The sequence below is a fragment of the Eleutherodactylus coqui genome, chromosome 4 (assembly GCF_035609145.1).
Source record: "Eleutherodactylus coqui strain aEleCoq1 chromosome 4, aEleCoq1.hap1, whole genome shotgun sequence".
Taxonomy (NCBI): Eukaryota; Metazoa; Chordata; class Amphibia; order Anura; family Eleutherodactylidae; genus Eleutherodactylus; species Eleutherodactylus coqui.
The window spans coordinates 192,847,822-192,992,000 of NC_089840.1; the positions used below are offsets into that span (position 1 = coordinate 192,847,822).

General features: G+C 44.4%; 1 protein-coding gene across 1 annotated transcript; it reads left to right on the top strand.

The window, feature by feature from the left end:
* Positions 1-4,561: 4,561 nt before the first annotated feature.
* Positions 4,562-103,657, top strand: SYNPO2L (synaptopodin 2 like). Its single transcript, XM_066600499.1, has 4 exons — positions 4,562-4,880; positions 33,701-33,852; positions 42,011-42,690; positions 100,472-103,657. The coding sequence occupies exons 1-4, from the start codon at positions 4,776-4,778 to the stop codon at positions 102,694-102,696; spliced, it is 3,162 nt and encodes a 1,053-aa protein (XP_066456596.1). The 5' UTR covers positions 4,562-4,775; the 3' UTR covers positions 102,697-103,657.
* Positions 103,658-144,179: the final 40,522 nt, after the last annotated feature.

A 144,179-nucleotide genomic window follows, 5' to 3' on the forward strand; every position in this document is an offset into this window, starting at 1 on the left:
CACAACTGGGTTTGAATTGCGGAATCAACAACATTTCAAGCCAATGGAGCATCCGCGTGTGCACTCACATGAGCTCGTGGAGGAAAAATCACAGCATGCTTCATTCACGTATGGGCTCCGCAAGGATGGCTTCCACTGACATTGTGGAAAGGTCGTGGGACCCGTGCCCTCGCCTAGTGACGGCGCGGGAAAGATAAACATTTTTTTTTAATCTGTACTGTGCATGTCTGACAGCTCGCCCGTCAGACCATCCGCAGTACAGAAGAAGACAAGAAATTACAGTTACGCGCGGACAGGCACAGGGTCAGATCCCGCATTCGGAATCCAACGCGTTCGTGTGCAGGCGGCCATAAGGTGTTTTTACATGGGATGACCTGTCAGGCAACTGTACCCGACAAGTCGTCCCAGCGATGATGGTTCCTGCACACAGGAATGACCATCACTAATGAATGGAGGTGGAGCGCGCCGATTCTCCATTCACTGTAAACATAAATGAATGACCGCCTGTTTACATGGGCCAATCCCTCGTTGAGTTTTTATGCTTACAGAAACTCAATGACAAATTTATCATTTGTCTTTCAGCCAGTCATGCATTTAGACTGAACGATAACATTCAGATCCTCGCTGGTCGCGGCAATCTGAAAGATTTTTTGTCCCGTGTAAAAGAGCCCAAAAGGACAACTTTCAGGAGAAAAGGACAAACTTAGGCTATGATTACATTTTGTTTGCACTGTGCATTCAGCACATACAGCATGAAAGCTCCCGGCACATACCTCCAATGTATCTGTAGGCCAGATTCACCCATTGGAGGTCAGAAAAATGTTCTTTTGGCCTTCCTCATGGTTATGTATATATATATTTCTTTATACTTTTTTCTTTTTAAACTTTATAGAAAAGCACAGTCAACTGCTTTTTTTGCAGACTTTTAGGGCCCCTGTCCAAGCATTCCTTACCTCCTCCTGCCATCAGTCGGGACCAGCACCATGTCCTCGGATCGTCTTGCAGCAGACACCACATCTCTTGTCAGTTATATGGTCCCTATTGGTTGTACATGACTGGCTTGCCTCTTAAAGGGCCGGCATATGCATCCAGCATCTCCATCCATGGACAATTCGGACAAGCCTCTTGCTATTTAAGGTACCCAAGGTAATCAATGATTTTACTTGCTTGAGAAAGGTTTTAGTGGAAAGTTTATTTCAGCACTCTGCATTTCAGCTGACACTTCATTTTCCTGCAATACTACAGTAGAGGAAACACCCTCATTGCTCTCTAAAATTCTTCCCCAGGTACCACCTGACCTTGCTACACCATTGCTTGAACTTGCAATCATTCCATTGCTCACACAATGTAATGCTATACTATAATATTGTATGGTACTGTACTTTGACAAGCATTCTATTAAGACATGCACGTCTTAATAGGCAAACAGTCATGGCAGAACTGAAGACCTTCAGAAGGACCCAGGCTGCCATGACATCCGGACAGCACCTTATGATCTCATCACCGGGTTGAGGGGGAGGCATTCAGAACTTTTTTCTTAACCTGATTGTAACATTTAAATAATGGCGGCATTTAAAGAGTTAACAGCCTTGTTCAACGTTCCCTCCGATCCTGGCTGTTGCAGGTACTGTAGTTGTCAGCAGTTAAAGACAGCCGCCACCTGCCATGTATGGAGCAGACTCGCCTTCCAAGCGTGCAGCACACAGTGTGAGTGTCGTACATGTACAGTGCGAGTCGTGAAGGGGTTAAACTGCAACCTACATATAAATAAGGTAGACTTTACTTGTCTTTACATTTACAGTGGTGTATCTGTGGTTATAAGATGTAGACTGACATGTATTTGCAAACTTTTCACAGTTTTCAAGTATCGATGAAAGTAAGGGCGGTTTCACATCTGCGTCGGAACCTTCAGCTGGAGGTTCCGTCGCAGGTCCAGCTGACAATACAGAAAAAAAGAAGTGCTGGATGCAGCACTTTTTCTTATGTCCAAAAGTTGGGCAGCTGGACAGAAAGTTGATTGGGTCTGTCCGGTTCCGTCCAGAGACAGAACTGTTCGGCTGTGGGGGCTCCCTGAACGGAGCAAGAAAGCAGAATCCCCAGCGCAGATGTGAATGCAGCCTCATATATCTTGCTACTAAAATGTTTGTAAATTCAATGACCTGCCTATGATGAATTGTGCTAAATAGGGTAGAAATTCATTAGCATATTCCATGTAGAGAACTATTTATGCTGATGCCTTCATCACCGGACTACGAAGTACTGCCAATATGTGTTCTAAGAGATACGAGTCCTGAAATAGTTCTGAACAGTGGCAGCGCACTTAAGCATTCTCCACATTATTGCTCATTTCTCTGATTAGTTAGATGATGTGTACTTTCCACTGTGACTTATTTAGCTTGTCCTCTACTGTTAGGCTGGATTCACACATGCAGTATTTGATGGATTGTTTGTTTTTCTAAGGAGTGGATCCAAAAGAGGGTGACTGAGTAAAGAGAGGACATACGTGCACCAATCACCCTTCACATTAACACCACCTGCTTGACATTGTGTAGGTCACTCTTGTGCTGCCAAAACAGATATGGACCCAACAGGGCATGGACTCCACAGGACTTCTGAACGTGTCCTGTAGCACCTGGCATTAGCAACAGAGCCTTTTATTCCTGTACGTCGTGAGGTGCGACCTCCATGGATTAGACTTGTTTTTCCAGGACATCCCAGAAATACTTGTAACTGAGGAATTTGCAAACTAAGTCGACACATTGAACTCTTTGTAGAAATGTCTATATGGGTCCTACTAGACAAGGTCCATTTGAATAAGAGAGCAAGGGAGTGACGTCACCACTCGCTTGTTCGCTCTCAGGCAGTCTGTTTAGACAGGCAGATACATTGTTGGCTCAGGGCTTAGTCACACAGGTGCATCCGGGCTCTGATGTGCCCGTCTTCCTGCAGGATAAGACGGCCGCACTGCAGGTACGGACGATTCTCCGCACCGCCGGCAGATAGAACACCTGACCGGCTCCATTGCCGGTCATGTGTTCTTTCTTCCGGCGCTGCGGAGAGTCATCCACACTGCAGGTGCGGCCGTCTTCTTCGTGCAGGAGGACGGGCGCATCGGCGCCCGGATGCGCCCGTGTGACTAAGCCCTCATTCAAACAAAAATCATTCAGTCTTCCACATTCACTGTAAAAGTAAATGAGAGGGACTAAAGCATTGCTGTTTAAACCAAAAGATAAGTCAATGAGCCAACAATGGTTTTTATTCTGCATAAAATGCATGACAAACAAAAAGTGAACTATTATTATTTTCTCGTTCAGTCGTTGGTGTGCATTTGAGCATTCAAACAATTATTTGAACAATAATCGTTCTGTCTAAAAGCACCTTAGGCCACCTGCAGGCGGTGGGGTCGGATCCCGCTGCGAGAATTCTCGCAGTGGGACCCGACCCGAGTCCCTGCAGGGACCAGCACGACACGCCTCTCCCGCGGCTCTAAAACAAGCACTTCCTTGTTTAAAGGGTTCAAAATCCCTGCCTCCAGGAAACGCTGGCTGTGATTGGTTCTTAAGCGCTGCAGCTCAGCCAATCAGAGCCAGCGCTCGCTAAACGAATCACTGCAATCGCATGGAATGGCTGTGATTGGTTCATCGAGCGCTGCAGTGATTGGCTGAGCTGCAGCGTTCAAGAACCAATCATAGCCAGCACTTCATGGAGGCAGGGATGCGATATTGCTGCGATTTTCGTGCAGCGATATCACTGTTACCCATGTGAAAGAGGCCTAATGCATCATGGTATTGATGTGAAACTGAAAGTAAAAAATCTCACCCTCAAGATGATGCCTGATAAGCATCAGACAGGGGTCTGTCACTGCATAGAAAGTGGCTTGAATACCCAGAGGAGACCTCCAGAGTGTGACAGGCAATCAGGTGTGGGGTGCAGGAATGGAAAAATATGCTTTCACCGGAGTGGCCTTTTAACAAAATTTGTATTGTTAAGAGAGTCTATTGCTATAAAGACAATTTTGTGCATAATCTCTTGTATGCCTGTAAGGGCTCTCTCACACATGCATTTTTTTTATCACGTAATACGCAGTAATAAGCTTTACTCTTAACGGTGCCTCTCACGTAGTATGTGTGCATACATGCCAAGGTAGTGTATGGGGATTTGTCAGTATGCAATGCATTGTCAACTGCTGCGTGCATGCAACCCGTGTGTGAAATACGCCTATGGCATGCAGGAGAAAACGCCTGTATGAGAGAACCCTTACTCATACTATCGAATCTTCCGTTTTTTTGCCTTTACATAACTGAGGATAATTTGGATTAATCCCACATGCTTGCTGCGGTTTCTTTTTTTTACCCCACAAAAGACCTATCAATAGTATTCTAGCAATTTGAACAGGTGGGTGCAGGAGGGGGGGGGGGGGGGGGGGGTCACCATGCTTTACTACTAAAAGGCAGTTTGGAAAGAAACATCTATATTTAGGCAGTATAAAGGTTTGTGTGACAAGGCTCTGTAGATTGGGAAGAGGGATCTGCTTTCAGAGAAGGGAGGGAGAGAAGAAAGAGAGGGCCAGAGGATTGACATGACATGTGCTGGGGACGCCACTGGCTTCATCCCAAAAGTATCACTGACTCATGGTAACAAGTGCTGAAGGTCCCAGAAGAGTTGAGAGCAGCCAGAATCTTCATTCCTGTTGTTTGCTTTCCTACTTTTGATTCAAGGGAAAGGAGCGGTGATGGAGATCAGATAATTAGACCTGAAGAAGAGGACAAAGAAGTATGGGGAGCGACGACCATATCCTCATCACTTTATCCGGAGAGGGTCCCTGGGGCTTTAGACTGCATGGGGGAGCTGAGAAGAGCTTACCTCTCCTTGTATCAAAGGTATGCGCCCACCATGAGGCCTAACACCACAAGGCCAAGTGCTCACCCCGACGCAAACCTCATCAGGTTACCGTCCTATTTAAGAAATATATACTTTGCTCTGGTTAATATCATAGTAATGCTTCTTAGTATTAGGGAGGATAGCTATGGCATGCACAGGGAGTCATCTGCTGGATTATACAGTTCTGCAGAACATGCATGCTCCATTCATATATTGCATCTTATTACCGGCAGCCCTACTGCATTTACTGTTTGTATGGATGCAAGCCTTTGCTTACTTAGCTGCAGGCACTTTTTATAGCATATCAAGACTGCCAAGAGAAGGCATATTACCTTCTGCTGGGTTATCAGACGTTTGCAGAAATTGTATAAGCAAAACTTGCTCTTCTTTTACATTGTTTTTTTAATTTGTTATGTAACACTTAGGCGAAAAGGATACAATTAGACACAGAAACACTGTTGCATAATGCTGTTTTACCGTGCTCTTTGAGTGGGGGGATTGCTAAGAAAACAGTTCTAAGGTTTCTTTATGCGAATGTGAACAGCGCTGCATTTTTGCGGGACGAACTTTATTTTTTGTGCATGTATTTTACTGTACTTTTTCCACCCGCGGGGCATGTGCACTTGCCTTCAGCAAATAAGAAATGGCTAATTAGCTCCAGATGTGTTCATTTTGCAGCAGAATTATGCAGTGTATTACACATCCACTTGCATACTGTGTTCATTGACTTCTATAAGTCCATTGACTTCTATAGGGACCCTTCCTGAACAAATTTAGCTAGTGTGGAGAAAAGAAGAGCATGCTATATGTTTTTTTTTTCTTTTTGTATGACCGAAATGTGTGCACAAAATTCGGAAATGTGAACGAACCCATTGAAATCAATGGGTTCCTTCCTCTGCGTATTGCACATGACTGTGTGAAGGAGCTGTAAGACTCAGTTCACACTTTTGCACTCTTTTTTTTATGGCAGTTGTATGCAAGTGTAAGGCCAGTCCCACACACAGCATTGGCAAAATGTTGTGATTTTGATCGCAACGTTCTGCCGCAATTTTACCGCCGTTTGTGCCACGTTTAATGCACCCCATCATTGTGATGTGTGATGAGGTGTGTGAAAAAGCGTGAAAGCATGGCAAAATAGAGAAGACCTCTCGAAAGTCGGGGCATTAGAAAGCCACACGTTCGAGCACAGATCTACAAGGCCCCATTGAAATCACTGGGAGCTTCTTACTATGATTACCGTGGCATTCAATAAGTTGTGGTAATCACGGCAAAAAGCGCATGTGTGAGAGTGGCCTTAAGCACAAAAACGCTTGTGTAAGTGCAGTGCATTTGCGCATTTACTGCGTCTTTTGTGCTTGCAGGGCCATTCCACAGGAGTGCAGTGATTTTAAAGTTTTTTTTTAGATGAATAAGCTCCAGATGTGGTTTTTTTCCCCCATGCAATTGTTCAGCGTATTGCGCAATTGCGTGGGTATTAAGTGCACATTTCCGCACCTCCCGTAAGTCTCCATAGGGACCTTTGGTGCACAGAAATAGAGCATGATGCGTTTTTTTCCCGTGCACGCGATATGTGATTGCAAAAAAGAATGGTGAGAATGAATCTATTGAAGTCAATGCTTTTTAACAATTGCCTAGTATCACTGACAACGAAATATCCCTCATTTAACAGCTGCACTTCAGTGTATGGATTAATAGGACCAAATCGTACCACCAAAACCACCCCCTATGGCCAGCTGCACACGACCAGGTCGGATTCCGGATCGGGATACCGCAGCAGAATCCGACCCTGTGCCCAGCCGGTGACACCGCGTACCTGTCAGTCGTTTTTCTTATCTGTCTCGCCTATAGTCCGGACAGCTCGCCATCGGACATGTGCAGTACAGATTTTCCCGCGTTGAGGCTAGGCGATGATGCAGAATCCATGACCTGTCTGCAGTATTAATTGTGGACAGACCGCCGATCAGACAGCTTCCATTGACTTCAATGGAAGCAGCCCGTGCGGACACCGCACTAAGATACAGCATGCTGTGATTTTTCCTCCACGAGCAGAAAAACACAATTGATTTCCACTCTTGTGTAGGAAAAAGCGATTTTCAATAGAATGCTATGGAAGCTATTTGCTGCGGAGTCTGAATATGGAATGGATACGGAACCATTAAAGTAAACTGGTGTATTCAGAAGTGCGTTTTCTGTATGGATTGATGTTGCGTGTGAGAAAAAAAAATGCAGCATGTCCTATTTTGGTCCATAAAAAAACACAATGAAAACAAATGTTACATGTATGTTCACCGCATATTGCCAGGAGGCGGTGGGAAAAAAAAGACATCAATTGGGCCTGAGTGCTTCTTCAGACTGGCATATTTGCGCCACACTTTGTATGCACAGAATTAGCGCGCAATATGCTGTGAATAGAACCAATTTACATCAATGGGTCCATTCTCATTACCAATTTGTTTGTGCGCATTTCTTGTGCATACAAAAAAATAGGACCTTCTCTATCTTGCAGATCTGTACATTGAAGGTCCCCATAAAACTCTATGGGATGTGCGCAAATGTGCAATATGCTGCACAATTCTGTGAAAAAAGAACACAATTTGACCTCACTAGGATAAATAGCCTTTTGAATCCGGGCGGGATGTTCCGTGCGCATCTGAACAGGCAGTACATTAAATACACAGTACAGTACACAATACACGAGCAAATCAACCTCTTTCCCAGTGCAAGTATATTGCGCTGAGACAAGCGTATTTGCTCATACGCTCGTCTGCAGGAGACCTTAGGGCTTCTTCAGATGAGCGTATTTGCGCTGCAGAATTAGCGCCCACAATACACAGAGAATAGAACCCATTGATGTTGATGGTTTCGTTCTCATTAGCAATTTTTTTTGTGTATTTCATGTGTGTGCAAAAATAAAAGGAACCTGCTCTTTTTTTCTGAGAATTTGCAGCATATTGAACATTTGTGCACCTCCCATAGATTTCAATGGGGACTCTTGGTGCGCAAATGCAGGTCCTATTTTTTTGCGCATACGCAAAAAAAGGAGAGTAGGACAAACCTATTAAGATCAATAGGTTCTATTCTGTGCATATCGTGCACATAAATTTTATGCATGCAAAAATGTGCACAAATACGCCCGTGTGAAGCCACCCTAAGAAAAGCCAGTGATCAGAAAACGTGCTACATGCACCCTGCACATTTCCGGCAAACCTGTCTGCCTCATTAAGAGTGCTAAAAGTAGCATAGAAAAAGATCCATCCAACCCACGCCAGTTGAAAATAGCCCGGCGTTCAAGCGATTAGACATTGACACCAAGACGCCTGGCTATCGCTACACTAATCACGCACAACCCTAGCACACACCTACACAGCCTGGTCCACAGATGCCATCCGAAGATACACATGTGCACACAAGGACCAATGAGTGCTGCAAGAGAGAGTGCCCATACCAATCACAGGGAGGACAACTGGCACCGACCTGTTCTAGGTCAAGGTGGTGAGAAGTCACGATCATGAGCCCTAAGGAGGTATTCCAGGACTTTTTAATGTTTTCTATTATTGAAGCGGTGTCTCGGTCTATTATCTATTGATGACCGGTCCATCATTAATATAAAAAATGTTAAAAAGTCCCAGAATACTCCTTTAAGCACACAATTGTCAATCCAGTAAATACTGAACAAAACACTATGATACAATATTTATGTCACAGTACAAAAATAGTATTTTAACGCAACAAATATGTCAACTTTCTTTTATTGTCTGTTTATTATAAAACCCAATAAAAATTATTGAAAGAAAAGACAAAGAAAAAAACCCCACTATAGTATCATGTCACATCCGGGAAGAATAGCACACTCCGGTACAGATCCAATCATTAAATATATATTGGGTCAATATCCAAGGATCAAAGCCTCCATCCGCAATGGGAATCACTTTCAGTAGATCATTATCAGTTATGCATACCATCATTAATAGTTATTGAGTATGATGAACATTCAGGGCGCTTTCACACAGTGCAGAATTATTCCGCAAGATGCAGCTATAGATGGAGCTTGCAGGTTTCTGCTCCACAGCCCACATGTATACATGCCAATTTGGTGCAAAATTTTCGTCATCTTTGGGTTTCTCCACATGACCGATTTTGCACAAGTATTTGCAAGCGCAAAATCTGAGCACGCAGAACACAGAGAATAGAACCCATTGTTTTCAATGTGTGTTTACCAATGAACATGTTTTGCACACACTTTTCGTGCGCTCGGTAAAAAGTAGGTCCTGTTTTGCACAGCCAGGATCCCATAGAAATCTTTGGGAGGTGCGCAAATATGCAAAACAAAACACTCTTCTCTCCTCCTCTCCAGCTGTTTGCAATGGGAGGGGGAGCTAAGGTCCACCCCTCCCCACAGCCAGCAATAGAAGAGAGGAAAACTTAGCTCTGCCTGCCCCTCCCCCTCCCATTGCAACCAGCCAGAGGGAAGGAGAGAGGAGATGAGCCGGCGAGAGAGAGGGAAGGGGAGGCAACGGCGTATATGCGCCGGGGCCCGTGCCGTCTGAACAGGTGCACAAACATTAGATTTGTGACCCTGTTCACCCACTTTTATGGTGCCGGTGGGCACACATAAAAAACGACTACGGCCATGTGAAGGGGGCCTTAGGGTGTGAATGAGGTTGATTCCTTTCTTTGTGTAAAAGTGTTCAGCTTGTTGCAAGGGTACACAACCTTTTCTGGTCTGATTGGGATGTAAAGTGCAGGTAGATTGTAATTGGTGCAGCAATAAGCTGAGAAAGGCAAGGTTAAAGGGGTTGTCCCGCGCCGAAACGTTTTTTTTTTTTTTCAACCCCCCCCCCCCCCCCCCCCGTTCGGCGCGAGACAACCCCGATGCAGGGGTTAAAAAAGAACACCGGACAGCGCTTACCTGAATCCCCGCGCTCCGGTGACTTCTTACTTACCCGGTGAAGATGGCCGCCGGCATCTTCTCCCTCCGTGAACCGCAGGGCTTCTGTGCGGTTCATTGCCGATTCCAGCCTCCTGATTGGCTGGAATCGGCACGTGACGGGGCGGAGCTACACGGAGCTACACGGAGCCCCATTCAGAAAAGCAGAAGACCCGGACTGCGCAAGCGCGTCTAATTTGGCCATTAGACGGCGAAAATTAGACGGCAACCATGGAGACGAGGACGCCAGCAACGGAACAGGTAAGTGAATAACTTTTGATAACTTCTGTATGGCTCATAATTAATGCACAATGTACATTACAAAGTGCATTAATATGGCCATACAGAAGTGTATAGACCCACTTGCTGCCGCGGGACAACCCCTTTAAGTTGCAGCACAGAAAAAAATATTTACTATACAGTTATACATTTGTACACTCCATAGGACGGTGCTTCATTTAATACATTACATTGTAAATGTAAGGTGGTGTAGAAGCGCGTCGTTACTTCAATAAAGAGCCAAATGGATTGGCTGCACTGACAAACTCTGGCCGCAAGCCCCACCCTGATAATGCCGCCGGGGAGAAAGGGGCTGACCAGGGAGGCCCCACCTCTTCGGTGACATGGGTGGTGACATGGATTATTTAAGCATAAGATTACACCACCTTAACGGATAATGACACAGCAAAAGATTTGTTAATGTGGCGGAGGCCAACTGTGAGTCAGGACAGCTGTATCAGCTACATGTGCAGCCGTATCCCCATGCTGGGGAGTAGCCACGGACCCCAGAATAGACTAGAAAATGGGACCAGCTGTTGAGGAGCACAGCAGAGAAGCTGAGGGTCTGAGTGGGTGGAGGCATGCAAGCTTAGGGGGTCCAAGAGTATTGAAGGGCCTTTTAAAGGTCTGTGCAGCGCATGCTTCGAAGATGATGTAGAGTTTATTGGGACGTGGAGAGCAAAGAGAGCGAGTGTGACAGAGGCCCAGCAAGATACAGAGAGAGTGATAGAAAGAGAGAGAAACACATTAACTCCGATCTTGGCAGGCACTGATAGAGACAGTGAAGAACTACAGAGAAAGTAGCTGAACGGAGTAGGAGAACAAGAAAGATTTAACTGAAAATTGGTGGGAGTTTGAGGTTTGATACTGTCAGCATGTGTGAACTGCAGAAAGTCCTGAAGCCTCAAGAGTATGCGAGAGCGAGACACCTGGAACCATAGAACCAAAGAACTGCAGGAGCGCTGATTGGTGATCCTGTATTGTTGAGAGAGTGGAACCCTAACCACCATATAAGAGACTGTGAGTGCTAATCTCCATGTACAGTTGAGTGTGACCTTGGAACTAAAGCAGTGCTGTTGCATGTGTAATGGCCATCTCAGAGAAGTCGTTTAACAGAGTCGGGGTGCCATTCAATTCTAGTTCCCATGTAGCACTTCCACGGTGCACTTCCACGGTGTCCGCAGTACTCACAACATTGGCTAAGCCAGGCCTTATCCTGCTTGCAGCACCAAATTTAATTGCTAGTTTGGAGAAGTTGGAGGATAAACTTCTGGTATTCTTCCCTCCAGCACCTCGGTGGCAGCAACAGGACTCACAGGCCTTAGACCTCTAGGAACTCATAGGCTAGACTTTGCAGTAACCCCTCTCACGCTTCTTGTGCCTTGCCTGGGACAAGGAAGAAGAAACTTCTGCTTGTTCCACATATTTCTTTAACAAAACCTAGTTTATTCCAACAAAGTAAAACAGTTCACTGGAAGACAATGTCATTTCCCTTAAATGTAGATTATAGATAGATTATAGCTTTTATATAGACATATAGATTATTATATATATGTAGATTCTATCATCTATATTGATTATATCTACCGCTGCTTCCCGTGTCCTTATTGATGGTGTCCACCCAACGTGTCTTTTGTCTTCACTCTTTCCTTTTACAACTGACCATTCCAAGTATGAAGTATCTTTACCGATATACGAACATTCAAACTCGGAATAGAAGTTTAACAAGCAAATGATTCAACAAATGTCACAAAGAAGCGTGTCGAAAGGGACTATAATTGACCCCACATGGGCAACAAAGCCATTCTAAATAAATAGTGCCATCAAGCTCCAAACATGGTGATGTTGAGTAAAGAAGTGTCCTGTCAGGCGTAAAGCTCAGATGTATGAGACTGTTCTCAAAAGCAGACCATCAGCCTCGTGGCACCACTAAGACCGCCATCCAGTCCCTCACATGTGAAATCACATAAAATTGCTTACAGGTACCTTCACACTAAGCGTATCCGCTGCGGACTTTCAGCAGTAGAAAGCACAAAGCAAATGCTCTTTAAATCCACAGTGGTCAAATCTGCACCTAAATCTACATCTAAATGGTGCGGATTTGGCCGTGTTTTTAATTGTGGAATTGCTGTAGGATTTAACCCTTGCATGTCAAGGTTTGCATTCCACAGCATAAATAGATATGCTGCAGATTTAGAATCTGCAGCGTTTTTCAAAAGCGCTGCCGATTTGTTGCAGATGTTTCCTGCAGCACGTGACGGAGATCTTAGCCATCTTGTCCACATGTCTTGCGCTGCAAAGACTGCTAATTATCTGCAGCATTTCCACCAAGTGTGAAGATGACCTTCAGATTCCTGTGACCTTAGGGCGAAGTCACATGAGTGCTTGCACAAATACGCTCGCTGCATCACAGCAGTGTATTGGCACATGAACAAGGTTTGAAGAGGATCATAGTGTGCCCGCAGATCTGCGCATATTGCTGTCTTTTATAAGCACACCCTTTCTGCGAAATTTTAATGAAGATGTCTTCTTTTTCCTGCATTTTTCGCAGTGTCACTCCTCCCCCCTTTCATATTTTTACACCTTCCATATACTTCTATGGGACTTTTGCTGCGCGAACCACAGAAAAATAGAGCCGGTCCTAATTTTTTGCATGCACAAAACGCGTTTCTGAGAACGAAGCCATTGAAATCAATGGGTTCTATTCTCTGTGTTTAGCATGCACAGATTTAGTGTGCGCAAATACCTGCGCAAACACAGCCCTGTGCCGGAGCCCTAAGGCCTCATGTCCACGGGCAAAAGAAGAATTAAAATCCGCAGCGGATTTTAACTCTTCTCCTGCCCGCGGATCCGCATCCCATAGGGATGCATTGACCACCCGCGGGTAGATAAATACCCGCGGATGGTCAATACAAATGATCTTAAAAAAAAGTGGAGCCTGAAAAAATCTGGACCATGCTCCATTTTCGTGCGGGTCTCCGGCGGGGACGGCTCCCTCGGGCTTCTATTGAAGCCTATGGAAGCCGCCCGGATCCGCGGGAGACAAAAATCGGAATTTACTCACCTGCTCCGGATCTTCATGGAGAATCCGTAGCGGGCCTGATTTTCCCCGTGGACATGCAGCAGACCTAGTAGAGTCTATACTATTTTTGTTGTAGCAATTTTTTCCTAACAGCATGTTCGCAGCGTTAGGGGATTTCGTTTTCTTGCTCCATTTGGGGAGCAAAAAAACGGCACACCCCGGCGAAATGGTTTCAGTCCTATGATGGAACCAAACGGCGATGAGTTATAGTGGTTCTACCATAGTACAAATTACTAGTCTGAATGCGCATGGAATATTTGGAAAGATTTATCAAAACTGTCTAGAAGTAAAAAAAACAACTATCTTTATTATCCATAGCAACCAATCGCAGAGCAGCTTTCATTTTACCACAGTAGTATGAGGATTAAAAGCTGAGCTCCAATTATTGCTACGGTCATCAAAGGCCGTTTTTCTTCTAGACAGTTTTGATAAATAAGGCTGAGTGTGCATTTAGACGATCGTATATCGGCTGGGTTTTCACGCCCAGCCGATATACGGCGTCCCTCTCTGCAGGGGGAGGAAGCTGGAAGAGCTGGGAGCAGTGCTCTGAGCTCCCGCCTCTTCTCCACCCCCTCTCTGCCCCTCACCACTATTTGCAATGGGAGAGGCAGGGCGGAGCTAAGTTCCCGGACGTAGTTCAGCCCCTGTTCCGACCCCTCCCATTGCAAATAGTGGTGAGGGGCGGAGAGGGGGTGGAGAGGAAGCGGGAGCTCAGTACACTGCTCCCGGCTCTTCCAGCTTCCTCCCCCTGCAGAGAGGGACGACGTATATCGGCAGGGGGTGAAAACCCAGCCGATATACGGTCGTCTGCATCCACCCTAACTGTGGACAATTTTGGGCTCCAGTGCACAGGAAAAATATATCAACTTGAGTGGGTTCAAAGATGGTCAACTAAAATAAATGGAATGGGTGGAGTATAATACCCACAGTGGTTAGTTTAAAAAAGGCTAACAGACAGCCTAAAAACGATGAATAAATGTATTGGGGGTCAAGACAGAGATCTCTCACATTATCTGTTTATACCCAGGACTATAACAAGGGGGCGCTCTAATAACTATGTATACATATACGAGGGGACAATACAGAGATCTCTCACATTATCTACTTATACCCAGGACTGTAACAAGGGGTGCTCTACTAACTATGTATAGATATATCAGAGGACAATACAGGATCTCTCCCATCATCTATTTATACTCAGGGCTGTAAAAAGGGGGCGCTCTAATAACTATGTATAGATATATCAGGGGACAATACAGAGATCTCTCCCATCATCTAATTATACCCAGGACTGTAACAAGGGGTGCTCTACTAACTATGTATACATATATCAGAGGATAATACAGGATCTCACCCATCATCTATTTATACCCAGGACTGTAACAATGGGGTGCTCTAATAACTATGTATGGATATATCAAGGGAAAAATACAGAGATCTCTCCCATCATCTATTTATACCCAGGACTGTAACAAGTGGGCGCTCTAATAACTATGTATAGAAATATCAGAGGTCAGTACAGAGATCTCTCCCATCATCTATTATACCCAGGACTGTAACAAGAAGGCACTCTAATGACTATGTATAAATACATCAGGGGACAATACAGAGATCTCTCCCATCATCTATTTATACCCAAGACTGTGACTGTAAGGGTGCATTCAGACAACCATATATCGGTCACGTATTCATGCTGGCCGATATACGGCGTCTCTCTCCGCAGGGGGAGGAGGCTGGAAGAGCGTGGAGCAGTGCTTTGAGCTCCCGCCCCCTCTCTGCCTCCTCTCCACCCCCCCTGCACTATTTTGACGAGGAGAGGCGGGATGGGGCGGAGCTAATTCCCGCAACTTAGCCCCACCCCGTCCCGCCTCCTCTCATTGGAAATAGTGCAGAGGGGCGGAGAGGGGGTCGAGAGGAGGCAGAGAGGGGGCGGGAGCTCAGAGCACTGCCTCGGCTCTTCCAGTCTCCTCCCCCTGCAGAGAGAGACGCCGTATATCAGCCGGCGTGAATACCCGGCCGATATACGGTCGTCTGAATGTGCCCTAAGGGTGCATTCACACAGGCAAATATGCTATCAGTCTGAGAAATTCGAACTGCTATCGCACTCTTAAACTTGTGATTCTGGATGTGAGCATAATGCACTTTTTCTTTAAAAAAAAAACAAACAAAAAAAATGTAAAAATGAATGAAAAAAAAATCGCAAGTATTTCCAATAGTTTCAATGGTAAAATTGCACTTGCATGCAAATCACATTGCACGTGAGTGCAATGCGATTTTTTTTAAATGATCTCTCAGGAAATAATGGAAGATTTCTTATGAGGAATTGCTCAAAAACCGGACACGCAACGATTTGTCAATCTCACAGCATCACTGCAAGCGAAAAATCGCTTGTAGACTGGTAGAGTTGGAAGGGACCTCCAGAGTCATCTGGTCCAACCCCATGTTCAGTGTAGTATTCAAACAAAGGCTGGACAGACATCTGTCTGGGAAGATTTAGCGAACACTTCCATTGAAGGAGTACTCACCACCTCCCGTGGTAACCTGTTCCACTCATTCATCACCCTCACTGTCTAATATCTAATCTGTGTCTACTCCCTTTCAGTTTCATGCCATGTAAACACATTTAAATCAATGTGTTATTAACATGTGCGAGTTCTGTCCATATCGTTATCGGACGGAACTCGTGTGTGAAAGTCGCCTGTGTGAAAGCACCCTAACAAGGGGGCATCCTTTGCCTCTAGAAGAGAGAAGATTTCTACACTAACATATGAGAGTAAGTCAAAAATTATCTGGGACTATTATACTTTGTGTGACAGCTTTTTGAAAAGTGGGTGCGGCTTATCGGGGGCGTGGCTGCTCCAGATCGACAGATTCATGTATAATTTATGCCAGAAACTGGTATAAATAATTTATAACAGAAATGTACACTAGGTCAGACTTGGCACCGAATTCACAAAGTGGTGTGTGTCTCTTCATGTATTCAGCGCACCGGAAAAATTGTATTAAATTTCCCTTTCTGTCTTGTCTGAAATTTGATTTAAATAATTTTTAGAGCGAAATACATTATTTTCCTACATAGTTTTGTCCATTTGCCAACAGGCTTTTGTATTCCCTTATTAAATAAAATGTTTTTGGCTGAGCTGCGACCAAGAAATGCACCGTTGTCTTTACCTCTTCATCAGCCAGGAATCTTCATTCTCTTAGGGCTTCTTTCAGGAGACCAAACAGGTGATAGCCCTATGGAGCAAGTTCAGGACTATAGGGAGGATGTTTCAACACCTCAAATCAAAGTTTTGGGAGATTGTCGACAGCCTGGACAGCGGTGTGCGGACGTTCATTCTCATGCAATACAACACCCTTGGATAGCAGGCCTCTGTGTTTTGTTTGAATTTTAGGCTTCAGCTCTTTAGTGAGCATCTCACTAACAAGCACTGTTGATTGTCGTACCTTTTTCCTGATGATGATGATTATCCGTTCAGTCGTATCCGACTTTCAGTCACTTTATGGATCAATGTTCTCCACGCATTCCTGTTTTTCACGGCTTCTTTCAATTACGCGATTGACATGTTCGTGGTGGCCTTGATTGTATCTTGCCACCTTGCTCTTTGTCATACTGATCTCTTTCCACTGACTTTGCCAAGCATCAATACTGTTTCCAGTGAGTTCGCGTGCATCAAGTGGCCAAAACAAGAGAGCCGCTGTTTGATGATTTTGCCCTCTAGTAATATTTTCAGTTTGACGCGATCTAACACTACCTTGTTCATTATTATGGCAGTCCAAGGTATCTGTAGCATTCTCCTCCAGCACCAGAGTTCAAACGCATCAATTTTACTTCTGTCTGTTTTCCTGAGCGTCAATCTTTCGCAACCATATGTTGCTATGGAAAAGATGATTGCATTGACCAGTCTGGTTTTTGTTGCACTGCTAATATCCTTGCTTTAACATTCTGTCCTCCTGCCGTGAAACTGGATGTTGTAATAAAAGAGTCCTCACACAGGGCAACTTTTCATGGACAAACCAGCAACGGTCAGTAGTGTCTGTTTACTTAAACTTCAGAACAGTTCCAACAAACACTAGAGTACTGACACAAATTACCCTTCTAGAAGGTGATGCAATAGGGAGGATTTTCGGGGTGATCTGGACAATCCACAGGCTAGTTATCTGTGAGATCCCGCTCCCAGCAACTTTCACTCTCACTCTCTAACTCTCTACCGGTCCACACTTGCACTTCCTGTGCCGTACTCTTGCCAGACAACGATCCCTCTCCTCATTCTGTACTTAGTGGTAGCACCAGTACATCCCAGGCGGAGTAATCCCATGCTTCCACACACAGACCGATGAGACAGTGTCTGTGTGCGGGCTGACTCTCCTCCAAACATACAGAGAAAACACACTCCTCTTGCACTCACCGTGCAAACACATATATATATATCACAAAGTCACATGAGATACAACATGATACATTTCTCAGACATAACCCAGACATTAACCCATTCAGTGCTGCAAAAGGTGCAATACACATCAAATGCATACACATAAAAGACACTGATGATACGATTGCACAAGACAAACACATTCAACACTATTGAGGGGCTCGGCTAACTCTGGGCTACTGCAAAGGGCTTGAGTACCGCTTCTGCCCACACAAGCATCGTACAGCATTGCACACTCACTACGCCTCATGGTGGCGTCACACGGCCGTGTTTGCACACGGTTCTGCACATGTGCGCTAAACACAGAGAACAGAAGCCATTGAGTTCAATGGGATCATTCTCATAAGCACATTTGCTGAGTGTACAAAAACATACAACCTGCTCTTTTTTCCTGAGTTTTGTGCAGCAAAAATGCCATAGAAGTGAAACACTGCGCAAAACATAGGAAAAGAAGACAGTTGGATCTTATTAGTCTTAAATAGCCATTAAATGTCACAGAAAGGGTATGTCACGTGTGAACTGGCCTTGTGTGTGCAAAAACTACAGTAATATGCACTGACATGCTAACAACAGGCTGATTATGTTGCTCTTTACAACTCGTTCATACGTTGCGGTGAGGGTATTTGTGCAAACGCTCGTGTGTCTCTGCCCATTTCAGCCAGTTTATAGATGCAAAATACTGTGTAAACCTAACTTTTACCTATAGGTGGCGGTAGTGTGTATAATATCACCTATCACTAAATCATTCTCTGCCCTGAAACATAATACAAGCTAGCAAACCGGGAGAATAAGCACATCCTCATAAAATTTGAGGATCTTTTCAGATTACTAATTTGAGTAACTATTCCCAGTGTAAGGCCTACCTCACATGACCATATGTTTTTTTTTACATTCGCCCTTAAGCGCCGTAAAATTGCATGAATGAAAAATTGCCACGATCGAGGCCCAAACTTTAGCCGTGCATTTTCTGCCGTTCACACCATCCGCTGCTGTGTATCGGCAAAAAAATACACAGAAGCATGGAAACCCATTGATTGCTGTAAACTGCTCGGAATGACTTCACACTGACGATCGCGATATCGCAGCAAGAAAATTGCCTTAAAAATCGCGACTTTTTCCCCCACAATTTTTGAGCGTCAGTGCTGCTTTTTTTCGCAAAACATCACTGCCACTTGCAATTTTCTCGCGTTTTTATTGTGCAATTTTGCCGCAATCTTTTAGTCCGAGAGTTAATAGGACTTTCTAATGTTAATGTTGAGAAAAAGGAAGCTCCATAGGGAGCAAAAAAATGCGAAACGCAGAAAGATAGGGTTTGCAACAATTTTTTTTATTGCAACATCGCAGAAATGAAAACATCACAAATATGAAGAAAACCATTGAAGATCATTTGTTTCATAATTTTGTGTTTTCCCTCACTCTTGCACTGCGCGAAAATCGCACGATTTTATCACCAGTGTGAAGGCCAGCTTCACACGGGCGTATTTGCATGTGTTATTGCATGTGCAATACATAGAGAATTAAACCCATTCATTGCATTGGGTTCGTTCACATTTCTGGATTTTACATGCACACTCCAGTCGCGCACAAGAAAAAAAAAAGAACATGTTCTATTTTTCTGTATATTTGCACACCAAAGTTCCCCATAGAAGTAAATTGGGATGCGCAAATGCACATGCAATACGCAACGTGATGCGCGAAAGACTGCGTAATTCTGCTGAAAAAAAGAGAATATCTGGAACTAATTCCGACTACTTTGCCTTTGGTGTGTCTTTTCTTTGTAGCGCACAAATGAACATGTCTTGCGGGGGCAAAAATTACAATAAAATATACTGATGCGCGCGCAAAAAGGCATTGTTCATTCTGCAAAAATGCTGCACTCGTATGCAAATATGCATATGTTTGTATGAAGCCGGCCTTAATGATGTCATCAGTCCTATATAAGTTGTAAGTACCCCCCCCCCTTACCCCCTACTATATATGAGAGACAGCTGGACGTTAATCCTTTAGCACAGTTGAATTCCCCGTCACTAAAGGTCCCGTCCTCCAAACTGGACAGTCTGTAATTCAGTCTGATCCCAGAATCTTCCGAAAATCTCTTTTGAGGAATGCTCGGACAGCTGGAGGGTCGGCCTTTTATTTTTAGTCCTAACTGAGCTTCTAGAATGAGTTGTCTTTAATGTCCTATACATAGCTGTGCAGAACAGAGACGTATATGACGAGAATTATCCGTACTCTCACCCGGTGGCGGCTGATTTAACTCTATGGGACCTTTCATTCACACGGGCCGAATTTTCTGCATTCTGTACTGTGAGCCTCTGTAAATTCTGCACCAAAACCTATCTGGCTCCATGTGGATCTTGATGCAGAATGGAAATGTGTTACATCAACCTGCAATTCCGCACCAAAATCCACAGTAAGGCCTCCTTCACACAAACGTATGCATAAATACATTCGCCTGTACTAAACGTATTTCCACATTAATTAATTTTTACCACGCTCGACTCCTGATTGTAATTGGCGTTTTAAAGCCGATCAGGGCTTATTTACATAAACGTATGTGTAAATTTATTCTCCTGTAAGGATGGTATATTCACATGAACGAAGTTAGGAGATGGCAAGATGCAGGCTGATCGATTCATGCTAGCCGATCGATGCGTTTTTTTTGTGATTAAAATGCCCGTACATTAGCTTGTAAGGCCTCATTCACATGAGCGTGATTTTAGCGCAGAATGGGCACGTGAAAAGATTGCGTCTATTAGAACCAATAGTTTCCAATAGAAGCGTTCAGAAGAAGGAATTTTAGATGCACAAAAAACTCGCACCCTTAAAAGATAGGCCATGCATGTGCAATGCCGGCATCTAAGGTCCGTGCCGCGTGAAAAGATAGGACCTGACCTATCTGTGGTGCGAGCTGCTCAGGAGTTTCCATAGACTCCTATGGGAGCAGGAGTTTAGCTGTGTTTAATGCTCGGAAAAAGATTACAAGTTATTAGGATTTCTGCCGACTGAGGGAATTCCATACGCCGCTAAACCCAGAAGCAAATTTTAAATGTCCCGCTGTAAACTCCTTTTAGACCCTGCAAGGATAAGAGGAAGCCCCGAAAATTTAGTTCATCCCCCGGGGGTTCCATTAATTCCTGCGGAGTCTAACAGGAGTTTACAGCGGGACATATAAAATGTGCTTCTGCGCTGCAAGTTGTAAATGTCCAGCAGCAAGCAGCAGCGAATTTCTCCTGCCCTGCTGCTGGGCAATTCCCTCTAACTCTCTCCTCAGCAGTGGGATTTCCCCATAGCGGGGATAGAGAGGGTGGGGTTAGATGGCTTCCCCGAGAGCGTGGCTAGTGGGAGTTCCTGCAGGGATGAAGGAAATCCCTGCAGAGATGAAGGAAGTCCCCAAGGGGACTCTCTTCATCTCTGCAGGGATTCCCTTCATCCCTGCAGTGTTACACCCCATCCCAAGGGACTCCCCTTCATTCAAAGAGAGGGGGGGGGGGGGGAGTGGAGGAAGGAATGAAAGAGAGTCCCTTGGGATGAAGGGAGTCTTCGCAGGGATTCCCTTCATCCCCACCCGAGACTCCCTTCATTGTTCTTGCAGCCGAGGGATTTCGGGGCTGCAGTGTCAGTGCACTGCAAGATGCTGCAGCCAGCTGGGTAAAATCACAAAAGATAGCTGCAACGTGCTCATCGGATATCTGGTATATCGGCCATTATGCATATGGTTGTTTGAAGCCACCTTTAGACCTGCACGTACAGAATGCTGCAGAAAATTCCACATGTCCTGAAGCAAATATTCAACCCATGGATAAGGTCTCTAATTAATGGCTGTATATTTTAAGGGAACTTATTGCTGTACATACCTCTAAGGGCAGCCACACATGAAAGAGGGGAGAGGGACTTGTTATTTGTACAGCACCAACTTATTCCACACCTCTTTCAGGTAATTTATTTATTAACCCCCAGCAAGCTGGGTACTCATTTTACTGACCTCAGAAGCATGGAAGCCTGAGTCAACCTTGAGCCAACTACCTGAACCATGGGGGAAATGAACCTGCAACCTTTCCTGAGCGAGAGCTTAGGACTACATACTGCTGCCTTAACACTCTGCACTACACGAGGATATATGCAGCTGCAAAATCTGCGTGTGAATAAAACCCATTGAATTAAATGGGTTCCTTCACATGTGTTTTTTTTCTGCATGCATTTTGAGCATGGGGAAAAAAAACGCACTAAGCTCTATTTTATAGCACGATTGTGCACAGAAGGCTCCTGTCTATCCAAAATGGTGCAGTGAATAGCGCGGTCTCATAGGCTTAAACGAGAACACCTGGGCCTACAAAATTACCTGACCCGTCTACCGAGTCAGCTTACCCACTTACTGAGTAGGCTGCCCCGCCTACTCTAACATGGCGCTGCCTGGACCAGTGGTGCCCGCAGCACAATGAAGTATAGTAAAACGCGCCGATACAGGCGCAATTGCCCACAATCATTCGCCCTTCACAACACATATACGTCTCACGATAACGAGCATATATACATTTACGCCCGTGTGTGGCCGCTCTAAGACTTGTGCCAAAGGAACCTCTTTGCATGCAAAAAAATGCTCTATTTTCCTGCATATTTGTGCACAAAAGTAGCACGTATTGAATTAATTAACATAGTTGCCCATTTCAATGAATAGGAGCATGGTTGCTGTTTTTTTCTGCTCACAAATGCACACGATTCACTCATGCAAAAAGTACAGTAAGAAACACAAATACGCAACTCCCATTGCGCAAAAATGTAGAGAAAATGCACATGTAAATACAGTCATGTGACACTGGCCTTAGGGCTTTTACCCACTAGCGTTTTTTAACGCTGCGATATCGCAGCGTTTTTTTTTTTTGCTGAAAATGTCATTGGGACTTTCTAATACTAAAATCGCATCGCACAAAAATCGCAGAAGTGCAAACGTGATTTTTGTGTGATTTTAACATTAGAAAGTCCCATTGACATTTGCAGTAAAAAAGCGCAGCGATATCGCAGCGGTAAAAAAAAAAAACGCAACTGGGTAAAAGCCCTAAACATGGATTTTGATGCAGATTTCCTTAGGCCAGCTTCACATGGGCATATTAACACGTGCAAAATATGCAAGCAATATACAGAGAATAGAACTGCCTCCTCTCCACCCCTCGGCACTATTTGCAATTAGAGGGGGTAGGGCGGAGCTAAGTGTCAGGACTTAGCTCCGCCCCTCCCGCCCACTGCCATTGCAAATAGTGCCGAGAGGCAGAGAGGGGGCGGGAGCTCAGAGCACTGCTCCCGGCCCTTCCAGCCTCCACCCCCCTGCAGAGAGAGACGCCGTATATCGGCCGGCGTGAATACCCGGCCGATATACGGTTGTCTGAATAAGCCCTAAAGGACATTAATAAAGCGTGCCATCTTTCTTAGTTAGGCTTCTTTCACAGGGGAGATGTATCCTTATGCTGGCAGCATCGCGGTTAAAAATCAGGAAAATGCCACAATCAAGTTGTGACTAAAATTAGCGGTTTCTCGTCCATTCACATGGCCAGGTGCGGCGTATATAGGCGCAGCCCGGAATTCCCCTGGTCGGCATTAATCCACACAATGACTAATGCAGGAATAAAGTCAGCTAACATGTTTTCCCAGCGTTGGCCGCAGCTAAACTCCCTCCGCCTCCCTTTTTTCAGCACTTCCTATAAAGCCAATGGGAGCCGCCAGCGTATATTGGCCAAACAACAGGGCAAGACTTAGCCTTTTTTCGTCTGCATATAAAATCGGTCGCTGTTTTCAGTAAAATCGCTCATCTGAATGAATACATTGGAAGCCCATGCTTCAGATGGTCACAATTTTTTATCGCGGCTAAATTAGCCATGTAAAGACGCTTGTGTAAATAAGGCCTAAGGCCGCTGTCAAACAGGTGTAAGCACATTTACATGCTAATTTGCGCCGCATATTTGTGCAATGGGTGTTGCATGTTTGCACGTATATGTGCGTGTTTTATTGTTTTTTTTCCCACATGCAAACCGTGTATGTTTGTGTGCAAAAAAAATATGCAATCATGTTCCCAATCATTGAAATGGCCAAATAGTGTACCTAATTCAAAACATGCCCTCTTCCTGCGCAAATGCACAGGGAAGCAAAAAAAAAATGCATACATGTGAACGAACTCACTGAAATCAGTGGGTTGTAATCACTGCATATTGCACACGGAAAATGTGTGTGCAAATAATTTTGTGCGAATCCGGCCTTAAAAAATTGGTAAGAGGTTCCACACCTGTCCACAATTTGTGCCTGATATGGCATCTCAATCTATTAAAGTGGGTGGAACAGACCTGCAATACTATGTACAGCCTGTGAAGAGGTGAGGCGCTGTTTCTGGGAAAAAACAGCAATATTTTTCTAACGTTGTACAGACCCTTTAATTTCTTACCATAAAACAATTTCCTCTACTAACTGAAATGTATATAAATGCAGTATGCCTAGTATATATAATGAATAAAAACTAGCAAAAATAGTTATTTGAGGGTTTTACTAGGAGAAATGAGCTGAGGTACAAGATGATGTTCCTAGCTTTACGCCACCTTCACATATGGTAGAAAATGGCAAACACGTAAGGATTACCCTGGAAAACTGCACTGGCCAAATCCGCAGTGGTGCAATTTGCCCGTGTTTTTTTTTTCTTTGTGGATCTGCTGCAGAGTTTAACCCTTGTATTTCAAGGCTTCAATTCTGCAGCAGAGATCCGCAGCATTAATACCGTGTTTCCCCAAAAATAAGACAGTGTCTTATATTAATTTTTGTTCAAAAAGGTTTAACTTTTTTACATGTATACCTGCCTGGACACAATTTAAATTGACTTTTTTTAATTAACTGTTAGCAGGGCTTAATTTTGGAGTAGGGCTTATATTTCAAGCATCCTCAAAAAGCCTGAAAAATCATTTTGCATTCTCAAAAATTCTGGAAAATCATGCTATGTCTTATTTTCAAGGTGTGTCTTATTTTCAGGGAAACAGGGTAGGCATGCTGCAGTTTTAGCATCCACAGCCTTTTGAAAAACTCTCCGGATTCGTTGTGGAAATTCTCTACGCAATGTACAAGAAAAGAGATTTTTTAAATCTCCTCCGCATGGCTTGTACTGTAAATGCTATAGGATGTCTGCAGCGATTCTGCAAGCAGAAATTCCTCTGCATTTCCGCACATGTGAATTTCGCCTTACTTGTCTTCCTGCTTTTTCAGGTCAGGAACATGTAAGGTTCATTACACTTCGTGAATCCCTTTTTCTGCTTTATTACTAGCAGTTCTGTATTTTGCACTCAGTAGTGTAGCTATAGGGGTCACAGTTGCGACCTGGGCCCTAATCCAGGGGGGCAGAGAGGCTTCCCTTGCCACTGCAGCACAGCAACTGTGATACAGTTCCCACCTAAAGCACAGCCACCTGAGATTGTTGTATCTTGTCTCCACCATGAAGAATGGGTGGTGACCTAGCTTGTGTATGATGAGTTATAGAGGACCGTTAGGTGACGCCCACAGCAGCCGATTGGCTGATGCAGGGCTGCTGCTGGCATTTCTGCTGTTAGTGCATCTCTCACTGCTCCCTGAGCCGTGGCACTTTCCCTATGCCAGACAGATGGCAAGATGCACTCTGGACACCCCTTTATCACTCTGATGGGCTGTTTTCCAGCATGTCCCGTTGACCCTCCTGTCAGTCACCCCACTGCTCACCCATCTTCCCTCCTGGCTGCAGTGCTGAGTGACCCTGCAGGCCTCCTGTCTTTAAATTTCCCGCTCAGCCATCTCCCCTCCTGGCTTGCCGCTGCCTTCTTCAGCAGAATCGCTCCATCCATGCTGCAAACTTGAGAACAAGCTCAGTGCAAGACCCGCTGGGGTACAACAGGACCATCCCCTGCTGGCGAGACTTAGAGTGAAGGAGCCAATATGCTAGATCGTAGAGCACCAGGGTAAGTGACAGGAGGCGGCAGCTGGTGATCAGCCTTGCAGATGGAGAACTGGAGCACCACTCTGGGGACACTTACTCACTCGGCCCTGGAACACACTTCCATTATCCAATCCACTGCTGGGGGTGTGAGCTAGCCCTTCCCTGTCAGAGACACAGCCAAACCCTTGTCTCCACCCCTAAGTTCTGGTGGAGACAAGATACAACAATACCCAGCCACCCGTACCACAATTCTGGGCTGTTATCTGCACAGAGCTTATCACATCTTTTGATTCCATGTCTCGCACTGCTGCTAAGAGCCCGGCTCGTTCTCTAGCAGCGTGTTGTCAGTGCCGGTCAAGCTGGTGGAGGAGTCGGGTGCTTAGCAGCAGTGTGACACCCAGAACTGAAAGAGGTACTAACCTCTGTGCAGATAACAGCCGGCGTTGCAGTGCACAAGGGGCGGTATGGACTGTGCTGCTATAACCTGGGTATGTCCTGTATATGATGACTAGCTGAAATACCTGGCCTCGTCTGAGTTAATTTGATACAGGTGTTGACGAATTTGCACAGAAAATTTTATGAGGTCAAGGTTACTTTAGAGTAACCGAGGAATAAAATATGTATACACATAGAGGAGCGTTAGATTCTCCTCAGCCTGCATGTATGGATCTCCCTCTGCAGAATCTCCCACTCTCCTCATTTAGGACCTAAAGAATGCTTGCACAAAATTTCACGCTTGTACGACACTGAGAAGTTACATTACATAGGCGTACCAATACTTTTGCACTTAGCATTGAATAATCGAGTTGTGACCCCTTTACTTTTCCTATTTAGGACCTAAAGAATGCCCGTTCCAAATGTCATGTTTGCACGACATCAGGAAGTTAGAGAATTAGATTTCGTACATTATATAGGGGTGCCAATACTTTTGCACTTAGCATTGAATTTTCGAGTTGTAACTCCTTTCTTTTCCTATTTAGGACCTAAAGAATGATCATCCCAAATTTCATGTTTGTACAACATCGGGAAGTTAGATAATTAGATTTGTTACATTACATAGGGGCACCAATGCTTTTGCACTTAGCATTGAATTTTCGAGTTGTGACCCCTTTACTTTTCTTATTTAGGACCTAAATAGAGATGAGCGAGCGTACTCGGAAAAGCACTACTCGCTCGAGTAATTTGCTTTATCCGAGTATCGCTGTGCTCGTCCCTGAAGATTCGGGTGCCGGCACGGAGCGGGGAGCTGCAGGGGAGAGCGGGGAGGAATGGAAGGGAGATCTTTCTCTCCCTCTCTCCCGCCCGCTCTCCCCTGCTTCCCACTGCGACTCACCTGTCAGCCGCAGCGGCACCCGAATCTTCAGGGACGAGCACAGCGATACTCGGATAAAGCAAATTACTCGAGCGAGTAGTACTTTTCCGAGTACGGTCGCTCATCTCTAGACCTAAAGTATGCTTCTGCCAAATTTCATGTTTGTACGACATCCGGAAGTTAAAGAATTAATGGCGATTCAGTGAATGAGGGCTTTCACCTTTATATATATATATATATATATATATATATATATATATATATATACACATATGTACAGCTGGTGTAGGTTATATATCTCCTGCATACAGTGATATGGACCGTGCTGGTGTGACTTGGGTAATGTCTGTATACAATTATTTACGTATAGCTGGTATAAGTTATCCATCTTGTATAGAGTGATATGGGCCATGCTGGTAAAGCCTGGGTAATGTCTGTATATAATTATTTATGTATAGCTGGTATAAATTAAAGATCTCCGTGTATTTAGTGATATGGACCATGCTGGTATAACCTGGGTATCTCCTGTATATATTTATTTATATACAGTTGGTATAAGTTATACATCTCCTGCATACAGTGATATGGAGCATGCTGGTATAACCTGGGCATCTCCTGTATATAATTGTATGTACAGTTAGTATAAGTTATACATCTCCTGTATACAGTGATATGGACCATGTTATTTGTTCTTCCCCTTTTACTACAAGACTACATATAAGGCTATAGAGAAACCTTTTGAGTCACAATTTTCCATGCCCTATTAATCTCTTATCCTAGAGACTTCCCAAAGTCCTAAAACAGAAGAGACACTGTGTGATCAATCCATCTTCAGAATGGCTTTTAGTCAAGGACTATTACAACACTTATATCCAACCTTAAATGGTTTGACATACAGTCATCAGAGGGATCTGGCCGGGGACCAAGTGGTCTACTCAAAATACAATACTAGGCACATATAAACCTAAGAGTGATTGTGTACAGGAAAAATGATCAAGTAGTAATTGAATTCTTTACCTTTTGTCACAGAGAAGAGTATCATTCTGCCATACTGCACCTTCAGCCTCTTTCACACGGTCTACAAAATCACCACTACAAAATGCATGTATGTGAAGCCCATGGCTTCCAATGGGTTCTTTCACATGAGATGTTTTGTAGCCTGAAAGATCCCATTGGAAACCATGAGCTTCACATACATGCATTTTGTAGCCTGTGCGAAACAAGCCTTCAGCATATGGTAAGGGTTGGCAAATACATCATGGACCATGCAACCACTACTACTCCTACTGCGTTGCTACTACTATTAATCCATAATACTCAAATCCAACACATACAATTCCATGGTATTACATAAGGCAGGGGTGTCAAACTCATTTTCATGGAGGGCCACATCAGCCTGATGATTGTCTTCAAAGAGCCGACTGTAATTGGAAGGGCTTCTGTCCACGGGCGATTGTTCATTGCGTTACCCGTGGTGATTATCTGGCTGTAAGTAATTCTCCGCTTACAGGATCTAAATCACGGCATGCCGCGATTTGCCACACTAAGCCTATCTGTCAGATAGGCTCAGCGCAGAGAACTGACAGCTCAGTAACCTCCACAGTGGCCTCAGCAGTAATAGTGACCCCCAGAGTGGCCAGAGCAGTAATAGGGACCCCCACATTGGCCACAGCAGTAATAGTGACCCCCCACAGTGGCCACAGCAGTAATAGCAACCCCCACAGAGGCATCAGCAGTAATATTGACCCCCACAGCGGCTTCTGCAGTAATAGTGACCCCTACAGTGGTCTTAAGCAGTTAAAGTGACCCCCACAGTGGCCTCAGCAGTTATAGTGACCCCCACAGAGGCCTCAACAGTAATAGTGACCCCCACAGCAACCTCAGCAGAAATAGTGACCCCCACAGAGATCTCCGGATGCCTCCTCTCTTCTGCTCTTGCGGAACCAGGGAAGGAGGATCCCGGGTGCACATTGATGTCACAGTGTGCACCTGGGATCTGCGCCGCTGACTGAATACTGGCAGGGGAGCCGCGGCCCCCCAGCTGGTAATTACTGCTGGGATGAGCGTGGCCGGCATGTTCGCGGGCCACATTGAACAAGGTGGCGGGCCACTTTGCTTTGACACACATAACTGCTTTGACACGTGATATAAGGAATCGCACACATTGCATGAAGAATTAGGACTTCTAATATAAGTAAATAATTGTCTGCAGTTGTGTAGATGGGCTTGTTTGCAGCCCAAGACCACGCAGCATGATTAAGCATTATAAATGGCTGAAATAGTGGTATCTGGTAACAAGTTGGAAAAGTTTGTGTATGTTCACTTCACTCATTTATAGTAAGTAGTATTAACGGAATGGCAGGCCTGTTTTCTTTGTTGCTTTTTGTTTTTAATTCCTTTTTTGTTCCCGTTTTTCATTTAATAAAATCTACTATATATCATCACTTGCTGGGGGAGCGATCTCGGCATAGCACTTTCACAAGAGGAACTTAAGACCATCCTAAAAAATTCGCACTCGGTCTCAACATCAATAAGATACCAAGAACTAAATTATAAAATAATCTCCAGATGGTACAAGACCCCAGATCTCCACAAAATTGATCCAAATTGATCTTAATTTAATGTCTTAAAGCGGAAGGTACACTCTCACACATCCTATACTCATGCTCATCTCTACAGCCTTTCCTGTGTGAAGTGCAAAAAATGCTAAATCTTATTTTGAAAGAGAAAGTAATGCTCTCACCAAAATTTTACCTGTTCAACATAATCCCTCTGACCTTAACGGGAAAGAGATATTCGTTACTCCAATTCCTAATTGACGCAGCCAAAATACTAATCCCCAGATGCTGGGAGGAAACAGATCCTCCCAACAACCAGGCATGGCTAAACGAGATCAGCATACTTAGTAGCCTTGAAAAAACAAGACTTCTGCAAGAAGGCAAGGTTGAGAAATATCTTAAAACATGGGCCAACTGGATTTCCTTTAAGAATAAATAACCTCCACCCCTCAGCTAAACCTATTAGCAAAAGTGTATATATATATATATATATATATATATATATATAAAAGTATATATAATACAACGCATTTTTCATTTATCTCTGTGAACAGATCAACAAGCAGAGCTTCTATTCCCCCTCATTCCTGTCCTACCCCTTACCTTTGTTAATTCTGTCTTACTTTTTGTATTTCTATTCATTGATGTTGCAATGCAATTTAACAATTACGATTGTTGTGAGATTTTGGGTGTGCTGTTACACCCGGCCCCCCATTCCCTTTTCTCCTGTACCCCCCTCAAATTTATAAATAAAGAATTTATATAAAAACAAATATACTGTATATCATTACAGATGGGAGGACACAGTGGTTTTGCAGGTTCTCTTTTAATCAGTATTGCTAGTAAATGTGTGTCAAAGTTTGACAACTATCTAAAGTTTGAGAACTCTTGTGTCCAGGAGATTGGCCCACTTGTTCCCTTAAAATTCATCATAAAGGATCTTGTACAGTATCTATGGTAAAGAAAAGAAGGGCAAGTGAGGACAGTTATGTATGTCAGTCATCCAGTGTGTCAGTAAGTGTATATGTTCTATTCCAGCGGAATCATCATTCCTTGAGAGGTGCTGTGTTCGAAAGGAAGACCCTCATTAGTCTGGGCTCTTGGCTACTGGGTGGCCGACCTCCCCTAAATCCAATGACAATGTGAAAAAATGGGGAACTTTTATTCAATATCTGGGAATTCTTGGAAGCTAGAGGAGCTCATAAGTATGCTGGACTACATTTTCCAGTAGATAAGCACTGAATTTAGGAAAAATGCACCAGCTAAAAACATTAGTGACCCGGCAATGTGATCAGGATCTCTATCACTAGTTTATGTTGCCTTCAGATAGTGTAGCATAAAAATATGGCAACAGATTCCCTTTCAAAGGGTTGTACCAAGATATCAAGTTATCCCCTATCCACTGTAGAGACACCAAGAATGGTAGTCCCATGTCCCACTCTGTCTGTCACTACAGGGCACACTTCTTAACTCACAGTGATATCAGAATACTTGGTCAGTGCTTCATTACCTTCAACGAGACCCCTGTTCTCGAGATTGGTAGGGGTCTCAGCAGGGAGATCCCCACCGATCAGCAAGTTATCCCTTATCCTGTAAATAACTTGAAATCTAGGTACAACCTTTTTAAAAGATCCTATTAGCTCCCTGTATTGTCTATTTTATTAAATATTTGTGGCATATTCCCCATAAAACAACAATCCTGTAGCATTTTGTCTTTGTTATTCCTCTTAGAAATTTCTGAATACATTGACAATTGGGTGTCGCCATTCCCTTTGTTAAAGGCCTGTGTCTGGACACAGTCAGAACTAATTGGACAATGTAAGGGCATACAGGGACACACCCCCAACTGGAAACACCCATGTTTGCAAGTTCTTCATTATTTTTGTAGGCAGAACACAGGAATGACAAAATATTTCATGTGGAGCACAGTTATTTACTAAAACAGACATGTTGTATTGTAAACAATACACAAATGTATGACATATGCTTAAATATGTTCAACACCCCCTCCCTTCCCACCTCCGCACCTCCCAAGTATATGTTTGGGGGAAAAAAATAAATGCCATGCTTACATGTTATGTCAGTGGTGTCCATTGTATATATATATATATATAAAAGGAATATGATGTTCTTTAATTTTTAGTGCAAACAATAGCCTAAGGCAGGGGTGCACAAACCTTTTATAGTCGGAGGGCCACATTGCCATACTAAACCACTTCCGAGGGCCGTAAGAATATCCTCATCTGAGACATTTATGGTATATCCTAAGTATACGCCATAATGAATCGAAGTAAGTTCCACTTCCGGGACTCCCACCTATTGGGAGAATGGGGGTCACCTTCCCCCCCAATCTGCACTCCATTGAGGAGGAGACAGTTCTCGTAGCCATTGTAGATGATGGATGTCAAGATAGCGGCATGGCATTTTATAAGTCCTATAAACTACAATGGAGAGATGCTGCCTTTAACTCATACACTAATTTTGCTGAATCTGTAAGTCTGATCTATCAAAGTAACGCATTTTTTTATTCTGCACGTTGTCAGATGAAAATGCACATCTTCAGAATTGCGCTTTTTTGATCATTCCCTCCCCAATTAAAAAATGTAATAAAATATGATCAAAAAGTTTTTTGTACTCCAAAGTGGTCCCAATAGAAACTACAGGACGTTCCGCAAAAAAATGAGCCCTCGCACAACTACCGTATGTTGACTGAAAAATAAAAACGTTCAGGTTGTCAGAAGATGACGAACCAAAATAATTTTATTTCTTTCCAAAGGTATTTCATTTTTTAAAAGTAGTACAGGAAGAAAAAAAAACTCTTTAACTTTTGTATCGTTGTAATCGTACTGACCCATAAAATAAAGTTATCATGTCATTTTTGCTGTAGCATGTAAAATTTCTAAATGGAGTAAAATATAAAAAAAAAAAAAAACACCGCCATCTTTGGGGAAGGGGAGATGTCATGGTTCTATAGCGTGCACAATGTAGAAACGAGACTCCCCAGAGATAGTGGAATTGCCTTTTGTTTTCCATTTCACTCTAGATTACATAGTACCATTGAAAAATACAACTCGTCCAGCAAAAAACATCTACGTCTATGGACAAATAAAAGAGTTATGATTTTTCGAAAGTGGGAAGGAAAAAAAGGACCGCGTCCTTAAGGGGTTAACAACTGTTCTACTTTTTTAATTCATTTTGTAACTGGTCCATCATTATATAAATTGGCCATTACATTGTGTAGTTGTTCCTTTCTATCTGAAAATTTCTGTTAATCTTCTCTTCATTTGGCTCATGTGATCTCTTTATGACCACCTGCGATTTTCTTGTCTCTCTGTGACTCCTAACAGTCTCAGCAACCAGGGTCTCCTGTGTGATAAAACTGCACGGACTGGACCAAGCAGGCTCTTCACAGGGGGGAGGGGAAGAAACTTCTATTATAGTTACTGCTGATGATTATAGAGTCACAGTTATAATGAAGTTATAATGAAAATGATAACAACTGATCCTCCATGAATTTATGCTTTTGGTCTTTAGTTTATTTTGGAAAATATTAAGAGCAATGATAATCACACTGTCCTCCCAGCAGGCAGAGATGGTACTGACTCTAGCTGCCCATGTGATGCTGTGCTGATGCATCAAGGGACTGCTAGCACAGCATTGAAGAAGAGAAACCAAGGGAGATATAAATTAAGATGGTGTCTAATAAGTGGGCCATGTAATGGCCATGTTTCACACCCATCTGATCTACCCTTAGTAGAAAACAAGGTAGCACTACCCTCTTTTTCTATATTCCTTAGTCCTTTAAGGCCAAAAGCACATGGACAGATATTCCGCAGCAGGATTTCCCGTAGAATTTCCGCATGTGCCCTCTGCCATAGGATTGTATTAGATAATGCAATCCTATGCTGACAGTTGCGATTTGACCGCGTGAAATCTTGCGTGGTAAACGAATTGCGGCATGTACTATTTCTGTGCGGGCCTCGTACATAGCAGAGCGGGGAGATGCCGGCAGCAGGTGAGCCGCAGTGGTCACTGCAGGGGCACAGCTCGCATCACACTGCGAGAATTCTCACAGCGGGATCCGACCCAGTGATCTGCAGGAGGCCTATCTCATATTGCTAAATTTCGGAGATAGGGAATCTTGTTGAGGGCACCATATCAATTGTATGAGCTGCCACAGTCATCTGTATGTCCTTGTTTAAAACTAATACTTTTTCTGAAAATATGTATTGGTAAAGTTTTTTTAATTTTAACTTTGTCAATATATTTGCCTCAATATTTTTTTCTTACAGGTACGCAAGCGCAGCAAGGCATGTCGTGGTGGGCTGCGGGAGAATGATGAACTGGTTGGGATCAATGGGAAACCATGTGTTGGATTATCACATGCAGAAGCAATGCAAATGATAGACTCATCAGGGGGGAGCCTTCACCTTCGTGTCAAGAGGTAGGTAGTTCAATAAACTATACTGTATATTTATTCGTTTGTGACATTGACAAACAAGAGATTTATAGCAGGGTGGGGTCAAGACAATGTGATCTGGAGAAGTCAAAAGGGAGTGTGGACAAAGGTGACCATACCTTCTGGGCTTATTTGGTCGTTAACCTGGATCAATTTAGAACGCATAAGACCAAATGTGTATTTGCACCTTCCTACTTGAAACTTAAAATTAAAGGAGGTTCTTGGGACTGAGATATTGGTGATTTCTGCTCAGGATAAGGGATCATTATCAATCGGTGGGGGCCCACTGCTTGGGACCCCCATCAATCAGCTGTCAGATGAGAAGCCATAGCCACTGCACTGCATACCAGGTACAGCGCCGTACATTACATAGCAGGTTGTGCCTGGTATAGCAGCTCATTCCTGGTATTGATGATCTGGATAGGCCACCAAAATGTTAGTTCCGCAAAACCCCTTGAAAAAGAGAATGGTGACACTTAGTTTTGAACTTATTCATACATTTCCAGAAGACATAACAGAGGAATGGCACAACACACACTTCTCATAAAAACATGAGAGATGCAAGTATTTACTAAAATAAACATCAATCCTCCTTAAAAGGGTTTCTGGAGCCCCCAAACATTGGTGGTAGTGGGGTGGTCACATAAGGGGTTAACATCTCCCCCGAAGAATACTCACCTCCCCTGTTGACTCTGTTTGCTGCTCCAGTCTTCTATTTACATCAGCTGAGGAGGTCACATGGATTGTTTACCCACATGACCGCTGCAGCCAATGGGAGGCTGGCACGGATGAAATCAGTGACATCACGTAAACATAATAGGTTTATGGCCTGGGACGTCACCAGGCCTGTTGGCGGTGTGACATCACCTGTAAAGCTGCAGCAGTTCAGTTTTTTTTCCCTTTTGATTTCAGTAGGGTTTTAGAAAAACTGAAAGCAAACAGTAAGGCTTCCATTTGCTTCCATTCTGTCATGTTTCCATTTCTTTGGCTGGGAGAATAGCACAGTCTGCAGCATTATTGTTCCGTCTAAAAAAACAGAAACCTGATGGAATGGAAGCAAACCTAAGAAAAGTGTTTCTTTTATTCGTCTCAATCATCATCATCTGCACAAGTAAAAGTAATTCAATTCAATCATCTGTCTTAAAGAGGTTTTGTATTTAGAAAAAAATAGATCAATACTACTTACCTATTCCTCCCCCATCAGTCTTCTTACCACATCTTCTCCTCACCTATCTTCTCCTGGTTCCTCCAGTCCCCCGGGTCACGTCACCTCCAGCCGACCAGATCCTCTTCTTCCTGTGACGTAGCGTACATTCACAGGAATTCTCCTTCCTGCAGGTCAGTGTACTACCGTCACTAGTGACGTAGCATTCACTATCTAGCAGGAAATGCCGAATCCTAGGCAGGGTGTCGCTGTGAGTGCTCATATACTATTGCCATGAGACAGCATGCATGCGCAGTCCTGACAATAGCCCGGCCTAAGATTCGGCAGTCCCTGCTAGGCAGAGAATGCTACATTACTAGTGACGTAGTATACACTGACCTGCAGGAAGGAGAAAGACGCACATTTTCACTTCATAACAGGAAGAAGAGGATCTGGAAGAGATGTGACCGGGGGAACTGGCGAAACCAGGAGAAGATAGGTGAGGAGAAGATGTAATAAGAAGACTACCTGGGGAGGAATAGGTAAGTATTGATTTTTGTTTCTAATGACAAAACCCCTTTAAGTAAAAATAATGAAAGCAATGTAACTGCTACAAAGTACAAGTACTCTTTCTCCCTGCCAATAAAAGTGTTAAATTGTTTGCACCATCTAGTCTGCTGCCTGGAGTGACTTCCCACCATCTACTTCATCTGCACTGAGGTACCACACTGCATGTTTCAGAGGCCAGGACTACTACCTCCATTTTTGTTTAGTTCTCCAAATTTTATATTTTATTATTTTGCTCAGAACAGGTCCCTACCCGTGCACGAGCTGGCGTCACGACAGACAACATCTTGCCCTGCCCAACTCTGCAGACAGCCCGCAGTGAAAACTGCCAAGATAATTTCAACTGCAGTAGTTTCAGTCCCAGACCTACTCTACCACCTCTCCAGGAGGAGGAGCAGAGCTACTATGACTACCATCTTAATTTACCCTCACTGCTTAAACTTATATATGTACGCCAAAAAACATGCAAGCATACTCCTTTTGCTTTCAATGGCCAATTAAGTTTATATGCACCAAAATAGTACATGCTGTATTTATTTTTTTTGCATGACTGAAAAAAGCACACATGTGACTGAACCCAATGAAATACAGAAAGCGAGGAATTGAGCTAAGCAGCGGCACATGTGAAAAAGACTTGGGCATACTAATAGATCGCAGACTGAACATGAATCAGCAGTGTGATGCAGCAGCAAAAAAGGCAAACACAATTCTGGGATGTATTAAGAGAAGCATAGAGTTTAGATCACGTGAGGTCATTATCCCCCTCTACTTTTCCTTGGTCAGACCTCATCTGGAATACTGTGTCCAGTTCTAGTCACCCCAATTAAATAAAGACAATCTGGAGAAAGTTCAGAGAAGAGTTATCAAGATGGTGAGCGGTCTGCAAATCATGTCCTATGAAGAACGGTAAAGGATCTGTGAATGTTTAGCTTGCAAAAAACAATCCTGAGAGAAAACGTAACAGGTGTCTACAAATGTCTGAAGGGCTGTCACAGTGCAGAGGGATCAGCCCTATTCTCATTTACATAAGGAAAGACCAGAAACAATGGGATGAAACTGAAAGGGAGGAGACTCAGATTAGATATTAGACAGTGAGGGTGATCAATGTGTGGAACAGGTTACCACGGGAGGTGGTGAGTTGTCCTTCAATGGAGGTGTTCAAACAAAGGCTGGACAGACATCTGTCTGGGAGGATTTAGTAATCCTGCACTGAGCAGGGGGTTGGACCAGATGACCCTGGTGGTCCCTTCCAACTCTATCATTCTTTGACTATGAAATCAGTGGCGTAACTATAGGGGATGCAGGGGATGCGCTTGCACCCGGGCCCAGGAGCCTTAGGGGGCCCATAAGGCCTCTCTACTCCATATAGGGAGCCCAGTACTATGAATGAAGCATTACAGTTGGGGGCCCTGCTACAGATTCTGCATTGGGGCCCAGAAGCTTCAAGTTACAGCTCTGGTGGGTTCTATTTGCTCCGTGTTGGATGTGCAAATATTGCACCCGTTATATGAAGAGTAAATGCATTTCTGTGATTAAGCTCTAACTATTAATATCCTGTAGTAAGATAATACATGAGATGAACTGAGTGTTCACGATACTGATTTTTCAATAACAACTATGAAATTGACTTGTAATGCTCTTAAAATGCAGTTTGCAAAGTGCTATACGTCAGTAGATGGCTAAAATACAACGTGTGAAGCTTTTCTTCTGCAGCATACAGCTGCCTAAAGTGCAGGCAGGAGACATAATAGTTTATTATAGCAGTAAAGTCAACAGCTTTACATGTCTGAAAATAGCAGTCCCCTCACCCCTCTTAATCTCCACATGAAGGACTCTCTCTCCACCTGTTAGGGTGAAATAGCATCACCCCAGCAGCAAACTATTGATTTCACATGGCATTAACTGCTTCTCCTGACAGCTCACATGTACGTTGCTTGTTGGCCGAAAGGTAATGCCTGTTTAACAGCTGACTGGAAAATGTGCTTTGCCACTGCACTGGCAACTGATAGCTGCGGAAACATCTCCATTAATTTCCACAGTCGTGAATTTGCGTTATTCTAATTATTTTCCTGCTATATCAAATAGCTAGAGCTTGGTGTATGCTTACTGCATTAATGTGCAATCATTAAAAATAAAATATTATGCAAAGGTGACCTACGACCGAGCATAGAGAAGAAGTTGTATTTGCTCTCAGTGCTTTGTAATTACCAATAAGGGACTCTGTTAGCTCCTATGAACCCCCTTAAAGGGGTTCTGTCAGCAAAATAAAAAAATATATACTCACTTGCATCCTGTCCAGCATCCCTGTAGAGTCTAACCTGTGGAAAGAGAAGAGTTAAAAAAAAACAAAGCAAACTCACTTAATCCCGTTGTATTTGGTCCCTCCATTTTTTTACCTGGTGCGTGAGGGGGTCGGCTCCAGCGGCTCCTGCGCGCACATGCTAAATGGCTGTAATTGGTTAACCCAGTGCCAGCTTTCATTGGCTGATGTGGCACTGGATTAATCAATCAGAGCATTAGCTTGCTGGAGGCAGGGCATTTAAGCCCCACATACAGAAAGCAATGCTCTGTCGGCGTGGAGAAGGATGTGACAGCCTGCAGCAGCGCCGCAGACCATCACAAGGACCGAAACGCTGGCGATAGGTGAGTATTAGGCCCACCTTGAGATTCAGCTTGCAATCTGCTTGACTTGCAAGCAGACTCGTAACCCGAGTTTTATCTCTTAAATCAGAGGAAAAAATTCAGGAGAGAGCCTGCTTGCAAGTCAAAAAACTCGCAAGCTGAGGTGCACGCATCCCAAGGTACCACTATATATTTTTTTCTATGGGGGGACAAAGGAGATCCAATGTTTGAACAACCAGTGCTATCTTACAATAAAAATTGGAGAAGTGGTGAAAAAACAGGCAGGGGCCAATTACAGTATGAGAATGGAATAAAGTTAAGTTGCTGAAAAATAGTGGAGTACTGCAGGTGCTGCTGGTCTAGTGTGCTGTGGGACCAACTGTTTTAGTAAATTGGAGAAGAAGCAGAAAAAACTAGGGCCCATGCGCAACCTATAGTCAATGTAGACTTATAGAACCCTGAGTCCAGCTGTATGTATTTGAGTCAAATAATCGTTTCATAGAAGAGATGCACGGTATAATCCAAGTGATTATAAAATCAAGCCACTAATGTACACACGTTTTCAAGGTACGCAGACTTTCTCCTTAGACAATTCCCATCCAGATACAACCCCGGTCGAACTAAATGGCTCTGCTGCCTCTTCTATCTGGGGCGAGACGGCACACATTGTGTAAAGCACATAGCTACGTACCTCAAAACACGTTACATTGCTGGCTTGATTTTATAATATGAAATAAAACATCACTTCGATTATACATCCCTTCTATGAAGCCATTAGGTATTTGACTCAACATATGTACAAAAAGACTCATGGTTCTATAAGTCTACATCAACTATAAGTCATGCCTGGGCCCTAGGTTTTTTCTGCCTTTTCTCCAGTTTACAAGAAGAATGTAGACATTACATGGAGATCAGATATTTAACAGATCTTTGAATAAAACAGTTATGTTAACATCTAGAAAGAAGGATATTGACCTGTTAGACAAGCTTGATAGAAAGCCATCTTCAAAGAAAGGTGTCGCATCAACAAATCCAACTCTGAGCCGTTTGATATTGGTTATCTGCTCATAGGATTTAGAATGGAACTGAGAAAGTCAAATTATAATTGTGTTAGACCTTTTTCACATCTGTGTTAGAACCTCCGGTCCGGCAGAAAATATCGGAAGTAACATAGTTCGTTAGGCTGAATGAAGACAATGTCCATCTAGTCCAGCCTGTCTATCCTCCTGTGTTGATCCAGAGGAAGGCAAAAAAGACCCCAAGAGCAAAAGCCAATTAGCCCTTTTGGGGGAAAAATTCCTTCCCGACTCCCTAATGGCAATCAGACTGTTCCCTGGATCAACCCCTAATAGTTCCTACATGCCTGTAAACCCGGATTAACAATTAACCTAAGATTTATAACCTATAATATCCTTCCTCTCCAGTGCATGCAGCGCTTTTTCTCTCGGCTTAAAGCTGGGCAGCTGAACGGAGTCCAAACTGACCCTATTATAGTCAACGAGGTTTGTTCGGCACTGCTTGAATCCGTCCTAAGACAGAGCCATTCAGCCATAGGGATTCCCCTTTCCTGCTCCATTCAGAACCCCTGACACAAGTGTGAAACCACTCTTATTCTATCTGAAGCATCTCTGCATTAAAATGTATTATACTAATTTGATCATTTGTTAATGGCTTTAGATTACTGTCACCATAACATAGTTATATGCAAAGTGTTAGCCTGTGGAAGTGGTTAGTTATGGTAAGATTGTTTATGTTTCATGGTATCTGATCATCACATCAGTCATATTAAAACTTATTTTCCGTTGTATCCACGTGCGAGAGCTGTTTGCAGCTTGGTAAAGTCAACATGACTTGGAGCATAGCACACACTACTGAAATATGGTTGTAGGCTTCTAAAACAATACATTGACCTATCAGCTCTACCATTACTTGCTATAAAAATAAACTCACATACTGTCAGGAAATAGTAGGTTGGTGATCACTACTCATGTACTCATTACCCCTGGAATATTAACTTGGGCGAAAATTCACCCAATCAAATTTTCAAACTGGTGTCACCAGAGCGTTATTAATTTCATTTCTTTTATTACAGCAAAATTGTATTGCGCTCTTATATGTATGATGATATACTTGGCAATTCGTGTACAAGTACTTTTGACAAATAAAGTTATTATTATCTATTGTTTTATGTCAAAAAGCAGACCGGGTGAAAATTGGCCCCGATGCAGTATTAACGCCTGTCCGGGAAGGTGTAGTATTGCAGTTACATAAGTGTTTGCATAACTGTCCGTCTCATTGACTGCTCGCGTTGAGACGTCTCACTGTTTACGGCCACAATACATCCATCATATATAATAAAAGCGATTGATAAAATGACCGAGATATGACCAGTGATATCATAGTGGGTGTGACTCAAGTGTAGACTTTTTGACAATGAAGGAGTTTTATTTTTCTCTCAGATATAACATTTTGTTTGGGTTTAGGGAAAGAGGACTTGACACGTCTGTTTTACTGAATACTTGCATTCCCTCTAAAATAATGATGGAAGAACATCTTTACTTTGAACTCCGCATGCACTGATATTTTTTTCCTGTTAACATGACCAACATCACAATGGAACCCAACGGACTCTGCTAAAAGTCATCGGGTTCCATCAGGTGGTATCCATTGAACCAGTGACCCACAAAAGCATTGTGACTTCCATGGAAGCCATAACACTAGTATGAACGTAGCGAAAAACAGGTAGACATGTCATTCTGTTAGGAGTGTTAACAAGGCCTCTTTAGTTTGTTTAACCTTTCACCAAATATGATCTATAATTACTTTATAAGCACGGTAGATTTCTTATAGCCTTCTCTAAGCTCTGTCCTAGATGTGGTATTAGAAGTGCCCCAGTAGATGGTGATCTTCCTCCAGGATTAAGAGGAAACTCCTTGAGTTTAAGTATCCCTTATAGCTTTTACATGAGGTTACTACAATGCAAGCATGAAGTAAAACTTATTTTTAACCAGCAGAGTTGCCTATCTAGAAAAGAAAATGACACATGCAATGGTGAGCTTTAAGTAAGTAATTTGTGACTCAGTGAAAAAGCCGGCAGATGCATACATCAATAAAATTACAAACGTCCCACTGCAGACGTCAATACTATATCAAATGGCAATTAATTGAAGCACTTAGAGTCGTTAATAGGACAAGTATCTTTCATTATAGCATAAAACTAGCCATTGATGATGTAAGTAAAGCTAGTATTTGCATGCTATAATGATGGAAAGCATTATTTATTGCATCTTCATAATTCATAAGATCACACAAAATGCATAAATGGATAGAAACGTAACATAAATTTTTTTCATCAACTTTTAGAAATAGGAAATGAAACAGTCGGTAATGATACCAGTATCAGTCATTGCTATATACCCAGTGAAATGTAATTTAAAACTATCATCTCATAGACTGAATTAATAGAAATGTGTGTTAAATAATCCAGAATAGCATCTCAATGACAGTGACTAACTATAATAGCTCAGAATGGTCAGGGATTATTTCGACTGTTTGTTCCGCAACAGTCACTACTGCTTTCCCTAAAGTTATAGGTCATCGCCGCTAGAACACTCTCTTGGCAATGTCTCCTTCCCTGGGGAAGAGCGCTATTGAGATGAAGAGTACATAGCCAGGACTGTATGTATTTCTTGTATTTCTGCTCTGGAGCTAGTTCATACCACTAGTATTGGAGCAATCTCCTCTTCCGTGCACTCCTCCCAACTAAGAGCTGACTGGATGTAATGTGACTCTGCTTTTTATCCCATACAGGACAGCAGCTGGAGCTCAGACACCTCGGACCCAGAGAGTGTTTCCTTCACCTAGCAGCCCAAACCCCATTAGAAACCCAGACCCCCCCAGCAACTGGGCTACATCCTCATCCGTTTCTACAACATCTACTCAACCTCGACTGCTGCACTTGGAGAGCTTTACCTCTCCTCCAGATAGTGAGGCATACTACGGAGAAACAGATAGTGACGCTGACATCCAAGCATCTCCTGGGCATCTACAGAGTGCCCAACAACATAGCCAACAGCAGGCTCCCCCAGAAAAACATCGCAGGGCACGTAAGAAGAGTCCAAGGTCTCCACCTGGGAGCAAAACGGAAAACGAGCAACAATCTCTATCTGAGATGAGCGGTTATGAAAGTGGTCCTGGTGGTGTTGCGGAAGGTGTTTTACAGTCAACAAGTGGAGTGGCCAAAAGAGAAATAGTATACGAGCCTGATGGCAGAGCTGAAACCCCCTTCTCAGATGTGGAAGGCTTCCAGCCAGCTGAGGAGCCAGAGCAGATATCTAATATCACTTCAACCTCACCTGAATCTATGCTCCTGCCCCATGCCACAAAAACCATCCGAGCTGAGAGACATCTTATCCCAATGATAGGACCAGTGGCACACCCTGTAGATGAAGATCTGACAACCACCTACTCAGATAAAGCCAAAGAAGCAAGTAAGTACTAATTCAAGAACTGTCTCCTAAAATAAATCTACTTGATGCCATGACTGTCATAGAGTTACCGCTAACTACTAGGGCATCGGGGTGGTATGTGTTCTAATATAATTAACTGCAAGTGGAATCCCCACTATAGGGGTTTATATCCTGTTCTATGGTAATAGAAGACATCATCTAGTTCTTGTGGTTTCTCTATTTTTACTTTATTTGTAAAGCCAGATTAGATATCGGCAACAGTCTAAACATAAATCGGATAATCCCTTGAGTAGTATGATATTGCTGTAAGTATTTCATACTCCCTTAAGTGTCTGCTACTGGGACAAAACATGTGAAAAACACCCGTCATTGCAAGATCAACCATAGACAGGTTGCACTTGTATTCCTTATTGGTTCTCCTCTTAGAGGAAAAGGATATTTTACTAGCTAGTAGAATAGATTAGGATCTAGAAATTTTATATAGATGATATCATGTTGCTCTGAAGGTGATTAAGTTTTGACTGTTCTGTCACTTGCTCATTATCTTGTATACAACCAAGGGTTTGTAAATTTAAAGGTTAGCCCATTTTTGTCTTGCAACTAGTAACTAGTTGCTCCCACAGAAACTTTTCCAGACTGGCCTGCTTATAACAAATGTGGCTCATTGGTCAGTTGGAAGACCTAAGAACACTATAGTGAATCGGACATCGGAATAGTTCACACGCAGGTGACAATATTACAGAGTTTTGTTGGAAGGATCAATAATACAGCACTCTTTAGAAATACTCTACTGTATTGACTAATGAGAATATAGTGCTGTATTGCATATGCCACATGGCAGCTCACAGAGTGCCTACACCTCCATACTAAGGTACGACTTATGCCACCTTGGTTGTTTGCAGGAGGCCTTAACTGGGTTGTGTTCAATGGATTGAGATGTAAGAAGAATTGAAAACTAATGTTAAGTCTATAAGATCCCTTAGCAGTTGGACGCCACATAGATAGAAAGTGGTATTTTAGTTTGTCTATCTTCCTTTTGACGGATCCACTTATAGCTGACACTTGTGTCTATCATCCTGATTACAGTAGGTATCCAAGACTTAAATGGTCACTGAGCTTTCAGCAAATTTTGCGTGAATCAATAGTACCTTCAAATAAGAAACTTTGTAACATACATTAATACAGAAATAGGCTTCTTTCTCCACTTAACAGGCTCCTTCCGTTCCCTTCTCTCTCCTAAACTGTTCACTCACTCCGAAAAACTGCTAGAATCTCTCTTGACAGACTAGATGGACTAAGGCCAATGTCATACGGCTGTAAGTGCATTTCCTCGTACACTTGTGCTGCATATTTGTGCAATGGGTGTAGCATATTTGTTTTACTGTACTTTTTGTGCGTGCAAATCATGTGCACTTGTGCGTGCAAAGAAACATGCAACCATGCTCCCATTCATTGAAATGGGCACTTAAGTTAATTAGTTCAAAATGTGCTATTTTCAGGAAAATAGTGCACAGTTCATGTTTTTTTGCAGAAACAAAATATGCATGCAAAATATGCTTATGTGAACGAACCCAATAAAATCAATGGGTTCTATTCACTGCATATTGTGTGCGCGCAAAACGCTGCGCAAGCACGTTCATGTGACACAGGCCTTAGAGCTCACTGACAGGTCAAATTACATGCTACCCATAAAAGTTTATGGAGAGGGGAGGGGGTGGAGGAAGGGAATGAGAAAAAAATAAAGACACAGATATGCTGAAATAGTTACTGTTTCACAGCTACTGGATTTACATTTGCACTGCTCAGTACTCCTTTATAATATCTTCAATGTTGCTTCTGCTTCTATGTACATGATAGATAGAGATGGTGAAAAAGGATCTCCTCTATTCTCTAAGTGGTCATTACATACCACTTAGCTGTCATTGAAGGTCTCCACCCCTTCTTCCGGTGGTGACAAGATACAATAGTACCCCCTAGTAGTATCAGTGCTCCCCAGCAATAATAGTAACCCCCCACAGCAGCCCCAGCAATAAAAAAATAAATAAATCTTGTTATTTGTATATTGCCAACTTATTCCACAGTGCTTTCAGGTAATTTATTTATCATTCACCATCAAGCTGGGTACTTATTTTTTCAGAAGGATGGAAGGCTGAGTTGACCTTGAGCCGGCTACCTGAACCTTGCGGGATTGAACTTATAACCTTCAAGTCGTGAGCAAGAGCTTAGGACTGCAATCCTGCTACCTTAACACTCTACGCCATAATAGTGGTAATAGTGGCCCCTCACAGTAGCCCTTAGTGGTAATAGTGACCCCCCCTCCCCACAGGAGCCCCAGCAATAATAGTGACCCCCCCACAGTAGCCCCATAAATAGTAGTGACCCTCCACAGTAGCCACAGCAATAATAGTTACACCCCCCCCCCCCCGTAGCCTCATAGTATTGGCTCTCCCCCTAAAACCCACATAATTACCTCTTCCTGGTCTGTACAGCACCACTGCTCCTTTCAGCGCTGCTGCCAGCGTCAGTGTGTGCACCCGCAGCAGTGCCTCCTCCCCTCTGCTCTCTTGTGGAACCAATTGAAGGGGGTAGGGGAAAAAGATCCTGGATGCACACACTGTAGTCAAAACTCCTTAAGGCCTCATGTCCACGGGCAAAATAATAATTAAAATCCGCAGCGGATCACCCGCATGCGGATCCGCATCCCATAGGGATGCATTGACCACCCGCGGGTAGATGAATACCTGCGGATGGTCAATAAAAGTGATTTTTAAAAAAATGGAGCACGAAAAAATCCGGACCATGCTCCATTTTCATGCGGGTCTCTTCTATTGAAGCCTATGGAAGCAGTCCGGATCCGCGGGAGACCAAAATAAGAATATACTCACCTGCTCCGGATCTTCCCTTCTTCGTGGCTTCATCTTCTCTCCGTCGCGGCCGGATCTTTTTTCTTCGGGCCGGTGCATGCGCGCGGCACGCAACCGACGTGCCGTGCACATCCCCTGGGCCGAAGAAAGACGATCCGGCCGCGACGGAGAGAAGATGAAGCCGCGAAGAAAGGAAGATCCGGAGCGTGCAAGAGGTGAGTTTATTCTTATTTTCAGCGCTCATGTCCACGGGGCAGGAGGGACCCGCTACGGATTCTCCATGGAGAATCCGTAGCGGGCCTGATTTTCCCCATGGACCTGAGGCCTTAAGGTTGTTGGCAATAATAAAGACATGCAAGGAATAGCGACCATGTGCTGTCTAAATGTTGTTCTTGTGCTGTAGAAAATTGTTTGCAATTGGTTCTCTTACCCAAGCGTCTTGCTCTTAAGGCCTCCTTGATACGGGCGACAAAGTCGCGCAATTTTGTCGCATTGCTACAATGCTACAAATCGCATGTATGTGAAGCCCATGCTTTCCTATGGGTTCCTTTACACATACAATGTTTTGTAGCATGCAACAACCCGACACAAAAACCTTTGCAGCCCATGTTTCTCTATAGAGCCTTCCTCTCTGTTGCATTGCACAAAAACGCGATTTTCATGCAGTGCCATGCTACTTTGACAGAAGGAAATCCTACTGTCAAAGCCAAATCTAAGGCCTAGCTGCAGAAAAACAAAAAAAACCCACATAAATCACCTTAGAAGCGCTCTCTGACGCCACCGCTGCTTCTTCCTGGGTCCCGGAACAGTTTCTCTTCTTCATCTTATGGCTGAGGATTGAAAAATCCCCGCCTTCTGGAAGCACTGGCAGTGATTGGCTAAGCGTCAGCCAATAACAGCCAGAGCTCAATGAGTGGCTGTGATTGAACCAATCACAGCCATTCATCAAACACTGGCTGTGATTGGCTAAGCGTCAGCCAATCACAGTGAGCGCTTCTAAAGGCCTATTCACACGAATGCATTTGCGTAGCGTAGTGCGCAAAATAAATTTGATTTCAATTAGTTAATTCCCATGAGCATATTTTATGTTCGCATTTTGTTTGCACAAAAAAATACGCATGAGTTCTGTGCAGGAACATAGCATATATTAAGCTAATTTAAGTTAATTGCCCATTAAAATCAATGATATGGCCCCTTAAAACACACGCACAAGTAATAACGTGATTTTGCAGCAAAATCGCAATTGTGTTCATGAAATGTCTGAGCATCAGCGATGCTTTTTCTTGCAGAAACATTGCTGCCGCTTGCTTTTTTCTAGGGATAGACAATAGGAGTTTCTAATGTTAAAAACACATCTCATGTAAATCGCCAACACGTGCTTTGCGATTCGATAAAAAGAAAGCCCAATAGGGAAACATGGGAGATAAAAAAAAAGTTAAACACAAATAGATAGAGCGTGCCGCAATTTTATTTCCACTCCACATCGCATGAGTGAGAACATCACAAATGGGAAAGAAACTATTGAAAATCATTGTTTTCATTATTCTGCATTTGCTCTTACACTCGCATCGCAAGTGTGAAGGCAGCCTCAGGGCGGTTTCACATGGCCATATGTGCAACTACACTTGCTGCTACGGAGCATAGTTGTGCATGAATGGTTTTTTTCCCCCTAGCCGTTCAAACTCCACGTTATGGCACATGAGTTTAAAAAAAACTGCAGGCAGATAGGTCCTGCCCAATCTGTCCGCACATAGTATTAACTACATGCGGGAAAGATAGGGCAAGTCCTATCCTTTCTCACCTGTACTATTAGTGGCTTAGAATACCGCTAATGAAAACGAAACCATCAATGGTTTCATTTTGCACCGTCATTAACACGGCAGTTTAACAGGACAAATACACGGCCAACTGTCTAAGCCCTAAATCCAGAAAAATCTGCAGGCAAATTAGTGGCAAATCTACATAGTGCAAATTTGTTAGGATATAATCACACGGCGGTTTTTCGTGCGGATCCACATATGGAATTTTGAACAGGAAACAACATAAAAAGTAAAAATAAGTGACACAGAAACTAGATTCTCCATTCTGCATGCAGATTTTTCCCATAGACAAATCATGCATACGAATTGGTGCGAAAATCTACGTAAAAAAGACACAGATTTTAATGCGGATTTTAGAAATGGAAAATTTTCTAAATTTTCTAAAAGTGGAAATTTTCTATGGTGAACATCCGATTATAGATTTGCTGCTGTGGATTGTCGGATTTTGAAAACAAGGGAAAAAAGGCAATCGGTTTGAAATCGTCATTCGTGGATTTTGCCATAGTTGTAGGTAATCCACAGCAAAATTCATTGCAGATTTATAGTGGATTTGACTTCCGCACTAAAGTCCATGGGGAAAATTTGAAAGAAATACACAATAATTGACATACTGCATGGAAGGTTTCCAAGTCGCCTAGGTGAGGTTTGTTAATCTGTTATTGCTACTGTATTCTGCAGCAGATTTTTGTTGTGCAAATCCACACAGAAAATCCACAACAAATAGAGACTGAAATTAGGTCCGCATTTTACAAACTTGTATGCTCAGGCCTCATGTCCACGGGCCCGCACGGTTTCCCCTTGCAGAATCCTGCAGCGGATTCCACCCGGCCTGCAGACATGAGGCCGAAAAATACAGTACACTTACCTGTCTGGACGCTGCAGGGCTCTCCTCCCTGGTGGCCGGCGGTGTGCCAGGCGCTTGCGTCGTGCTGTCTTTTTTTCCTTTAAACTCCTGCCTTCCTGCGGTTCTGCGGCACGGACGCAGTGTCAGCGGATGGTTTCCACTGACTTCAATAGAAGCCGTGGAGGCCATCCGTGCGGGAAAACCGCACATAATGGAGCATGCTGCAGATGTTTTCCTGTGCATGCGTTTTGCGCGTTTTTTAAAATTCTATTTTCCCCGTGGACATTGGGGCTTAGCTGGTTAGCACATTGCATTTTACAGCTTTTCTCTTTTAGCTAAGGTGACCAGATTTTCCCATGGTCAAAGCGGGCCAGAGAGGTGCGGTCAGGGGTGGGGCTTATCACAACGTATGATTCTACCTCAGTCATTTTAAAATGTACAGGTCCATTTCAAAATAGACAGAGCAAATTCCATAGCATTTCTGCATCACAGTCGAAATCTGTACTACTGGTGCAGATTTTGACTGGCAATCAGCTGCGAACCTGCAGCTGATTTTGTTCTACGCGGCACTACACCTCACCTCCTCGGAAAGCTTCCTGCTGTAAGTGCTCCCTGGCTTCTGGTACCCTCACCTGACCAGCTGCGCTGGAAACTGGAAGCCGGGGAGTGCTGACAGTATGAAGCCTTCAGAGGAGGTGAGGGGCAGCGCCACGTAGTATGAAATTAGCTGCAGGAACGTGGCTCATTTTCAGTCAAAATCCACACCAATGGTACGGGACGCAATTTTTTGGATGCAGAAATGCTAAGGAATTTGTAGCGGAAATTTATACTGTGGACATTCCACGGCATTTCAACCACGTGTAAACATACCGTAAGCTGGCTTGAGGTATGCTGCGTGTAGAGATGAGCGAGCATACTCGCTAAGGGCAATTGCTCGAGCGAGCATTGCCCTTAGCGAGTACCTGCCCACTCGAGACAAAAGGTTCGGGTGCCGGGCGGGGGAGCGGTGAGTAGCGGCAGTCAGCAGGGGGGGAGCAGGGGAGAGAGAGGGAGAGATCTCACCTCCGTTCCGCTCTCCCCCGCAGCTCCCTGCCCGTCGCTGGCACCCGAACCTTTTGTCTCGAGCGGGCAGATACTCACTAAGGGCAATGCTCGCTCGAGCAATTGCCCGTAGTGGGTATACTCGCTCATCACTACTGCCGTGTGCAGAGCTGGCTTAGCAGTAACAGTGTCCCTTATACTGGCCCCAGTAGTAAAAGTGACCCCCCGCAGTAGCCTCAGTAGTAATAGTGCCCCCCCCCTCCCCGCAGTGGGGTCCCGACAGAAGGCGGGACACAATGTCCCAAATCAGGACAGTCCTTCCTAAATCGGGATGTCTGATCACCTTATCTTAGCACTTTCTTGATTGAGAGTTGGGACAGAGCACCCCCTCTGGTCACAAGCTTTTGGCTACTGCCCAGATGGTCCATGGGCTTTCCACATCTGTTAAAACCCCTCAGTCTCTAATTGTATACTTCTACCACTGCTTGGACTCTGTTTCAAATATCACTTGTGATACCATCATGGTCTTACTGCATATTGCACATTTGCAAAACGGGAATTTTTTTCAGTTTTTGCCTGATTTCAGTGTCTTATGGAATAGATATGTGATGGAGTCTTAAACGCCTGCTCAAACTTTTCTTCTTCTTTTATGGGAAGATATAGCTTCTTTCTCTAAGGCTGCTTTTACATCTGCGCTAGAACCCCCCTTTTGGAGGTTCTGTTACAGATCCAACACAAAATACTAGAAGGAATAGTCCTGCATGTAGCGCTTTTTCTTTCGGTAAAATGCCGGTCAGCTGAGCAGTAACCAAACCAACCCCATTATAGTCAATGGTTGTCCGTTCAGCACTGTTCAGTTCCATCAGAAGACGGACCCATTTGGCCAGGGAATTCCCCTATGCTAGTTCCCGGATAGAGTAGAAAAATTGAACCCTGAACGCAGATGTAGAAGCACCCAAACTATTACTTTATTTACATTCTTCTATTTTGAAGGAAACTTATAAAAAGTTTAGGGCTCCATTTACTCTACAGTTAATATTTTCCATCAGATTTCCATTGCTCTTCGATAGACAAAACAAGGAAACCTGACAGACTCCCTATAAGTTAATAGGGTTCATCAGGGTCCGTTAACAAACAAATCCATCATGTTTGTCATGGTTCTTCTAAAAGTAGAATCCATGACGTCAGTGTGAATAAAGGACCGTTTCATATAGCCATATTCAAACTACATAAGGGTCACAACCCCCGGACCTCCTGTGCTTGTAATAATGTAACCTTAGAGTACTGTAAAACCTTATGGTGCTTTAAGTTTGGTTCAGTCAAACAGTGGGAAAATCCTGGTGGCCATAATGGAGCCACGTTCTGTATTGAAAACTTTACTAAAAATTGACTTTTTGCAGTGCATTTGCTGAGAATATGTGTAGAGCTGTCATGGGGACTTTTTCGATAATATGCAATTTCATGCCCCCCAGTCATCACTCCCGGTATAGATAAATGTTCATGCCTAAAAATGTCCTCGGCATTCCATTCCTTGAAGTGCACAGATGCCGGAAGAATACCTTAGAAAAGGATTATAAAAATATACAGGACTCCTCAGCTATTTTCAGAATGGTACATTCCTTAGCAACAGACTTATTTAGAAAAATAACTTACTCATCTCATGTAAGGATGTGTGTCTTATGAATAATAGTAGTTACTTAAGATATAGGATATTAATTTGCTAGTGTATAATGGCCTAGTTGTGCCATAAATTATTTACCGGTATATAGATAAGTTCAATTTTGTGGGCCTCTTTTTTTTTTTCATAAAGAATTTAGCAAAACATTTTACTGAACATTAAAGGGGTTTTCCAGAAAAAAAAAACTATTGATGACTTATCCCCAGGATAGATCTACAATAGTTGATCATCAGACCCAGCACTTGGGTTTCCTGGCCATCAGCTGATCGCCTGGCCCGCTCTCAGTGCAGCAGGGCCAAATATCGTCATTGGGGTCAGAGGCGGAAGCAACATAGAGAGCTTCACTCCCACTGAAATTAATGGGAGCACTATCTCCTATTACACATCTGCGTCCAAACCCGATGTTGAAGCGAGAAGTGCTGGAAGTATAGTGGGAGGCTTCAGCTACCGTTGATTTCAATTGATTCCAATTATGTCTTTCGGCCCCATGGCACTGATAGAGGCCAAGGTGATCAGCTGATCACCAGGAATCCCAAGCAGTGGGACCCCGGTAATCAACTATTTATGACCTATCCTAAGGATAGGTCGTCATCAATAGAATTTGCCCAGAAAACCTTGTCATTTACTATGCTAATTTTATTCAGTATTCAGTATACAGGGATCTGTATATAGTTTTACTTCATGAATACAGAACTGCCTGGGATTTTTTGTTTTTACCTGTCAACAGAGGTACAAGAATGGAGTGATGTTTGCCTGGTTATCATGTCATTGAGACACCTCACCACGTGTAGTCAGTTTTAGAATTTCAATAGCTTTAGAGTATGAAGTTTGTAAGGTCTCCCTAGATGCTCATAGCAAGGTATTCAGGACTTTGCTGACTGTTGTACTACCCTGTAGGACCCTCCTGGTCACTACACTTGTTCCTGGTTCCGTGTCTTCTCTCTCTAGTCCACTCTATGTTTTGTTCCTTCCCCAATTAGTCCTCTATATAAATCTGGCCCTGTTTCCTCCTTCCTTGCGTGTTATTGTGCCCTGTGCCTCTATCAAGCGATTGTCCCATATACCTGCTCCTCTACAACTGATTATCAATCTTGTGTACCAGACCTTGGCTATACCTCCCGACTATGTTATTGCTTCAACCCTTTGTGCTGCACCGCCATCTTGTGAACCAGACCCCGGCTACTCCCGGACCTTAACACCTTTCTGTAAGGCCTCATGCCCACGGCTGCTTCAGACTCCGCCAGCGGAATATCACAGCGGAGTTCGACATGGCACCCCCCAAAGACCCCATACTCGCCTCTCCGAATCCGCCACGCCAGTCCTGTCCAGCGAGCAGGTGCACATGCGCAGTGCAGCATGTGATGCGCCGGTGGTGGCGCGTAATCACGCGATACTTCCACTGTGCTCACAGTGTAAGTATCGCGTGACGGATGACTTCCATTGACTACAATGGAAGCCGGCCACGCGGTTTTCCGCAGCAATTACAACATGCCACGATTTCTTTTATCCTGTGGAATTTTGCGGTAGAATTCCGCAGCGTGAACATAGAAAGGCAGAAAGCTATTAGGTCCCATAGAACCTAATAGCTGCGGGATAACACTGTGGATTTCCGTCGCATGAAACGCGGCAGAAATCCATCCATGGGCATTAACCCTAAGTTAGCAACCTCACGATCCCAGGTGAGGTGCTGTGTCCAGTGTCATGATCTTAACAAAGGCACTCTAGTCATCCTTCTGCTCTCATGTCCCATGGAAGCTAAAGAACACAGGCTGACCATGGGATATGCATGTGGGGCCTCCTGTTTTAAATCTGAATGTAATTTCTTCCAGAATCGCTCGTTTGTTCACATGGACAATTCTAACCAGACATCACCGGTCTTGATCATAATCACAGCCGCATAACAGAGCAAAACAAAACCATTGTTTTCAATGGTTTTGTTTTCACAAGTGGCATTCTTGGATGCTAATACTACATCCGAGAAAAGATAGGACTTGCCCTATCTTCCTGATATTTTTTTTTTTTAACTTGCACGGAATAGTGCAGAGTTTAAAATATGAAGAAAAAAGGTTTTTACCGTGTTCATGCACAACTATGCTCCGTAGCAGCGAGCATAGTTGGGCATGCGCCCATATGAAGAAGCCCTTAATTAGCCACTGCGCTGTCCACTCCAGGTCGTAAGGCCTTCAATGATGTTGTCCCGGTACACATATGATTCTGTGGATTGAGAAATATTAAATGCTCACACAGCTTGGATAGTGAAATGTCCCATCCATCTGGTGCCTACTACTACGCCTCGTTCGAACTGCAACAATTCATGTTACCTTGCCATGAGTACACTGGCCAATGTTCAGCCTCACAACTTATACAGCTGTGGGTATTCCCAAGTTGTCACCTGAGGTTACACCATATCATAATCAATTTACATACTGCTATCTCTTTGGCATGTCATTGTATTTAAGATTTACACAGTCAGGATTTGCATTGGGCAAAACATTTGTAGATTTTTGAAAAACTCTGCTTTTGAAACTTATACTTCCCCTTTGGATTTTTATGCATGTTTATTAGAGATGAGCGAACGTATTCGTCCGAGCTTGATATTCGTGCGAATATTAGGGTGTTCGGGATGTTCGTTATTCGTAACGAACACCATGCGGTATTCGGGTTACTTTCACTTCCTTCCCTGAGACGTTAGCGCGCTTTTCTGGCCAATTGAAAGACAGGGAAGGCATTACAACTTCCCCCTGCGACGTTCAAGCCCTATACCACCCCCCTGCTGTGAGTGGCTGGGAAGATCAGATGTCACCTGAATATAAAAGTCGGCCCCTCCCGTGGCTCGCCTCAGATGCCTTGTGAGTTAGATGAGGGACAGTGCTGCTGGTACCGGAGCTGCTGTAGGGAGAGAAATAGCAGTTAGTGTAGGCTTCAAGAACCCCAAAGGTCCTTATTAGGGCCAGTAATACCTGTGTGTTGGCTGCTGTTAGCAGTGACTTTTTTTTTTTCTTCTCAAAATCGCCTCTGCAGAGCGTTGCACCCGGCATTAGGGACAGAAGTGTTGGATAGGCAGGGAGAGTGTTAGGAGTGAGTGTAGCCTTCAAGAACCTCAACGGTCCTTTCTAGGGCCATATTTAACCGTGTGCAGTACTGTGCTGGCTGCTGTTAGCTGTGCTGCATTTTTTTTTTCTTCTCAAAATCGCCTCTGCAGAGCATTGCACCCTCCATTGATACTACAGGGAAAGAATTGTGTAGGCAGGGCCACAACACAGTTATTATTCATTGAATATACGCAGTGGGTCCTTTTGGTGTAAAAAAAGGGAAAAGAAATCTATTTGTCCTGCCTCTGTCCGTCCTAAGGGCTGTGGACACGTGTGAGCTGCGTGTACAACGTTAAAAAATCAGACGCACCCAGCTACGGTTTACTGCTGGCTTCGCCATTTGCTTTCCTTAATTGGGAAAAAAATACCTGCTCTGCCAGAGTTAATAACTCTGCTACCCTCACGTTCTGTGACACATTAGCAGGGCCACAGCACAGTTATTAAACTTCTCATGTTCATTGAATATACGCAGTGGGTCCTTTTGGTGTAAAAAAAGGGAAAAGAAATCTATTTGTCCTGCCTCTGTCCGTCCTAAGGGCTGTGGACACGTGTGAGCTGCGTGTACAACGTTAAAAAATCAGACGCACCCAGCTACGGTTTACTGCTGGCTTCGCCATTTGCTTTCCTTAATTGGGAAAAAAATACCTGCTCTGCCAGAGTTAATAACTCTGCTACCCTCAAGTTCTGTGACACATTAGCAGGGCCACAGCACAGTTTTTAAACTTCTCATGTTCATTGAATATACGCAGTGGGTCCTTTTGGTGTAAAAAAAGGGAAAAGAAATCTATTTGTCCTGACTCTGTCCGTCCTAAGGGCTGTGGACACGTGTGAGCTGCGTGTACAACGTTAAAAAATCAGACGCACCCAGCTACGGTTTACTGCTGGCTTCGCCATTTGCTTTCCTTAATTGGGAAAAAAATACCTGCTCTGCCAGAGTTAATAACTCTGCTACCCTCAAGTTCTGTGACACATTAGCAGGGCCACAGCACAGTTATTAAACTTAGATTATTCATTCACTAGAGGCAGTGGGGCGTTTCGTTTTCAAAAAAGGGAAAAAATTATATTTGGCCTGCAGTCTTGCGCCAATTTATTTCCTGCCTGTGAAATCAAATCACTGGTAATACAGCATGCTGAGGGGTAGGGGTAGGCCTAGAGGACGTGGACGCGGCCGAGGACGTGGAGGGCCAAGTCAGGGTGTGGGCACAGGCCGAACTCCTGTTCTAGGTGTATCGCAGCCGTCTGCTGCGCGATTAGTAGACAGGCACGTTTCTGGCGTCCCGACAGTCATCGCACAATTCATGGGTCCACGCGGGAGACGGTTATTAGAAAATGAGCAGTGTGAGCAGGTCCTGTCGTGGATGGCAGAAAGTGCTTCGAGCAACCTATCGTCCACCCACTGTTCTGCGCCGTCCACTGCTGCAAATCCGAATCCTCTGTCTGCTGCTCCTCCTTCCTCCCAGCCTCCTCACTCCACTACAATGATACATGCTCAGGAGCGGGAACACTCCCAGGAACTGTTCTCGGGCCCCTGCTCAGATTGGGCAGCAGTGGTTCCTCTCCCACCAGAGGAGTTTATCGTCACTGATGCCCAACCATTCGAAAGTTCCCGGGGTCCGGGGGAAGAGGCTGGGGACTTCCGCCAACTGTCTCAAGAACTTTCTGTGTGTGAGGAGGACGATGACGATGAGACACAGTTGTCTTGCAGTGAGGTAGTAGTAAGGGCAGTAAGTCCGAGGGAGCAGCGCACAGAGGATTCGGAGGAAGAGCAGCAGGACATGAGGTGACTGACCCCACCTGGTGTGCAACGCCTACACAGGACAGGTCTTCAGAGGGGGAGGCACGGGCAGCAGCAGGGCAGGTTGCAAGAGGCAGTGCGGTGGCCAGGGGTAGAGGCAGGGCCAGACCGAATAATCCACCAACTGTTTCCCAAAGCGCCCCCTCGCGCCATGCCACCCTGCAGAGGCCGAGGTGCTCTAAGGTCTGGCAGTTTTTCACAGAGACGCCTGACGACCGACGAACAGTGGTGTGCAACCTTTGTCGCGCAAAGCTCAGCCGGGGAGCCAACACCAACAGCCTCACCACCACCAGCATGCGCAGACATATGATGGCCAAGCACCCCACAAGGTGGGACGAAGGCCGTTCACCGCCTCCGGTTGGCACCCCTGCCTCTCCCCCTGTGCCCCAACCTGCCACTGAGATCCAACCCCCCTCTCAGGACACGGGCACTACCGCCTCATGGCCTGCACCCACACCCTCACCTCCGCTGTCCTCGGCCCCATCCACCAGTGTAGTTCAGCGCACCGTCCAGCCGTTGCTTGCGCAACTGTTGGAGTGCAAGCGCAAGTACGCCGCCACGCACCCGCACGCTCAAACGTTAACCGTCCGCATAGCAAAATTCATCAGCCTTGAGATGCTGCCGTATAGGGTTGTGGAAACGGACTCCTTCAAAGCTATGATGGCGGCGGCGGCCCCACGCTACTCAGTTCCCAGTCGCCACTACTTTTCCCGATGTGCCGTCCCAGCCCTGCACGACCACGTCTCCCGCAACATTGTACGCGCCCTCACCAACGCGGTTAGTGGCAAGGTCCACTTAACTACGGACACGTGGACAAGCACAGGCGGGCAGGGCCACTACATCTCCCTGACGGCACATTGGGTGAATTTAGTAGAGGCTGGGACAGAGTCAGAGCCTGGGACCGCTCACGTCCTACCCACCCCCAGAATTGCGGGCCACAGCTCGGTGGTGGTATCTGCGGAGGTGTATGCTTCATCCACTAAAGCACCCTCCTCCTCCTCCGCAACCTCTGTCTCGCAATCAAGATGTGTTAGCAGCAGCATGTCGCCAGCAGTCGGTGTCGCGCGGTGTGGCAGCACAGCGGTGGGCAAGCGTCAGCAGGCCGTGCTGAAACTACTCAGCTTAGGAGATAAGAGGCACACGGCCCACGAACTGCTGCAGGGTCTGACACAGCAGACCGACCGCTGGCTTGCGCCGCTGAGCCTCCAACCGGGCATGGTCGTGTGTGACAACGGCCGTAACCTGGTGGCGGCTCTGCAGCTCGGCAGCCTCACGCACGTGCCATGCCTGGCCCACGTCTTTAATTTGGTGGTTCAGCGCTTTCTGAAAAGCTACCCACGCTTGTCAGACCTGCTCGTAAAGGCGCGCCGGCTCTGCGCACATTTCCGCAAGTCCCGCACGGACGCTGCCACCCTGCGCACCCTGCAACATCGCTTTAAGCTGCCAGTGCACCGACTGCTGTGCGACGTGCCCACACGGTGGAACTCTACGCTCCACATGTTGGCCAGGCTCTATGAACAGCGTAGAGCTATAGTCGAATACCAACTCCAACATGGGCGGCGCAGTGGGAGTCAGCCTCCTCAATTCTTTTCAGAAGAGTGGGCCTGGTTGGCAGACATCTGCCATGTCCTTGGTAATTTTGAGGAGTCTACCCAGGTGGTGAGCGGCGATGCTGCAATCATTAGCGTCACCATTCCTCTGCTATGCATCTTGAGAAATTCCCTGCAAAGCATAAAGGCAGCTGCTTTGCACTCGGAAATGGGGGCGGTGGAAGACAGTATGCCGCTGGATAGTCAGGGCACCCTCCTGTCTATTTTTCAGCGCGTACAGGAGGAGGAGGAGGAGCATGAGGAGGATGAGGAGGAGGGGGAAGAGACAGCTTGGCCCGCTGCTGACGGTACACTGGCTGATTGCCTGTCATCCTTTCAGCGTGTATGACCTGAGGAGGAGGAGGAGGAGGAGGAGGAGGAGGAGGATCCTGCAAGTGATCTTCCTAGTGAAGACAGCCATGTGTTGCGTACAGGTACCCTGGCACACAGGGCTGACTTCATGTTAGGATGCCTTTCTCGTGACCCTCGCGTTGCACGCATTCTGGCCACAACGGATTACTGGGTGTACACACTGCTCGACCCACGCTATAAGGAGAACCTGCCCACTCTCATTCCCGAAGAGGAAAGGGGTTCGAGAGTGTTGCTATACCACAGGACCCTTGCGGACAAGCTGATGGTAAAATTCCCAGCCGACAGCGCTAGTGGCAGAAGGCGCAGTACCGAGGGCAAGGTAGCAGGGGAGGTGCGGAGATCGAGCAGCATGTACATCCCAGGCAGTGCAACAGTCTTTAAGGGCCTGGACAGCTTTATGGCTCCCCACCAAGACTGTGTTACCGCTCCCCAGTCAAGGCTGAGTCGGCGGGAGCACTGTAAAAGGATGGTGAGGGAGTACGTAGCCGATCGCACGACCGTCCTCCGTGACGCCTCTGCCACCTACAACTACTGGGTGTCGAAGCTGGACACGTGGCCTGAACTAGCGCTGTATGCCCTGGAGGTGCTTGCTTGTCCTGCGGCTAGCGTCTTGTCGGAGAGGGTGTTTAGTGCGGCTGGGGGAATCATCACAGATAAGCGTACCCGCTTGTCAACCGACAGTGCCGACAGGCTAACACTCATCAAGATGAACAAAGGCTGGATTTCCCCAGACTTCTCTTCTCCACCAGCGGACAGCAAGGATACGTAAGCAATACGTAGGCTGCACCCGCGGATGGAAGCTACGTTCTCTCTCACCATCCAAAACGGGGACATTTCTGCTTCATCAATCTCCTCCTGCTCCTCCTCCTGAAACCTCACGTAATCACGCTGAATGGGCAATTTTTCTTAGGGCCACAAGGCTCACTCAAATAATTTTTCTGAACAATTTTTAAAAGTTTCAATGCGCTTAAAAGCGTTGGAACTTTAACTTGAACCAATTTTTCGTTACACTGGGCTGCCTCCAGGCCTAGTTACCACTTAAGCCACATTAACCAAAGCGATTAATGGGTTTCACCTGCCCTCTTGGCTGGCCATGGCCAATTTTTTGGATGTACATTAGTACTGTTGATACAGCAATTTTTGTGGGCCCTCGCCTACAGTGTAATCAAATTAATTTTTAGCCCACCTGCATTACAGCTGACGTTACCTCAGCTGTGTTGGGCAATGCAATGGGATATATTTATGTACCGCCGGTGGCTTCCTGGCACCCACCCAGGCAGTGGGTCCACAGGGAATTATAAATGCATCTGTTTCCACTTGTAAAGAACCCCAGTCTGACTGGGGCATGCAGTGTGGGCCGAAGCCCACCTGTATTACGCACGACATTACTACCTCAGCTGTGTTGGGCAATGCAATGGGATATTTTTATGTACCGCCGGTGGGTTCCAGGGAGCCACCCATGCTGTAGGTGCACACGGAGTGTAACCTACATGTGTCCACTTGTAAAGAACCCCAGTCTGACTGGGGCATGCAGTGTGGGCCGAAGCCCACCTGCATTAAGCACGACATTACTACCTCAGCTGTGTTGGGCAATGCAATGGGATATTTTTATGTACCGCCGGTGGCTTCCTGGCACCCACCCATGCTGTGGGTCCACAGGGACTTGTAAATGCATCTGTTTCCACTTCTAAAGAACCCCAGTCTGACTGGGGCATGCAGTGTGGGCCGAAGCCCACCTGCATTAAGCACGACATTACTACCTCAGCTGTGTTGGGCAATGCAATGGGATATTTTTATGTACCGCCGGTGGGTTCCAGGGAGCCACCCATGCTGTCGGTCCACAGGGACTTCACAATAGGGGGTTGTACCTGCCTGTGTCTATGAATTAAAAAGCCCGGTCTAACTGGGGCATGCAGACACCTTGACAAAATGAATAGTGTGTGGCACATAGGTTCCCCATTGCTATGCCCACGTGTGCAGCTCCTGATGGCGGTGGCACAGGATTATATTTCTCATTGCTTCTGTACAGCATTGTGGGCTATCGCCCGGCCCCTTTTAAAGAGGGTCGCTGCCTAGCCGTGCCAACCCTCTGCAGTGTGTGCCTGCGGTTCCTCCTCATGGCAGACGCACTTATAAATAGACATGAGTGTGGCGTGGCATGAGGGCAGCTGAAGGCTGCGCAGGGACAACTTGGTGTGCGCTGTGGACACTGGGTCGTGCGGGGGGGTTGGGCAGCATGTAACCCAGGAGAAGTGGCAGCGGAGTGTCATGCAGGCAGTGATTGTGCTTTGTTGGAGGTAGTGTGGTGCTTAGCTAAGGTATCCATTGCTAATGAGGGCTTTTCAGAAGTAAAAGTTGTTTGGGAGGGGGGGGGGGGGCCACTCTTGCCGGTATTGTGGCTTAATAGTGGGACCTGTGAACTTGAGATGCAGCCCAACATGTAGCCCCTTGCCTGCCCTATCCGTTGCTGTGTCGTTCCCATCACTTTCTTGAATTGCCCAGATTTTCACACATGAAAACCTTAGCGAGCATCGGCGAAATACAAAAATGCTCCGCTCGCCCATTGACTTCAATGGGGTTCGTTATTCGAAACGAACCCTCGAACATCGCGGGAAGTTCGTTTCGAATAACGAACACCCGAGCATTTTGGTGTTCGCTCATCTCTAATGTTTATTCCATGTGGATTAATTCTGTTGAAGTTTGATGGAATTTATCAAATGCTTTTCAGAATCAGCGTGAATAATGAATGCACCGATTCTTTTTTTCTATTGCATGTGATGAATTGCTGTGGATTCTGTCTAGATTAAGGTGACAATCTGCATATAAATCTGGACCGGTTCATCTTCAGTGAGAACTGTTAGCAAACGTTATCTATAGGTTTTCATGAAAATTAAAACACCCATTGATACATTTGGAAAGCAGAAATCTCTGAGATAAAAGTCATGGAAGCACAGAAGAGATTCATAAATTCCGTCACTTTAGCAATAGGTAATGTTTTATGGTATATATCAATATCATTTTAGAAAATGTTTAAAAGTGTTCCTTTTAATGCCAGCAGAACCCAATTAGTAATCCACTCTCTAAATCATTTAACTACAGTATGGAAACTTTTTTTTAAGTTTATCTGCTCCTATCTTGTGTAAATTATGATTTTTTTTGCATAGGATTTAAGAGCTCACTGAGCAGGCAGATGACCCTCTGTTTATGGACCTGCTATACCTGGGATAGTGGAATAGTTAGGTTACATTCATGCTGGTATTAGTGTTGGTTCCATCTGGTTTCTGTAAAACACCTAAAAAAAACCAACGGAGACCTGACAGATGTATAATAAGTCAATTGGATCTGTTAGGATCTGATCAATCATATCCTTTTTGGCTTCTATAATAATGAAATCTACAACGCCAGTGATTGTAATTATCAACAGAATATCTATACAAGTTCTATTTGAGTGGCCAGTTTCAGGCTCTCAGTTAAACTAATAAAAACATTTACCTATTGGCAAATAACAAGCATCAGAAAGTTGACTAACATACATTCTTTGTAAACAAAAAAAAATCAAGCACTTAAAAGAAGTTGTTGTTTTGCTGCAAAATTTGGCATGCAGTTACATCTCAGGCGGATATGTAAATGATTAGAGTTGTGGGTGTGATTAGATGAATAGTCTTGCCACCTGAGGCCCTAAAAGTGATTCTACCCTTGGCATATAAAAGGCTCTCAGAAGCTCCTTGTGTGTAGTGACCTCTTCTTCCGCTTGTGTAGAGCTTGTTGACTACTAGACATCTCTACGACTCAAACAAAGAGATTTCACCAAGTTAACAGAGTTTGAGAGGGGTGCATTATTGCAATAGTTGTATCAACCAATTGCCCGCCGCCTGGGCCATTATGATCAAACTGTTAGGAGGTGTTGGGACCAGTGGATGTGTGAGGACACACAAGGTGACCGGGCTCAGGACGCCCCGGCAGACCACCAGTAGAGAGGATCGTCTGATCATCCAACAAGCATGAGCAGCTCCAACTGTTTCATTGTCCGCTAGAGTCAAGTGGCGCCATCGTTACACCCCTGTGTTTGTCAGAACCATTTCCAGGCTCTTAGCTGAAAGACATTTGGTCTCACACTGCCGATTACGTATGGTGCCTTTGACATCCACCCACCATCATCTCCGTTTGCAATGGTGTCGTAAATGTCAAAACTGGATTGCTGTGGAGTGGACCTGGATTGTCTTCAGCGACAAATCCAGGTTAAGCTTTGGCACTGATGACCGCTGTGTTTATGTCTGGAGATCTAAAGGTGAGTGCCTCAATCCTGCCTTTGCTGAAGAGCGGCACATTACATGGCTTTTTGAGGCTATGCTCTTGTATGGCCTCCATAGGATATGCTATAAATGTCCAAAATATGTTGCTCCTACCTTTGACTCATGTGCCTTTCTTGAGTTGGTCTCCCATTATTTTGAGTCTTGCTGTATATGATAGCTGGGGGCAGTTCAAGAGTGAAAACAGGTGAGTGGAACTTATGTTTTCACAACTCCCATAGAAGATAACAGCGAGTTACACTGTTTTGGTAACTTGGGTGACTCGATGTGCTTTTGTTTGCGCAACTCCCATTGACTTCTCTGGGAGTTACGAAGAAGCATAACATAGCGGTTTTCGGTGCTTTTCTTCTTCCCAGCCATGTAGCTTTCTAGCACTCTTCCCATAGTCACAACATTTGACCCAGATGGGATCATCCCTTTAAACAATCTAAAATTATAGTGTTTAATTAACCAGAGTTCAGTAATAACATATTTTGTTAATTTTTAACTTTTAAAGTAATAATAATAAAATTTACTTTTAATATGTATTTTCTATTCATCACTCCATTATATTCTGTGGTTTCTTGGTTATCGCTAATGAGTCTGTTGGAGGAATGTACTGTATATTATTTGCCATAAGTATCAACACTATAACATAAATGAATGTATTAAGTGACACAGCTGTTTAATGCAGTTGAAAGGACTACAAGAATGTTCTGCTTAAGAGTTGGCAATGCCTTTATAATGATGTAGGGTTAGAATGAGTGTAGGGCTTGATTTCCAACTTAGGATGAACCATGATTGTGAAACATAACTATCAAAAGTGTAAGCAAAGAACATGTTTTAGCATAGTTTACCCCTTTCCCAATTTGCACACATACTGTATGTAAGTTATTTTCTGTCCAGCAAGTAAGGGAAGACTTTTGCATGAGATCAGTTCCTAGAAAAGTATGTTCAGCTGCTCTCAGCTGTCTGATATTCCAGGCTTTGGTGAAGCAACCTTTCTGTGTCTAAATCTAATTTGGTCCATAGTGTTGCACATTGGGGCTTAAAGGAGGTTATCTCACACAGACAACCCCTATTTAACCCCTTGGTGCTGTTGCTGTTTTTAATTTTCCCCTCACTCTTGTCCAAGTTATTCAAAAAACCATACCTTTCCTTATGGTTTCATTGAAAAAGCCATACGAGGACTTTTTTCAGGACAAGTTGTAATATTTTTTTATGGTTCCGTTAAATTTATCATATAATATATTGAAAAAAAACAATATTTACACATTTTTAAGTGGGGTCTAAGGGAAACAAAAACACAATTATTCAGTTGTTTTTGCATTTAATTTTTATGGTGTTCCGTAAACTTGACATGTTAACTTTATTCTGTAGGTCAGTCAGTACGACAAGCGTGATACCAAATCAATATAGTTCCCTTTTTTTGTTTTAAGTTTTATACAATAAAAATCCTTTTTTTTTAATTAAAAGAAAAGAAATTTGCTTGGTGTTGCCATAACTTTTTTTTTTTTTTTTTACCAGGGCTTGTATTTTGCAGGGTGTGTTTTGATGCCACTATTTTGCGGTACATAATACCTTTTGATCCCTTTTCATTCAATTTTTAGGTAGAGGCCGGATAACAGCAATTCTGACACTGTATTTTTTTACGTTGTAATGGATACATTTTGCAAAATGTTAATATGTCAGACTTTCATGGATATGGAAATACAATTTTTAAACTTTTAATATTTAGATTTTTTACATAAAAATGTTTTTTAAAAGTTTGCGTTAATTCCACAAGGGGACTTTAACATCTGATGTCCTAATCACTGGTATAATACATTTACTATACTTCCCTATTACAATATATTATACCTATATTACTGTAGCCTATAAAGCCCTTTCTTTCACCTGGAGACCATTTTAAGGCACAAGGGCGCCATTACAAGAGCTTAGCACCCAGCAGTTGTGGTAATGTGAGCATTCTTTCCCTCTCTCTGTTTAAATGCCACAGTTATTATTACATACATAGTATGCAAGGCTGAAAAAAAGACAAATGTCCATCCAGTTCAGCCTGTTTTCACTATCCCCCGTTGATCCAGGGGAAGGCAAAAAAAGAAAAAAAAACAATGAGGAAGAAGCCAATTTATCCCATTTTGGGGGGAAAAAAATTCCTTCCCGACTCAATCGTCACATCTGAGTGGATACATGTATCGATTATCTCCAATTCCGTCATTGCAGGTGGTTATCAGCTATATAACACCTGCCACATATAGAGAAGCTCAGCACCCAGACTCTCTCCCTGTTGCCCCTGTGCACATGTGATGTAAATGTACGCCACATGTTGCTAATGGGTTAAAAAGATGCCTAATTAAAGGGGTTTTCCGGGCCTTTACTATTGATGACCTACCCTCATCGCTCGGCATCCCTGCCAATCAGCTGATCCTCTGGCTTGCTGTCAGTGCAGCCGAGTCAGACGTCAGAGACGAAAATGTAATAACAGGCTTCACTCCCTTTGAAATCAATGTCAGTAGTGCCTTCTATAACACTTCTGGCTTTGACCATAATGCGGATGAGCAGCGAAAACTTGAGCCTCCCCTCAAGGGATCAGTTTTCAGCAATAAATGATCCTTTTGCTCTGATAATGTAACCACTAATATCAACGTTATAATCACACAGAAAAAAAAAATATTCCATCCCATAACTCCTTCTAGGGAAGGGATGGTTATTGACTATGAGTGTATATGAAAATTCAGCAAGTGTTTCCCATTGTTTTCAATGGGAAACCTCACATCGCACACATGTGTTTTCTGACCCCATTGAAAGCAATGGATAGGTGTTCTGAGGGAACGCCCAAAGATCGGACATGCCACGATTTATTTCCGCACCATGATACTGGGCAAAAAAATCGCTAATGTATATGACCCCATTCAAGTGATTTTTCGCGGCCTTAATTTGAAAGTTTTACAACTTATCAAGCTGAAAACATGGCTAAAAGTTATGTAATAAAAAGGAAACATTTTTATCTTTCCCTAAATCATCATCTGGAACTACGCCGATTGTGGCAAATAGTAATTGCAATCATGGTATTTCATTGGCACAAACCTGTAAATCCTTGTATATTTATCCACATGAAATGGGAGAACAGTAGAATGCAGATTATTCAGTGACTAAATACTGTGCGGTTGACTAAATGCTGTTTAAAAACCCTGTCAATGTCTTCTGACATCGGAGTTATAAAGACTAAATCATAATGTCAGAAGACGTCTAAAGCTGGATCGGAAAGAATTAAAACAAGGACACTGGAAGTAAAAATGCATTGGAACTTTTGAGCATTGCCTGTTACTTTGCTCTGCAATGGGCTATGATCATTTTTTTCATATATCTGCCTCCACTCAAGCATTTTACGACATTAGTTTACAATATGGCAGGACTTTGATCGTTCTTTCCCTGAGCCCGTCATGTGATATAGGCTTACAGCATTTCTATAAGAGTATGTTGCGTTTGTGCTCAGTGCTTGCACAGCTGTTATGTGCACAAATGTCACCAATAGTCACAAACAACATTACGTTGCCTGTGATGACTTACATACAGCACATTTGTGCACATAGCAGAGTGATATTAAATGTCCTCTGATGTTTCCACTAGAACACTACTTAGCTAGAAAGTGTAGTCTTTAGAGATGAGCGAACGTACTCGCTAAAGCACTACTCGTCCGAGTAATGTGCTTAATCCGAGTACCTCCCCGCTCGTCCTGAAAGATTCGGGGAACGCCGCGGAGTGGGGAGCTGCAGGGGAGATCTCTCTCTCCTTCTCTCCCGCCCGCTCTCCCCTGCTCCCCGCCGCAACTCACCTGTCAGCAGCGGCGCTCCCCGAATCTTTCAGGACGAGCGGGGAGGTACTCGGATAAAGCACATTACTTGGACAAGTAGTGCTTTACCGAGTACGTTCGCTCATCTCTAGTAGTCTTCATCTACAGCTGAAAAGATATAATCTACAATATTTAGTCTCTATACATGTGGTTAAAAAGTACAGTTATAAAGCCGTATAGCTTTTCATTCACTTAAAAGGCAAGTCCAGCAAAAACATTTTTCAACTCCTGCCTCCTCCCCTCCCCACCTATCACACTCTGGAGGTCTTCTCTGTATATTGCAGTCACTTCCATGCAGTGCAGACTCCATCTTGATGTTGCTTTCACTTTCAAATCAATCCCATGATGCATTGGTGCAGCAATACAGGATCAGCTACAGCCTGTACCATCTCTGTAACACTGTCATTACTATCTATATTCTGTATTCACCTAAATAAGCTGCAGCCCATAAATATACAGCCAGAAGGATGAGCTGTGATCTCCTCTATTATAACTGTGTGACAGGAGCTGTGTGATCATCATCAGTAACTGTGATAGGAGTGTCTGAGTAACCAGTTTCTGTGGTACACTCCATGTAATAGCATCACGCAGACTGCAAAATGAACACATAAACCTGTATGCCTCCATGCCTGTCCGTATCACATCTTGTATCTAAGCTTTAGGCGGTACAACAGGGTACTAGACCCTCCATAACCACCCGTGTCACATCTTGTATCCAAGCTAGAGGTGGTAGAACAGGGTACTAGAGCCTCCATGCCCGCCCCCCATATCACATCTTGTATCCAAGTAAGTGAGGGATGGCACTCCAACGGTTGGAGTCAGGTAGTAGGCTGTTCGTTATCCACATCAAGATGGAGAGCAAACAGCCTGAACACCGGAAGGCGTATATACAGCAATCCAGGGTGGTGAATGCAAAAAGAAAGGGGCTTATGCTCAGCGTGTATATGCGCCTGAGAGAAGTTATTTTTGGACCCAAAGGTGCTTCAGTTTTAGGATTTATTCAGTAGAAACACAGTAACAGATCGAAGGCAACGCGTTTCAGCCTTAGATAGACCTTTTTCAAGCATAAAAAGCATAAAAACATAGTCACATCAGTATTTATATAGGGGATGCACTTACAATCTTTATTGTGGTTGTTCAGTGGCGTTTTGGCATCATTTTATGATGTCAAAGGAGCCGTCGCGTGTCACATGACTTGCGATGGAGTAATTGGAACACAAAGTGTGCGTTCCAAAAGAAACGCACTGACGTCATTACATCTCTGGCAGCTCTTACCAAAGTCCCCATGTGGAAGTAGAGTAATCGGAACAAAAAGCGTGCATTCCAAAGAGAAATATAATGACATCATGGCATCGCTGGCGGCTTACAACAACGTCTCCGCGTTATATCAATACACAAGGAAGCGTTGAGGCAATTGGAAGGCAAAACGTCCACTCCAAGGAGAAAATGCGAAGGCATCATCACATGGTTTCAAACTTTATAAAGTAACAAGTTAAAACTTCTCATAATAGGTTATAAAATACATAATGGGTACATTTCTGATTAAAATGGAGCTTAAAAACATACTCTCAACAGAAACTGAAAAGATCAAGGCTAATGTAGAACAAAATCCAAAACAGGTGATGAGAATAAGATCATGAGTGTCAAATGGATATGTGAGGATAAGGGGAAATGTATTGTTAAAGAGATGAATTGAGTTATGTATATTGAAAAATGAATTGATATCATATATATATATATACACACTACCGTTCAATAGTTTGGGGTCACATTGAAATGTCCTTATTTTTGAAGGAAAAGCACTGTACTTTTCAATGAAGATAACTTTAAACTAGTCCTAACTTTAAACAAATGCACTCTATACATTGCTAATGTGGTAAATGACTATTCTAGCTGCAAATGCCTGTTTTTTTGTGCAAAATCTACAAAGGTGTATAGAGGCCCATTTCCAGCAACTATCACTCCAGTGTTCTAATGGTACAATGTGTTTGCTCATTGGCTCAGAAGGCTAATTGATGATTAGAAAACCCTTGTGCAATCATGTTCACACATCTGAAAACAGTCTAGCTCGTTACAGAAGCTACAAAACTGACCTTCCTGTGAGCAGATTGAGTTTCTGGAGCATCACATTTGTGGGGTCAATTAAACGCTCAAAATGGCCAGAAAAAGAGAACTTTCATCTGAAACTCGACAGTCTATTCTTGTTCTTAGAAATGAAGGCTATTCCATGCGAGAAATTGCTAAGAAATTGAAGATTTCCTACAACGGTGTGTACTACTCCCTTCAGAGGACAGCACAAACAGGCTCTAACCAGAGTAGAAAAAGAAGTGGGAGGCCGCGTTGCACAACTAAGCAAGAAGATAAGCACATTAGAGTCTCTAGTTTGAGAAACAGATGCCTCACAGGTACCCAACTGGCATCTTCATTAAATAGTACCCGCAAAACACCAATGTCAACATCTACAGTGAAGAGGCGGCTGCGGGATTTTGGGCTTCAGGGCAGAGTGGCAAAGAAAAAGCCATATCTGAGACTGGCCAATAAAATAAAAAGATTAAGATGGGCAAAAGAACACAGACATTGGACAGAGGAAGACTGGAAAAAAGTGTTGTGGACGGATGAATCCAAGTTTGAGGTGTTTGGATCACAAAGAAGAACGTTTGTGAGACGCAGAACAAATGAAAAGATGCTGGGAGAATGCCTGACGCCATCTGTTAAGCATGGTGGAGGTAATGTGATGGTCTGGGGTTGCTTTGGTGCTGGTAAGGTGGGAGATTTGTACAGGGTAAAAGGGATTCTGAATAAGGAAGGCTATCACTCCATTTTGCAACGCCATGCCATACCCAGTGGACAGCGCTTGATTGGAACCAATTTCATCCTACAACAGGACAATGACCCTAAACACACCTCCAAATTGTGCAAGAACTATTTACAGCAGAAGCAGGCAGCTGGTATTCTATTGGTAATGGAGTGGCCAGCGCAGTCACCAGATCTGAACCCCATTGAGCTGTTGTGGGAGCAGCTTGACCGTATGGTACGCTAGAAGTGCCCATCCAACCAATCCAACTTGTGGGAGATGCTTCTAGAAGCGTGGGGTGCAATTTCTCAAGCTTACCTCAACAAATTAACAGCTAGAATGTCAAAGGTGTGCAATGCTGTAATTGCTGCAAAAGGAGGATTCTTTGACGAAAGCAAAGTTTGATGTAAAAACAATGTTATTTCAAATACAAATCATTATTTCTAACCTTGTCAATGTCTTGACTCTATTTTCTATTCATTTCACAACGCATGGTGGTGAATAAGTGTGACTTTTCATGGAAAACACAAAATTGTTTGGGTGACCCCAAACTTTTGAACGGTAGTGTATATATATAATGGTGATGTATATATTGGATGATATTCTATTATCCTGCATATATAAATATATAAAGGGTTATAGAGGGGTAATGTATAACCCCTCTATACCCCTTTATATATGTAACAGAGCCAAATGTGTACACAGCAGCTTGTAGCAGAGCCAATTGTGTTGCAGCAGTGCCAAGTGTGTGCAGCAGTGCCAAGTGTGTGCAGCAGTGAGTAGCAGAACCGTGTGTGTTGCAGCCGTGAGTAGCAGACCTGAGTGTGTTTATACAAGATAATCTAGGTCAGTCAGTCAAATAATATCATATGACTTGGCTTCTGACACTCCCCACGACTAATTTCAGATTGTACCCCCTTTCTTTTTGTAAATGTTCTAATAAAAATATCTCTATTAGAGATGAGCGAACACCAAAATGTTCGGGTGTTCGTTATTCGAAACGAACTTCCCACGATGTTCGAGGGTTCGTTTCGAATAACGAACCCCATTGAAGTCAATGGGCGACCAGAGCATTTTTGTATTTCGCCGATGCTCGCTAAGGTTTTCATGTGTGAAAATCTGGGCAATTCAAGAAAGTGATGGGAATGACACAGAAACGGATAGGGCAGGCGAGGGGCTACATGTTGGGCTGCATCTCAAGTTCACAGGTCCCACTATTAAGCCACAATACCGGCAAGAGTGGGCCCCCCCCCTCCCAACAACTTTTACTTCTGAAAAGCCCTCATTAGCATGGCATACCTTTGCTAGGCACCACACTAGCTACAACAAAGCACAATCACTGCCTGGATGACACTCCGCTGCCACTTCTCCTGGGTTACATGCTGACCAACCGCCCCCCCTCCCCCCCACAGCGCACACCAAAGTGTCCCTGCGCAGCCTTCAGCTGCCCTCATGCCACACCACCCTCATGTCTATTTAGAAGTGCGTCTGCCATGAGGAGGAACCGCAGGCACACACTGCAGAGGGTTGGCACGGCTAGGCAGCGACCCTCTTTAAAAGGGGCGGGGCGATAGCCCACAATGCTGTACAGAAGCAATGAGAAATATAATCCTGTGCCACCGCCATCAGGAGCTGCACACGTGGGTATAGCAATGGGGAACCTATGTGCCACACACTATTCATTCTGTCAAGGTGTCTGCATGCCCCAGTCAGACTGGTAATATGTACCTTAACAGTAACCGCGTTGGTGGTAATGTGGTGGTGACTGCGGACCTAGTAGCACGGTTGTATTTTGTTGGTTTTCGGAATGCGGCCAGGATTAAGTGGGCCGTGGCGGGGGGATGGTGTGGGGGCTCTCTTGTTGTGTCGGTAAAGGTGAAATTCTTGGACTGCCACCAGACGAACCAATGCAAAGGCATTTGCCAAGAATGTTTTCCCTGTTGGAGGAGGAGGGGGATGTTTTTGAGGCACTACGTGTCCTCTCCACGTGTCCGTGGTTATATGCACCTTAACAGTAACCGCGTTGGTGGGAAATGGCCTCGCCGCCATCATGTCTTTGGGAAGCCTCTGTTTCCACACCCCAGAGACATACCATTAGCAGCGGTATAGGCAGAGCCCAGAATTCGTAACATTTCAGCCGTAGCATTAGGACAGGCCCCACTAACATATCAGTAGCAGCATTATAGGAGGAGCGCAGTCTTCGTTCCATGTCAGCAATAGTAGCACTCAAGACAGGCCCCAGTAACAATTCCGAAGCAGCAGTATAGTGGGAGCGCAGTCTTCGTTCCATGTCAGCAATAGTAGCACTCAAGACAGGCCCCAGTAACAATTCCAAAGCAGCAGTATAGCGGGAGCGCAGTCTTCGTTCCATGTCAGCAATAGTAGCACTCAAGACAGGCCCCAGTAACAATTCTGAAGCAGCAGTATAGTGGGAGCGCAGTCTTAGTTCCATTTCAGTAGCCTTAGTATAGCCAAGGCCCAAGTTACATTTATGTAGCTAAAGTGTAGGCCAACCCCACACACCTTTCTGTACCATGAGTGCAGGCGAAGAACATACAAATTGCTATGATTACACTGTAGGTGAGGGCCCCAAAAAATTGGTGTACCAACAGTACTAATGTACCTCAGTAAAAATTGGCCATGCCCAACCAAGATGGCAGGTGAATCGCTTTGGTTAATGTGGCTTAAGTGGTAACTAGGCCTGGAGGCAGCCCAGTGTAACGAAAAATTGGTTCAAGTTAAAGTTCCAACGCTTTTAAGCGCATTGAAACTTATAAAAATTGTTCAGAAAAATTATTTGAGTGAGCCTTGTGGCCCTAAGAAAAATTGCCCGTTCAGCGTGATTACGTGAGGTTTCAGGAGGAGGAGCAGGAGGAGGAGGAGGAATATTAGACACAGATTGATGAAGCAGAAATGTCCCCGTTTTGGATGGTGAGAGAGAACGTAGCTTCCATCCGCGGGTGCAGCCTACGTATTGCTTACGTATCGCTGCTGTCCGCTGGTGGAGAACAGAAGTCTGGGGAAATCCAGCCTTTGTTCATCTTGATGAGTGTTAGCCTGTCGGCACTGTCGGTTGACAAGCGGCTACGCTTATCTGTGATGATTCCCCCAGCCGCACTAAACACCCTCTCTGACAAGACGCTAGCCGCAGGACAAGCAAGCACCTCCAGGGCATACAGCGCTAGTTCAGGCCACGTGTCCAGCTTCAACACCCAGTAGTTGTAGGGGGCAGAGGCGTCACCGAGGATGGTCGTGCGATCGGCTACGTACTCCCTCACCATCCTTTTACAGTGCTCCCGCCGACTCAGCCTTGACTGGGGAGCGGTGACACAGTCTTGGTGGGGAGCCATAAAGCTGGCCAGGCCCTTAAAGACTGTTGCACTGCCTGGGATGTACATGCTGCTCGATCTCCGCACCTCCCCTGCTACCTTGCCCTCGGTACTGCGCCTTCTGCCACTAGCGCTGTCGGCTGGGAATTTTACCATCAGCTTGTCCGCAAGGGTCCTGTGGTATAGCAACACTCTCGAACCCCTTTCCTCTTCGGGAATGAGAGTGGGCAGGTTCTCCTTATAGCGTGGGTCGAGCAGTGTGTACACCCAGTAATCCATTGTGGCCAGAATGCGTGCAACGCGAGGGTCACGAGAAAGGCATCCTAACATGAAGTCAGCCATGTGTGCCAGGGTACCAGTACGCAACACATGGCTGTCTTCACTAGGAAGATCACTTTCAGGATCCTCCTCCTCCTCCTCCTCAGGCCATACACGCTGAAAGGATGACACGCAATCAGCCGGTGTACCGTCAGCAGCGGGCCAAGCTGTCTCTTCCCCCTCCTCCTCATCCTCCTCATGCTCCTCCTCCTCCTCCTCCTGTACGCGCTGAGAAATAGACAGGAGGGTGCCCTGACTATCCAGCGGCATACTGTCTTCCCCCGCCCCCGTTTCCGAGCGCAAAGCAGCTGCCTTTATGGTTTGCAGGGAATTTCTCAAGATGCATAGCAGAGGAATGGTGACGCTAATGATTGTAGCATCGCCGCTCACCACCTGGGTAGACTCCTCAAAATTACCAAGGACATGGCAGATGTCTGCCAACCAGGCCCACTCTTCTGAAAGGAATTGAGGAGGCTGACTCCCACTGCGCCGCCCATGTTGGAGTTGGTATTCGACTATAGCTCTACGTTGTTCATAGAGCCTGGCCAACATGTGGAGCGTAGAGTTCCACCGTGTTGGCACGTCGCACAGCAGTCGGTGCACTGGCAGCTTAAAGTGATGTTGCAGGGTGCGCAGGGTGGCAGCGTCCGTGTGGGACTTGCGGAAATGTGCGCAGAGCCGGCGTGCCTTTACGAGCAGGTCTGACAAGCGTGGGTAGCTTTTCAGAAAGCGCTGAACCACCAAATTAAAGACGTGGGCCAGGCATGGCACGTGCGTGAGGCTGCCGAGCTGCAGAGCCGACACCAGGTTACGGCCGTTGTCACACACGACCATGCCCGGTTGGAGGCTCAGTGGCGCAAGCCAGCGGTCGGTCTGCTGTGCCAGACCCTGCAGCAGTTCGTGGGCCGTGTGCCTCTTATCGCCTAAGCTGAGTAGTTTCAGCACGGCCTGCTGACGCTTGCCCACCGCTGTGCTGCCACACCGCGCGACACCGACTGCTGGCGACATGCTGCTGCTAACACATCTTGATTGCGAGACAGAGGAGGAGGAGGAGGAGGAGGGTGCTTTAGTGGAGGAAGCATACACCTCCGCAGATACCACCACCGAGCTGGGGCCCGCAATTCTGGGGGTGGGTAGGACGTGAGCGGTCCCAGGCTCTGACTCTGTCCCAGCCTCCACTAAATTCACCCAATGTGCCGTCAGGGAGATGTAGTGGCCCTGCCCGCCTGTGCTTGTCCACGTGTCCGTTGTTAAGTGGACCGTGGCAGTAACCGCGTTGGTGAGGGCGCGTACAATGTTGCGGGAGACGTGGTCGTGCAGGGCTGGGACGGCACATCGGGAAAAGTAGTGGCGACTGGGAACTGAGTAGCGCGGGGCCGCCGCCTCCATGATACTTTTGAAGGACTCCGTTTCCACAACCCTATACGGCAGCATCTCAAGGCTGATGAATTTTGCTATGCGGACGGTTAACGTTTGAGCGTGCGGGTGCGTGGCGGCGTACTTGCGCTTGCGCTCCAACAGTTGCGCAAGCGACGGCTGGACGGTGCGCTGAACTACACTGCTGGATGGGGCCGAGGACAGCGGAGATGAGGGTGTGGGTGCAGGCCATGAGGCGGTAGTGCCTGTGTCCTGAGAGGGGGGTTGCATCTCAGTGGCAGGTTGGGGCACAGGGGGAGAGGCAGGGGTGCAAACCGGAGGCGCTGAACGGCCTTCGTCCCACCTTGTGGGGTGCTTGGCCATCATATGTCTGCGCATGGTGGTGGTGGTGAGGCTGTTGGTGTTGGCTCCCCGGCTGAGCTTTGCGCGACAAAGGTTGCACACCACTGTTCGTCGGTCGTCAGGCGTCTCTGTGAAAAACTGCCAGACCTTAGAGCACCTCGGCCTCTGCAGGGTGGCATGGCGCGAGGGGGCGCTTTGGGAAACAGTTGGTGGATTATTCGGTCTGGCCCTGCCTCTACCCCTGGCCACCGCACTGCCTCTTCCAACCTGCCCTGCTGATGCCCTTGACTCCCCCTCTGAAGACCTGTCCTCCTGAGTAAGCGTTGCACACCAGGTGGGGTCAGTCACCTCATCGTCCTGCTGCTCTTCCTCCGAATCCTCTGTGCGCTGCTCCCTCGGACTTACTGCCCTTACTACTACCTCACTGCAAGACAACTGTGTCTGATCGTCATCGTCCTCCTCACCCACAGAAAGTTGTTGAGACAGTTGGCGGAAGTCCCCAGCCTCTTCCCCCGGACCCCGGGAACTTTCGAATGGTTGGGCATCAGTGACGATAAACTCCTCTGGTGGGAGAGGAACCACTCCTGCCCAATCTAAGCAGGGGCCCGAGAACAGTTCCTGGGAGTGTTCCCGCTCCTGAGCAGGTGTCATTGTAGTGGAGTGAGGAGGCTGGGAGGAAGGAGGAGCAGCAGACAGAGGATTCGGATTTGCAGCAGTGGACGGCGCAGAACTGCGTGTTGACGATAGGTTGCTCGAAGCACTTTCTGCCATCCAGGACAGGACCTGCTCACACTGCTCATTTTCTAATAACCGTCTCCCGCGTGGACCCATTAATTGGGCGATGAATGTGGGGACGCCAGAAACGTGCCTCTCTCCTAATCGCGCAGCAGTCGGCTGCGACACACCTGGATCAGGAGCTCAGCCTGTGCCCATACCCTGACTTGGCCCTCCGCGTCCTCGGCCGCGTCCACGTCCTCTAGGCCTACCCCTACCCCTCAGCATGCTGTATTACCTGTGATTTGATTTCACAGGCAGGAAATAAATTGGCGCAAGACTGCAGCCAAATATAATTTTTTCCCTTTTTTGAAAACGAAAGGCCCCACTGCCTCTAGTGAATGAATAATCTAAGTTTAATAACTGTGCTGTGTCCCTGCTAATGTGTCACAGAACGTGAGGGTAGCAGAGTTATTAACTCTGGCAGAGCAGGTATTTTTTTTCCCAATTAAGGAAAGCAAATGGCGAAGCCAGGAGTAAAACGTAGCTGGGTGCGTCTGATTTTTAAACGTTGCACACGCAGCCGACACGTGTCCACCGCCCTTAGGACGGACAGAGGCAGGACAAATACAATTATTTTCAGTTTTTTTCCACCAAAAGGCAGCACTGCGAATATTCAATGAACATGAGAAGTTTAATAACTGTGCTGTGTCCCTGCTAATGTGTCACAGAACGTGAGGGTAGCAGAGTTATTAACTCTGGCAGAGCAGGTTTTTTTTTTCCCAATTAAGGAAAGCAAATGGCGAAGCCAGGAGTAAACCGTAGCTGGGTGCGTCTGATTTTTAAACGTTGCACACGCAGCCGACACGTGTCCACCGCCCTTAGGACGGACAGAGGCAGGACAAATAGAATTATTTTCAGTTTTTTTCCACCAAAAGGCAGCACTGCGAATATTCAATGAACATGAGAAGTTTAATAACTGTGCTGTGTCCCTGCTAATGTGTCACAGAACGTGAGGGTAGCAGAGTTATTAACTCTGGCAGAGCAGGTATTTTTTTTCCCAATTAAGGAAAGCAAATGGCGAAGCCAGGAGTAAACCGTAGCTGGGTGCGTCTGATTTTTAAACGTTGCACACGCAGCCGACACGTGTCCACCGCCCTTAGGACGGACAGAGGCAGGACAAATAGAATTATTTTCAGTTTTTTTCCACCAAAAGGCAGCACTGCGTATATTCAATGAGCATGAGAAGTTTAATAACTGTGCTGTGGCCCTGCTAATGTGTCACAGAACGTGAGGGTAGCAGAGTTATTAACTCTGGCAGAGCAGGTATTTTTTTTCCCAATTAAGGAAAGCAAATGGCGAAGCCAGGAGTAAAACGTAGCTGGGTGCGTCTGATTTTTAAACGTTGCACACGCAGCCGACACGTGTCCACCGCCCTTAGGACGGACAGAGGCAGGACAAATAGAATTATTTTCAGTTTTTTTCCACCAAAAGGCAGCACTGCGTATATTCAATGAGCATGAGAAGTTTAATAACTGTGCTGTGGCCCTGCTAATGTGTCACAGAACGTGAGGGTAGCAGAGTTATTAACTCTGGCAGAGCAGGTATTTTTTTTCCCAATTAAGGAAAGCAAATGGCGAAGCCAGGAGTAAAGCGTAGCTGGGTGCGTCTGATTTTTACAGGTTGCACACGCAGCCGACACGTGTCCACCGCCCTTAGGACGGACAGAGGCAGGACAAATAGAATTATTTTCAGTTTTTTTGCACCAAAAGGCAGCACTGCGTATATTCAATGAATAATAACTGTGTTGTGGCCCTGCCTATACAATTCTTTCCCTGCAATATCAATGGAGGGTGCAATGCTCTGCAGAGGCGATTTTGAGAAGCAAAAAAAAATGCAGCACAGCTAACAGCAGCCTGGACAGTACTGCACACGGTTAAATATGGCCCTAGAAAGGACCGTTGAGGTTCTTGAAGGCTACACTCACTCCTAACACTCTCCCTGCCTATGCAGCACTTCTGTCCCTAATGCCGGGTGCAACGCTCTGCAGAGGCGATTTTGAGAAAAAAAATAATTGCCACTGCTAACAGCAGCCAACACACAGCTATCAGTGGCCCTAATAAGGACCTTTGGGGGTCTTGAAGCCTACACTAACTACCAATTCTTTCCCTACAGCAGCTCCGGTACAAACAGCACTGTCCCTCATCTAACTCACACGGCATCTGAGGCGAGCCGCGGGAGGGGCCGATTTTTATATTCGGCGGACACCTGATCACCCCAGCCACTCACAGCAGGGGGGTGGTATAGGGCTTGAACGTCACAGGGGGAAGTTGTAATGCCTTCCCTGTCTTTCAATTGGCCAGAAAAGCGCGCTAACGTCTCAGGGAAGGAAGTGAAAGTAACCCGAACACCGCATGGTGTTCGTTACGAATAACGAACATCCCGAACACCCTAATATTCGCACGAATATCAAGCTCGGACGAACACGTTCGCTCATCTCTAATCTCTATCCTAAATGGAAAGGGGCGTGGCATAAAGTAAGCCAATTAGTAGGTTTTATAAAGTTAGACAGAAGTTTCTAAATATTTGGCAAATTTATCTTCCAGCATAAACCACTGTGATAAATCTGGCATATTTTAAGACTATCAGTCTAATGCTCTGTTCACACTAGCATTAGAGCTTTCCATCTCCCTGTCCCATTTTTAGAGCAGAATAAATGAAAGCCCTAATGCTAGCGTGAACGGAGCCTTAGTTTGCACTGGCTAACTATTAGACAGTATTAGTAAATCTGCCCCAGTATGCGGATATTGAGAGCTCTATACAGCAGGATTGCAGTCTCCCTTTTTCTACTAGTTAGGGTGGTTTTACACAGGCAAAATTATTCCGCCAGGATGCACTGCAAAGACCCGACTTAAGCTGCCACCACAGAATTCCGCACCAGAATCCGCTGCGCTAACTGTAGATTTTGATGTGGAATTGCTGGCAGATTTAATCCTTTTCAATTCTGCATCAAAATCCACAAGTCCTGCATTTAGTGTGTGCTGCAGTGTGGATTGCAGGTTATTTGCACCTATGTAAAAAAAAGCACCCATAGGGCTCCCACCCACTTGCGTTTTTTTAACGCAAGCGTCAATGGGACTTTCTAATGTTAAAAACGCATCGCACAAAAATCACAAAGCACAAAGTTGTGATGCGTTTTTAACATTAAAAAAAGCAAGTGGTTGGGAGCCCTTATACATTTAGCTATGCAGCCAAGCATCCTTCTTGCATTGAAGAATACCCACACATAATCTACGAAAATAAGCATCAATATTTCCATTTCATTAAAAAAATTATCTACGGTAATTTAGAAATTGGTGGCAGCAACACATTTAAAAAAAGTTGGTGCAGGGTCATGTCTACCATTGTGTAGCATTACCTTTTTTCTACAACAGTCTGTAAACATCTGGGAAGTGAGGAGACTAATTGCCATTTTACACAGTGTCCCAACTTTTTTGGAGTTGGGGTTGTAGTTCCACCCTCACAGTCTTTGTTTCAATATCTCTAGCTGAAGGAGTGCTTTTTAGCTCTTTTCTTGATATTGTGATTGATGTGGATATATTTTTTGGATTACAATAAAGATTGGTGTTTATTTTCATAGGTTATTGTGTGGGGATCTTTTATAGGTTTTTTAGTTCTATATATTCACCCATACCTATATGTATAGAAGGTATTCTTCATAGGTTGCATCCTTCGTGCATTCCCTACTTCCTGGCCACACTGCAGACTCATTTTAAAGCTTCCACAAATCCTTCTCTTCTGAAGTCCTGGATAACACAGGACTGCTGATACGATACTCAGACAGAGGATTCCTTTTCCCCAAGTGCATTATTTTACATTTATAGATTAGCATTAATTGTGAACACATGTCTCTAAAAATTACCAAAGAAGTATTTTAGTCAGCTAAATTTTAGCTGCTCAGTGTGCATTCACACAAGCGTGTGCGTACATAGGTGCGCACAAAACCACCTGTCTACTAGAACCATTGGTTTCCTATGGTGTGTTCACATGTCCGTGTTTTACAGGCCTGCAAACGCATGTACCTGCAAAACATTGGACATGCGTGCACCACAGGTTTGTGGTGCATGTCAATATTCCCCGGGGGTAGTCCCCTTATCACTGAACACTGTGACAACACTCTCACAGTGTCCAGTGACAAGGGGACTCCTGTGGGGCTGAAGAATTTCCCTGCCACAGCTGTGGCACAGGAGCGTGATGTTCTCCCATTGCTTTCAAGGGGGCCTGCGCTTCTGCATTCACATGTGTTTGTGCACATACGTAGGTGCGCAGTTTTGTGAGCACCTATGTAAGCACACGTACACGCTCGTGTGAATGTACCCTCAAATGTAGGTGCTAAATGTTTAAAAACAGCTTAATTGTGGATACAATAATAAATAGGATTTATTGCAGAAGATAATTTTTGGGGGGGAATCAAGCAATAATACCATCTTTAATTATCATTTGATAGAAACGTACAATGTATAAAGAACATGCAAGATGCACCTTAATCCTTAATGGTCAGAAGACTAATTAAAATGTAAGAACAATGAAATTCGATTAATAATAATGTTTGCCACAATCAATCTGTGGCATTAATGGATGCCTTGGGCCTGATGAGCAGACGCCAATTTCGCAACATCTTGTTCTATCTTCGTTAACCGCAGTCTCAAGTCGCCTGTTACACATATCTGAAGTTTTTTTTCTCACTTTTGTCAGGAACTGCTGAACTGCGCTGAATCCCCTCTCCACTAGGTACATAGATGGAAAAGCTAACATGAGCAATTTAACTTCCTGCCACAGGATAGAATAGGAATTCTTCACTTTCACTCAAAAACATTCATAGCCACATTGTTGGAAAAGTGCTTGGGCTTCGCTATTGTGTTTCAAGTCAATCAACTACTCTTGTAATCTGGGATGAAATTCTCCTGCGTCTGCTGAAAATGGATTGAGTACCCACGTTGGTATTTCAAGGGTACATAGATCATGCAACCTAGTTTGCATGTCTTCTTTGGCTTGTTTAAGATGTGAGCAAAAAAATGTCTAAGTCTGCATTTTGAAGTTTGTCTCCATCTTCGTGTGCAATTTCTTGAAGACTCAGAAACTGACAGAGCTCGCGTCAACTCAGGTTATTGGTATGAAGGTCCAGTTTGGCAATGAAGGAAGAAATGATACCTTTAGCCTTAATAAAATTCATTTTGTCTTCTTGTAGCTTTGTGCTGGCCTCGTTAACTTTGTCAAATACGTCTGCGAAATAGGCAACATCAAGTAGTTCGATTGCATCACAAAGGCTTTTGTCAATCAGCTGAAGAAACTCGACTACTGTGTCAAAAAGTTTGTAAAAGCATCATAAGCACTTTTCTCTTCACGGCCACCTCACTTTGGTGTGTAGGAGTAGACATTCGAATTCTTCGTTGTGGTTGTGACAGAGCTTGCGGAAAAGACTCTTCGTTCAAAGAGTGCGCTTTTATCTTGTTAACAGCATTAATTACAAAGTGCAGAGCATCATGCAATCTCTCACATAAATGTTTAGCAACAAGGTGCTGCTGATGGATCACACAGTTGACTTCCACAATGGCAGGTATAGCAGATTTTAAATGGGCTGTAAATCCGCGATATCAACCAATCATGGTTGCAGCTGCATCGGTTGCACAGCCAACTACATTTTTTAAAGGGATGTTTCTGTCTTGTAAAAATTCTTCCACTCTTTTTAATATAGAGGAGCCTTTCGTGTCGTTGGTTAATTTTCTGGTAAACAACAGTTCCTCCACTAACTCTTCATTCCGATTAATGAAACAAACGTAAGCTAGCAGCAATGCTTTATTGTCTCTAACCACTGACTTGTCAATTTGCATTACAAATTCTGTGTTCTTTAGTATGTCCAAAAGCGTTTCTTCTACATCAGCAGCCATCTCATCAATTCTACTTGAAACTGTGTCATTACACAAAGGAATCGATTTCACCATGGCACACGTGTCAGCCCCAGCATAGTACTGATAATCTCTTTAACTGCACGTAACACAAGTCTTTTCCCAATAGTATGTGACTTGCCACATTGCGCTATCAATAAAGAGACTTTATAGAAAGCAAGAAGGTCTTTGTCATCATTGAGAGCAGAGTTTCCAAATAGCTTGCCTACAGTGCTGCGGTTCTCAAACTTTGACTTGAAATCTTGGAAAAATGAAATAGGCTAACCCACTTTATCTGAATGCATTTTTGCAAGCTGATCACTCAGTCTCGAAGCCTTCATAGCTTCATTCAAAAATGCCATTTTACAAACGAGGCACAAGGGAAACTGTCCGTTTGCAGAAGGGAGTAACTACATTCTCGTCCAAGCAGGCTCAGGGGGGTGAGCGGAGCCGGGGGCAGTGGGGTGTGAGTGGGGGGTAGCGCGGGGGAGAGAGCAAGAGAGAGAGAGATATCCATTGACTCCTATAGGAGCAGGAGTTAATGAAAACCCCTGCCCTCGGAATAGATTGCCTGCAGCTTACAGCAGGGCATTTAAAAGGTGCTGCCCAGAATCACATTTTAAATGTTCCGCTATAAACTCCTGTTAGTCCCCTCGGGGATGAGGGGACTCCCCGAGGGTTCTGTTAATCCCCGTGGGAGCTAACAGAAATTTACAACGGGCCATTTAAAATGTGCTTCTGGGCAGCACCTTTTAAATGCCCTGCTGTAAGCGATGAGGTATTCCTCCTGTCCCCTGCTGGGCAATTCTCCAGCAGCAGGGGGCAATATGGGACTCCCTCTACCTCTCCCTCTAAGGGATTTCACTACAGCGGGGAGAGAGAGGGGGGTGGGGTTACAGGGCTTCCCCGAGAGCATTGGTGGAGGGAGTGTGGCTAGTGGAATCCACTCCTAGCCCCACCCCCTCTATCGTTTGCTCTGGGGAGTCTCTGTGAGAATCCTCATAGCCCCGCCCACTCTCCTCTGCGCTATGGGGATATCCCTCAGGGGTCCCCATAGCAGGAAGAGAGAGAACAGGACTATGGATTTCCCCATAGCAGGGAGAGAGAGCAGAGCTATGGGGGATTTCCCCATAGTAGGGAGTAAGAGTAGAGCAATGGGGTACTCTGGGGAAATCCCCCATAGCTCTGCTTTCTCTCCCTGCTATGGGGAAATCCTAAAGCCCTGTGGGGCTTCTTCACTCTCTCCTCCTGAAGCAGCTGCACTTCCCAAAGCACAGCTGCTCCAGTGAATGGGTGAATTTCATGCGGATGAAGCTTGGGTCTTCTGCACATGAAAAAACTGCCAGGTCATGTGATTCTGGCAGAGGCCAGTAGTGCTTTTTTTTGCGCGCCTATTGTTGCGCAAAAAAAAAAAAACCGCTCGTGTGACCGAGGTCTTAGGGTATGTTTACACATAGCGGAAATACTGTGAATTTTCTGAAGTGGAGAATCCCGATGTCAGTCATCGGGCGCGTGCACAGAGGGGCTCGAGCCCCGGGAAATTTAAAATCCCTCTGCTCCTGGCTGCCATGTGTAGCCCAGAGCAGAGGGATGTCACCAGGGACATGATCACTGTTATCCAATGGGTAACAGTGATCATTTCAAGTAAAAAAAAGTGTAAAAAGTAAAAAAAAAAGTAAAAAGTAAAAAAAAGTTTAAAAAAGTTTTAAAAAAAGTTTAAAAAGCTTACGTTTCATCCCCCCCCGGATCATATCCGTGAGGGAGGATGAAATGATGTACCTAAGGCCCGTGGATTTATCCGCGGACCTTACCCCAGCTTCTGCGCATGCGCCCGTCACTAAAATGGCAGGCGCAGCGCAAAAGTTGTGGATTGCTAGGGTAATTTAAAATCTCCCTGCTCCTGGCTACAAAACTTAGCCGAGAGCCTGGAGATTTCACAGAGGGCCGTGGTGAGCGGTTCCTGGCCATGTGTTCGCCGTTATCCAATGGATAATGGCGATCATGTAAAAGTAAAAAAAAAGGTGAAGGTGAGAGTAGATGAAACTTTTTACCGGAGGCCTCCGTATTTGCACCCTGACGCGATCTTCCTCCGTGAACTTTCCCGGATTCTGCACATGCGACTGCTGGCAAAACACCGGACACAAGCGCAGGAGGCGGGGGGGGCCAGGAAGTTTAAAATCCCCTTACTCACAGCGACCAACGGTCGCCGAGAGCCTGGAGCAGTGACCTTGTTGAGCGGTCGCCAGTCACGTGATAAAAAGGTAGTGATCTACCTTAGGCCGGTCTCACATGGCCGGATAGGAATTACGGATTCCACATGCGTCTGATCCGCTGTAATACGCAGATCAATCGCATTGGATTACACAATTTCACTCACATTAGTGGGTCGGAATTGCGTAATCCACTCGCAGAAAAGAGAACGCAGCAGGTTCTATTTTACCGCGGATATCTGCAACATAGAGCCCATTGTGCTCCATGGTCGCGGATATACCTGCAGCCCAAACGCAACTACCTTGTATACGGGCTGCAGGTACCCGCGTCATCGCTAAGCGACGGTGCGGGAAATACAAACAAAAAAAAAAATGTACTGCGCATGACCGCCTGTGTGAGTAGGCAGTTATGCGCAGTACATTACGTGGCCGTACGCAGGGTCACAGCCGGGCTCACAGCTGGGATCCGCCGCGGGCCTCTGCAAGCGGATTCCACCTACGGCTGCGGGAGCCTGGCATTATTCAGACCGCTACCTGTAATACGCAATTTACAAGAAGCCCCGGGAACGCTCGCCTTTCTGCAGTTCCAGGAGCAGCTTGTTGAGCGTGTGAGACCGCCACACCTCATCAAGCTTACGGAGACTCACAGAGTGCCACTTTTTACACCCCATACCCGCTACTGAGGTCATGAAATACCCCCAAAAAGCATGAGAGGAGGGAGGATATCCGGTTTTATTGCCCCATGTACCCAGCCCAACCAGCCTCCGTAATTACCCCTGTCTTTGGAAATACTACACAGTTCACATTATTACTTTTATCTAAGATTTGGGGAACGCCCAAAAGGGAGCGGAGTGTGGGGGGGGAGTGGGATTTTTTAAGGTGTCAATTTTTATTCCGTACAAGTGGGCAATAGGGCCTGGAATGTATTCAGTTGTGCCTTGCAATCCAATGGGTGTTTCCTCCATTATAGGCCTTGCCATGGGTCCTGTAAGTAAATTAGGGCCACAAGGGGTATGTTTTTGAACACGGGACAAACAGGGGTATCCATTTTGGGGTGAAGGTCTTCATTTATATGTACACTGTACAAAAAAACACTGTTTTTAAATTGACAAAATTGCCAAAAAATGAAAATTGTAATTTTTTTCTTCTGCTTTGCTTAGATTCATTCAAGTACTGTGGGGTCAAAATATGCAATACACCCCTAGATGAATTCGTTAAGGGGTCTAGTTTTTAAAATGGGATCACTTGAGTGGGTTCCTTATCGTTTTGGCGGCTCAATGGCTCTATAAGTGGGCAATGGGGCCTGGAATTTATTCCGTTGTACCCTGAAATCCAACAGGTGCTCCTTTCATTATAGGCCTTGCCATGTGTCCTGTAAGTAGATTAGGGCCACAAGGGGTATGGTTCTGAACACAGGACAAACAGGGGTATCCATTTTGCGGTGCAAGTCTTCATTTTTAAGTTTTTAAATTGATACAACTGCCAAAAAAATGAAAATTGTAATTTTTTTCCTACTGCTTTGCTTAGATTTATTCATAAATTGTAGGGTAAAAATACGCAGTACACCTTTAGATAAATTCGTTAAGGGGTCTAATTTTCAAAATGGGATCATTTGTTGGGGTTGTCTGTCGTTTTGGCCGCTCAAGGGCTCTACAAGTGGGCAATGGGGCCTAAATCACCTTCATGCTAAATTTCTGTTCTGAAAGCCACCGACTACTCCTTTCATTTTGGGCCCCGTTGTGCATCCAGACATAATATTAGGGCCACAATGGGTATGTCTCTGAACATGGGAGAAACAGGGGTATCCATTTTGGGGTGCAAGGCTTCATTCATGTGTGTGCTGTACAAAAAAAATTGTTTTTAAAATGACAGAATTGCCCAAAAAAATGAAAATCACAATTTTTTCCTTTTGCTTTGCTTGAATTCATTCAAAAACTGTGGGGTCAAAATGGGTAGTACACCCCTTGATAAATTCGTTAAGGGGTCTAGTTTTCAAAATGGGGTCATTTGTGGGGGTTTTCTTTGGTTTTGGCTGCTCAAGAACTCTACAAAAGTGCTATGGGGCCTAAAACGCCTTCAAGCAAAATTTATGTTCTGAAAGACACTGACTACTCCTTTCATTTTAGGCCCCGTTGTGCATCCAGACATAAGATTAGGGCCACAATGGGTATATTTCTGAACACGGGAGAAACAGGGGTATCCATTTTGGGGTGTAAATCCTTATTTTCATGGGCAATATAGGAAAAAAATTTGCAAAAATATGAAATTTTATTTTTTCTCCTCTAAATTGAATTAATTCCTGAAAAAAAACGGTGGGGTCAAAATACTCATGACACCCCTCAGTGAATACATGAAGGGGTATAGTTTTTAAAATTGGGTCATTTGGGGGGTATCTATTATTCTGACACTCATGAGCCTTTGCAAACTTGGCTTGGTGCAGGAAAACAAAGTGTTCCTCAAAATGCTGAAAAGTAATGTTAAATTTGTACGTCATTTAAATTGTTAAAAAAAACACAAAAGTTTTTCAAATGTGCATTCAGAATAAAGCAAACAGATGGAAATATATATCTTATCAAAAATTTGTACAGTATGTTTGGACATATTTGAGATATTACAGTTGAAAATGTGAAAAAAATGACAATTTTTTCAAAATTTTCCCAATATTGGTACTTTTAATAAATATACACAAATTATATCAGTCTCTTATTATAACCAAAATGAAGTACAACATGTGGTGAAAAAACAATGTCAGAATCACTTGGATATGCAAAACCTTTACGGAGTTATGCTATGTTGAACGACGCATGTCAGATTTCCAAAATTTGGCTCCGTCACTAAGGTGCAAACAGGCTTCGTCACTAAGGGGTTAAATCCCCAGCTGCTGAATACTACAGAAAGCAGTTCAGGAGAAGAGCTGGCTGGACGCGGCTGATCTCCAGCAGGTGTAAAAAGGTGAGTATATAAATATATATATATATATATTTTTTACACTTTTTTTGGATGCTTTTCAGGGAAGGGCTTATATTTGAAGCCCTTCCCCGAAAATTAGTACAGCACTTGCCGGCAGCCCATTGCTTTCAATAGAGCCGGCTGTATTGCCGTCTCCATTGGATTCAATGGGCGAACATCGTTCTCCTCTGCCACAGCTGTGGCAGAGGATAGCGGGTAGCGCCCGTGTGACCGAGCCCTTTCGGCTGATAACCACTGCTACCAGCATTTTTTTCAGCCGTGACGCTAGCTCCGGTCACTTGATTTTTTGTGCGCATCAGTTTTGCGCACAAAAAACGCCTGTGTGACTGAGCCCTAAGAGGGTGTTAATCAGACACAAACCCTGGGACCACAGGTGTGGCACCTGGCATCCCATTTCCACCAGGTCCAGGTGCCCACACCAGGTAAGTCCAAAACTTGATTGAATATGTTTCTTTATGCTTATTCCCAATTCTCCTGTGGGGCTTTCCTAACTTAACTACTTTAAGATGGCATGCGTGTATTTTTTGTTTGTTATCATTTTGAGTTGATAGTGATTTTAAAGTATTTTTGAATGAAAGTTTATATTTTAAAGGGGTCTCCTTCAGTGGTGATAGTTGTCTTGTGGTTGGTCCCTGCCATAATAAATCATTGCTGCAGTGATAGAAATCATATGAACAAGTAAATTCTGACAACCATGAGTTGTACCAGGATTTACATCACAGTGTAGGAATTACTTGCATTCTCCCACTCTTTTAGGGCAGTGAGTACAGTCGGCATCAGTTATTTCGGAGCCTTTTTAGTCGTGATATCACTGCCATTGTTTCATACATGACCACAGAAATATTAATAACTGGTAGCAAATACAAAAGATATGAAGAGACAGCTGAAAGATTAGGAGCTTTACAATAATGCAGTTAATGCCACTCATGGAAGGGAACTTTCCTACCTTTATAAATGTAAACCTCACCTCTTATACATCCGCAGTGGTGCCAAAGCGGGAATACTGCCCGCTATTCGGTAGACAGCTAAATATTCTAGGAGGGATTTAATTGAGTTAGAGTATACTTATAAGACCTTAGAACATAATACTTCACGAAATATAAGTCAATAGAATCCTGACCCTCAAGTCAACAGAGGCCAAAAGCAATAAAAAAAGATTTGGGGGGTATGTCAAAAGCAAAAGAAAAGTCAAGGATGCTATTGGATGCCTAAAGGATGAAAATGATGAATTGGTTAAGAATGATGTTGAGAAGGCTGAACTTTGAAATTCCTATTTTGTATCTGTTTTCGCTCAGAAAGTAGATGGAACATCAACTGATCTTCGCTGTGCTACCGTGTTTCCCCGAAAATAAGACAGTGTCATATTAATTTTTGTTCAAAAAGGTTTAATTTTTTTTACATGTATAGCTGCCTGGACACTATTTAAATTGACTTTTTTAATTAACTGTTAGCAGGGCTTAATTTTGGACTAGGGCTTATATTTCAAGCATCCTCAAAAAGCCTGAAAAATCATTTTGCATCCTCAAAAATTCTGGAAAATCATGCTATGTCGTATTTTCAGGCTATGTCTTATTTTCAGGGAAACAGGGTATTAGGGGAATAAAAGAATGCAGGCTATCTATAAGCAGAGAGATAGTGAGGGAACACTTAGCTAACTCAAATGAATTCAAGTCTCAAGGTCCAGATAAATTACATCCTAGGATACTAAAGGAAGCAGCAGAGATAATTGCTGAGCCACTCGCCATAATCTTTGAAAATTCCTGGAGAAAAGGAGAAGTCCTAGAAGATTGGAAAAGGGAAGAAGGTGGATCCAGGAAACTGCAGGCCTGTGAGCCTGACTTCTATACCGGGAAAGATCTTTGAATAAATTATTAAACAGCATGTATGCAAGTACTTGGATAAAAATGGAGTAATTAACCAGAGCCAGCATAGGTTTGTAACAAACAAGTCATGCCAGACGAATCTAATTTTCTACTATGATAGAATCACTGACTGGGTTGATCAGGGAAATGCGGTGGATATAGTATATCTTGACTTTAGTAAAGCATTTGACAAAGTATCTCATTCCAATACTTATTGAAAAAATGACCAAATATGGGATTGACAAGGCAACTGTTAGGTGGATTTACAACTGCCTGAGTGATCGTACTCAAAGAGTGGTCATAAATGGCTGCAATATCTGTCTGGAATGACTTAGTGAATCCTGAGCTGAGCCAATCAGAGGCAGCACTCACTCACCCATTCATGAATTCATGAATGGGTGAGTGAGAGCTGCCTCTGATTGGTGAGGCTGTGACCAATCAGAGGCAGCTCATTCAGCCGGCGGGGATTTTAAATCCCCGGCTGCTGAATACTACTCACAGCAGTTCAGGAGAAGTGCCGGTCGGCCGCGGCTGAACTCCGTCTGCCGGGACAAGGTGAGTATTTTTTTTTTTTTTTACTTTTTACACATTTCTGGATGAATTTCAGGGAAGGGCTTATATTTTTAAGCCCTTCCCGAAAATTCATCGTGAGATTGCCCGCAGCCTATTGCTTTCAATGGAGCCGGCTGTATTGCCGGCTCCATTGAATTCAATGCGCTGGACAGCGCTGCACTGCTCCGGCCCGTTTCTAATGAAACGCGGCTAGGAGCAGATTTTTCGGCCCCGGTCACGCGATTTGCGGATGCGCATCCGTCATGTGATCCGCATATCACGGGAAAAAACGCCTGTGTGACCGAGGCCTTAAATAGCAAGGGCACGGAGGGGTACTTTTATTTTGTGGGGACGCATAAAGCATTATTACTTTATGCAGGCTTGCAGTGTACTATTTCTGAGGGTACAGTGGGATACTATGACTTAATGGGAGCACAGAGTGTGCTTTTACTTTTGGAGAGCACAGAGGGCAGTATTATTTGGCAGAGGTGGGGGCGCTATTAATTTGCAGAGGCACCAAGGCTATATTTTTCAGGAGCATAGAGGGGCATTACCACAATGTGCGGGGGAAAGGAATTATCACTATGTTGGGGACAAAAAGGCCAATTATTACTTTGTGAGGGCACTATTACTGTGAGGAACTGAAAGGGGCGCTGGAAGTAGTGACAGGATGGGGAGAGACAATTTGTGGCTAGAAGTAGTAGTCATGGAGTTCTGGGCCCAGATAGAGAAAATAAAGTATAGTGAACATCAATCAGCAGAAACCTCATCTGTGATCACAGGAGGTAATAAATAACACTGTAGAGTTAGGTAAGGTAAAGTCCCCTGGTGCAAGCACGGTGACGTCACATTGAGACTTTTATTTGACAGTGTGGTTTGCCATTGCCTTCCCCAGTCATCTCCCCCCTCTCAGCAAGCGGGCTACTCATTTTACCAACCTGGGAAGGATGAGCCGGCTACCTGAACCATTGGGGATTGAACTTGGAACCTTCAGGCTGTGAACACTCTGCGCCACACAAGGCTCTTAGAGTTACTAGCTGACTATTCAATGGTGAATATATTATGGTAAAATTATTTACCATAGCTGAGCCACTAAATCAAAGCCTGCCATGTTATAAACATTGCCTCTGATATATTATTTAGGGAGGAAAAGCAACATATGTCTAATGACTTTTGCCCCGATCTTTTAAGACATTAGCAACACCCCAGCTACCAATGCTGCATCAATGTGCCACTTAATAAGGTTTTCCTACAAAAAAAATTATGGGCAAGAAATGATGAGGAATTAAAAAAAACCTTACCTTCTAAATGCTCCTTCCCTTAAAGTCCAGCAGAGTCGCCCTGGTTCCAGAATCTCCTGTCGAGTCATGTTCTATTACTGTTCACATGACTGTGGCAGCTAATCACTGGTTTCTGTGTTGATGATAAAATAAACAGCACATGCCTGCTGAAGTCTGTCATTGGCTGTAATGGTCAAGTGACCAATGAATAGCACCTGATCTTTGCAGCAGCTTCTGGAACTGCAGCAGCAGCGCTGGACTGGGGGCCATTCAAGATAAGAGCATTGCTTATTTTTCATTTACTTTTTTACTCCATTACCTGCTTGTAAGATTTACTTTTTCTGGTAAATCCCTTTAAGAGACTCAGTTATGTCGCAGAAAGTTCCAGACTGAGTCTTGGCAGCCTTTGTTCAGCATCAGGATGTAGCATAACAGTGTCCAGACATCCTCCACAGACATGCTCAGGGCACTCCCATGGGTAATTGGGAGCCTGCAGCTTTTGGGAGAACCCATTATTTCAGAGTTGGGGGCTACTTTTTATTTTTGCCTAGGGCTATACTTTGTCTAAGACTGGCCCTGACACCACTAAGAAATTTCTGTCACTGGAAATCACTGAGATAACCTTCTAAGCAAAGCACCATTTGAAAAATGTTGTGTCAGATATTATGAAGGACGCTGGATGATATTTCAGATCACTTGTTGGTGGCTTCCCCTTTGAGCAGGCTAAACTTTTTACCATCTGTTAGTCACACATTTCACTTTTTATGCAATTTTCATTACAAGATACTGAGTTTTGATTAGGGTAAATGTTGAACAGACACAGAACAGCAACAAGAACTTAAAAAAATCCATAGTCCTGCATAGAGTTCTCAAATATTCAGCTATAGGCAGCGAGGTGATCGTAGCTGACTGTAGCTCACATCTAGCCTCATCTACGTCAGAGGTAAGCAGGTATGAGCATCATAAATAACATTGGTGCTCATACAACAGTTTCTCTGGAGTCCGAGGAGGTATTTCTTATACTTACCTGGGTACTTGGATCCAGCGCTGTCACCCCCGAAAGTCAGCACAAACCATGCAGCCGGACCGCAGGCTGAACGTTGTGCACTCATACCCATAGCAATCAATGGAGTGTGCGCTCTGTATGCAGACCCCAACTCTAACAGCTTGGAGTGTAGAAACCTTTGATCCCAGCTATTTAACTCTATACCTGCTCCAGTCAATGCGACCAGGGCAATCGGACCCCATGTTTTGATTGCGAGGTGCCAATGGGTTGCTGTGGCCACTGGAGGCTTGAAGATGACCTCCAGTAATGCTCTCTATGGTGGTCTATGAGACAGGATTTTATAAGCCAACATGATGTACTGCAATACTGAAGAAGTGTATTAGAGGAACAATCACTGTTAATGAAATTCAGGTCTCCTAGTGGAACAAAAGAAAAAAATAAAAATAGTGTAAAAAAAATGGTTAAAAAAAAAAAAAAAAAGGTTAGAGGTCAATGCGGTAATTCAAAAAATGTATATATTTTTTTTTAAGTGTCAAAATGTCAATAAGTTGCAGAGTATTAAAAAACCTAAGGATTTGGTATTGATGTAAGCAGACTGACCAACAGAATTATTTTGCAGATTATTTATACCGCATGGAGATCGCAGAAAAAAAAAATAAAAATACCAGAACTGCAGAATTTATTCATTTTCAGAAAAAAATTGAATAATAGGTGATTGAAATATTATTAATTACCCAAAAATAAGAAAAAGGAAAACTGCAGCTTATCCGTCCGAGCTCTATAGATGGGAAAATAAACTTGGTATCACCGGAATTGTGCTAACCCAGAGAATCATGTTGTCACATTATTTATCCTGCATGTTGAATGCCGTAAAAATGAAATACAAATAACAATTTCTCTTGTTATCCCTGGTTCTTCTCCCAATAAAAATGTTAAAGTTGTAGAATACATCATATGTACCCCAAAATGATAACATTAAAAAATACAACTTGTTCTGCAAAAAGTCCTCATAGGGCTATGTTGATGAAAAAAAAAATGTATTGCTCTACCTATATGATGATGAAAAAAACTGAAATATGGCCAGCCGCCCATATTCATTGATTAACCCATTAACCCCTTCATGACATGGCCTATTTTGGGCTTAAGGACGCAACAATTTTTGGCGGATTTTCTCCTTTTATCAAAAGTCATAACTTTTTTATTTTTCCGTCGACGCGGCCGTATGAGGGCTTGTTTTTTGCGTGGCGAACTGTAGTTTTTATCGGTGCCACTTTTGGGTACATAGACTATATTGTAAAACTTTTTTTTTCTTTTTTAATGATAGCAGGGAGAGAAAACGCATCAATTCTGCCATAGATTTTTTTTTTTTTTTTTTAACAGCGGTACTCATGCAGCATAAATGAGACATTCCATTTTTTCTACGGACCGCTACGGTTACAATGATACCAAAATTCTTAAATTTTTTTTAGGTTTTCCCACTTTTCTGCAATAAAAACCCTTTTTCTGGGTAATCTTTTTTTTTTTTCTAAATTGCTGCATTCAAAGTCCTGTAACTTTTTTATTTTTTGATGTACGGCACTCTATGAGGGCTTATTTTTTGCGAGATGAGCTGTAGATTTTATTGGTACCACTTTGGGGTACATACGGCTTTTTTGATCACTTTTATTGCGTTTTTAGTGAGGCAAAATGCTAAAAATTAGCATTTTGCCTCAGTTTTTTAGCGTTTTTTTCCGTGCACAGTCAAAAGCATGTGCAACTTATTGTACACATCGTTACGGACGCGACAATACCAAATATGTGGTATTTTTTTTTTTTTATGCTAATCTGAGAAAAAGCATTAAAAAATGGTTTTTTTTACTCTTTTTTTTATATTTTTTTAAATTCTTTTTTTAATCTTTGTTTTTTTTACACTATTTGAGTCCCTCTGAGGGACTTTAACCACTGCCCTGATGATCGCTGGTATAAGGCATGGCAGAGCTACTGCTCTGCCATGCCTTATCGCTTGTACAGCGATTATAGGCATAGGCAATACAGGACGCCAGATGACATCGCGAGTTCCGGCCGGAGACACAGAGGGAGCCGCGCTCCCTCTGTGAACGCTTTCCCTGCCGCGATCTACTTAGATCGCGGCAGGGAAGGGGTTAACAGCGGGGGTCGTATCTCCGATGACCCCCCGCTGTTGCAGCGGGACGCCGGCTGTGACTGACAGCCGGCTCCCGCTGCGGGATAGCGCGGGATCTTATGTGATCCCGCGCTATCTCCAGGACGTAAGTTTACGCCCTGTTGCGGGAAGTACCAGGCTGCCAGGACGTAAACTTACGCCCTGCAGCGGGAAGGGGTTAAGGACCAAACGCAGTAAATTTACAGCACTAGGTCCTGGGCTTTAATCTCTAGTAAAACTAGGGTAAAGGATTAAAGCCCCTGGGCCTTCACGTATTAGGAGCAGTTCAGATACTTGGCTGTCAGTCTCAGCACAGGACCCAGAGAAGAAGACCGAAGCAGTTTTTAACCACTTCTGCCTTCTCTCTTACAGGCTACATAGTGCTCAGTGAGCCCTATGTAGTGAAGAGAGAAAGCGGAAGTGTAACTTCTGCTATTAAACCCACTGATCACGTGACCATCTGGTGCTCCCTGCTAAAGCAGAACTGCAGGTTCCTAGCAAACCCAGGTCAGTTCTCTTAGTGTCTACTATCACTACACAGAATATTTTCCTTATGGATGCCAAGTTGAAGTGGAAAAATGTGAAATGAAAAAAAAAATAAATAAACAACGTGAATGACCCCCAGAGGTCTTATATGATGCCTTGGAGGACATAGATGGTAAAAAAATAGTCACAAAAATAAGTCAAAGAAATTGCAGAATAAAATAGAAAGAAAATGACCCAAAGCTGACATCAACCAAAACCGTGCCCATATGCAACCCATATTCTAAAACTATACAAATTCTATATCAAAATGTCCAAAACAAAATGCGAAATCCATTCCTATAGTTTATTTTAGCATAAGTACACTCATTTTTAAAAATAAACAGCTATTAATTAAAAAATATATCTTTTTTTTGCTTTTTACCCCTAAAATTAACAAGTGGAAAAAAAAGTCTGTGAAAAAAAGATATAATAAAAGAGCCCTATATGTCACAGAAATAAAACGCAGCAAAAATAATTTTGGTAGCTGAAGAAAAAAAAAAATGGTAGTAAGGGTCCTTAAGGGGTTTATACTAATATCATAAACAAGGGGCCAATTCATTGCACATTGCATCATTCACATGAACAATCTGACCAATAGCGTGCCTCACTGAACTGGAAAATTGGGGGCATTTTATTTACAAACAAAACATCAGAATAAAATCCCAAAATGTGCTTAATAAATTGGCCAATTACGTCATGCATATACACACACATATTATGATTGGCCAAAACAGTGTGCGGTGTTACTGGGGAAATCCTGTAAAGAGTTTTCTGCAGCCATGGGAAGTTATGGTTGAAACTATGCCACTACATTTGTGGCCATTGTATTTTTATACATTTCTTTAAGGCTAGGTGCACACTAGCCACATGTTCAGGTTCGGGCCAAAGTTCCATCAGACAGCACATGGACACAAGTTCATGTATTGGCTGATTTACGCAGAGGCAGCACCTATTTCTCATCTGCGAAACGGACAGGAATAGGAGATGCCATTAAATTTTTCACACGGTCCTTGTGAAAAAATATCAATGTGCTTGTCTCCTTAGCCACATAATTGGCCCAAAATATGCTAGTATGCAGACGACCTTAGCGAAAGGGTGTACATACTTGTATCCGTCATATTCGATTTTCCATTCACAGTACATACACACAGAGAAGTCATGTCACAGATTACCATGACTACCACAAAACCATAGAATTTTTGCAATAGTCACTGTAAAAACCATGAAACATAACATTTACATCTGAATATACCTTAACATAGGTAGGAGGATTGCATGGCTTGTTTTGCTGGCTGTAGTCTGTGCGTGCTATGCTATCGATACCTATTCAGGAAGGGTATCGTTTCTCCTAGAAGGTGTAAGGAGGCTTCCAAGGCCATTCATGGTCCTCTGGGAAATATGCAAATGAGATGATAAAACAATACCTCTATAGAGCAACCTATTGCAAGTCAATATCAGACTTTTTAACAATTCTTGTAACAATGACTGGGAGTTGTGAGCCAAAGCCAGAATGCCAAAGTGCATGTTTCTTTACTGTAAGAGCAGTGAGACTGTGGAGCTCTCTGCCTGAGGACGTAGTGATGGCAAAACCCATAGAGGAGTTTAAGAGGGGACTAGATGTCTTTCTAGAGTGCTATGATATTACAGGATATAGACATTAGGTGACCAGCGGGTTTGTAGTTCCGGGTCTTACATTCAGGTAGGAACTACCAAAGGTTGATTCAGGAATTATTCTGAGTGCCATTATGGATTCAGAAAGGATTTTTTTTCCCCAAATGGGCTAATTGGCTTCTGCCTCTTGGTTTTTTTTGCCTTCCTCTGGATCAACAAGGGGGTTGAAACAGACTGAACTAGTTGGACATTGTCTTCATTCAGGCCTAACATACTATGTTAGTATGTATGTAACTATGGTTATCATTTCCTTCTGAAGAAGAGTCTGGCTTTGGCTCACAATTCCCAGTCATTGTTACAAGAATTGTTAAAAAGTCTGACATTGACTTGCAGGAATGCTACCTACCATTGGATGGCACTATACTGTCATCTGTACGTGATTTTGGTTGGAATAGCTACCTGAAGCATTGAAAGGACAGACTTGTGTGCTTGCCTTAACTCTTATTAGAATACATTTCCTAACTAAAGGCTTTGCCATTAGTGTCTTCTAATGTTACATTTAGTCAGATATAATGATAAGCAGTTACCACATATGGTCACTGGGAACGGTGGAATGTGGGAACAGGTGATTTTGCTGCATGCAAAGTCCTTAGAATTAACACTATGACCCAATCAATCTTATCTTACTTATCTCCAGAAGGGAAGAAATATGTTGCAAAAATAATTATTTTGCAATCTGATACCCACAACAGCACTTAAAGTTTTATGACACAAAACTAAGAGTCATCTGTTGTATATTCCATACATAGTTGGTCCATGCTCTCTATCGCTAAAGCTGATCTAGGAATGAATGCCAGCATCCGCGGGGAATGTTTCCTTTCCCGCTGACCTTATGCTGAACTAGCCTAAACTAGAGATCCTCTTTATATGATTTCTTATGATATTTTGTGGAGCTGGCGCTTTCTAGCAGTCTGACCGGGCTGGATTTTCTTTTTTTGCTAGGTGTATGATCCAAAAAAACCGAGCAGTTTTAAGCTTCTGAATGTAAATCAGAAAGTGTCCAATAACTGACGGTAGGCTGGGATCTTACAACTGATAAAAATTGAAATGTATACTATAAAGTTGAACAGTAAACTGTATGTGCATCCCCTTTCAATTATTAATGCTATATTTTTAGATAAAGTTAGGCTGCTTTCTCATCTGGTTCAGGAACCTCCTTCCGGAGGTTCTGTGGCAGAACCTTCACAAAATGCTGGAAGAAAAAGTCTGGCATGCAGGTCTTTTTCATCTGGTAAAATGCCGAACAACCGAACAGGAACCAAACGGACACCATTAGAGTCAATGGGTCCTTTTGGTGCTATTCGGATCCGTCATTATGATGGATGTGTTCGGCCAGGGGATTCCCATTAAGGCCTTAGTCACACAGGCGTTTTTTCCCGTGATTTGCGGATCGCATGACGGACAAGCATCCGCAAATCACGTGACCGGGCCGAAAAATCGCCCGAAGAAACTGCTCCTAGTCGCGTTTCAATAGAAATGGGCCAGAGCTGTCCAGCACATTGAATTCAATGGAGCCGGCAATACAGCCGGCTCCATTGAAAGCAATGCGCTGCGGGCGATCTCACGATGAATTTTCGGGAAGGACTTAAATATATAAGTCCTTCCCTGCAATTCATCCAGAAATGTGTAAAAAAAAAAAATATGTATATACTCACCTGGTCCCGGCAGCCGGAGTTCAGCCGCGGCCGGCGGCAGTTCTCCTGAACTGCTCTCTGTAGTATTCAGCAGCCGGGGATTTAAAATCCCCGCCTGCTGAATGAACTGCCTCTGATTGGTCACAGCCTGACCAATCAGAGGCAGCTTTCACTCACACCCATTCATGAATTCATGAATGGGTGAGTGAGTGCTGCCTCTGATTGGCTCAGCACTGAGCCAATACGGGGCAGCGCTCAGCTGTCATTCATGAATTCATGAATGGGTGTGAGTGAGAGCTGCCTCTGATTGGTCAGGCTGTGACCAATCAGAGGCAGTTCATTCAGCAGGCGGGGATTTTAAATCCCCGGCTGCTGAATACTACAGAGAGCAGTTCAGGAGAACTGCCGCCGGCCGCGGCTGAACTCCGGCTGCCGGGACCAGGTGAGTATATATATTTTTTTTATTTTTATACATTTCTGGATGAATTGCAGGGAAGGGCTTATATATTTAAGCCCTTCCCGAAAATTCATCGTGCGCTCGCCGGCAGCCCATTGCTTTCAATGGAGCCGGCTGTATTGCCTGCTCCATTGAATTCAATGGGCAAACATCGTTCTTCTCTGCCACAGCTGTTACAGCTGTGGCAGAGAAGAATGATTTGTCTAGTATATGTTCTCAATGGGGTCTCAAAGCAATGGTTTTATAAAATCGCCGGACGCATGAGAAAATCGCGCGAAAAAACGCCCGTCTGACTAAGCCCTAATGGAGCAAGAAAACGAAAGCCTGAGTGCCCATGTGAAGTCTTCCTTAGTGTAGTTATTTTTCCACTAACTTTATCAAGGTTTGGCAAGAATTTAGTCCGTGAGACCACTCATTACCTTCCTGGACCTGATGGGGAAGAAGTAAATTAACATTTTATGTGAAGTCATCTTAATTCATATTAGGTACATGGCAGTTAGTTAGAACTGATAGTTGTTTTCAGTACTGCCCGTAGAATTGCTGGTGTCCCCAATATGGCACCATTTGTGACACCCTTTTTTGCCACCCCCATGTTTTCTGCAGTCACGACACTGAGAAATTTAAGAGCCAAACATGTAAGAAGACCTGAGGATGGTGAGGCTAATGTTGAATCTTCCTTGAGTGGCTTATGGGTTAATAGAGTTTTTTCTTAGGTGGTCTATGTGGGAGAGGGTGAAAGGGTTTTGGTAACTAATAACCTTGGTCATGTAAGTTATTTTAGAGGTTAATGATAACATCAATCGTCAAGGGTCCTCTGGTGCTCTCTCTAGAACATAAACGGTAAATAACAACATCCTTGATGATTTAGGGTAGAGAAGGGGTCATTCTTATCAGTATCCAATGGTATTGTATGTGTCTTCGTTCTGCCTTGTACGGATCATAGAGACAGAAAGGTGATAAAAATGACTGTGTTGGTACCCACAACTTTTTGCCACAGATGCAAATCTACTCAGCTCTATCAAGAGCAGTCCTACCAAGTCGCTACCGATCTTTGGTGTTTCTTTTGTAATTTTCAGACTATGGTGTACTATATTTACTTTAAAAAACTGAATACTTTTATTATTTAATTCATAAATAGAGATGAGCGAGCATACTCGCTTAGGCAAATTACTCGAACGAGTATTGCCATTTTCGAGTACATGCACACTCGTCTCAAAAGATTCGGGGGCCGGCGGAGGTGAGCGGAGAGTTGCAGGAGTGAGCATGGGGGAGCGGGAGTGAGATAGAGAGAGAGAGATCTCCCGCCGGCCCCCCGAATCTTTTGATACGAGCGTGCATGTACTCGAAAATGGCAATACTCGCTCGAGTAATTTGCCTTAGCGAGTACGCTCGCTCATCTCTATTTATGAATTAAATAATAAAAGTATTCAGTTTTTTAAAGTAAATATAGTATACCATAGTCTGAAAATTACAAAAGAAACACCAAAGATCGGTAGCGACTTGGTAGGACTGCTCTTGATAGAGCTGAGTAGATTTGCATCTGTGGCAAAAAGTTGTGGGTACCAACACAGTCATTTTTATCACCTTTCTGTCTAAATCTGAATATGACTGCATCATTTGTATGGTAGCTTTATTTCTAATGGCTTCTTTCTATCACATATGAGCAAGTCAAGAGGAAAATTGATTTTTCTATTGGGATCTTTATGGATAAGAGAGGTATTTTAAGTGCATTGACCTCATGTTTCCAGACTGGAATATGTATCATTGTTTCACACTCAAGGAAAAGGGGAAGGGAGGTTATCGAAAACCATGGCTGGTTGAAAATATTCCTTTCTAACTCAACCACAGCCAAAGTGGAGCATAGCTGAAGTGACAGGTGACAATGTCCATAGCCTAGTCCAGCGATAAGCCTGAACACATAAAAATAGACTCTATGATCTCATCAGCTTCTGAGAGCCAGTGAATCAAGTAGCTATGCCAGGGGAGACAAAAGTGGGGACTTAAAAAGGCTTGTAGAAAGGGCAGCTCGGAGCTGGAGAGATTTTCCTACTTTGGTTTGGCTCCAGCTTGGAGTACATTTGTGCCTTGTCGTCTCTATATGGAACATTGTGACTCTAATGGTGTATGTGTCATGCCTGATTCACCGGTATCTTCCTACCACAGCACAAATAATCTCTATGCAGGTAATTTGCATCTACTAGTTACCAACATCATGCATTCTTTTGTTGACTTATTATTTGTGTCGTTGTCTACAGGGAATCCTATATAATTTGATACCACTTCAAACAAGGACATCTTGATTTTTCTCAGTGACCTGTTCTATGTACTGTGTAATAGTGTTAAGTGATCAGCGTGACAATTTGAAGTGCTTTGTAGGACAAGTGTATGTAAAGTGGACAGACCCGCTTTTCTGATATTGACAGCTTGCCGGATACTTTTTATTTCATTGTGCTTGTCAGTAAATGCAAATTCTTGTTAAAAGCAAGTTACAGTATACATTTTGGGGATTTGTTGAAGGCGTATACTATTTGTTTGTTCCTATGCCTGAAACCAATATGCAAAATGTAATACTGAAATGTTTTGTTACTGAATGTGCTATTTTTGTTACATTTTTGTTAACTAATGAGTCAACTAAGGATAAATAATATTCTAATTTCTCCTTAGAACCTCTTCCCCTAGACCATTTCTACACATAGCTATGTATTTTAGATATGATTGCTGCTCTACTCATGCTTTCAATATTCTCATATACTGATATTGTCAATAGGGAGTATTAGCCCAAAGTTTTTGAAAGAATTTTTCAACTAATCCTAAACTTTACAGTTTTAGGATTATTTTTGTGATAAAGGGTTCTTTTTTAAGTTTGAATTCTTAAATGTTTATAGTGCTCATATTGTATATTTCAGAGAACTATCAATGGAATATGTAATGTTATACATTGTGAGACATGAATATAATTTTCACAGTGATGAGCTCACTTTAATCAACCTCTGCATTAAGGATGATGTGCAAAATATTTTGCTGACCAGTTTCATGTTTCAAAAAAAAAAAAAAAAGATTATTGCGTTACTCATCGTTATACGATATAAATACTTGACATCGCTCCTGCTTTAGTAATGTCACGTATTGGCAGTTGTAGAAGGACACTTCAATGGTAGGAAGTAATGGTAGTGCTGTAAAACAAAGAACCCCAAGCCATGCATTTGTCAAATCTACAATTTCTGAATTACTGTATATTGTAAGTATTAATGTCACTTCATAAGTACTTACAAAATTCGTATAAATGCTAGGAATTTAAAAACATACTTTTCAATTCAAGAGTTGTCTTTCTCAATGATTTTTGTGTAAAATATGTCTAACTTTTATAATTAGGCTAAATTATTTGGTTAAATTTCTTTACTTTTTTCTTTTGCAGAACTTAATCGTGAGAGTGTGGGGGAGAAGAACGTCAAGGAGGCTAGAACCAAATGTAGAACAATTGCATCTTTGTTAACCGATGCACCAAATCCCCACTCAAAGGGTGTTCTTATGTTTAAGAAGAGACGACAGAGAGCAAAGAAATATACACTAGTGAGTTACGGAAGTGTTGACGAGGATCGCTATATCGAAGACGAAGACGGTGTCCTTCCTACAAGTGAATCAGAATTTGATGAAGAGGGATTCTCTGATGCCCGTAGTCTAACCAATAATTCAGACTGGGACAGTACCTATATGGATATTGAAAAGCCCAAGATGGAACTTGAGACACAGGAAGGACTGAGTGAGGCATCTGGAAAAGGAGCAGCATTGTTTGAATTGCAAAGGCAGAAATCTGAAAAGGAGGCTGACAGTTTTGCCTTACAGAATCCACAAGGGAATCAGAAAGCCCCAGTTGCTCCTCCTCGGAAATCAATTGTTAATGGAAATGTTATTCAAACAGTAAATTATGATAAAAGCCAAGAGATACGGGGCTTAGAGAATACCAAGGTGACCAGCACGCAGATATCACTAACGCCTGTTCATCCTCAAGATGCACAAACTTCTGGAGATGTCATCTTCAACCGGTCAGCAAGACCATTTACTCCAGGTCAAGTTGGGCAGCGGACAATTGCTTCTTCAGTTGTATTCAAGCCCTCTCTACCAAAAAAAATTGAAAGCTTTCCTGTGCAAAATGTTGCTCCATTGCCATTCACTCCATTTATAGGTAATACACCGGCTAGTCCACAAAAAGCTCCTGCAAGTTCTGTTGCATCTCTTTATATTCCAGCACCAGGGAAGGCAGTATCATCACCATCAACCCAGTACCATGAGAATCAAAAAGAGAACTTCTCAGCTCCAACAACACCACGGACTACTACGGCTTCCATATATCTTTCATCTCTGTCTCATCCATCAGGGCCCCATCCAAATATTTTAGAGTCCACTCCAGTGACTCCATCAACACCTGCAGTGTCACAATTTATTAATCCAGCACCCATTACACCTTCATATAAATCACCTGTGACCCCAGTAAACCAGTCACCGGAATCTGTAAATTCAAGAGAACAGAGGATATCTGTACCTATAGGGCGTTCTGGTATCCTGAATGACGCACGAAGGAGGGGTGGCAAGAAACAGATGTTTGTTAAAAAGGAAGAGAAGAAGTATATGCCAAACCCAGAACTCTTGTCAATGGTGAAGAATATAGATGAAAAACCTAAACAGGAGCCACATGGAGCAGGTTTTGAATCTGGCCCAGAAGAAGACTTCCTCAGTTTAGGAGCTGAAGCATGTAATTTTATGCAATCCTCGGCAAGAAAATTTAAAGTTCCTCCTCCTGTGGCTCCAAAACCCAGTTTTAAAACAACATCAGAACAACTTATAAATGGAAGCCAAGATATGCCTCAGTTGAAGGGTAAAGGAGCAGAGTTGTTTGCAAAACGTCAAAGTCGTATGGACAAATTTGTAATTGACTCAGAACACAGATCAAGCTCCAGGCCTAACTCAAGGCCAAGAACACCTTCACCAACACCGTCTCTTCCCTCATGTTGGAAATATTCACCCAATATTCGTGCACCACCTCCAATAGGATATAATCCACTAGTTTCTCCATTCTGTCCATTAGCTGCATCAAAATCTCAAGGTGGCAGAGCAGAGAGCAAAGTTAAAAAAGGTGCTACTGGTAAACCACGAATGCAAGCCATAGATTTTATGCGCCATCAACCTTATCAGTTGAATTCAGCCATGTTCTGCTTTGGGGATTCTTCCAATAGCCAGGATGCAGAAAAAAAAAATTCCACTCTACCTAGACAAGTTCCTGTGAAAACTGCCAGAGCTCATGAGATTAAGCGCTTTTCAACTCCTACTCCAATGTCTTCTTCATTCAACATGACCCCTACAGTGTTAACTCCTAGATCTGCAACAACACTTGCAGAACCTGTTTGGAGAACCGAAGCATCATGTCAGTCTATGCCAAGCAATGTTTCTGGGCCAATGCCTTTTTACACTCCTGTCCAGGAAGCTCCACAGAACAATCGGGATTCTTCAGTCTTTAGTTCTGCTAACTCATTTACCTCCCCTAGATCATCAATGTCAAAAATCCAAGTGCCGAAGCCCAGGTTCTCTGCATCAAGAACAGGAATGCAGGCTAATGTATGGAGACCAGCCAAAGTCCACTTCTGAACTTAGAGCTATAACTACTGCTTTTGTGATGACCATTGGTTTAGCTGTTTATTAATTTGTGTGTATAACGTAATCATCTTCCTTACATTTTTCCCGGACTGTTATTGACTTGTGATAAAAACTAAGCAAAATAATTATGGAAGAAGAGTAGAAGAGTGTGATATGTCTCCTGGTAGGAGAGGACAGCTAAAGAAGAGATGTTCGATAAAGGCAATATATAATGGGAGAATTAAAACTAAAAAACTTTTGAGGCAAAAAGCTTGAAATATACAGAATGTAACAGGAAAGTAATACAAGCTTCTCTATAAGGAGCAAAGAAAGATGGACATTGCATCAATGGTGGTAAAAGTAGAATTTGGTACAGTTAAAAGACCCAGGAGGCCTTGAATGTGCAATCTGTTTTATATCGTACCACCGCCATACTTGAGGTGACATTTTACCCAGATATAATTCTGTATTTGAATACTTATATATCTCTTTAGCCACATAAATGGGATGCATGCAATTTCTCTTTGGCGCTACTGGAAACATTGGAATGTCAATGTAAAGGTAATATATTGTACTAGATTACAATTTAGCCATATTGCAATGTGGACACTTCTCGTAAACCACCATTACCATTACGAATGAGAACTGCATGTTCTTTTTCTCCCTACGGTATGTGCATGCCTATTTGACATATTGTTGCACCCCAATTACGTGTTTTGTTCACCAAACTTGTAGGGTAAATGTGTGTAGAAAAAGTAACTTTTTTATCCCCCCAAATTCCCATTACGATATATGCATACTCTTGTAGTATTAAAGTAAATCTGTATTAGCGGTCTTTGAGATTCCCATTTTAATGCCTAGGAAAATGTTGTTACCAGAAATCTTATAATTACGCAGATTTTTGTAACACAGCTTTGAAGCATCATTTATTTGAAGTGATATACTTGGATAAAATAAATCCACAGTAAAAGTACTGATGCCAGATCTTTATTTTCACCAATAGCTTGTATAGTGATCTTCCTTATTATTCCCTGCATGTATCTGGTATATCATTTCTGGAAATTCACATATCTTCATGAAACTTTAAGGATCTTATTATTAAGGCTCTAATGGCAGCCAATAGTTTCAGCAATACAATGCTCTCATTGGAAATAGTAAAAAAATGCAGTAGTACAATGTATTACTTGTAAAAGAGGCAGATTATTTCTATATAATTTTCAAAGCCCTTCACAGAAGACACAAAAAGATAAAACTAAATTTTATTCCAAAAAGTAAAAAAAAACAGGGCACTCAAGTAGACCTAACAAACAAAACACATATATGCACTCAGACAAAATTCTTCCTCCCCTGGGTTAGAGATATTTCCTATAGCGTAGGGCAATGGGAAAGCTATATGACCAATATACACCTTTGAGCCAGGTCAATAGACTGTATGTGCGTTTAGCACTAAATAGCTTGGTGTATAGATCTATAATACTCAGAAAATTCTAAGTTATTCTTCCCCTGGATTAGGAATCTTTCCTTTAGCGTGAGACACCGGGAAAAGATAAGTGTATGCGGCGCACATAAACCATTAAGCCAGTATATTAGGCCGTATATACGGTTAGCACTATATAGTTCAGTGTATAGATCTGCAGGTCCCAGAAGTGGTGGCTAGATTGATGAATTTCCACCATGTATAGAGTTGGTGTGGAGGTGACATCTGAGATGCAATTAAACTCTCTGATAGAGGTTAGTTTTAAAGATCTTAGTTCAGACCCAGAATGATGTTCTAGGCATGCAAAAGATCAGGTTCAAAGGCTCAGATTTATGAAAGTTCAGACTCAAAATTCAAAGTTTTTGATTTAAAAAAAGCTCAGGATCAGAATTCAACAAGTTTCCGCATAATTCTGCAGTTCATCAGGAACTGAGGAGCCTATAATAAGAACCTATAGCTGTGTTAATGGCAACTCATACCTGGCCAGCACAAAATTATTGATGACAGCGTCTAATCGGACCAATTGCGGTAATAGCAGTGACCTAAATCAGACCTAAAGCGGAATTCTTCATGAATTATAGTCTGAGGACCAGTCTGCTGAGATATTGCAGCTGGTAGCAAAGATTTTAGGTTGAGAACAGGGGTGCGGTACGGCGATACCGATGCTGGGGTTAGGACAATAAGGCGAGTACAAGTCTTAGCTTCACTTGTCTAAATAGCCAAAGCTGCCTGACAAATCTTTCCTCATCACTAAATAAGTGAGGGAGTTACAAAAAACAGACGCTGACCTCTGATTGCGGAGCGAAAAAAAGGAGGGCAGCTTTTCTAGGATCTTTCCAGTAGTTGTAATTGATTAAAGATCCCTATATTTGCCCTAGTAGTTTCTACGATGACCCCTAAGGAGCACAATAGCTCTGGCCCTCTATTAGCATAGTTCCCCTTCCTAGCGGATAGCACGATCACCCTGCCTATGTCTCAATAGCTATGAAAAATAACAAACAGAAGAGCAGGGCCCGTTGCCTTGATGGTACATTTCTTTTGGAGCATGAATCTTAGAAGAAAAAAAAAAATATATATATATTCCTTATTTAACCACATTATTTGCTTGAAATAGCAGTTAGATTAGGGGAACATTCAGACTCCACCATCTTCATCTTGTATCAGGGGGCAGTTTTGGATATCAATATTTTGATTGAAATTGGGTGAAGGGGCTCAAATAGTAAAATTAATTCAGCAATTTTGCAAGAAATTAAAAGTCTGCCTCCATAAATATCCATGTGATGGTATATAAAGCACTGTTCACACTAGCATTCACACGGTTTTCAATTATAACAGGGTCAGGACATTCGGATATCTTTAGATGGATAACAGTGGTTTTCAACAGATCCTATTGAACTGAGGATAGTCCATCGGGGTTCAGTCTGGATTCTGATTTTTTTATGGCAAGTACAAAGCTATAGGTTAGGCTGCCTTCACATCTGCGTTTGGGATTCCGGTTTCCTGCTCCGTTCGGGGAGCAGGAAAGAGGAATCCCTGTCCGAATGGGTCTCTCTTATGATGGAACCGAACTGCAAAGAGGTGTAACTTGAAGCTCCTGGACCCCAATGCTAAACCTGTAACGAGGCCCCCAACTATAATGTTTTACTCATTGTACTGGGCTCCCTATATGGAGAAGAGAGGCCTTATGGGCCCCCTAAGGCTCCTGGGCCCGGGTGCAACCGCATCCCCTGTATCCCCTACAGTTACGCCAGTGCCCATTGACTATAATGAGGTCCGTTTGGTCTTATGCTCAGCTGGCTGGCATTTTACCGCAAGGAAAAGTCCTGCATGCAGCGCTATTTCTTCCCGTATTTTGTGCCAGATCTGTGATGGAACCAATGCAGATGCGGACCTGGCCTAACTCTACTCTTGCCGTCAAAATAACTGGAAAGGCTGATGGAAACCCCAATGAGACCCCTGTGCACAAGTTTTAACAGAGCCAAAGTATATTTTTGGCACATTTTATGTAACCATCTAGCGCAACTACAATATACTTTTTCAAAAGTTCCTGTCCGTTCTCTGATTTCTTCTGCCATTGTGTCTTATACCTCAAAAACAGTCAAATATCCACAGTCTCGCAGTCATACAAAAATAGTTGAATGACACCAACATAGACAGTATTGCTTTGCTTTCCATACTGATGCATGTTTCAAAAAAATCCTCATCTTTCGGGTTGCAGAGCTCTTGTATTGTCTGCTTTTGTATCAAACATGCTTCTAGAAATCTTAATATTTGAAAGGGAATCCATGTAATGCAGCTACTTAAGGTTTCTTTCACACGAGCGTCAATATCGCGCCAAGGTTAGCAATAAAATCGTGACCATCGTTGCCAAAAATTGTGTGAATGCATGATTTTCCGCAAACAAGTCCCGAGCTTCATTAGTGTTTTTTCGGCCATTCGCACAGCCGGGTACGAAGTGTTGCCGAAAAAATGTGTTGCCGATCGGAATTACCTCAGTCGGTAGAAATCCTTCTAATGACTGTACTGTCATCTCTTCCTGGCGTTACACGCAGCTAAAGTCCCTCCCCCTCCCTTTTTTGCCAGTCCCATAGGAGTCTATGGAGGCTCCTGCATTTTTCGGTCCAAAGATATGGCAAGACCTATATTTTCTCATAACAAGAAATTTCGGTTGCTGACTTTTTTTGCACGGCTAAAAGTCGGTGGTCTGAATGATTCCACAGGAAAGCATTGGTTCTAATGGTCGTGATTTTATTGCGCGGCTACATTAGCCATGCAAAAACGTTCGTGTGAATGAGGCCTAATTCTGCTGTTTTAGTGCTTGTTATTTGCCGTGCTTATTACACATTAAGGGCTCCTTCAGGCGAACGTATTTGCATTTTTTTTGTGCACGCAAAATAACGCACACAATACGCAGAAAATAGAATCAATTCGTGTCATTGGGTTTGTTCTCATTAACGTTTTTGCTCGCACAAACAAATAGGAACTGCTATATCTTTCTGCATATTTGTGCAGCAAAGGTCCCATAGAAGTCCACTAAAATACAATTTCCAATATAGAATTTAATATGTCCTCGTAAATCAGTAGGACCAAGAACTGGGACTGCCACTGATGTGCAGAATGAAAGGGTCCTGGAACTGGTTTTAATGGAAAGTTAACTGAGTATGCACGATCCGCTCTTCTCTACGTCTATGCACAAATTTGTACATACGACAGATTTGTTGACTTTTGTACATCTGAATGGGTTTATTTTTGCAGCACGTGCATGAATTTCTGCAAGCACCTTTCAGAAGAAAGAATCTGCAACTCGTGAAAATACCCAGGGGAACAAAATGAAGACAAATGTTTCTGCACTGAATTGCTTTATATATTAGGACTCCGTCAGATGAATGTATTTAGAGTCCTACCTTCTTATTCCCTAAGGCTGGTCTTACATGAGCGTATGTGCAGAAACGTTCGTGGTAGCGCAATTTTTTGAGCTATGAAGGTCGCACTATCGTGCACATATCTGCATTTTCCACTGTACTTTCCGCACTGCCGAGGACCATTCGCATCTGTGCAGGACACACCTGCCCGTGATTGAAAAGGCTGTGCAGCCTATACAGTCCCCAGTGTTAGCAATTTTCCCCAAGAAATTGCACAGTTCTTTGTGCAATTTCATGCAGATCGGGTGCGCATTTGCAAAGTCAGAATGAACCCATTGAAGATTTTACACGCTCGTGCGAGAGAGCCCTAAGGGAGGCTTCAGACGGGTGTATGCGCAAATATGCTTGCCTCAGAACAATGTATTTTACTATACGCATATTTTTATGCGTGTGCGAGAAATGCGAGCACAAACAAAGGAAATGAGAGGCCAGTACCTCCGCCTGAAGGAGCCCTAAAATTGAACTAGAGCTGATCTTTGACACTTGACCAGCTTGTGCAACTGAATCCTTAGGGCTTCTTCACATGGGCATGTTTTATGTGACTGTGATAATCACGGACACATAACAGGACAAAATGCAACCAGAATTCTCGCCCGTTAATAGTACGGGCGAGAAAAGATAAGACTTCCCCCATCTTTCCCGCATGTAGTATTAACTATGTGCGGGAGAGATAGGGCAGGACCTATTTTCCCACGTTTTCTTTTCAAACTCACGTGGTATGGCACAGAGTATGAATGACCCGAGAAAAAAACCCAAAAAACATTCATGTGCATCTACGCTCCGTATCGGAAAGCGTAGTTGTGCATACGGTCGTCTAAAATTGCCCTTTAATCTTATGTCTGTGACATCCCTTTTTGTGATGAGCATGGATAGTACCATTGAGCAAATACAGATTTGCCTTTGTATACCTGGTGGTGTTATATAAAACATACTTCATGGTATGAATGGGTTAATGTTCTGCCCGAAGAATCTGAAAAGAGATAAGATATAGTAGAGATAAGATAAAGTACTCTAAGATGGTCTACTTGTAAAGGGTTTATGACAGTTCAGGCAAAGAACGTGAAGATGACCATAAGACTGTTGTGTTATATTGCAGTTAGTCAACCCCATCACATTACTTAAAGAATCTGGACTGTATGTACCAATCGGTCCTTGCCTGGCTAACATGAGAAAGAAGGAACCTCTACAGATAACAGAAAATACAACGTGCCTACAACCAATGACTGCAAGGAAATAACGCATAACCATAGAATGTGGACATACAGATGGATTGGAAATGAAAGGAGATGTTGCTGTTAGTTGGAAGTAAGGAGAATAAGCAGAAGTTTTTAAGTTCAAACTTCTAATAAGATTTTTTTTTTTAAATACCAATAATAATGTATTAAATCTTGTAAAAGCTGAGGAAGATTAGTAAACTGGTTGAAGGTCTTCTCCAACTAGTTCTCAGCACAATATGAAGATGGGTAGTACTGGAACACAAGGATATCAAAGGGGTTGTCCGGTTTGGAAAACCCATTTTCGAATATCCAATTAGGAAATTATTATTTAATAGGAGGCTCCCATTCCGTGCCCTCATTTATAAGCCAGTGCATGAAGCAGCAACAAGAAGCACTTTTCACTCTGACGGAAGACTAAGAATCATAAGAGGATCCCATGCTAAAATTAACACTGTTTTGGAACAAATCTCCCAAAGATGCTTGAATTGTCCTTATGCATAATACGACATATCCGTAGTACATAGACGGCTTATATTTCCTAGTGCTCTATTCATCCTGTGGTGCTGCTACAGGGATATTTACTGCCAGGCTTCCCCCGTAGATGACAGCAGATCACTAGTTGTCCCAGCAGTAGACGACCTTATTATCAAATGTCATGTGACTCTTCTAACAAAAAGGAATTGTTCACTGCCATTCTAACATATATCATAGATTGCTACTTGGTCTGCTAATGAGAGATTTGTAGGATGTTCATTAAATTTGTTTTCAAAAGAGAATTTTCTTACTGCCTGTATTTATCAATTAACCCCTTTAAAGCATTTCACGATTGTGTAAAGGCTTGTGCAGGACTTTGATCACGCCATTCTTGATATCCTCCCCACACTGTTGAACAAGAAAACCCTACAAGGTTTGTAGTATTTGAAATCCTGACGCCAGCTAGTTTACCACTGATGACCAGGTCTCGTTCGATGTCACTCCGTATCGCTTGACTTTCCTATTTAACGTGTATTCACAGCACAACTGATCCACTTGCTCACTTGATTTTATGCCGCACACCGGGGCCACGTGTCTAATTTCCACATTGGGAAGCTCCAGTTGTGCAGTGCTTTAAGTCCGCATTAGAAATACATGGCTGCCTTTTTCGAAAAGCAATGCCTCATCTGCCCATACCTGTATGTTTTGTTGGACATTGAAGTGAACAGGACAGCGCTACAATGCATGGACAGATACAGCTCCGTCTCTGGAAGAAAGCTGCCATATTGTCTAGCCTTGGGCAACCCCTTAGGATCTATGTTTGTATTATACTATAAATGACCTGTGTCTTAATGGTTCCACGACCGCGGACCAAATGCCGAAATAACCTGCCCCTCCTTCAGTTACATTGTTTATTTTTACCAACTGTTGACAGGGCTTTATACAATATACCAAGAGGAGACACTCCGAAGGGACCTTTCACGCGGGACGGAATTACGCAGCCAAGCCCTCAGCTGTTGAACGCCACACCAAAATCTGCAGGTCTAACTGGATTTTGATACAGAATTGCAGGCAGATTTTAAGCCATTTTCAATTCTGCATCAAAATCAGCAGGTAACTTGTAGGTTCAGGTGCGGAAGCCTGCAGCGTGTCGTGCAGCCTATTCCATCCCGTGTGAAAGCACTGACACATAGCAGACTTTTGTTTACACTTTAATGAGTCTAATCCTTCCACAGTAATTAGTCACAAAATGTTTGAAAGCAGAGCTAAGGCCAATTTACACGGAGCGATGATCGCTCACCCGACAGTTTGAGTGACAGCTTTGAGCTATAATTTTGCATAAACTATTAAGTATCTACTCGGCTACTTAATAGCAATTAAGTGTGCAAATGAAGCCTTAGCTGAAAGCAGTTAAGGCCCATTTAGACACAACGATTATCGCTCAAAAAATGTTTTTTGAGCGACTTTTGAGTGATAATCGTTGTGTCATTTACATCGCAAGATGATCGCTCAAGCATGAAGCGATCACCTTGCGCTCCAGAGGATGCAGAGAACAAGTGGGGGCCGCTTGTTCTCTGCATCCAGCTGTTCCTCGCTGAGAGCGCCCAACTGTCATACAGCCGAGTGCTCCCAGCGGAGCATGCAAAGACAAGAGAGGTGTCCCCGTTTGTCTTCTGCATCCAGCTGTTCCCCGCTCTGAGCACCCGGCTGTTATACAGCTGAGCGCTCTGAGCGGAGGATGCAGAAGAAAAGCATGGTGGCCCCGCCTGTCTTCTGTATCCAGCTGTTATATAGCCGAGTGCTCCGTGCGGGGTATGGAGAACACAGCTGGACCGTTGCGTTCTCCATACCCTGCCTGTCATCAGCAAGTGGGATACAGCTGAAACAATAGTAATAGCTGTATACCACTGTGAATCCCTGATACGGCTCATCGTTGTCTTTCAGCACGCTGAAAGTCAACGATGAGCCATGGTTTAACGAAAACTGCACAATGTAAGTGCAGTTACACACGATTATCGCTCAAAAGCTGGCTTTGAGCGATAATCCTTGTGTCTAAATGGGCCTTTAATAGCCCGAGGGCTCTTATCTACATTCAGTTCTTTTGTTCTCCAGTGGGAAACAGTGCTATCAGCACTCCCCGTGGAGACTGCTGATAAGGCTGAATGATGAGTTTTAGGTTGGACTGAATTTAACAATCAGCTAGCAGTGCACTAAAAGTGCACGACAGCCGCGTGTTTAGTCGCAACGATTATTGCTCAAACGATCGCTTTTTAGCAATTTTTGAGCGATCATCGCTCCATGTAAATGGGCCTTCATACAAAGTAATTTTGAAGCAAAGTTTATGGATTGGCAAATCCTCTTTTTGCATTCTCTAGATTTTCTCCAAAAACTCCTATGTAAAACAATCACAAAAAGACAAAGAAAACAAAACCACCAAAAGCAGTTTTCCATTGACGTTGTTCTGGGAACATTTCCTTAAAGGCTTATTCACACGACCGTATTTACGCAGGTATTTCAGCGCGTAAAAAAGCACCTATAAAGCGACCAAGTAAAGCATTGGATTTCAATGGCTTCATTCAGGCAAACGTTTTTTTCCGTGTAAAATATATGTGCGTGAAAAAATAGGCCATAAGCAAATGTTTTTGGCTGTATATTTTATACAGCGCGTGAAAAGAGAGGTCTTGCCGTATTTTGTGACATGATACTCAGCAAGACTTCTATGGCAGCAGGAAAAAAGGGAGGGGGAGGGAGTTACCCTGCGTACAACGCTGGGAAAAGAAGACAGCTCGCCGTAATTAGGCATTACAATGTCAGTCCGAGGATTTCTGTTGATCGTTGGTTGCTATCGCTTCTGTGTAGTTTTTTACATGCACGTAGCGGCGACCCGCGTGGATAGCTTTAGATATGCCAATTAAGATCGGGAGTCGATCGGGTCAAAAAGTCATTCATGGGAATATATGGTGTGTACAGGAAAACGTAAAAATGCATACAGTCATAGCAAAAAATTTGCTGCAAATTTTGGTGTGGATTTGCATCAAAATCCACATTTAATGGCTAGTGAACTAGTCTTTTTTGCGTACATGCCTGCGTAATTACTGTACATTTTTTGCACACAAGACTCAGGGTTTTGAGCACGGGATACAACCACACCCTGATTTAAATGGCTATTTAGTCTAATGAGTTCCAGATGTGCTCTTTTTCCTATAGAATTGCGCAGCGTATTGCACATCTCCTTGCATATTGCGCACGCATAGACTTCCATGGGGACAATGGTGAGCAAAAATAGAGCATGCCGCAGTCTTTTTTGTGCGTGTAAAATCCATGAGAAAATAGATCCCATTGATGTCAGCGAGTTCATACAATTTTACAGATTTAAAATAGAACCCGGTGTATTTCTGGGTCCATTTGTGCACCAAAGGTCTCACAGAAGTCTGATGCACAAATGTGCAACGGGATACATAAAGCATTGCGCAATTCCATGAAATAAAGAACATATCTGAAACTAATTAGGGTAAATGGTCATCTAAATCAAGCAGTGTTTGTCTGCCACGCACCACACAAGACTTCTTACCCAGATGCCTTGTTGTGCCATTGCAATCTGAATACTCACATGATAAGGCTTCTTTCCCACGAGCGTATATTATCTGGCCATTTTCACGGTCTGCCAATATTCGCTATGTTGGAAGAGATAAAATTGGTGAATGGGTGCACGAATCAAACGTTTATGCGCCCGTTCAGAGGGCATGGGTCCTGGCGTATATGCTACCATGCTGTTGTCCCTTTTCCCTCCCTCCCCATCACAGGCTCACCTGTCCTCCCCTCCCCACTCGTTCTTCGCAATGGGATGGGGCGGAACGGAACTAAGCGCCGTCCCATCCCGCCTCCTACCATTGATGGCTATAGACAAGGAGCGGTAGAGGGCGGAACCTTAGCTCTGCCCGCACCCCAACCCTTGTCCACAGCCAGCAATGGGAGGAGGCGGGACGGCGCTTAGCCCTGCCCCCGACCCTCCCGTTGCAGAGAGCCAGTGGGGAGGAGAGCAGAGGTGAGCCTGCACGGGGTGAGCCTGCACGGGGAGGGAGTTTATCAGCCTTGCTGCTAAACTCCCTCCACCTGCAGCCACTGCCATGGGGTCCCATAGGAGCCCATGCAGCGGCCGACGTATTCTGGCCCAAAAGATCATTCCAGGACTATCTTTTGGGCCCTAGGTAAAAATGCCTAGCGCTGTATTGGGCTGGCCAGGCGCTTTTATGTCTCAGGCATACGGCCATGTGATTCCTATGCATCAGATTACAGTGTATATCAGCTGGCCGGCTGATATACGCTCATGGGAAAGAAGCCTAAAGAGCACATGTTACATCCTGCCTCTATGAGGGCTTTTACCCACTAGCGTTTTTTTAATACTGCGATATCGCAGCATTTTTTTCAATAGAACTTTCTAATGTTGAAATCACATCGCACAAAAGTCGCAAAAGCACAAACTTGCGATTTTTGTGCGATGTGATTTTAACATTAAAAAGTCCCATTGAAATAAATGCAGCGATATCACAGCGTTGGAAAAAACGCTAGTGGGTAGAAGCCCTAAGGCCCCTTGTCTATGGCGGTGACGGAATATCGCTAGCAATATTCCGCTGCGGGGGAGCAGGGGGGAGAGCTGTCTAGTCTCCACACTGAGCCTATCTGACAGATAGGCTCACCGCGGAGAATCACGGCATGCCGCGATTTGAATCCTGCGAGCGGAGAATCGCTATGATTCTCTGCTCGTGGACAGGGAGCCGCGCTTTTCAAAGCAACGCTATGGAAAGTGTGCACTGCATTACTCGCAGCCGGATTATCGACGCGGATAATGCAATGAACTATCGCCCGTGGACAGGAGCCCTAACAGTGCAACATCCTAACATCTCATCTTGCAAGTCCTTGCATAAAACTAATGATGGCTCCATCACTATGCTTATCAAACAGTCCTCAATGAGTCCGAGACCCCAACGTCCTGGCCAGGGATTTACATAATACAGTCCCAGGGGCAAGAAGTTCACTCACAAACAATTTCGGCATCTTTCCCTGGCTTCCAGTTGCTCATCGTCGACATCGCCACCAAGATTTTAGGCACTGCAAGCAGGCAGACTCTGGGCAGGAATGTGTGAAAGTGGGTAAGTAACTGGCTCAATGATAGAAAGCAGGGAGGGTTATAAATGGTACATACTCTGATTGAGTCACTGTTACTAGTGGGAGACCACAGGGGCCGTATTAGACAGGTTACTAGTGGGGTACCAAAGGGGTCAGTATTAGAGGGGTTACAAGTAGGGTATTGCAGGGGGCAGTATTATTGGGGTCACCATTACTAGTGGGATGCCACAGGTGGCAGTATTAGACAGGTTACTAGTGGGCTACCACAGGGGGCAGTATTAGAGGGGTTACTAGTGGGGTACCACAGGGGGCAGTATTGGAGGGGCTACCATTATTAGTGGGATACCACAGGGGTCAATGTTACTATTGAGGTATCACATATCACAGGGGGCAATATTGGAGGGGTTACTAGTGGTGTACCACAGAAGGCAGTATTAGAGGGGTTTCTAGTGGGGTACCACTGGGGTCAGTATTGGAGGGGGCACCATTACTAGTAGGATACCACAGGAGGCAGTATTGGAGGGGTAAACGTTACTATTGGGGTATCATAGGGGGCATTATTGGAGGGGTTAACGTTACTATTGGGGTATCATAGGGGGCATTATTGGAGGGTTTACTAGTCGGCTACCACAGGGGGCACTATTGGAGGGGAAGGGGAAACTAGTAGGGTACCACAGTAGGCCGTATTGGAGGGGATCAATGTTATTAGTGGGGTACCACAGGGCTCAGTACTGGAGGGGTCACTGTTACTAGTGGGATACCACAAGGGGCAGCAGTGGAGGAGTCAACATTGCTGTTGGCGTACCACAGGGGACAGTATTGAAGGGGTCACCATTACTAGTGAGGCACCACAGAGGGCAGTATTGAAGGGTTTACTATAGGGGTGCGACAGGGGGCAATGTTGGAGGGGTCAACGTTACTATTGGGGTACAACAGGGGGCATTGCTACTAGTGAGATACCACAGAGGTCAGTATTGGAGGAGTCACTGCTACCAGTGGGGTACCACAGGGAGCTGTATTGGAGAGGTTACTAGTGGGGTACCACAGTGGGCAGTATTGGAGGGATTAACGTTACTAGTGGGGTACCACAGGGGGCAGTTTTGGGCCTTATTCTTGTTAATATATTTATTAATGACCTGCTAGAAGGATTGTGGAGTAAAATATCAATATTTGCAGATGATACAAAACTATGTAAAGTAATTAACACAAGAGAGGATGCAAGAAGATTGCAAGAGGATCTGGATATTTTGGTGGCAGAAAATTGGCAAATGAGGTTCAAGGACTTCTTCAGACAACTGTATTTGCGCACATTTTTGCACGTGTAAAATATATGCATACAGTGCTCACTGTTCACTGTGCAAATACTTTGTGCTGAGGCAAGTGTATTTGCACATATGGTCATCTAAGTAAACCCTTAGGCATCCTGCACAAGGACGGAAATTCTGCGGCGGGATTACCAACAGAATTTCCGCCTGTTGCCGCTGCCATAGGATTGTATGAGAAAACGCAATCCTAGGCAGATGGCCGCGATTTGTCCGCGTGAAATCACACGCGGAAAACAAATGGCGGCATGTTCTATTTCTGTGTGGGTCTTGCAGAGGCCTGCACAAAAATGTCAGTGAAGAGCCGCCGGCTCCGCTCTGCGCATGCGCCGGCTGGGTGGCAGCAGGCACATCACAGAGCTTCAGAGACGCTGGGAGCGGGTGAGCCGCAGGCCTCGGCAGGGGCACGGGTCTGCATCCCACTGCGAGAATTCTCGCAGCGGGATCCGACCTGGCCGTCTGCAGGAGGCCTAACACTAATGAATGTAAGGTTCTGCACATGGGCAGGAAAATACATGTCACCATTACACACTAAAAGGGAAACCACTGGGGAACACTGACATGGTAAAGGACTTGGGGGTTTTTGTTAGCTGTGAGTGCAGCATCCGAGGTGCGGGGTCCACAGCTGAGGAGATGGCGGGGTAGAGAATGGCCTTGTCACGGGGCTCTACCATCTTCTCCCCTGAGAGTAGCTCAGAACCCAACCAAGGTACTGCTGCGGCAGGCCACAGGGAAATGTAACCGGAGGTTACCTGTAAACTTTCTTGTCACTCGTGATGCAACTGTTCCGTCCTCTGCGGTGAACCTTGACAGTAGAATAAAGTAGTCCACACACTGGGAAACATTATAGACAAACTGGGAAAGGTCGGTATTGTTCGTTTAATGTAACTCCAACACAGTCCTCTTTACAACAGCAGTTTGGCAAATTTACAACCAGAGAAGGCGGTGTGACAGGGAGGATGTTACGTCCACTCGGCACCCTAAAGTGCCACTCCTCAGAACGGACGAGTGTCCATTTAAAACCCGCAAACACACAGTATTACATAGACCAATTGCACCTTTCCAGGCATAGATGGAAGGACCCCTGTCCCTTACTAACCAGGGAAAGTGGAGAACCCCTGCCTAAAAGCTGGGTAATCCTGCTGATAAGGTCAGCCCCACTGTCTTCATCTGCGACCTGTCTATGCCTGACTAGGAGCCTGGAGAGTTGCACTAAACACGCATTGACACGACACTGTTCATACACACTGAACACAGAACAGGACAGCACATAAAGTACATGTCTGGCCACTTGCACAGACATAACACACGTCACTGTTCACACCAACATACATGGTTGTGCATACAACATATAACGGAACCCTACCCAGAGCTCACATGCACACAGATGGACAACCAAAGTCAGTCCAAGTGTGCTCACACCAGGGGAATAGAGAGTCAACCACCATGCTGACATAGGGAACAGTGTCAGGCATTACCCATCAGACACACAAATAGGACATCAGACATATGGGGGGGGGGGGGGGGGGGCACACCTGCCCAGGGGTAGGGAGAAACCTGCAGGCCGCCTGCACCTGTCTGGTCACCATACTACACAATGCACACACCCCAGAATGCAATGCACTGTCTTCAGGGAAGGAGAGGGACACTACAGACAAGCATGCAAACGCACAGCTCTGAGTAGGATTAACAGTGAAGAACTAAAATGACCAGCAATCTCTCACAAGAACCCACTGGCATCCATCTGCAGCAGATAAGGGGGATTGGCTGGTGGAGAATAGCACAACCAGCCAGCTTAATTAACCCCCTACCTGTGAAGGTGTGCACAAGGAAACCTGCAGAACTACAGGTCCCAGATGCATAACCTTAACAGAGGACACTCGTGGTATTCCGGACAATCCACAGTCCTAGTTATCTGTGTGATCCCACTCCCGGCAGCTTTCTCCCTCTCTAACTCTCTACCGGTCAACATTCACGCTTCTGGTGCCTTTCTCTCGCCAAGTAGCAGTCCTTCCTTCCCACTCAGTACTTAGTGGTAGCACTGGCACATCCTGGATAGACTGGTCCCAGGCCACGCAGAAGGGAATCGCTCTGCTTCCTCCATTCTCTCCATTCACAGGCCGATCTCTGAAGTGTTGGTGTCAGATATCTCTCACTTTCACAGACTACCAACTCTTGCAAGACTAACCCAGCATCGCATCCTTGCAAACACACATATATGACACAGTCACATGACACACAACATGATACATTTTCAGACATACCCCAGACAATAACCCATTCAGTGCTGCAGAGATGCAATACACATACCAAATGCACATTACAATTAAGACACTGACAAGACAAACGGCACGAGACAGACATATAACATTATGAAGGGGCCCTAATAACTCTGGACCACTACATAAGCTTAAATGGAGCAACCAGTGTCAGGTAGCTGCTGTCAAGGCAAATAGGATCATGGGGGGGGGGGGGGGTGTTAAAAGAGGTCTAGGGGCACATGACGAGAACATTGTTCTTCCTCTTTACAAGTCACTGGCCAGACCACACATGGAATATTGGGGACAGTTTGGGGCACTGGTGCTCAAGAAGGACATATCAGAGCTTGAGTGGGTACAAAGGAGGGCAACTAAAGTAATAAACAAATGGGCGGAGTACAACACCCAGAGAGGTTAGCAAAATATGTGATCCGCTCTAATGGATCAACTGTGGAACCTTCCCAACAACAAACTTATAGATAAGGTAGCACTCCTGCTGATCGTGACATATTGCCAGGCATTGGGGCCCTTATCCATGGGATTTGTTGAGCGCAGAAGCTCTTACACAGGAATGTGCATCACTAGTGAATGGAGAAGGAGTGGACAGGGATTGTTCCAGGCTGCTCACCTCTATTCATAGTAAACAGGCAGTGAATAATGCACCACTGCCTGTTAACAAGGGTCGGTCCATCATTCAGTTTTCTGCATGCAAAAAGTGACTATGGAACTCTCTGCATTAGGGCTCGTTCACATGGGGGAATTTGCGTAGCTAAATTACATGTGCAAAAAAATCCTGACTATTAGGGCTTATTCACACGAGTGTATATCGGTCTGGTTTTCACGCCCGGCCGATATACGCTTCCATCTAAGGAGTTCCCCCCTTCCCTCCCACTCACTTGCTCTCTGTCTCTCTCCTCCCCTCCGAGCGGTGTGCAATGGGAGTGGGCAAACTGGGGCAGAGCTAAGCTCCTGCCCCCTCCCCTTGTCCACAGCCAGCAATGGGAGTGGGCGGGACAGAGTGGAGCTTAGTTCCGCCTCCATCCCGCCCCATCCCATTGCAAATGCTGGACTGGAGGAGAGAGGCAGAGAGTCGGTAAGAGGGAGGGAAGGGAGAAACTGCTTAGATGGAAGCGTATATCGGCCGGGCGTGAAAACCTGACCGATATACGCTCGTGTAAATAAGCCCTTAGAACCAATGGTTCCCTATGGAAACGTTAAGACAAAGGAATTTTAGCTGCGCACAAAAAAAAATAAAAAATCTCAACTTAAAAAATAGGACTTCAGCAACTAAAATTCCCTGCTGCGCAAAAATATAGGTCTTGACTTATCTTTGGCATCCCCTGCGCAGGAGTGTCCATAGACTCCTATGGGAGCTGGAAAAAAAGGTGGGGGTGGGGAGTTTACATCCGTCCAACGCTGGGAAAGGAAGACAAGTGTCTGTAGTTAAGGGCTTATTCAGATGGCCGTATGTCGGTCGGGTTTTCAGGCCTGACCGATATACACTGCCCTTCTGTACAAGGGGAGGAGGCTAGTGCATTGAGCTTCCGCCCTCTCTCTGCCCCTAGCCACTGTTTACAATGGGAGGGGCGGGACAGGGCGGAACTTAGCTCTGCCCCCACCCCTCCCGTTGCAAACAGTGGTGAGGGGCAGAGAGAGGGCAGAGAGGAGGTGGGAGCTCAATGCACTAGCTCCCTGTCCTGCCTCCTCCCCTTGCAGAGAAGGGCAGCGTATATCGGTCGGGCGTGAAAACCTGACTGATATACGCCCATCAGAATAAGCCCTTAGACACAAGTCATTAGGAGGATTTCTACTGACCGAAGGAATTCCAAACAGCAGCGCACTTTTTCTGCAATACGCAGCTCCCGATCGTGTGAATGGGCGATTTTCACGCTAATGAGACTTGGGAAGATCGTCCATTCGTGTGATTTTTAGCAGTTAGCCATGATTTTTTTGCGCGCAGATTTTTTCTGTGATTAGGTCCCTCATGTTAACAAGCCCTGAGGATGTGGGGATGGCGGATCCGATAAAAGAATAGGGGCTTGGGTGTCTTCCTTGAGCGATACAATATTACATGTTATATCGCTGATTACTCCAGAAGGTTCGGTGATCTGGGGCTTATTCTGATTGCCAGATTGGAGTCAGGAAGGAACTTTCTCCCTTAAATGGGGAAATTTGGCTTTTACCTGTTTGGTTTTTTTTTGGCTTCCTCTGGATCAACATGGGGGGGGGGGGGTGACAGGCTGATCTGGATGGACAGAGGTCTTTTTTAGGCCTTACATACTATGTTACTATGGTACTCTAGAACTTTGGAAAATAAAATCAGTACTTTGATTGGTTGCTAAGGACAACAGCTACACTTTTGCCTTGCACTAATTTCGATAAATCCCCCCCAGTGTGTGCATGGCATGAATATGTATGCAGTACACCAATATGTAATCTAAGTTCAGTGTGCGCTGAATTCTTTGAAATGGCGCACAATGTCTGAGAAGTACAACAGTTTTTTTCCTCCGTACTGTATATGGCCATATATGCAGGGGAGTAGTGGAGCTGGGGGCCTCCACTGCACTTTTTTTTTGCTAGCCAAAGTGTGGTAGTGCCCTCTAAAAAGAAGGAACAGACTGGTTGGTTCCGGTAGTACCAGTGGCTGAACAGAAGTCATGTGGGTGGCGATGCAAGTATGCTGTTACATTGCACATATGGTAGCCCCTTCCTCACCTCTGTCCCTCCAAATGCTGCTAGAGCCAGTGGCCTGGGTTAATACACAAGGCTCTTGTCTCTTGGGATTAGATGCGGAGCCTAAGATTGCAGTTTCTTCATCTTTCCACTAGGGGTCACTAAAAGACTAATAAGAGTTAGGGCGAGCACCCACTGGCGTTTTTTTACCTGCGTTTTGCGTTTTGCGTTTTGCGTTTTTCCTGCACAGGCATAGAGATAACATGTGTTCCTGTCCACTGGCGTTTTTTTTGCGTTGCGTTTGCGTTTTTAACATAGGAGCTGTCAGTTGCATATGTGTCCTTATTTTTCTCCATGGAAATTAATGGAAAAGCCGCGAAAACGCCGCGAAAACGCCGCGAAAAACGCCGCGGAAAACGGGCGGAAAAACGCGGGGGACGCGGCGAAAACGCTGCGTTTTTTTCCCGCGGAAAACGCAAACGCCAGTGGGTGCTCGCCCTTAGTCTGAAGAACGGGACCTGGAAAGAGAACATATTAAAGTAAGGCTGTTTTGTGATCTGCAGCGGGGGTTCAGGTTTCCTGCTCCTTTAGGGCGAGCACCCACTGGCGTTTGCGTTTTCCGCGGGAAAAAAACGCAGCGTTTTCGCCGCGTTTCCCGCGTTTTTTCCGCGCGCTTTTCGCGGCGTTTTTCGCGGCGTTTTCGCGGCGTTTTCGCGGCTTTTCCATTAATTTCAATGGAGAAAAATAAGGACACATATGCAACTGACAGTTCCTATGTTAAAAACGCAAACGCAACGCAAAAAAAACGCCAGTGGACAGGAACACATGTTATCTCTATGCCTGTGCAGGAAAAACGCAAAACGCAAAACGCAAAACGCAGGTAAAAAAACGCCAGTGGGTGCTCGCCCGTAAGGGGAATCCCCTGGCCGAATGGATCTGTCTTACGACTGAACTAAATGACGCCAAACGGATCCCATTTACTATAATGGTGTCCGTTCAGCTGTCCATCATTTTACCAGACGAAAAAGTCCAACATGTAGGACATTTTCTTTCCGCATTTTGTGCCGGATCCTCTGAAGGGGGTTCCTATGCAGGTGTGAAAGCAGCTTAAACCTGTTTTATTTTTCTGTGTATTTGTGTACTAAAGGTCCCCATAGAAGTTAATGGTGGGTGCGCAAATCGCAAGAACATACGTGAAATACTGTGTAATTGCGCAGGAGAGAGAACACAGCTGGAACTCATTAAGATTAATTAGTCATTTCAATTGGTGTGTCTTTCTTTGCTGCGTGCAAATGAACATGCCTTGCAGTTCCCAAAAATGTAGTAAAATAAGCCAATACACACAAAACAAGATTACCCCCAGGCACGTGCCAATATGCATACGCTCATGGAAGGCCGGCCTTATCCTGAAATGTTGCAGCGTTTTAGAATAAACATACTTTAAAGACCCTGTGCTTCCCAAACTCCAGTCTTCAGGGACCCCAACAGGTCATGTTTTCTGGATTTCCTCAGTATGTGATGTAATTATTGTCAGTGCCTCAGACATTGCCACAGGTGCCTTGAGGACTGGAGTTGGGAAACACTAGCCTATCGTGATAGCTCTTTATTCTGAAACGCGGTGCTAATTCACAACAAGACATATGTGTCCTGAATGTACATACCTGTCCCAGGTTCAGGCTGCCTATTGGTGACTGGTCCCCTTTAATGATGTGTATGTATAACCTATATTTCATCTATTAGGGTATATTGCAAATTTACTGTAGAAGGGAGGAGGGCAGAAAGAAGGGGGCAAAAAAAATATAGGGTGTGAGGGAAGGCCGATATTTTACTGGTTAACTTGATTGTATCTGAGAATTCAGTCATTCGCTAGAGGAAGAATAAACTCTATGGGATGAATGACCTCTAGGGGATGAATGAACTCTGGGGGATGAATGAACTCTAGGGGATCAATGAACTCTAGTGGATAAATGAACTCTAAGAATGGGAGTTCATTCTTCCTTAGAGTTCATTTGTCCCCCAGAGTTTATTGTTTCCTTAGAGTTCATTAATCTTCTAGAGTTCTTTCATCCCTTAGAGGTCATTCATCCATTAGAGTTCATTCATCCTATAGAGTTCATACTTCCCATAGAGTTCATTCATCCAATAGAGTTAATTCATCCCATAGAGTTCGTCCCATGAATGAACTCAATGGGATGAATTAACTCTAAGGGAAGAATGCTCTCTAGGGGACGAATGAGCTCTATGGGATGAATGAGCTCTAGGGGATAAATGAGCTATAGGGGATGAATGAACGTTATGGGATGAATGAACTCTAAGGGAAGTATAAACTCTAAGGAATGAATGAACTCTAAGTGGATAAATGAGCTCTATAGGAAGAATGAGCTCTAGAGGAAGTATGAACTATAAGGGATGAATGAACTCTAGAAGATGAATGAATTCCAAGAAAACAATGAACTCTAGGGGATGAATTAACTCTAAGGCTGCGGTCAGACGAGCGATTTTTTTTGTGCGCACTTATGTGCGCAAAACAAATTGTGCCTATTAGAACTATTGGTTTCCTATGAAGTGTTCACATGTCCGTCTTTTAGAGGTGCAAAATACTTACACCTGCAAAAGATAGGATATCTGTGCGCCGGGAAGGTCGGTGCTGCGCGTAAAGTTGCACAGGTGACAGCGAATGAGAGGACTCCCGGAGGGTTCAGCTAATCCCCGCGTCACAGTGCTCAGTGATGATTGGACTCCCCGCGGGGACAAAATAATCCCCTGTCACAGCTGTGGCAGAGGACCGTGATGCCATCCCATTGCTTTCAATGGGGTCAGCACTGCTGCTGCCCCATTGAAAGCAATGGGATGAAGGCAACCCCCGCATGGATTTTTGGGGAAGGGCTTGAAATATTAGCCCTTCCCTGAAAATAAGCCCTAGCTGCTTGAAAAAATATATACATCCCCTCTCCAACGCTGTCCAGCTCCGGCGCATCTTCTCCCTGGCTCCCCGGCACTCTTTTGAAGCATTGTCTCCTGGCCGGGGATTTAAAAATCCCCGCCTCCTGAAAGCGCTGGGTCTAATTCATTGAATAACAGCTGAGTGCTGCCTGTGATTGGTCACAGCGCTCAGCCAATCAGAGGCAGCGCTCAGCCATTCATTGAATTCAATCCATGCTGGGGCTGCCTTCATCCCATTGATTTCAATGGGCCGGCAGCAGCTATGCCTGTGGACAGGCAGCCTTACAGTTTCATACCACTGATTTAGCTGTGTTATTTATAATGATGCGAGGTTGGTTGAACTTATCTGTTTATTCATGCTTTACCCATTTATTTATTCTACTTATCCCATTGGTGGGCTCGCTGTAAAGAGCCGTTTTCTTTTTAAAGGGACACTAACTTTTCAAAAAAAATTATGCTAAAGTGAATGACCCCAATCTTGATACCCTCTCTGGTCAAAACTGTAGACAATATTCCATGTGTGGTCTGATCAGTAAAGAGGAAGATCATCTTCTTGTCATGCGCCCCTAGACCTCTTTTGATGCACCCCATAATCCTATTTGCCTTGGCAGCAGCTGCCTGACACTGGTTGCTCCAGTTAAGCTTACAGCTAGCTAAAACGCCCAAGTCCTTTTCCATGTCAGTGTTCCCCATTTAATGTGTAGTGGTGACATGTATTTCCTCTGCCCATGTACATTTATCAGTGTTAAACCTCATTTGCCAAAGCTAGTTTTTTTTATACTTGGGAGCACATATTACTTACATTTTAAGGAGCATTTTTAGCTAAGGAGGAGAACACAATTTGCAGTAATTCAAAGTAACACTAAAACTTGCAATGTATGTAAGGAAACATTCCTATAACTTCTAGTGCTTTGTTATGTTTAGAATTCCAGAAACTCTCAATGTATTTTATATTATATGCTCAACATAAGGCTGTGACATTGTGCAACTTGTGTGCAAGTTGTGTGAAGTCACATAGTTGTGTGAAGTCACATAGGTCACGGTGTTTCTGTAACTTACATAGAAGTGAATGGTACTTATGGAATAATAATAATCTTTATTTATATAGTGCCAACATATTCCACAGCGCTTACAAAGCAGGGGAGAACAGGTACAGGAAACAAAGATACAAAAACCACGGTTACATAGAAATCAATCGATTGTGACAGTCAGAGAGCAAAAATGCCCTCTGATTAATGGGAGGTGATAGCATGAGCAAAAATTAATTAATGTTACCCTCTCCTGGGACAAGGGGAAATATAAAGGAGAATCACAGATATTCTCTTCTGCTGCCCACCTTCCCCCACACTTCACACCCACTGACAGCTGTAAATTAAGTATTCCCGGCCCCACTTCAAACGACTGTAGCTCGAGTTCTGTATGTGATCTTGACATTATTTTAAAGAATCTTGGCTTTGAAATGACACCAAAAGCATGTTGATAGTTCTGATTAGAACTGAAGCTACAGCCTTTTGAAGTAGAACAACCTCAGTTTGTCCAAACTGAAACATCCTTTTCCTGCAGAATGAACTGAGCATTGAAAACTGTTCAGGAGGTTAGTGTATATGTGGCTTTATGACTAGTGATTGCAGTAAAGAGTAATTAATGTGTTATGTGTTTTTTTACTTGGTACACAAGATGTAGAATTCTGTTGTCCGTTGTAGTGAACTGATGTGAAGAGTCAGGTAGGATTCTGTATTATGATTGTCGGCGGCTGCTGTGCCGATGTTCTGTGTGAGTTATAACAGCAGTCTGAACTTTCATACAGATTGAGTTGCACAGCTGGTGAGCTAACACTTACAGCAAGACCTGATTTGTATGGAAGTTCAGGCTACTGTTATATCTCGCAGGGAAAATCTGCACACAGAACCTTGCTATGCAACCTGCCATCTTCTCTTAACAGAGCCCTAAGTACCTACTCTGTTAATCCCCTACGAAGTGTGTTTCACCCAAAAGAGCCCATGCAATCATGTGCCTCCACCTCTGTTGCTGTTCAGTTCCCTGCTACTTTGCATTTGAGTCTTCCACTGTCCCCTACGGAGCCCATGTCAATTTGTTCCCCCTCCTCGTGCTGTCTATTTCCCTATTCTATCAGGTTATGTTCAAACAGGGCGGAATTTGCGGCAGAGTGTTCACAGCAAATTTTCAGTGCAAAATCTTCGCCATTTGTTGTGAATTTTGGTGCGGATTTCACCCCCCTCATTAGAAGAGGTGGAATCCAGTGCTATAATTGACATGCTGCGGATTTAAAATCTGCACCACTGTCAATTTATGCGCAGGTTTTGTATGGCAGTGCATGGAGGAAATTTTGAAAATCTCTCACTTTGCTGCTACTGTAAATGCTGCAAATTTTCCGTTTATAGGTCTACAAAGAAAATCATTGACCGATCTACCCCATGTGAACATAGACTTGGAATGTGGAAAGGCAAAAACAAATATAATGATTCTAACAAGTAATCATATTTATGACAATGACAGGGTAAATTGCAAACTGCGAAATTCAGCTGTTTTTCCCTGTTCCAGCACATGTTTAGACAATGTGTTTTTGCCACTATTTTTGCAGATTTTTTTTGCCATTGTTTAATTAAAGGGTAAAAAACCCACATATGAATATACCCTTAGGGCTCATGTCCACGGGCAAAATATGATTTAGGATCCGCAGCGGATTACCTGCACGCGGATCCGCACCCCATAGGGATGCATTGACCACCCGCGGGTAGATAAATACCCGCGGATCGTCAATAAAATGGATTTTAAAAAAAATGGAGCATGAAAAAATCTGGACCATGCTCCATTTTTGTGCGGGTCTCCCGCGGGGACGGCTCCCGCGGGCTTCTATTGAAGCCTATGGAAGCCGTCCGGATCCGCGGGAGACCTAAAATAGGAATTTAAAGCATTTACTCACCCGCAGCGGGCCGGGAAGCTCTTCTCTTCCTCACGGCCGCATCTCCCTTGCTTCGGCTCGGCGGATGTGCCCGGCGCATGCGCGCGGCACGTCGACGACGTGCTGGCGACGTGCCGCCGGCGTCAGGAATTCATCCGCCGGCCGAAAAAGAAGATCCGGCCGTGAGGAACAGCTGACCTTCGCCGTCCGCTACGGATAGGTAAATTCTTATTTATTTGTATTTTCAGCGCTCACGTCCGCGGGGCAGGAGGGACCCGCTGCAGATTCTACATGTAGAATCCGTAGCGGGCCCGATTTTCCCCGTGGACATGAGGCCTTAGGGTGTGTTCACACGTAGCAGATTTGTTGAAGATTTTCTGCAGCAGGAAATTCCCCCCCAAAAATGTTGTCAACATTTGAACCACCGTTTCAGATTTTTACACGGACCCACAACAGACTTCACCCCATCAGCTGGAAGCAGGGAATCTGCTGTTTATATGAGTCAACATCCACACCAAATGGAAAGAATTTTGATGCCAAATTCGATGTGGATGTGCACCAAATTACACCATGTGTCAATGTACCTAAGTGCGAATGGCTGCATTACTGTTGTATGCTACATGGGTGAAAGAAGTTGAGGCATAGTAGAGCTCACTGTGTCTATCGCTCAAGAGCCCACATAACTCTGCAGCCGGCCCTGATGTTGACCACAACTGTTGAACACAATTATATACTTTATGTATATGCCCATCCATTAACCTTCTTCATGTAAATATCACATGAACTGCCTGTGTAATTGGTATGTAGTACTGTGTGCCATCTTCTCCTAGCACATGAATATAATGTCTGGCTACTGACACGTATATCAAGTAGATTCAGTTTTCCCTTTTTTGCAGGCGTTCTGCATCTTTCTATCTCCCGGTTATCTCCTATTTTATCTGATGCATTTATATTGTGTATGTGATGTTGGGCGACCCGAAAATCGTCACCCATATTGAAGTGTCGATCTACCATCGTACAGGTTCCAGGGAAAGCTGGGTGGCCAGACAGCTGTCACTGTTCTATTCCCAGGTTCCACCAAAATCACCTTGGAACCCACCGAACAGCCTATATGTATTATAGTTCATCAGCTGCACATTGTGTTTGGTATCCACAGATAGCTGGGGTTATGATGTGCAGTATAGCAGCCATGATTTTCCCATAGGAGCTTCTTTGTCTTTCCATAGTAACTGGTCAATAGTTTTATTGTATACGCAACAAATAACAAAAAAAATGTGGGTTGCTTTGAATCCAGAACTGTATATTCTCCTACATTTATCAGCTCTAGTGAGACTAAACTTTATGGTGCAGGAGGATGGCAAGAACGATCTCTTTGGGAAGAGGTTAACAGATACTTTCTTTACTAAGGTTTCTCTGGATCCATAAAACGGTGCAACAAGAACAACAATGTTGGATTCTTGCGACTAAACTAGAAGTGAAACAGGTTATATCAGTTTCTTTAAGTCTCTGTTGATTAAAGGTTTTTTTTTAAGTTGTAGCATTTCGGTTAAAGCAGCTCCCTATGGCACGTGTCTTGGCACACTGCAGTAGGGATCTGCGGTACGATTTCTGCCTTTGAAATCTCTACCTCTAGCCTTCTGTTTGCCCCCCACTACTGTTTCACTAAACAGGAGAAACTTCCTCTTCCCATCCCAGCAAACCTCTCTCCTTCTAGACAAGTAACTTTCTCTCTCAACTTTGGCTCCATCCTGTGGCAACCGCAGGTCCCATCTAGATGCTTCACATGAGGAACAATGTACAATTGGAGAGGAAGAAAAGGCTTAACATTCTGTAGATCATTGTTTCGTGTAGATTTCAGATTATTTTACATAATTTAAATATCATGTAATACCCAGGAGCTATTTTCTAAAAAGTTTGACTACAGAAACTAAACCGTTTTGTAGTATTGAGATGAAAGAAGTAACCAATTATATCCTAGCCAATCAGAACACATGCTGCAAATATTTCTCTGAGCCAAACTTAGTGGAGTATATTGTAAGACAGCGCTCTTGGGGACAGACTTGTAGAAATGTCTAAAGCAAAAACTGTCTTACTGTACTTGCTCATAGCAACCAATCAGGGCATAGTCTCCCCCTTAGTGGGAATCAGCCATAAATACTGACCACTGCTTACTTTGAGCAAAATGAGTTCAAGTTACTTGTAGAAGAATCCTGTATTGAGCAGGGGGTTGGACCTGATGACCCTGGAGGACCCTTCCAACTCTATGATTCTATGAACAAAGATACAGCATTCTTGTTCTTCACCTTGAAAGGTTGTCATGTACACAAATATTGAACAGAGTAGGTTACAACCAATCTACAGTTATTAGGACCATCCAGAGACATAATGACGACTGTCCCGAAATACTATAAAGTACTAAAGAAACAAATGCAATTAGGTGTCCAAGATTTGTTTACCTGTGAAAATCTCATCTTTCAGGACAATAATTCCCCCTGTCATCTGACAAAACTCATGAAGCAGAGGAATGGTATGCAGTAAATCCATTGGCTTAGTCCAGTCAGTGGTTTAAATCCGATTGAAAACTTATGGCAAAAAGTGTCCAGCAAGATATCCAAAAGACATTTTACTAACAAAGGGGAACTGATTGAAAGCATCATCCATGCCTGTCATCATGTGGTTTTGGTTCAACTGCTAAAAAAATGTTTGTGAACACCACGATAAAATGCAGACTGGTGACTAACAAAGGATGGTCAATTGGGTAATAATAATAATAAATTACTAATGTGTTTATGTTGTAATTTATTGTTTACTTCTACTGTATGCTGACAATATGTAACATGAGCTGATGTTTTTCTTTGTAGTATTGTTCTGTATTGAGTTATATTAAATTTGTTTATTCGCTGTAAAATTTAGCACAAAATTGCATATAATATTGCTGCCAAATTTATGTTTTTCTAACTTAAATTTGTTTTAAATGTAATGAAACCTTCAAAATCTAGAGAGATTTAGGACTTTTGAAGAGCACTGTACAATTAAATGAATGGCTACATCTACTCGAGTTGTCCATTTGGGAAGGAAGGCCTCTCAGGCTACAAAATGATAATTCTAGCTATTTATTTTCAGTGCTGTTGTTTGATACATGTTGAATATTTTGGCAAAAATACTGAACACTAGAGATGAGCGAGCACCAAAATGCTCGGGTGCTCGTTACTCGAGACGAACTTTTCGCGATGCTCGAGGGTTCGTTTCGAATAACGAACCCCATTGAAGTCAATGGGCGACCCGAGCATTTTTGTATATCGCCGATGCTCGCTAAGGTTTTCATTTGTGAAAATCTGCAAAACCCAAGAAAGTGATGGAAACGACACAGCAACGGATAGGGCAGGCGAGGGGCTACATGTTGGGCTGCATCTCAAGTTCACAGGTCCCACTATTAAGCCACAATAGCGGCAAGAGTGGGCCCCCCCCCCAACAACTTTTACTTCTGAAAAGCCCTCATTAGCAATGGATACCTTAGCTAAGCACCACACTACCTCCAACAAAGCACAATCACTGCCTGCATGACACTCCGCTGCCACTTCTCCTGGGTAACATGCTGCCCAACCACCCCGCACGACCCAGTGTCCACAGCGCACACCAAAGTGTCCCTGCGCAGCCTTCAGCTGCCCTCATGCCACGCCACACTCATGTCTATTTATAAGTGCGTCTGCCAGAGGAACCGCAGGCACACACTGCAGAGGGTTGGCACGGCAAGGTAGCGACCCTCTTTAAAAGGGGCGGGGCGATAGTCCACAATGCTGTACAGAAGCAATGAGAAATCCAATCCTGTGCCACCTCCATCTGGAGCTGCACACGTGGGCATAGCAATGGGGAACCTATGTGCCACACACTATTCATTCTGTCAAGGTGTCTGCATGCCCCAGTCAGACCGCGGTTTTTTATAAATAGTCACAGGCAGGTACAACTCCGCAATGGGAATTCCGTGTGCACCCACAGCATGGGTGGCTCCCTGGAACCCACCGGCGGTACATAAATGTATCCCATTGCAGTGCCCTGGACAGCAGAGCTAACGTCAGATGAAATACAGGTGGGCTTCGGCCCACACTGCATGCCCCAGTCAGACTGGGGTTCTTTAGAAGTGGACACATGCAGTTACAACTCCCTGTGGACCCACGGCATGGGTGGCTCCCTGGAACCCACCGGCGGTACATAAAAATATCCTATTGCATTGCCCATCACAGCTGAGGTAGTAATGTCATGTTTAATGCAGGTGGGCTTAGGCCCACACTGCATGCCCAGTCAGACTGGGGTTCTTTAGAAGTGGAAACAGATGCATTTACAACTCCCTGTGGACCCACAGCATGGGTGGCTCCCTGGAACCCACCGGCGGTACATAAATATATCCCATTGCATTGCCAATCACAGCTGATGTTATGTCAGCTGTAATGCAGGTGGGCCAAAAATTTATTGGATTACACTGTAGGCGAGGGCCCACAAAAATTGGTGTACCAACAGTACTAATGTATCTGAGAAAAATTGCCCATGCCCAACCGAGAGGGCAGGTGAAAACCATTAATGGCTTTGGTTAATGTGGCTTAATTGGTAACTAGGCCTGGAGGCAGCCCAGTTAAAGTAAAAATTGGTTGAGGTGAAAGTTTCAACGCTTTAATGAGCATTGAAACGTATAAAAATTGTTTAGAAAAATTATATGACTGAGCCTTGTGGGCCTAAGAAAAATTGCCCGTTCGGCGTGATTACGTCAGGTTTCAGGAGGAGGAGCAGGAGGAGGAGGAGGAATATTAGACACAGATTGATGAAGCAAAAAGGTCCCCGTTTTGGATGGTGATAGAGAACGATGCTTCCATCCGCGGGTGCAGCCTACGTATTGCTTAGGTATCGCTGCTGTCCGCTGGTGGAGAAAAGAAGTCTGGTGAAATCCAGGCTTTGTTCATCTTGATGAGTGTAAGCCTGCCGGCACTGTCGGTTGACAGGTGGGTACGCTTATCCGTGATGATTCCCCCAGCCACACTAAACACACTCTCTGACAAGACGCTAGCCGCAGGACAAGCAAGCACCTCCAGGGCATACAGCGTGAGTTCAGGCCACGTGTCCAGCTTCAACACCCAGTAGTTGTAGGGGGCAGAGGCGTCACCGAGGACGGTGGTGCAATCGGCTACGTACTCCCTCACCATCCTTTTACATTGCTCCCGCCAACTCAGCCTTGACTGGGGACCGGTGACACAGTCTTGCTGGGGAGCCATAAAGCTGTCAAAGGCCTTAGAGAGTGTTTCCCTGCCTGCGCTGTACATGCTGCCTGATCTCTGCGCCTCCCCTGCTACCTGGGCCGCGGAAATGCGCCTTCGGCCACTAGCGCTGTCGGATGGGAAGTTTACCATCAGTTTGTCCACCAGCGCCCTGTGGTATAGCATCATTCTCGAACCCCTTTCCTCTTTGGGAATGAGAGTGGAAAGGCTCTCTTTATACCGTGGATCGAGCAGTGTGTACACCCAGTAATCCGTAGTGGCCAGAATGCGTGTAACGCGAGGGTCACGAGAAAGGCATCCTAACATGAAGTCAGCCATGTGTGCCAGGGTACCTGTACGCAACACATGGCTGTCCTCACTCGGAAGATCACTTTCAGGATCCTCCTCCTCCTCCTCCTCCTCCTCCTCCTCTGGCCATACACGCTGAAAGGATGACAGGCAAGCTGCATCTGTACCCTCAGCAGTGGGCCAAGCTGTCTCTTCCCCCTCCTCCTCATGCTCCTCCCCCTCCTCCTCCTCTGGCCATACACGCTGAAAGGATGACAGGCAAGCAGCATCTGTCCCCTCAGCAGTGGGCCAAGCTGTCTCTTCCCCCTCCTCCTCATGCTCCTCCCCCTCCTCCTCAACGCGCTGAGATATAGACATGAGGTTGCTCTGACTATCCAGCGACATACTGTCTTCCCCCGCCTCTGTTTCTGATTCCAAAGCGTCTGCCTTTATGCTTTGCAGGGAACTTCTCAAGAGGCATAGCAGAGGAATGGTGACGCTAATGATTGCAGCATCCCCACTCACCATCTGGGTAGACTCCTCAAATTTTCCAAGGACCTGGCAGATGGCTGCCAACCAGGCCCACTCGTCTGTAAATAATTGAGGAGGCTGACTCCCACTGCGCCGCGCAAGTTGGAGTTGGTATTCCACTATAGCTCTACGCTGCTCATAGAGTCTGGACAACATGTGGAGCGTAGAGTTCCACTGTGTGGGCACGTCGCACAGCAGTCGGTGCACTGCCAATTTAAACCGATGTTGCAGTGTCTGCAGGGTGGCAGCGTGCGTGTGGGATTTGCGGAAATGTGCGCAGAGCTGGCGCACCTTTCCGAGCAGGTATGACAAGTGGGGGTAGCTTTTCAGAAAGCGCTGAACCACCAAATTAAAGACATGGGCCAGGCATGGCACGTGCGTGAGGCTGCCGAGCTGCAGAGCCGCCACCAGGTTACGGCCGTTGTCACACATGACCATGCCCGGTTGGAGGCTCAGCGGCGCAAGCCAGCGGTCGGTCTGCTCTGTCAGACCCTGCAGCAGTTCGTGGGCCGTGTGGCTCTTCTCTTCTAAGCTGAGTAGTTTCAGCACGGCCTGCTGACGCTTGCCCACCGCTGTGCTGCCACGCCGCGTGACACCGACTGCTGGCGACGTGCTGCTGCTGCTGACACATCTTGATTGCGAGACAGAGGTTGCGTAGGAGGAGGAGGAGGAGGGTGGTTTAGTGGAGGAAGCATACACCCCCGCAGATACCACCACCGAGCTGGGGCACGCAATTCGGGGGGTGGGTAGGACGTGAGCGGTCCCAGGCTCTGACTCTGTCTCAGCCTCCACTAAATTCACCCAATGTGCCGTCAGGGAGATATAGTGGCCCTGCCCGCCTGTGCTTGTCCACGTGTCTGTTGTTAAGTGGACCTTGGCAGTAACCGCGTTGGTGAGGGCGCGTACAATGTTGCGGGAGACGTGGTCGTGCAGGCCTGGGACGGCACATTGGGAAAAGTAGTGGCGACTGGGAACCGAGTAGCGCGGGGCCGCCGCCGCCATCATGCTTTTGAAAGCCTCCGTTTCCACAAGCCTATACGGCAGCATCTCTAGGCTGATCAATTTTGCAATGTGCACGTTTAACGCTTGAGCGTGCGGGTGCGTGGCGTCGTACTTGCGCTTGCGCTCAAACTGTGGCGCTAGCGACGTCTGGACGCTACGCTGAGAGACATTGCTGGATGGGGCCGAGGACAGCGGAGGTGAGGGTGTGGGTGCAGGCCAGGAGACGGTAGTGCCTGTGTCCTGAGAGGGGGGTTGGATCTCAGTGGCAGGTTGGGGCACAGGGGGAGAGGCAGTTGTGCAAACCGGAGGCGGTGAACGAGCTTCGTCCCACCTTGTGGGGTGCTTGGCCATCATATGCCTGCGCATGCTGGTGGTGGTGGCTCCCCAGCTGATCTTGGCGCGACAAAGGTTGCACACCACTGTTCGTCGGTCGTCAGGCGTCTCTGTGAAAAACTGCCACACCGTAGAGCACCTTGACCTCTGCAGGGTGGCATGGCGTGAGGGGGCGCTTTGGGAAACAGTTGGTGGATTATTCGGTCTGGCCCTGCCTCTACCCCTGGCCACCGCACTGGCTCGGCCTGTGCCCACACCCTGACTTGGGCCTCCGCGTCCTCGCCCGCGTCCACGTCCTATAGGCCTACCCCTACCCCTCAGCATGGTGTATTACCAGTAGTGCAGAAACAGAACACTGTAATTAAATGTGCTGCTTATTGGCCTGTGGTTGGAGGCTGACTTCGCTTACGGAATGCCAGAAAATAATTTTGCGCAAGCCTGCTGTAACACTTAGCTGGCTGCGTATGAATTAGGAGGACAACTACACCCAGCACAGACCCAGTACACTGAGGACAGTCACAGGCAGCCCAAATAGATTTTTTTCCCCAAATGTTTTTGGAAAGGCCCACTGCCTATATACACTGTATATGTCTTCTCTCTCTGCGTCACCACTACTGGCCCTGGAGTATATCAAATAACTGCACTCTGTTGCACTGTGGACTGGAATACAGCGGTGATTTAACAGCCAACACAGAGCCAGGAAATAATTTTGCGCAAGCCTGCTGTAACACTTAGCTGGCTGCGTATGAATTAGGAGGACAACTACACCCAGCACAGACCCAGTACACTGAGGACAGTCACAGGCAGCCCAAATAGATTTTTTTCCCCAAATGTTTTTGGAAAGGCCCACTGCCTATATACACTGTATATGTCTTCTCTCTCTGCGTCACCACTACTGGCCCTGGAGTATGTCAAATAACTGCACTCTGTTGCACTGTGGACTGGAATACAGCGGTGATTTAACAGCCAACACAGAGCCAGGAAATAATTTTGCGCAAGCCTGCTGTAACACTTAGCTGGCTGCGTATGAATTAGGAGGACAACTACACCCAGCACAGACCCAGTACACCGAGGACAGTCACAGGCAGCCCAAATAGATTTTTTTCCCCAAATGTTTTTGGAAAGGCCCACTGCCTATATACACTGTATATGTCTTCTCTCTCTGCGTCACCACTACTGGCCCTGGAGTATGTCAAATAACTGCACTCTGTTGCACTGTGGACTGGAATACAGCGGTGATTTAACAGCCAACACAGAGCCAGGAAATAATTTTGCGCAAGCCTGCTGTAACACTTAGCTGGCTGCGTATGAATTAGGAGGACAACTACACCCAGCACAGACCCAGTACACTGAGGACAGTCACAGGCAGCCCAAATAGATTTTTTCCCCAAATGTTTTTGCTAAGGCCCACTGCCTATATTCAATAAATATGTCTTCTGTCCTTGCCTCACAATATATGTCTTCTGTCCCTGCCTCACAATATATGTCTTCTGTCCCTGCCTAACCACCACTTCTGGCCCTGGAGTATGAATAATTACTGCAGGGCGCAATGCTCTGCACGGCCGATATAGAAAAAAATAAATTGTGCAACACTGCAAAAAGCAGCCTCCACAGTACTGCACACGGTTAGATGCGGCCCTAAGAAGGACCGTTGGGGTTCTTGAAGCCTAAAATACTCCTAACACTCTCCCTATAGCAGCTCCGGCACCAACAGCACTTTCCCTCCTCTATGTCAGAACAAATCTGTGGCGAGCCGCGGGAGGGGCCGATTTTTATACTCGGGTGACACCTGATCTCGCCAGCCACTCACTGCAGGGGGGTGGTATAGGGCTTGAACGTCGCAGGGGGAAGTTGTAATGCCTTCCCTGTCTTTCTATTGTCCAGAAAAGCGCGCTAACGTCTCAGAGATGAAAGTGAAAGTAAATCGCGTGGTACTCGTCACGAGTAACGAGTATCTCGAACACGCTAATACTCGAACGAGTATCAAGCTTGGACGAGTACGTTCGCTCATCTCTATAGGTTACCCCTCAGACGTCTTTTTTCTAAATTAAATACCCAGTTTTGATAACCTCTCTGAGTGTTGTAGTTTATCAATTCCATTTATTACTTTAGTTGCCCACCTTTGTACCCACTCAAGCTCTGATATGTTCTCTTGAGTACTGGTGCTCAAAATTATCCACAATATTCCATGTGTGGTCTGACCAATGACTTGTAAAGAGGAAGAACAATGTTCTCACCATGTGCCTCTAAATCTCTTTTGATGCTCCCCATGATCCTATTGGCCTTGGTAGCAGCTGCCTGACACTGGTTGCTCCAGTTAAGCTTACAGTTAACTAAAATCCCCAAATCCTTTTCCATGTCAGTGTTCCCCAGTGGTTTCCCATTTAGTGTGTAATGGTGACATGTATTTCCTCTGTCCATGTGCCTAACCTTACATTTATCAGCGTTACACCTCATTTACCACTTTTCTGCCCCCCAACGTATCCAGATCCATTTGCAACCATACACTGTCCTCTTGTGTGATAATTTCTTTACCTACTTTTGTATCATCTACAAATATTGATATTTTACTGCACAATCCTTCTACCAGGTCATTAATAAATATATTAAAAAGAATAGAGCCCAATAATAATGGTGACCCAATCAGAGTATGTACCATTAATAATCGCTCTCTGCTTTCTATCACTGACCAGTTACTTACCCACTTACTCACATTCTCGCCCAGACCAAGAATTTTCATTTTATATACCAACCTTTTATGCGGCTCAGTATGAAACGCTTTGGAAATGTCCAGATACAAGTTCCAGTGACTCTCCCAGTCAGAACTTACCTCCTCATAGAAGTTGATCAGGTTGGTTTGACAGGAGCGATCTCTCAAAAACCCATGCTGATATGGGGTTCTACAGTTATTTTCCTTGAGGTTCTGCAGGATTACATCTTTTAGAAACCCTTGATACATTTTAACCACAATAGAAGTCAGACTTGCCTGCCTGTAGTTTCCAGGTTCATTTTGTGACCCCTTTTTGAATATCGGTATCACATTGGCTGTGCACCAATTTAGTGGAACAGACCCGGTCCCTATAGAGTCCTTAAATATAAGAAACAAGGGTCTGTCTATCACATTACTTAATTCCCTTAAAAGCCAGGGGTTTATGCCGTTGGGGACCTGGTGATTTGTCTATTTTAATTTTTTTAAGACGGCTCTGCACTTCTTCCTGGTTTAGACTGGTGACATTTTAGCAGTTAAGAGGAAAGGGGCCTTCTTTGTCAGCCATCGCAATCTGCATGTGCAGGGAGCCAATGTTTCTGCCATGTAAAGTAGCTTATTAGTTCCTGGCTCCAGCAACGTCTAATACCCTGCTCCCCTGAAAATAAGACCTGCCTTGTTTTTTTCTGGATTTTTAAGGAGGCTTGAAATATAAGCCCTACCCTGAAAATAAGCCATATCTGCATTAAAGAAAAAAAGGAATACATTACCTAGCAGAGTCGGTCCAGGCCCCCCGCTGCTCTACAGAGTCCCAACACGCTTCTTGCAGTCCTCGGCTTCCCACAGAAGATCACTTCCTGCTTATGGGATTCATAAATCCCACTTCTAGGAAGCGGTGGCTCTGATTTGTTCACCCAGCGCTGCATTGTTTGGCTGAACAGCGGTCGAAGAACCAATGATAGCCATCACGCTGTGGAGGCAGGATTTATGAATTGGCCAAGCAATGCCGCTGCTCAGCATGTCGGAGCTAAAACCCCTTTTTTATTGGGAAAAATGAAAAAAAAAATACAAAGAATAGGTATCACTGTATTCATAATGACACAACCTATAAAAACAGTACACTATTTATCCTGGACGTAATGGCGTAAAGGAAAATCCTAAACTAATGTCAGAATTACTGTTTGCAATATGTTCGACTTTTCTCATGTGACTGACGGTAGCTTCCAGAATTTCTCCCTGGCTTTGACTATTACATTGACACATTGATTACTGACTTGATTTCTTGCCTCTCTATGTCTTCTCCTTTCTCTCTCTCCTTCTCTCTCCTCTGCTAATTTTCCAAAATAACTTGTTTTCGTATTCACACTATGATATTGCTTTCCACCGAACTGACTAGTGTAGATATTCTCCTGGTTCCTCTCCGGTCTCTATCTCTGGGCTATCTTCTCAGCTGACTCCAGGACTAGACTCTCTTTAGAAGACTTTATTAAGGATATTCACCTTGTTACTCCCCGGTCTCTATCTCTGGCCTGTCTTCTCTCCATGAACTGTAGGACTACACTCTCTCCGTGACTAGGCTTCAGTACTAGACTGACTAAGCAGCTCACTCTCTACCTTTTATACCTTTCCACTTCACTAATCCTGAGCTAGGGGAAAACTCTATCCAATTCCAGTACTAGCTAGGCGTGACTGACGAGAGAGAGAGCTCAGCTCAGCTGGAACCGAGTTAAATAGGCGGGTTGTACTGGGCTCTCCCACTCGCGTTATCAATACTGACAGTTCTCTCCCTATATGCGGCTCGCGCCTTCGATTCAAGGGCTCTGAGTTGGGATCTCTAAGTATGTTTTATTCTAAAATGCAGGGCCCATGTGGATATATCTGTCCTGGGTTCATTGGCTTGGCTGGTGACTGATTTCCTTTAATGATGGAAAAATAGAACTCAAAAGACATGTGATGGTAGCATTTCTGTACATTACCTGTACCCCAGAGCGGTGCCAATATAAAATACAATGTGTCACGCAAAAAAGAAGCTGTCATGTTGAAGAACAATGAAAAAAGTAATGGGTTTAGTAATACAATGTTACAGAAAACAAAAAAATTGTTTGGTCATAAAGGCACAATATAGGTAAGTCAAACCAGGAGTCAGTCACAGCACAATAGCATCTTTGCAGAACCTAATGGAACCAATTGCTCAGTAACCATTCAAGGGGGAGAATGCTTTAAAGGGGTTGTCCCGCGAAACAAAGTGGGGGTAAGCACTTCTGTATGGTCATATTAATGCACTTTGTAATATACATTGTGCATTAATTATGAGCCATACAGAAGTTATTCACTTACCTGTTCCGTTGCTAGCGTCCCCGTCTCCATGGTGCCGTCTAATCTTCAGCGTCTAATCGCCCGATTAGACGTGCTTGCGCAGTCCGGTCTTCTCCTTTGCTGAATGGGGCCGCTCGTGCCGGAGAGCGGCTCCTCATAGCTTCGCCCCGTCACGTGTGCCGATTCCAGCCAATCAGGAGGCTGGAATCGGCAATGGACCGCACAGAAGCCCTGCGGTCCACCGAGGGTGAAGATCCCGGCGGCCATCTTCACAAGGTAAGTATGAAGACGCCGGACCGCGGGGATTCGGGTAAGTACTATCTGTTTTTTTTTTTGATCCCTGCATCGGGTTTGTCTCACGCTGAACGGGGGGCTATTGAAAAAAAAACAACCCGTTTCGGCGCGGGACAACCCCTTTAAGTAACCAGAAAGCTGTCTGAATTTTCTTGTGTTCGGAAATGTGGGCAGATCATGTGTTTGCAGCCCAAGGATGGCAGTGACAGGTGCTGCACAGGACAAGAGGGAAATGTTGGTGGCCTCAACTGGCAGAAGGAGAAGGTAGAGAGAACTGCCAGCTGTCATAATAGAGATCAAATGTACATTTGGAAACAAATATGTCAACATCAATTTATCAATTGCCTCTTGTGTAGTTTTGCTCATCTTAATTGTCCTGTTGATAAAAACGATTCAAATTTGAACAAAATTGAATCAACAGACTGACCCTATTTTTAGGAGGGAAATCGAGGGAAATTCGAATTTCTTATAATGGCAGTTACAGAGGTCAGCATGCAGCTAATTAGCAGTTGGAATGCCTTGATGATGTCACCAAATATGTCCCCCATCTTGAAAATTGCAGTAGTTTCATTGGACGTCTGCATCATATGACCTAGCCATATATAACATAGACACAGTGTGGTGAGCGGTAATGTTACAGCTAAGCACTGGACAGAGAAGCTGCATCACGTTAATATGCCTATAGAAAATGTGGTCTGTTTTTAGGGACAGATATTTAACAGAGGATACATTCCTGCTTGGTGTGAAACTTTGTACACCAGCATAGAAGTTAAACGGGGTTGCATTAGAGGGATCAGAGATAGAAGATGCATCACGTTTATATGCCTATACAAAACATGGTCTGTACATTGGGAGAGGGTATATTTCAGTTGCTGTCACCGTATATAGCAGCAAAAAAGAAAAACTACGCGTTGGCATGAGGAATATTGCAGTTTTCAATTTGCAAATTATTTGCAGGCCTTAATCAGCTAGCAGTTGGGTTTGGAGAATTCAGAATTGACAGTAGCATTTAAAAGGTTACCAGCTCCGATGAGCCGCGGGGCTTATTGAGGCTGTTGCCGGCGGGTGTCGGCTGTAAGAAACAGCCAGCGCGTGCATTGAATGGAGGGAGATCGCTGCGCGATCTCTCTTCATACATACCCTGATGCTGCAGGACGTAAATGTATGTCCTATACCGTTAAGGGGTTAATAACACTGAGTTTTACTTTCTAGAAATATTTTACTAGGTTTTTTTGTCCTTGCTCATCCCAACTGGTCATACAAAAGGGTTAGAGTACACTGTATCATAAAAATAATTTTTAGACATAAGCCCCACCCTGAATACCCTGGACCAATTAGAACCTGTTCACTTTAGCCTCAGAGGTTCCATGTGGAGTTTCTGCCACTGATTTCCATTAAAATACAGGATGAAATTTTCAGGAAGAGAGAGGGGGAACCCCAATCAATCCCACATCTGTCGCCGATTTGTCATGGATTGACTACTCGTAGTGGTTTTAATGCTATGACTGCTTGTCATGGCAGAGCCTCGATCGATCACTCTAGAGGGGTTGCAAGTGCAGAGTCATTAGAATACAAGTGGATTTGTACCCAGCTTTTTCAGGCTCCTGCACGCATGCAAAATGAAAGCTCAAATCACCCCTTGGTCAGTCTAACGTCTCCAACACTCTATAGTAATCACATACACTCGCTGCCACCACCAGCTTGTATGTCACTGGTAAGCTGGAACCCATACTATGAATTATGAACACGATTTTTGAAGTTATGGATCATTTTAAAATGAACAATGCTTGACTAATAAATTTCAGATTTATTCTTAAAAAAAATTACCAGTGCTAAATATCTATATGTATACAAAAATATACAGAAAATGATGTCACGATGGAGATAAGGTTTACAGGCATTCACAACAGACAACATTTTAAAATAAAGCAAGGAGAAAATAAAGAAAGATACCAGATTTGAGATATTCATAAAGGTTCTGATTCATGCGGAGTCACTGAAGCAAATGGGAAAGCCTTATGCAGTAGTGTATCTCCGAAGTCTGATGATAGTGGTTAGTTGAGCCCTGAGTTATAAAGAATTCCCCGGAACACACTTCTCCCCCCACCCCCTCTGAGATTATTCAGAGAGGGGTGAGTAGATGCGGACAATCTCTGAAAATAACATAATTCCCCATTTTGGGCATATTTCTGTGGCGTTCATCTGGGTGTTCTGGGTCCTGTACGGCAACATATGTAGATGTGTTTCATTCAGCTGGCCCACCCGATTCCAAAAATATAATTTATATCGAGCTAGGACCTTCACACGACTAATAACCCTTAATAAGAGATTTTCCCTTAATAAAAATTTTGGAGCCAGGATGTCTCTGGGAACTATCCAAGGTATCACACCTCACTGACAGGGGGGTTAATTAACATCCCCCTGTCAATGCCTAAACTTTATTGCCATCCGAATTAAACACTTCCTAGGGATACATGGTAATCAAAGGTCTGGCAGTTGTGAGGGAGGGGATGAGACAAAGGGGGAGGATGTCAGCTGAGCTTTCCAAGTGTCCTGAATGGCAGCTGATGATATTGCATCAATCCTTATACTGCAGAAATAGCACTACAAGCAGCGCTATTCATTCATGTAAACTGCTGGACAGCAGTCCAAAAACTGAGTGAACCCCATTATAGTCAATGGAATCTGTTTGGTTCCATCACATATCAGTTCTTTTCAACTAGTGGGTTCTATTTTCCTGCTCCCATAACGGAGCAGGAGACTTGAACCCAAAGTACTAGTGTGAAGAAGATCTAGATGGTTTAGTATGTTGATATATAGGAACACCAAATACTCACTTGCTAGAATAATTTAGACTTTACACTAATCACTTTAAAGGAGGGGCAAGATTCTCATCTGATGATGGTGACACATTAATATCATTTACTCTTAAACTTAACTCCTTAACCCCTTAGTGACTAAGCCTGTTTGCGGCAAATGTTGAAAATCTGACATGTATCACTTTATTATAGAATAACTCCATAAAGGTTTTGCATATCCAAGTAATTCTTACATTGTTTTTTTCGCCATATATCGTACTTTAGAGATGAGCGAGCGTACTCGGAAAAGCACTACTCGTTCGAGTAATTTGCTTTATCCGAGTATCGCTGTGCTCGTCCCTGAAGATTCGGGTGCCGGCACGGAGCGGGGAGCTGCAGGGGAGAGCGGGGAGGAACGGAGGGGAGATCTTTCTCTCCCTCTCTCCCGCCCACTCTCCCCTGCTCCCCACTGCGACCTACCTGTCAGCCGCAGCGGCACCCGAATCTTCAGGGACGAGTACAGCGATACTCGGATAAAGCAAATTACTCGAGCGAGTAGTGCTTTTCCGAGTACGCTCGCTCATCTCTATCGTACTTCCTTTTAAGTGGCAAAAATAGACGGATAGAATTTGTGTATATTTATTAAAAGCGCCAAAATTGGGAAAATTTTGAAAAAATTGTTGTATTTTCACCTTTTTAACTGAACACATTTTTGATAAGATATATATTTCCATTTCTTAACTTTATTCAGGATGCACATTCGAAAAGCTTTAGCGTTTTTTAACCTTTTAGGAGACATACAAATTTAACATTAGTTGTTAAAATTTTCAGGAACATTTTGTTTTCCTGCACCAAGCCAAGATTGCAAAGGTGTCAGAATGATAGATACCCCCACAAATGACCCCATTAAAAAAAATACACGCCCTAATGTATTCACTGAGGGGGGTCAGGAGTATTTTGACCCCACAGTTTTTTTTAAGGAGTTAATGCAATTTTCATATTTTTGCAAATGTAACATTTTAACCCCTTACCGCTCCAGGACGTACATTTACGTCTTGGAGCGTCGGGGTATGTATGCAGAGAGGTTGCGGGGTGACCTCTCTGCATACAGCGCAGGCGTCAGCTGTTTACTATAGCTAACACCCTTTGGCAATAGCCGCGATCGGCTGATCGTGGCTATTAACCCTTTAAATGCTGCTGTCAATGCCTGACAGCGGTATTTAAATTCCCGAACATTGTTGAGTGAGATCGGGGGAGCCGTGCAGGTGTCATGGCAGCCAGGGGCCTTTAGAAGGGCCCCAGGGCTGCCTTAGCAGACTGCCTATCAAGCCATCCCCGTGGGGTGGTTTGATAGACTGCCTGTCAAATGGCAGTATGACGTAATGACGGTGAACGTCGTCCGAAAAAAATAAAAATAAAGAACGCTAGAAATGCACTTTTTCAGTCACCCTGTCTCCCAGAAAAAATGCAATAAAAAGCGATTAAAAAGTTTTATATATATTCTAAATTGATACTATCGGAAACTACAGGACATCCCGCAAAAAATGAGCCCTTGCTCAACTACGTTGACGGAAAAATAAAAAAGTTATTGCGTGCACAAGATGACGGCAGAAGATAATTGAAAAGAATTTAAATCTCTTTGAAAAACAAAAGTGTAGTATAGTAAAAAAAAAATGATACAAGTTTGGTATCGTAGCAATCGTACTGATGCGTAGAATAAAGTTATCATGTCATTTTTGTTTTAGTTTGTGCGCCGTAAAAACAAGACTCACTGAAAGATGGTGGAATGTCGTTTTTTTTTCCATTTTACTCCACTTTTTTAAAAGTTTTTTAGTACATTACAGTATATGGTACTTTAAATAGCACCATTAAAAACTACAACTCGTCCCGCAAAAAACAAGCACTCATACAGCGACGTCGATGGATAAATAAAGGAGTTATGATTTTTTTAAAGGGGGGAGGAAAAAACGAAAATGGAAAAAAAAGGGCCACGTTATGAAGGGGTTAAAGACATTTTTTTTCTGTAGTGCAAATGAAAATGGGGATTTGCACGCAAAAGTGGATACCCCTGTTTGTCCTGTGTTCAGAAACATACCCATTGTGGCCCTAATCTTTTGTCTAAGCTTGTAGAGCCATTCAGTGGCCAA

Bases quoted from the DNA above. Each gene is read 5' to 3' on its own strand.
- SYNPO2L (XM_066600499.1), top strand. From the start codon at position 4,776: ATGGGGAGCGACGACCATATCCTCATCACTTTATCCGGAGAGGGTCCC. The intron at 4,881-33,700 runs GTATGCGCCCAC...TTTTTCTTACAG, and splicing joins TACCTCTCCTTGTATCAAAG to GTACGCAAGCGCAGCAAGGC. The intron at 42,691-100,471 runs GTAAGTACTAAT...TTTCTTTTGCAG, and splicing joins AGATAAAGCCAAAGAAGCAA to AACTTAATCGTGAGAGTGTG.